The sequence below is a fragment of the Emys orbicularis genome, chromosome 3, assembly GCF_028017835.1.
Source record: "Emys orbicularis isolate rEmyOrb1 chromosome 3, rEmyOrb1.hap1, whole genome shotgun sequence".
Lineage (NCBI taxonomy): Eukaryota > Metazoa > Chordata > Testudines > Emydidae > Emys > Emys orbicularis.
In genome coordinates, this window is record NC_088685.1 from 137,727,682 (window position 1) to 137,855,466 (window position 127,785).

Below are 127,785 nucleotides of genomic sequence, written 5' to 3' on the forward strand. Positions count from 1 at the left end.
GGATGCAAAGTAGGGTTTGTAGTGGAGGTTGACAGCTCGCGACCCCCCATGTAATAACCTCGTGACCCCCCTGAGGGGTCCCGACCCCCAGTTTGAGAACCCCTGATGTAGGGTAAAGTGCCCCTGCAAGTGTATTTAACAGTTAAAGATTTTAAAAGCGGTCTACAGGATTAAGACACTTATCTTCCATTAGATGTTTTATGTCCTAACACTTATGCTTTATTTGCACTGCATTGTATGGGTCCCTCCTGACTAGCCTGATACTATGATGAACTCAGTGCTGAGTAACAATTTCCCTTTCTTTCCAGGTCTTTGCTGACACTATTTTAAAGCGCCACAAGGCCAAATCCTGCTCCTAAGTACTGTGGATTCACAACTGCAATGGGAAACAGAATTCACCTTTTGTTGCTTAATACATTAGCATAGCGTAACAATACACATTTTGAAGCTTTTACAAGTAGATCTGAATGAAAGCATTTCTAAAATGCTTAACTGACATCTCTAATAAATGAGAACTAATTTACCCTTGTCCTCCCCATCCATTCTCCGCTTAAATTTCTTTTTTACTTTACCATTGAGTAAAGCCACTCTCCTACAGAGTTTTCACTCTCCTGCAAATGTTTCCTTTTGAAGTATTTTCCTCTGGTTTTCTTTTGAAAGGCAAGAAAATCTGAACTCTAAACTTTGACAAGCCTTTTTTTAATACTCCACAGCACCCAAGGAGAAAGAGGTAGTTGATCTCCAATCCCAAACTCACCATTTATAAAATAATAAATTTGTACAGCACCTTTCAACCCAAAGCACTTCACAGATAATGTATATACCAGCACCACTGAAATGCAGCTACCTGCGGGGTGGAGGATGAGAGCCAACTGGATGCATAGCACTTGACACTCAGGGATGAAGATGGATGGGGAAATTTCACCAGGAATAGCAGGGCAAGTTCTTAATTTTATGCCATGCGGTCTTTAATGCTCAGACAGAGGAAGCAAGACACTCAGATTTTTATACATACTCCCAAACAGTACACTCTAGAAGGATGAAAAGCTGAGTCAACCCTATTAGGAAGACAAATTCAAAATTAATAACAGGAAATACTCTTTCCACACAAAGTATAATTAGACTGTGGAACTCATTGACCCAGGATCTCATTGAGGCCAAGAATTTAGCAAGATTCAAATCTGATGTTTCAGGGTTTAAACCAATCTCTAACTCTTAAGGATTAGGATGAGTCCTACATAGGGGCTGAGGATTAGGCAGATTACCACATTTACCTTCAGTGGTGTTTCTTGAACCTTCCTCTGACAGTGGTTAGCACCAGATGCTTCAGAGACAGGATACTGGACTAGATGGACCCTGGCTCTGATCCAGTCTGGCAATTCCTACATTCCTATGTTGCAGGGTCTTTAGGAATTCTTTACCTGATGCTTAGGCCACTAAGCAAACCCTCTATATGATGTTTCCCCAGGTGGAAACTTCTATCCTCAGTACAAATCATTTTAATTTTTCTGATTTAAAATGTTAAATATGTCTAGTTAGGATTGTACTGCAAGTCACTAGCAACTACCCTTCACTGACTACTGGTTTTTTCAGGTGTGGGGGTGTAATTCATGTGTAATTATTACATCAAGGATTATTTTAAAATGCCATTTTACTCTGAAAAAGTGATTATATAAAAATGGCATCATGTTTGTTGTGTTTGATTCCATATCGATTGTGCTCAGTTTATAACTTAAAACAGACTTTCTCCGTCTGAGCTCCAAGACCCAAGTTGAGTCCTTCTCTATGACATCAGTAATGAAGATTCTGCAGGTCAGATTAGGTCTTCAATGACACCTGTATACTCTCATTGCTTTTAGTCGGTTTGCACAGAACTAGTGGTTTGGAATTAAGCAAACAAGTCTGGTCACGATGTACAAGGAGGAACAGAATCATGCTTCTGCCCTCTGAGCTGCATTAACTATATAGTGCTAACAGGAATAAAATCAGTGAAAACTTTGTTTTATTCAAGTCAGGCAGTACAACTCTGAATACACTAGGAGCAAATCTGTTGAGTAAGAAGGTGTTACTTTCATGTATTTATTTTTCAGAGCATTCCTAGAGGTTTTAAAATATGAAAAAAAAAAAAACATACAACAGTTTATCCAGTAGTGCTGCTTGATCGTGCGTAACCCTAGGATATGTATTGTCCCTGGATACTAGGAGCAGCTGTAACGGTTTAGTACAATTGAACTGCCACTGACATAAATTGCAAAACTCTCACTGTGTTCATATTTTCAACGTAGCAGTCTGTAAAACCTGGTTTCACTTTGGGCATCCTGCTGCCGCCTATCCAGAATGTCTAGGCAAACTGCGAAGGTGATTTTTAGATCTTCTCCTGTTTTGTCTTACACACATACAAAACACCAAGGAAATGCCATACAAAACCTCCACTATCTTATGAGAAAATTAAGTTTGAAAAAAGTTAAGCAGTCTAAAGTCAGAAAATACCAAAGTTAAGACTGTGCAAACTTATTTCTGCCACTCTGTGTCAAGGCATTATTTATATGACCACTTACCGCCACTGCAGGACTTCTCCTACACATAAGAGGGCAGAGTTAAGGTTCAACATACAAATTTAACTTGTGTAGAGGGTTACTGTTTTTTTTTTAAATACAGATTTATGTGATATTTATGACACTCAGACTCAGTGTTATCTGGGAATGGGAGGTCCCAAAGGAGGTAAGACACCATTCAGGATATGTGTGACAGCTAGAGCAGAACATAGAATAGGTGCCAATAAGTCTTATCAGACCAACCTCTTCATTCAAATCTTTCCTTAAAATATACTTTTAGATAATCCACTAAAGACAGATGTGTACAATTAAAAAACCTGTATGGCTTTAAGATTGGCTCTTTATCCAATGGCCTATGGGCCAGATCCAAAGTCAACAGAAAAAACTCTCATTGACTACAATGGGCTTTGGATCAGGCCCTGTGCGTCTGAACTGCATGGTCTAATTTAGACCCTAGTCTTGCAGTTGATCCTGGATGGCTTTCAGGCAGACCTCCATACCTGAGTGGAGTGCAATTGCAGGCGCCCAGGTGCTCTCGCATGGAGTCAATTGCAGGATTGGAGCTTTAGGATCAAATCGTGGGAGTCAGGGAGCAAATCTTACTCTGGTCTACACAGTGACCAAGTTACATGGTGCACTAAAATTCACCATAAGAAAATTTAAGGATACAAGACACCACTTGATACTGCAGGCAAAAGACATTTTTATACAAAAAAATTATTTATTGGCTGTACTACAAATAGCTGTACAGAGTGTAAACTTTAATGTATCACCTGATATTTGAATAATTCTGGAGGAATAGTTATTAAGCACCTTCATTTCAACACATTTTTGGTATTTACAGTTTTAAGACATATTAAAGAATATGAATACACTGAATTAAAAGTTATTAAAAGTTACACAAAAAACTTTAACATTCTATATGGCATTTGATATTTTTGTGATAAATACATAATTAAAAAGGAAATAGTCAGATAGTTCAAGCTCAAAATTGGCTCTGTTATAGCAATGTTAAATCTGGAGGAGAACGGCCTCAGTTTTTTTAACTATAGCCTGGGGTTTTTTATTGTAATTTATCACTGTGACCAAGAGATTATAAAGACAGCTATTTAGATACATGACTCTCACAATCACATTTGGTTCTTCAACTGCAGATAAGCTACCCTGCCTGGAGCAGCAGGAGCAAAACTTAAATCCTGTTCCCAGAAATGGTCTGCTGAAGCAAGGCTTATTAAAGTGTTTTATCATTACAATGTGTAATCTCTTATGAAATCTGTGCTGGATTTTCCTAACTGCTCTGCACACATTGCTGTCAGTGGAGACACGCTCCATCTTCACATTGATTTCCAGCACAGATGTTTTGCCCTTACTGTAAACTGACACATGAACAGGGCTTTTTTTTTTTTTTTTTTTAAGCCCTGTGAGATTGTCAAAAGTGTTGCCTAACAAATACTCAACTGTCATGGTTGTTCATGGTCTGTAAGAAAATAAAATATCCAGGTTTGCCGCAAAGAAAAAAAATTGGTAGGGCAAAATTGAAGTGTCATTTTCAAGCTTATAAAATAGTATCACAAAAATAGGAAATGTAAACACTATTTTAAAAAATACTTGACCGTGTCCCTTTAAAAACACAACACCAATCAATCGCCATTCTTTGATGAGTAATTGGGATTTGTATCCCAAGTTTCAACTTTGGAGATATCCAAAAGCTATTCAATAAGTGTCCACTAGCAAGATAAAAAATAAACCTCTTTTGGGAAAATCCAGGGAAAATTTCACAATACCCGCTAAAGTATTGCTGGTATTAAGATGATTGCACACAGTATGAAGAGGTAACATGAACCAGTACAGGAGCTATCCCTGTGCTAAAGCATATTGGTTAACTTCCCGTAACATTATCAATAGCCAAAAAGCAAAGGTTTGAGAGAGTAGCTTTAACGTATAAAGGCTTTGGCAACTGGGGGGGGGGGGGGGGGGAGAGGGGGAGGGGGGAGAGAGAATGTATTGAAGCATTGTGGAGTTCATGTTGCCAAAGGATGTTCTCACGCACCCACTGACCATCCTTTGAACCCCAGACTTACTGCCTAACTAAGGGCTGGTCCACACTAACCGCTGAATAACGTAGCTGAAGTCGAAGTATCTTAGTTCGAACTTACTGTGGGTCCACACGCGGCAGGCAGGCTCCCCCGTTGACTCCGCGTACTCCTCTCGTGGAGCAGGAGTACCGGCGTCGACGGTGAGCACTTCTGGGATCGATCCGGGATCGATTTATCGTGTCGAGACAAGACGCGATAAATCGATCCCAGAAGATCGATTGCTTACCGCCAGACCCGGAGGTAAGTATAGACGTACCCTAAGATGAATTTGCGACCCAGCTGCACCTATGCTGGGCTACAGCATTCCATTTTGTAGCTGAATCGTTGTGTGCTCCGATGCACAGCAGTCAGTGGTGCTCAAAATTCCAAGCTCTCATGCACCTCAGGATTTGAGACACCCCATAAAACACAGTGTACAATAATTTCACTGGGAGGTTCAGAGCCCAGCACAGGAGCAAATGAGCCCCCAAGCTCCTCTTTAAAGGCAAGAAGGTGATGCTGCAGGGAGTGGGACCCTCCCTGGGCAGCACAGACTTACCTGAATGCCACCATGCTGTGCTATGGTGTATGTGTTGTGGCTTGCCCCCCTGTAAGCAGCATGGAGCTTATCTTTACTGTCTTCATTTTATGCCGATAGCTGTGAACTATTTACAGTACTTTCCCAAAGGGAGACTCTGTTCTAACACATTTCCTGGTTTAGCTCTCAGTTTCTTTCTATACAATCCACTCCAACTGTGTTGTCAGGGCAGCGGCAAGAGCGGCCTCCGGGGGTAGCCAGGCATAAATGAGTACAGCCTCCGTTATTCACTGTGCAATAGTTATGCCCTACAAAAGAACAGGAGTTTACATATAAAAAAGCCTTCTAGGGTGAACCAGTTCATATAGTAGAAAAACCAGGAACGTTACAGAAAATATAAACCACACCAGAGTTAGGGCTGCAAGTGCTTTACTTTTGATTTCTGATTGATCAGCTCCTGAGTATCATCCCCCCCCAGTACCCATCAGATACCAAGTACCAATCTGGATATCATGTGATGGAGCAGGTGGCAGGTTTCTGGAGTTGGGAATGATGTCACAATGGGTGGGGAAAGGTCCACAGGGAGCAGCAGTGATTGCATAGGAAAGGAAAAAAGAGTTTCCGAGATTGGTTCCAGGCAACATGAAGGACTATGCTTAAAAAGTATATCCAGAACTTTAACTTTCATAGTTAAATAGAATGCAGAGACAGTCAGTGAGTGAATGAGTGAACAGAAAGAAAGAAAAGGGGAGGACTAAGTCCAGAATCCTAAGAGATGTCATCCAAATAAAGGAGAAAAGGGAGGATGAGGAGCCATTAAAGGAGACGGTGAAGGAGTGTTCAAGCAAAGCAGAATAAGCAAGAAAGAAAGCGGTGTGTGCTGGAAGCCAAGGGAAGGAAGTGGAAGAGACAGTATCAAAAGTAGTATATAGACCAAAGATGACGAGGTCACAGAGAAGAAGGTCATTAGTGACAACGTTTCACTTTAGTGGTGAGGGAGCAGCCAGATTTGAGGAGTCTAAAACAGTGAGAGTTAACTGTATATCTCCAGGATTTGAGGGGCAGGGAGTCAGGATGGTATTTAGAGAGGCAAGTTAGATCATGAGATTTTCTTTTTAAAATAGGGACACAAAAACATGTTTGGAGAGAGACAGACTCACGCACACACCTATGAAGCAGAGCAGAGAAAGCTGGCCATGAAAAAATGTAAACTCACATTTACTTAGATGGTTAGCTCTGTGGGGCAAGGACTCTCTCTTTGTTATGTACGTACACTGCCTAGCACAGTAGGGCCCCAAGGTGCTACCATAATACATATAATAAAAAACATTTAACGAGTTTCTCAATGAAGATATCTATATACTCATCCTTTTTTAATCACACACCGTGGTAAGTAAGCACCTACATTAAACTACTCAAAATCATTAGCAAAATATCCTTTGAACCCAAACTCTGTCACAATCTTGGTCTCAGCTGAAAAGAAAAATCTCTCAAATCGAGGATCATTGTAATCCTAAAACACAAACTTTTCTGTCGACAGCCAGACTGAATTTGGCCAGAAACAACAAGACTAAACAGTGGCATTAATTCCCAGAGAAACAGAAATTGTTATTTCAAGGATATTAATTTCCTCCTCTGAGCCTCTATTGCTCAAGCTAAGTATGAAGAAGAAGAGAAATAAAGAATGTTGTTTCTCTGAAAAGAATTACCATCACCATTACCATGTTTCCAAAATTCACAAGAGGCTTTTGGGACATGTGAATATTTATGGATATAACTCAAAAGCTTAACATTTACGCAGGGCAAGAATGACTTTGCCTATTCTACCACCTACTGCTTCTTTAACTCTTCCTTTTTTAAAAAACACGGGATTATTGATCCCAGCAGGAAGACTGAGATACTTCTATAGTTATGAGTTTAAAATAAAATGAGGCCTAACTAGTGCCCTTGGGGATGGATAAAACATTGTGTTTAGCTGACTGACAATTGTGTGCGTTATTAAAAAGATGCTTGAACTTTCCATAGTGCGGACCCCATCTTGTGCACGTACCTGCCCCTCCCATTCATGACTGAACAGGCCACCACCTTCTCTCCCATTCATGACTCCGTAATGTACCTATGGAGGCTACAGCAATTGCTTACATGGACAAAGTTGTATTTTTAGCATCCGTTAATGTTAAGAGATGGAAACCATGTGACCAGTCTGCTCTCCACCGACCAACAACAAGTACTCTGTGGGCCACAGCTTGGGAACTGTTGGGTAACTACATTCATATTCTATAGCTCCTGGAGAACCGTAGGGATTTTGTGATTACCTTGTGGGCACTGAGCAAAAGCTGTAGTTATTCCATAAAGACGTGCGCGTTTGTGGGGCTGGAAGTTATCGTTCTCTTTTGAAATTGTGCGATCCACAGCTATAACAGCATCCCTACAGTACACAAAAGAAAAGTGTAAAGGTGAGCGAGGGCTTTCCCCTAAGATGACCTCAGAAGAAAAAAACTGGAAGAGGAAACACAAGATACCTTTTTACATTTTAACACCCTGTCAACTAGTAATGCTGAAGCACACAGGCAGACCAGAGGGTAGCCAGTATCCCCAAGCACGAAGAACCCCAGGGTCTGGTTTGTTTGATACAGAATCCCACTTCTGTTGGGCAACCCAAATATGTCACAGCCCTGATTCTGGGGAGCAGAGGGATCTTCTAGTAGCAGGGTAACAGTCTTTTTTGGGGGAAGGAAAGGTAAACATAGGACACTCAGTCTGACCGTGTCCCTCTAGGGAACAAGTTTATTGGCAATTTAGGTACTCTTCTCCCCTACAATATTATTCCTGGTATGGCCACAATGGAATGATCCATTGTTATGGACAATGTTCCACTTCAAGAGAAATCTGACATTCAGAATTAGACGGGTAGGAGTTCAGCCACTCAGGTGCAGTTGTTGCCTGCTGTAACCAAAAGGCGACTGGCTGGCAGAATGGTGACATTTTCCACTTCCCATTTTTAAATGGCATTCTGAAGTAATATTTCATAGATATTGGGATCAACCTTGGAAACTCTTAGTCATGTGACTAGCCCTTACTCCCAAGTAGCCCTGTTGAAATCAGTGGAACTATTTGTTCTAGAGTTTGCAGATACAGTCTTGGTCACACGTTTATATGGATTAAAAACAAACTACTGGTATTTTAAAAATATTTAGTCTGGAATCTTATCTGCAAATTCTAGTAAAGTCAGCCTAGATCATAATGTGGCAAAGACTTAAATTACCTGCCTCCAGCAAACAAAAATAAGTGTTGTTAACAGCTAAAATGTTTTCTTCTTATTACTGATTGAACATTTACATACTAATAAGGATAAGAAGACCCTCAATCAATTTCTGTACTAAACCTCAAAGCAAGTGCTGCCATAAGACGTATTAAACCACCCCCTCAGATTAAACCTATCCCCGTCATGTTCAGCATTAAAAGCATCTTGTTAGAGAACAAATTATTAAACTGAGAAAACAGTTAACTAGGAACATTAATACATCCAACTCTAAATTTCCACTACGCCCTGCCTCAGCTGATTGCCAAGAGAGAAAAAAATAAAATCTCTAAGGAAGAATACATGCGCTGCCAAGAGAACAGATGCAGTGAACCTCAGTTTCTACCAGGCAGAATACCAGATTAAAATACAACTATATAATTGCTTAAACAGATAGCCTACCTCCTCCAGTCTGTGTAATATAAATTCTTCCCATAGCTTGTAATACTAAAAGGATACTGGACTCCTTCAAGGATCTTTCGTCGACCAAGCTGACTGGGGTTCATACATTCCACCCTCTTGGTGCCTGTACACAGTAAAACAATTTACTCTTTGTATATGACAAATAGTTCTTTTTTTTGCGTGGGGGGGGGGGGGGGGGGAGAAGCACAATGACATAATCAAAAGAGCATGTATAGAGAATAATTTCCTCAAGGTCCTCCTCCCCCATACCCAGCCAAATTCTTGTCCAGATCACATCTCCTTATATGCCAAGGACCAAACCTTTTATAAAATGTCTCATTTATTCCTATGTGCCCACTTTGGTAGATCAGTGTTATGCCTGTGGGTCTCCATTAGAACGACGGATGAAAGCCCATTCAGGTCCTTGTCTGGATGTTCAGTTAGACTGAAAGATTACAGCAACAGGGACAATTTGTGCATACGACAAATTTTGCTCACGAAGAGTGTGGGCCTGGCCATCCTGAAGATTAAAGGATGATTTATCCACAGAAGATTTACAGCCTGGGGAGCAGCAGTGAAAGTTTCTCCACAGTGCCTCGCCAGTATACCTCGACTCTGAGCTGGGGACAGAGCAATTCTTTGACTGAGAAGGCAGCTGAACCTGAATGCCCATTCAATTCTGTGCCTCTCTGCTGGAGCGACTGGAAGAGTGCTATGGTGCCAATATTGCAAAAGGGCAAGCTGGATGATCTGGGTGACTATAGTCTGGTTAGCCTGACATCAATCCTGGACAAAGATAAAAATACATCAATCCTGGGAAAAGCTGATAATTATTAAAGAATTAAGGAATAAGAATGGGATGAATGTCAGTCAGAATGGTTTAATGGAAAATAGTTCTTGTCAAAGAAATCCAATTTAATTCTTTCACGAAATTACAAGTTTGGTTGATAAAGATGTAAAATACTTAAGACCTTTGCAAGACACTTGACTTAGTAGCGCACGACATCATCATTAAATATACAATATCAATAGACCACACATTAAATAGATTAAGACAGCTAGCTGACAAATCTCAAAAGTAGTTGTCAATGCGGAACTGTCATCAAATGGGGGTGTTCCTAGAAGAGTTCCACAGGGTTTGATTCTGGATCTGATGCTATTCAACATCATCAGAAATCTGGAAGTAAATATAAAACCACTGCTGATAAAATTTGTGGATGACACAAAGATTGGCCAGATGGTAAATAATGGTGAGGACAGGGCAGTCAAACAGAGCGATATGGTAAGATGTGCCCATTCAAACAAAAAGTGTGTTAATACAGCCAAATGAAAAACGATGTGTCTAGGAACACGGGATACGGACCATACCTATGGAAAGGGGGCTGTATCCTGGGAAGCAGCGACTCTGAAAAGGACTTAGGGGTCATAGTGGACAAGCAACGGATCATGAGCTCCCAGTGCAATGCTGTGACAAAACGGCCTTATGCAATTTTTGGATGTATAAACAGGGGAGCAGTGAGGAGGAGCAGAGAGGCGATTTTGCCTCGGTACACGGCATTGGTGAGACTGCATACAATTGGAATACTGCATACAATTCTGGTGTCCACATTTTTTAAAAGATGTTGAAAAATTGGAGTGGGTGCAGAGAAGAGCCACACCAAAAAAAAAAAAAAAAGATTCAAGGGCTGGAGAAAATGTCTTCTACTGAGAGACTTAAAGAGATCAATCTGTTTATCTTATCAAAAAGATAGAGAGGTAACTTTATTACAGTGTATAAGTACTTTCACAGGGGAGAGAATACTGGGTACTAAAGGAGTCTTTAGTGGAGAAAGACATAACAAGTATCAATGGCTGGAAGCTAAAACCAGACAAATTCAAATTAGAAATCAGGCACGCGTTTTTAACAGTGAAGATGATTAATCACTGGAACAAGCTACCAAGAGAAGTTGTAGATTCTCTATAACTTGTTGCCATCAAATGAAGACTGGATACTTTTCTGGAAGACATGTTTAAGGTCAAACACAAGTTATTGGGCTCATTCAAGGGGTAACTGGATGAAGTTCTACGGCCTTAGACTCTGTGAATACCCAATTCCCCATATCAAGGGCTAAATATGGATTAAAGATATACTTGTTTGCAACAAACACAAAATAAGTCTACAGCATACTTAGTGCTTTCTCCTTTCAGAACTAAAATCCTTCAGCTTGTACACCTACTTTTGGTGAATCAGCAAGAGATAATAAATAAAACAGTGGATACTGTGAGGTATGTCTCTCAACCCTGAGAAAAGATAAAGTCCAAACAACTCAAAGCATTTGCTCATGAGTCATGCTGTGCATCATTGCACTGGTTATAATGTTTAGTCTGTTATGCATTATGAATACACATTTCAGCACCTCTCTTTACCTGCATCAACCCAGCACAGCATTGAGGAGTAAGTGTCAAATGTCAGACCATTTGGTAATCCCAGATCATCTTTAACAAGAATCCTTCTGTTTGTGCCATCCATGTATGAAGTTTCAATTTTAGGAGCATCTCTGTTCCAGTCAGTCCAGTAAAGATTTCTGAATAGGAAGAAAAGGCAAAAAAGTTAAAATAACTGATCAATCCGAAGTGATTTATCTTTTTTTTCTTTTTTACATAAAGGAAAACTTTTAAGGAAACAAAAGAGGAAACGGAACATTTAGATAGAATGGCAGAAAGCAGCATATCTGACTTTGATAGAAGATACTGAAGTATAGTGAAGTAGCATCCCTTTAAAAAAAATTGCTTTTCCAGCATTGTGTAGAAGCTCATTTACCAAACAGAAAAATCCATTTCAACAATACAAAGTCAGTTCAGGTAAAAACAAACTTCTCTGCAGAGTCATCCTCCCCGCCACCTGCTTTGAGGCTGATTAGTGGGAGAATTCAGCACATATTTATGTATTTACTTTAATTCAACATTTTCTTCAGTATAACTTGGAAGAATATTTACCAGCAGATCCGAATCAGAGGCAACTTCTCATCAACTAGAGTCAGTTGTCTGAAAAACTTCACATGAGACTCAGAGCATTAACTGCTGCTAGTTCAACCTTTCACCCACCGTTTTATTAATACTTTGGATACATTCCCTGAAGCTGCCAACTAACACACCAACCCTGCTGAAGTCAATGAGGTTCCACCCAGGTACTTGGGTCCACCCATGCAAATCTGTTTGCATGATTGGGAGAGCCTTTAATTACACAACTTACTGGATATACCACATTTTCCATGAAGAGGAAAATTAGTGGCACTATTCCTTTATTTAATCTTAAATATCTGCATTTTGAGCTGTCACATACATGCTCCTTTCACCAAAAATCTGGTTCAGTTAACATCTGGAAGGAGGACGACCCTTCCAAAGACTCTCCTTGAGAAATCTAGTCAGGATTCCATGATATATTCCCCAATTCTCCCTTATGAACATTTCAAATTTTTGTTGCATTGCCTGAGTAGTCCTTGTTCATTACAGAAAGCTGCACTAGTTTTGTTTAGCACAACTTCCTAGAAGTTCGTGTGACTGGGGGGACAAAACAAAAACCTTTCATTCAGTTGTATTCGAAATTAAGTATTTTGAGTGAAATGACTCTTTTTGTTGGCAAACATGTTCCTGGAAAATGGCATTTCTGACAACAGCAGTTTAAAACCCAACATATAAGAGTATGGAAATCAGTTTGTGCCCAACTTGCATTATCAATGGTTTATGACTATTTAAATTAAACATAAAACAATTTTGCATCAAACAGGGGTCAAACCTGAGTGGTGCTGCAACCCTGTGCAGCAGGTCACAATGACTTTAGCAGGGAGCTGTGCGCAGCCCTGTGGGACAGGAGCTGCCGGGGCAAGGTGTGTGTGTGTGGCGGGTGGGCTCGCTCTCCAAACCCCCTAATTCTCTTCACTAGGCCTGGATTAGGGTTGTGGTCCCAGGGTGCTGCTACGAGTGGTTGGTGTCCTCTTAGCAAAGTGAGAAGGAGGTGGCAGCAGTGGAGAAGGATGAGAAGGATGCTGGCCTATTGCCCCGTCCTTTCTCATGAATTTGGACCCTGGGAGGGTTGCAAAAAAAGACAAAATGCAGTTGGTGGGTCACCTTACCACACAGTTTGGGAACTGCTGGCTTACAACATTATAATGGGTATTCGTTTTATATCTCTCCTCAAGTCGCATATTGCTTGTTAATTCTGCACAGCCGTAATGTGCTGTGAAGGTAATTTGTTATGGAGGTTACTTTATGGATGTAATTTTTTTTGTATGCTGCTGAGGATTAAGATAGGAATTTTAAACAATGAAAGAAAGAAACAGAGTCCTAAGAAGACAGTAGGGAAAAATGTGCTAAAACATGAACAAGATGCTTCCATTAAAATCATTGAAACGAGTTGGTGTAATAGAACAAACAGGGACCACTATATAGTGCTCATACCTTAACACTTGCCACTTGCCTTAGTTTTTGTAGTACACCTCTACCCCGATATAACACGACCCAATATAACACAAATTCTGATATAATGCGGTAAAGCAGTGCTCCGGGGGGGAGGGGGGGGAGGGGCTGCGCACTCCGGCGGATCAAAGCAAGTTCGATATAACGTGGTTTCACCTATAACGCGGTAAGATTTTTTGGCTCCCGAGGACAGCGTTATATCGAGGTAGAGGTGTATTCTAGACAGACAACATAATACGCATAACACAGTTTAAGTAATACCCCAAATAGTAAGAATTAATCTATTTACTTAAGATAAAACCAGCAAGGGTTTAAAGGTGAGCACTGCAGCTGAAATGTTTCATCGCACAGATGGAGTTTCAAATTTTCGGAAGAGTCTTGGGGTATGTTAATTAGGAGGCTGTCCCAAGCATAATAGTGTCAGAGAAAACACAATATTGGGTATAGGTGAAGGAGACCGAGAATAAATAGGAAAGGTACTTGGATGATGGTCAGAAGTAGATAAAGGCAGAGATGTAAATAGAGAAGGAGCTAATGCAGTTTTTTTCAAGTCAGCAGAGTACTTGAAATATGGCTGCCACTAAGGAAAAAACAATAAGAAAATGCTTATTCTAATCCAATACTTTATTTGCTAATAAAAACGCATTATTATTGTGCCTGGGGAGAAATGCTTCTAATACACATACTGAAAGAAGTTTTTATTTCTAATAAAACACCTAAGTAATATATTATTTTATAGGAGGATTTTTGGGACTGAAAAAAGGATATTGAAGCTTTATATCAACAGTTGAAGACAGTGGAAAAATGTAGAGGGAGTTTCAGGATATATATAAAATGATTATTAAAAATAAATGTGTCTATAAAATATTTATATACCCTCTCACAGAATCTGCTACTATGGCTCTGGGGTTCACCAGACCAGTGTTAAACAGCACTCGGCGCTGGCTACCATCCAGCCTGGCCACTTCTATTCTATCGAGGTGAGAGTCAGTCCAGAAAACGTTGCGACCGAGATGATCTATTGCTATTCCTTCGGGACTTCCCAAGTCTGGAACAGAACAAAGAAAACAAAACACCAAACAATAAGTTTGTTTCCTAATATAGTTATACTAAACACCTAACAGTTATTCCAGCTTGAGCAGCAAAGTTCCCATTAAGTAATTTTCCTAACGTCTGTCCAATCACAATTAAGGCCAACAGACCATTTGATACAGAGTATGTTAACCTGTTAAAAGAGGAATACAAGTTGTGCCTTACAAAATATAAAAATAGTAACTTATTGGTAAGCACGCACTTCTACAAAAGAGATCTTTAATCGGCACCTGAAAGACAGCAAATCTAACTGCTAGAGAGAACAACAAAAGTGACTAGTTTATTTCACTATTGATCGTAGAGAAAATTAAAGGACGTGCAGGTAGTTTAGGCTTGAAGTCAATGGGGCTCTTCATAGGCTCAGGGATCAATCCAAATAGCACATCTCACAGGAACTGGGGCCCAGGTCAGTGTCAATCAAGAACGGCATACAGGTTTCCTGTGCTAATCACTAGACACTGCTGCCTCCCATAGAACACAAGCTGAAGTCACAGTTTAAACCTACTGTAAATGTTTTGTTAACAATTCCATAGGGTTACACAACTTCTAAGTTGATACTTCCATAGATTTTTCTGTTAATTTTAAAATACGCCAAAAGCCCATGAATCGGTGGAAGGACTCCAATTGATTTTAATGGGCTTTAGATCAGCCCTATGGGCTGCTAGGGGAGTGTAAATAGCAAGAAAAAAAATAAAGAGTTAGTAGGGCCTTTTTATTAAAGAATATTTGTAACAAATATGTCTTTGTAACAAGAAATCAAAACAAAGTTCACTAACCAAAGAGAATAAACAGAAACACATTCCAACCTGGAGTTTAATTTTAATCCTATAACCCCAAGGTGTAGAATGTGGCCTTCCCAAACAGTCTCCTAAACAGCCATTTTTCTAGCTTTTTTCCTTACGATCTGTGTAAGGATAGGGGAGGATGATGAGCTTAAGTTAACCTCTTGTTCACAAGGAATCAGGAAGTGCCTCTGCATCCCATCACAGAAAGGGATCCCAAAGAAGTATAAAGTACAAACAAACCTGTATGTTTCATTCTATTAATTTGTATAGTGCCCATCACATGCATTTATTCAGCATTGGAGACAATTACGAGCGGAATATGGTGTATAATTCATAAAGCATGCCCCTGCCAAGGCACTTGGGGCGCAGGACAAACAATTAACACCCCCCCCCCCCCGTTATTAGAACATCAATTTTAAAAGAAAATCATGATAGGCAATATAAAAATATAAACTCAAAGTATTGAAGTAAAACTGGTCCAAAAGCATACAAGCAGTAGGACAACTCTGATCCGTACTCAAACAAGGCAAAAGAAGAGCTTTATTTTAAACATTTTTATAAAATTTAACAGAGATTGTATAAATCATACTATAGAATTCCATGTCAGGGATACAATTCTCAATTACATTCTGAAGGCTGCTTAGAATAATTTCTATAGAACCCAATAAACTTCTGGTGGTTTCATCCTTACTGAATTTTATAGAACTTTTTCAAAAACGGCTGTAACAAAAACCTACCCAAATTTAGAATTACAAGAATATGCCAAATAATTAGAGCAAAGGGAGGTACATACTGTATTTGAAATTTAGGAAACAAAAAACCAAAATCAAGAAAAAACCCACCACAATTCTTTGTCCCACAGCATCCAGCTTTATATTGTTTGCCAGGACCTGCTCCCTCCAATATGCCAGTAACAGAGCTCCACTAGTCTGGAGCATGAAGCTGGCTTACAAGGGTCAGGTTACTGTGTCCTTTCTGAAGGATGCACAATTCTATCATATTGACTATTTCAAATCTGAGATGCCAATGGACCTACTTAATTAAAAAAATATATATAGTTAGGAGTCACTTCTCACCCTGATAATTGCTGGAATTTAGCACAAATTCTAACCCAAGGGCTTGTCTACCTACAAAAGTAACTATATCAGTACACCTAAATTGGTATAGTCCCCTAGTGTGGACACAGTTATACCAGTATAGTTTATTCCCATACTGGAAGTGAACTATAATAGTATTAAGGCACTTTTATTATCTGTATATCTGCACCAACACTAGGGGTTCAACTGGGATAACTATTTTTGTTAAAAAAAAAACCCCAAACAAACAAACCAAAAACATCACTACTTTATCCAAAACAGTAAGGCTAATACAAAAATAGGTGTGTAGTGCAGACTTAAGAACAAGAATGGCTGGCAGGGAAACAAACACTATTGCTCATCAGAATTGAAATTATTCTATCCTCTTGGAAAACAAAATGGTCTTTGCAAAGATCTGGGGTGGGCTTACAAATCTTAAAAGTATGTCAGTACAAAAGGAGAAGAAACAATGCATCATTCCGAAAGCTACAGTCTTGTACTGGTTACAATTTAAATACATCATAATATTTAAAAAGGTATTCAAGTTTAACAATCAATCTCCAAAGTGCTAATAGAATTAATCTTAGCTAGCTAGATGGAATTTAAATTCAATTCTGTGTTTTGCAGAGGGATTTTGTTTGGAACATGTTTTAGTACTGTATGTGCATAGTTTTTCTTGGACAGTTATCTGTTCCAAAAGCAACAGGAAATAGCAGACAATGACCTATTACTCTGGTCCCAGTGATTTCTCTCTCAAAATCATAGAAGGAGAAACAAATACTTCAAAAATATAAATAAAAAGGCATATTAAAGTTTCTTGTACTCAGCCAGCACAAAAAATTGCTCTACAGTTTTCAGGACACATAGGTCCATAGAGAAGAACGGGCTGCACACAACTGAAACTAAATGTAAATACAATCCCACTTCAGGCTAATTCCAGAGGTATAAACTCTGAATGAACCAATAAGGAAAGATTGCATGAGGTTGTTTCAAAAGTGTCATAGTGTCCCTTCATGAAAACCAGCTGTCAGGGAAGCTTTCAAATGCAGAACTACACTCCACATTTCTGAATTTAAAAGAAAGATTAATTGAAATGAATTGAGTTTGTCTATTCATTTTCACATTTATTCATTATTCAACCATTAAACAAGCGTCGTATTTCTCAACCCAAACTGGATTCCTGGGGAGAAACACTTGGACAAAACACTAGGTGGGAATTTAAAAAAAATTGACACTAGGATTATCCTAATAAGAGTTATATTGGACCATAATCAGCAGAAGCTACATTGCCTTATCTGGGTTTGTAACTTATTTGGGTCACAAGTCGTGTGTGTGCGCGCACATCATCAAGCACGTGTGTGAATGTTGGACAAGTGGGAATGAACACCCATTCCAAGACTGAAATCTGCAAAGAACTGATCAAGGTATAGAGAGCAAATGTAAATTAGATTTCTCTCCCACCCCCAAATCATGCTTCTATATCCCTTCATCTCTTGCTGAGGTCAGCAGGCAGTGTGAGCTGCCTCATGTGGGGTGGAGAGCTTCTCTCCCATCCCCAGTCACTGAATGGGAGGACTGCCGACTCCGATGGTCTATTAGTGGGGAATAAGAGAGGGTAGTGGGCTAGAGATCTGCTACCAGTGGTTTCCAGGAGTCCCTTCTCCCTGGCACAATTCTATTCTGAGCTGTCAGCCAGGAGATTTAAAGAGGCTGTGTATGGCCTGAAGTAAATGTCTTTCCTGGCTGGCTAACACTTAGGCAGAGGGAAACTTGGACCCTGCTAACGTGTAAGGGAATATATTAAGCATGCTCTGTGCATCCCCTCCCCTACCTCACCAGTCACTCCCAGTGCCATGATTTCAGTATACCAGTGCTGGAGTCAGGCTGGAGACAGTCCCAAGCTCTGCCCTTGGGAAGTGGACAAGCTTGTGTACACATGTATGGCTCATATGATTTAATATGATTTAAACAACTGCAGCAGAGGGGAAGTTCCCTGTATGGAGCAGCCCCTGCAGCTGCGGAGTTCAGGAAACTTGTAGCCTCAGGAGGCTATGCAGCTGCAGAGGCAGATGAGAGCTGGATGGAGCCCCATACCAAAACATGCCCCTGCAAAGCAAACAAACTCCAAGCACAAGAACATGAACAAAGAAATAAATGTTCAATACAAAAACAAACTGCAAACCGAACAAGGGAGCTGCAGCACACAGAAAGGAGAGCAACAACAAAAACAGGATAATCTCAGAGTCTTCTGAAAGATTGGGAGTAGTGGCTCTGCAATTTTTAATTTAAATTTTGGCTAGCAAAACACACCATGTAAATGCCTGATTAAACACTTGTAGTCAACACCATAGTGTTTTGTTTTGATTCCATGATATAATGCATCTGATGCTTTGTACAGAAAATTAAGAACACCATTGCTTTAGCATCACTTCACAAGTACTTGATTTGTCACAACAGAGGGCAACAAGGGCAACAGAGTCCTGAATGAGTCTTTAGATGCTTTCTGCTTCCATAGCAGACAAAAGACATAGAAGATTACCTGGTAATGCAACATTGTTATAACAAACCACCTATGGGCCTGGAGTACTGATCACATTTGCTTTCACCCCTTCATGATATAGTATTAAATGGCTCTACAATATACAACACACTGTAAGGAGGAGGGAAGATGTGAAACAAATACAGTTCTCATTAAATGAAGTCGCAGGTTCTCTGAAAAGTCACTCCAATATACACATAATCCATTATCAATAAGAATGCTATGTGCCAACATTTCTATTTTATGCTTCCCTCCCCTGCTAACTTATTCACAGACAAGCAAAAAGAGCTTTGTTCTGATGTGTCCTTAAAGATAAACAGAATGGAAACTAGTAGTCCTTCCACCAACTCCTTTGTACCTGGATGGGCACAGACTCACTATAAGTGTCTAGAATATGCCTTTGAGGTTAGTTCTATTAGAATTGAAAGGGAGTCTTGCGAGCATTTCGGACATCAGGCCCTTAGGAAGCCCAAGTCATGGTTCTACTGTTAGAGGATAGTCACAGGGAACCTATTCCTTTCCCCTAACAGTACCCACTCCGCAGGCAACACAACATGATTGCGTCCACTTCCTGAGCACAATGCAGGGGAAGACCCATTCCGCTCTGCTTGTGTGAGGACCCTGGAATCAAGTATAATTATAGAAATGGTTTTACACTATAAAATTATGCATTTAATAGAAATTTTGAATGTTTTAATATTTGTTTATTGCTGTATAGGTTTTGTTTGTATTTTTGTTAATATTTGCATCAGTTATGGAAGTATAGAAATGGGAGCTGCCCCCTTAAAAACAGGGTAAGGTACATGTACGTGATGGAGTGTGTCCTTGCAAAGACTTGTGAGCAGATTGCTGAGATCTGCATGCAGCTCAAGAGTAGGGAAGACCCAGCTCACAGGAATCTCCCTAAACAAAGGGTCAGGCAGGGAAAGGTATTATATCCTTTAGGAAACTACAGCCTCATCACTGAAGGTGTGACACTACCCTTCTAGCCCCTACATACCAGCTAGATAGACAATTCTGGGCAAAATGCCCATGTTCGCTGTCTTTTGCACAGCTATACCAGTTGTGCTTGCTGAGCAGTCTGGCACTTGCACCTAGGGAGCACGACACTTTCCTCTGCCATATGCAGAGATAATGCCCCCTAAAACCACCACTGTTGTGGGGGTGCAAGCTGCCCATCCCTCTACTGCCTCGAGAGTCTTAATTTAGTCCAAACTGGCATTGATCTCTAACAAGTGAATGAAGTACCCTTCAATTCCAATAGAAATAAACCTCAGATGGAGATACTTATTAAAAAACAGGACAAACGAAAGCAGATACACAGAAAATAAAATTTTAAATGTGACTGTACTGTTTTGCTAAATTAACTCCCCTCCCCAAATCTGTTTATAATGGCTTAATAGGCATGAGGTTTGTTTTGCTACATACAGCAGAAGTATGAGCCCAGTTTAGCACTGTGACTGCTGAGCAATCCATTATACTTCATGATGAAAGTTTGTGGAAAGGTAGTTTATGGTGTTATCCAATAGCCCATACCTACTACTACAAACTGCTGGGAACCTGTCCTAGCTCTTGTGATGGCAGACCCATTAGAAATGCTTACTTCATCCTTCAAATCCCTCCTGCCGAGTGGCCTACAAAAAAACCTCAACAATAGTTAGGCAGATGGTGTGAGGTGAGTGCTGCTTGTTATCCAGGTCATAATCGTCTCCCTGTTACCTTGTGCTACCCCCAACATGTTCAATGTATTCACCTGTTGTCACTTGCCTTATACATAGATTGTAAGTTCTTTGGGGCAGGGACTGTGTTTTTGTCCTGTTTGTCCTGTGCCTAGCACAATGGAGCTGGGCCCACTAGGTGCTCCCGCAATACAAGTCATAATAAAATAGACAGGTTTTTTAAATGTAAAGATTTTTAAAACCTACGATTCTCCAATCACTATGATTTCTGCCAATTTGACCTCCTTTTAAACAGTCTAGCCTTGCAGCAGTCAGGCTGAGCCATTGGATGGTAAGTGCAGGTTGGTATATGCAAGTCTTTACACTCACTGCTGGAAATGAATCCATGAAGCAGAAACCGATATTGCTACCTGTTTTGATGATGGTTGTTGGCTCCCCACCATGCAAACTGGCTCTACTGATGGAAGGGCCACTGATCTCTGTCCAGTAAACCATCTTGTCCATGCAGTCATATGCAACTCCAATAACAACACTGTCCTGTAAGTCAACAAGTGAATTATTACAGACTCATACTAAATAACAGTTCTAAAGCTAGAAAGAATGGCTTAGGGGTCTAAGCATCAGACTCTATGCAGGGCCAGAGTTAAGAATAAGGGCCCAGCAGGCAAATGAACAGAGGGGCACTGCTGGGGTCAGGTCATGGAGGAGAGCTATAGAGGCAGGTGGGAGTTGGGTGGTCAGGAGGAGCAGAGTTACAGCAGTTGGAGAAGTAGTTAGTGCAACTGAGAAGCTGCTGCATCCCCACCCCAGTCTGGACTGCAGTGTGGCCAGAGGATGCCCTCTTCACTCATCTAAAAAAGGAAATAATTGTGATCCCTCCATCTCATGACAGTCATCATCCTGACTCCACAAATCTAGGCTGGACTGGCAGGCACAGGCATTCTGGGAATTAACTTTCAGTAGCCCACAAAACATTTAATCAAAACTCCTTTAATTAATCAGGCCTTTAATTAATCATTTCCAATTCTGTTACATACACAGAGACCTACTTAGAGTTAGTGCCGAATTTTGTGGTTCCAATAACCTCCTTTGCATATCAGATTAAACGCCATGCACACTGGTTTATTTTATTTTGGTGTCAACTTCAATGACTGATGCAGTCTCTTTGCCTTTTACTTATTTTCTCCTTTTCCTCCTTCTCCATTTTATTTTTCTTTCAAGAATCCTGATATTTCCCTCCAGACTTTTCAGTGTTTTTCCTTCACATTAATTTTTCCTTATCTCCCTCTTTCCCACATTCTTTCATGAGTACCTCTTTCCTGTCACTCTTTGTTTTTCTCTCATCTTCCTCCTTACTCTTTCCTTAACTTCTCTTTTCTTTCTAACTGTCACGTTCAGTACCTACTCACACCCATCACACACTCTGCCACTAGACTCTAGAACACCCAGCCACCAATATACTCATTCACCCAACCACATTTAATTCACCCATCATTCACACCTTCTCTCCCCAACATACCTATGCACCCCCTGCTGCCTGGATGTCACCACCACCACCATCACCCCTGTACATCATGCACCCACTTTGTACTGTGGGTGTTCACACGCCCATGCGCCAACTCCTCACCCAGTCTACTAGATACAGACACACCATGCATCCATTCCTCACTCATTCAAGTGCTAGGGCCCTCTAGTGCTGTCCCCACAATCTACTCTCCCAATGCTGGGGCTCTCAGGCAGCCCTTATATGGAGTCTGTTCTCTTCCTCCTATACCCTACATTCCTTTAACGTGGTATGCCATGTTTAGTTGCTGCCTGCCACTAACCCACATACCCAAGGTGGCTGCATTTCATTGGTGCTGTGCATGTAGTTTGTGAACCACTTTGTATGAATGGTACTATATTAAAATGTAATTTATTAAATTAAAACTGTATTTTTAAATACATGAACTATTCTTATTTAAAATAAACCACAACATTTCCTCTTCCCGAGATAGTCAATGGACAAGCAGAACAGATTTAAGAATCTATTGCAAAAGAAAGCAGAACCTAAAGAGCACAGATTTAGATTTAAAGTATCCTTATCATAGCAATTGGATGGGACTTTCAGTCTGACACTCCTCATTTTGTATGGATTCCTGAGTCTATCTCTTGTGATGCCTTAGTAAGATAAGATTCTGGCAGAATGGAAGAGTACAAAGAGTCCAACAACTCCTTAACAAGGCATTTCAAAAACATCCATTAAAATGAGATTTATTTATGCATGGTGTTCTTGACCACGCATTCAGACTATAGGTCACAAGGTGATCAGAGTGTTTGCGTATTGCAACATGCTGTTTCTGCTTGACATTTACACAAAACTCTCTATAGTTTAGAAATTGGGATTAAAAAAAAAAAATCCAGCTATTGTCAGGAAAAGGGTCAGAAAAGTTTCATTAATGATTAAACTAAGAGTTAGCCTTATCTATGAAGGTTTTCACTGGAGTTTCTCTTTTAAATTATTTTATTCAGACCAGACAGACGGAGCCACCAGGCTCACTGACAGGAATTTCCAGTTCTGCTTATACATCAACCTGACTGCCCAAGTTTGTACTGGGTCTGATCTACAACATAAATTTATTATTATATAGAATCTTCATACAAGAGACAATGGACTCACCCAATTCTACTCTTACATCAGGGCAATCCTACTGACATTACTCACTGAGATCAGTATTTGGCCTACAAAGAATACCCAATAAATACAAAAGTACAACAGTTACAACACCTGGTTCTGGTAGCCACTCTATAGTGGGTCTGGGACAAAAGGGGTAATGCCATGTGTCAGGGAGAACAAATGAACGTGCTGAAGTTGGGTAGCTCAAGGAGTCAGATCATATCATTTAATAGAGTTAAGAGCAGTGGTGGGCAACATGTGGCCCACGGGCTGCACACGGCCCATCAGGGTAATCCGCTGGTGGGCCGCCAGTTTGTTTACATTTGCATGGCTGCCTGCAGCTCCCAGTGGCCGCGGTTCGCCGTTCCCAACCAATGGTAGCTGCGGGAAGCAGTGCGGGCTGCAGGGACATGCTGGCCACCACTTCCCACAGCTCCCATTGGCCGGGAACGGTGAACTGCAGCCACTGGGAGCTGCGGACAGCCATGCAAATGTAAACAAACTTTCTGGTGGTCTGCCAGCAGATTACCCTGACGGGTCGCGTGCAGCCCACGGGCCGCAGGTTGCCCACCACTGGCTAAGAGTCACATGCCATGGAAAAGAGGATGGGATTTGAAAAGCATCAGGGAGTCATTTGATAAGAAGAGGCTTTTTCCAAACAGTGGGAAAGAATGTGGGGAAAGGATTTACCACCCACAGGGACCAGACCTGGAGAGGGGGACAGACAAGTTTGACATCTGAGGTGATTAGGGAACTGACTGGAGAACAGGGTGATATTAGACAGATGACAGGAGGAAAAAAGACAGAAACTCAATGGAAGACCTTTAAGAGTAATATGGAGTTTTATACTGGAGGCTGCAGTGGACAAGAAGCCAATGAAAACCATGAGTCTGGGAGTGAGGTATTCCCACATACGAGCTATAAGAGGCTTTTTTGGACATAAGAAGGGACACAAGATTTATTCATGATGAAGAGTTAAAATGCTGTGGGAACCTTTCATTTTGTGTAAATAACTCTTTCTGTAGCCTCAGTTTCAGGATTCTTTATTACTGATATAAATAATTTTAATAAGAGTGAGAGGATACCAAATTTGTGTGGAGCACAGGTAAATTTGGGACTAAAATGAGTAAGTCCTTCAATGTAAGGGAGATTTGAGAGGGTTTCCCCCTCTAAACAAGGTCCATAATCTGTCTCTTCAGTGACCTAGAAGACATTTTTTCCCTAAGCACCAGTGGCTATAGGAGGTACAATAGATACTCACTGGAACATGCAGTAAAGCTTTTGCATCCGTTTTCTTCATACTATTTTCCACCAGTGGGACATGTTCAATCTTCCCACTTTGGGCAAAGAGTAAGTGTGTTCCTGGGGGCAGAGGAATTGAATCTGGTCGAACAGAGGGCCCAATAGCAACAGGAGGAGCAGCTGTGCTCAGACCTTGGTGACAGATGACGAAAAGCAGATGAAAAAGTCAGTTCATGTAAATACAGCAAAAGCAAGCCATTATCTTCAATGCATAATTAGAAAGAAATAGCACTATAAATGGATAGTAACAAGAAAAGTAGTACAGCAGATATTTTACAGCTTCTGAATTTTTCTTGCACACGGTGGTGCAATAGAGTGTGTTATAGCTAAGACTGCGAGTTTGTCACAGAGGTCACGGATTCCGTGACTTTCTTCTGTGACTTCTGCAGAGGCCGGTGCACCTGGCTCAGGGGCAGCTCAGGCAGCCCCTGCGCCAGTCATACCGGTAGCTGCTGGGGCAGTCTGGGGCCACTGCACTCACCCGCCCGCCAGCAGCAGCAGAATTTGGGTGTGGGAGGGAGGAGGGGGCAGGGGCATGGGACAGGGGGAGGTGGGCTCTGGGCAGCACTTACCTGGGGGGCTCCCCAGAAGCGGTGACATCCCCCTCGCTCAGCTCCTAGGTGGAGGAATGGCCAGGCAGCTCTGCGTGCTGCCTCCACCCAGAACGCTGGCTTCGCAGCTCCCATTGGCCAGGAACTGCAGCCAATGGATCTGCAGGGGTGGTGCCTGCGTGCCACCACCGCCGCCCCCTCTCCCCCCCAGTACCTGGGCTGCCTCCCCCCACCAAGTTTTAGTCAGGGGTATTTTTAATAAAAGTCACGGACAGGTCACTGGCTGTGAATTTTTGTTTACTACCCGTGACCTGTCTGTGACTTTTACTAAAAATGCCTGTACTAAAACATAGCCTTAGTTATAGCCCCGAAGAGGTTTAGCAATGGGCATGCTCCCACTGAGGTAGCACAGCTCTGCAATACTCCAGTGCAACGCTGCACCTACATGGTATACCAGAAGCCACTGAAAATAGATGCTGCAACAATTTAAGAGATGCCCATAGAAGAGACAAATCCATGAGCAACTTACATGGGGGTCGGATTCCTGGTCCAGTTCTGGTGCCATCAATCTCATTACCATTCCTATCCACACACCAACAATACCCAGTGCTAGAATGGCATTGAGTTGGTTGGTAATTCCCGTGCTCATCACACTGAGGAACAAACTGACCAACGGGTATGGGCCTTTGTGAGTAGGAAGAGCCCCTGCTAGCCAAAGCTTGTTCTTGTTCACGCTGACATTTAGTCTTCTCCAGTTCTGCAAAAAAATAAAGCAATGAATATTTTATTTTAGGTTTTTTATACACCTGACCAGCTACAGGATCCTAGTGCAGCAGAATATGATGAAAGTATTCCGGACTCCAGCCTTTAAAGAACGTTTTTACTATTACAAGTCCTGATGACATATCTGAAAAGATAATGTGTAGTTACTTCAATGATAACCCGACAAATGGAAGTGTGGCACATTTATCTCAAAACAGATTTCACAGTCAGCGTTAAAAGTGTAACTTTGTATAGTCTGAGACCATGAGCAAATGCTAGATTTTAATACTTTATGTATTCAGATAACAACATGCACTAACAAGAATCATTCTACTTGTCCATTGTGACCTAGAATGGAACTTCACTCCTCCAGGAGGAGGCAACATAATGTGTAGTCAATTGTGGCTAACTAGCTATGTCATACTGTAGATGTAGATGTATTTTTTCTGCAGCTCTAAGTGGCCGGGGGGAGGGCGCCGGGGGGGAGGGCGGCCGGAGCCCTGGGAGGAGGGCGGCGAGCCCCGGCGGGTGCTCCGCTCTCCCCCCGGCGGCCGGAGCCCTGGGAGGAGGGCGGCGAGCCCCAGCCAGAGCGCCGGGGGCAGGGCGGCGAGCCCCCGCTGGGGCTCGCCGCTTTCCCCCCGGCGGCCGGGGGGGAGGGCGGCCAGAGCGCCGGGGGGAGGGCGGCGAGCCCGGCCGTGGCCCCGCTCTCCCCGGCGGCCGGAGCGCCGCGCCGCCCCCCTCCAGGTGCCGCCCCAAGCACAAGCTTGGTGGGCTGGTGCCTGGAGCCGGCCCTGTCTGCAGAAGACAGAAAGTGTAGTGCCTCCTTATGGCTTTATGTCACAAGCAGGGTGACATCCCTCTGGTATCGGCAAAGACAATGTGGTCTGGTCCAAAAGGGGGAGGAACACACACAAGAGGGGGTGGGGGGGAAGAAATCATAGGACTAGATTCTACTGTCTTGTAAATGTGTTGAAAAGAAGGACATATCAGGCAGAACAGATATACCAGTCTAGAAACTGATGACATGCAGCAGCCCCACCACCTGTGGAGATCTGTTAATAAAGAGGTCACAAAGGAACCATTAGCATTCTATATGATCAGGAGGGTTGGGCACAGTCCTCTGAAGAACAGGTTTTCCTAAGACATCACAAAATCAGTGTATGAAAAATATACTGTAATCATATACCTCATGCAACAGGGAATAGAAGCATGGGCGGAACACCAGTTTTTCCTTCGACATGCCTTTCAGCATAAACAAACTCAAAACATACAGACAAATGACTTTTTATGTCTCCAGGCACAACTGACTGGATTAGTGTTATCTTACTCTGGGGGTCCCTGCAGCCGTTTGGGAGGGCGAGAGATCAGTTGTGACTGCACATCCCCTACCTCCAGCCTCAGCCTGCAGAACCAGTTCTCCAGCCAGCAAGCCAGCAACAACCACTCTGAACTGTTTGATGACAAGGTTTAACATCACCACTTCCATTTATTTGTTTGTGTTTTACACCTACAACAACCTGGTAGGGAACAATGACCAGTATCAGCAGTACACCCCTGTGAAGCCACTCAGAGTAGAGCAGGCTCTGCAGATGACACAGCTTATTCGTATGGTTTTACAGTCACACAGATACAAACCTTAGATTTAAAAAAAAAAAATTATTTAAACCACTTATGCCAGGACAGGCTTGGGACACATCTCAGACACCTGGACACAATTAAAATAGGGAAATGCAAATGTCTGGAGAACAGCTCAGCATCTCTAAACAAATGAAATATTTGGCCTCAGCTCTAATGTGGGTGGTGAAGTACATTGAGACAAGGTAGAGCACAGATTTTTAAGGAACACTATAGAGCTAATATTTTGTGTGTGTTTGAAATGATCATCTTCCCAGCAATGCACTATAAAAACGCAGGGTATGCAGTAATTGGCTCGTTTGCCCACACTGTTTGCTTTTTTAAGAGGTCATGTTCTGTGTATAGCATTCTCCAGTGAAAGCTGAGGGTGTACAGCAGCTGGAGGCCAGCCACTTTTTTCATAAAACACGGTCTTACTACAGCTAAATAGAAATGTCACAAGAATCTTGGCGTTAACATATGTACATGAACTTAGTTACATGGATACCTTCCACGCTAGTTATAGGAATGTCAAAAACGAGATGGCAAAAGCCACAGCAAAATGGTAAGTTGCAAGTTACTCATGACTACCAATTTAGGTCCCAATCCTGCAAATATTTATACATGTGTTCAACTTTACTTAAGCAAGCACATGCATAACTGTTTGCAGGACTAGGGCCTTAGGCGAATATTGCAATCAGAGCCATGTGGGCAGCCCCTGAAACGCCATACAGTCACAAAGCTCTGCTCATGTGGATCCAATTGAAGGACTGAGGCCTTAATTTTGACAATTCCTTTCCAATAGCTAGTTAAGAAGAATGTAGATGTTAAGAATGAAAGTTTCCAAAACACATCCCCAGTGTTCTCATGAACTGATAAGAGTTAACAAAAATATTTATAGAGAAGAGAATCCCAAGCAAAATAATTTCACTTTCACCGCATAGACAGGCAGCTATAGTAAAATTACCTTTTATATAACCATAGCGGTTCACCTTGCAGTTTTGTTAAGTCTCCCCAACACAAACACAAAAACACATGCTTTATTTGCTATTGCAATGCTAGGAATCAATTTTACAAACGTTTATAAATAAACGTTTATTTATGCAATTAGTCCCAATAAAGTCAATGGGATTTACTCACATAAGTAAGAGCTTGTTGGATCAGACATCTCGTTTCCAGACTCTGGAGCCCATGGCTTTTTTAAACTTTGAAAATCTTAGCCTATATTTATAAAGATACAGAAGACAGCTAAACACCCAATTCCCACTGCTTTTCAATGAGAGTTGGGTGCCTTTGAAAATCATAATCCTACTCATTTGTGTTACATGCTCTATGTGCATATTTATATTTATGGATTTGTGGTAAGCTTTCAGTTCCATCCAACTGTCTATAGGTTACCTTGAGATCTATTCTTTCATTCTTGTAAACAGCCTACTTTAGATAAATATTTTTATTAAAAATCTGTGAACAGAAATAAGAACATCATCAGCATATGCATTCTATACTGAGCACACACATTTATTTTGGCTAGTCTTTCACCCTTATTCTCATGCTTCAACTCATAATGCTTACTTTAGCTCATATTACAACATACACATAAAAATTCACCAGCACCATCACCACCAACCAAAACAATGAAATCCGACAACTACAAGCACTCGTCACTTTGCTTTTACACTGCACTTCTTTCCCCTCTTTTGTTAGTTTGAATTGTAAGTAGGGCTGTGTATTAATTGCAGTTAACTCAAAAAAATTAATCACGATAAAAAAAATTAATGATTAATCACAGTTTTAATCGCACTGTTAAACAATAGAATTCCAACTGAAATTTATTAAATATTATTGGATTTTTTCAACATTTTCAAATATATTGATTTCAATTACAATACAATATACAAAGTAGACAGAGCTCATTTTATATTGTTATTTTTGATTAGAACTATTTGCACTGTAAAAATGGCAAACAAAAGTAATAGTATTTTTCAATTCACCTCATACAAGTACAGTAGTGCAATCTCTTTACTGTGAAAGTGCAACTTACAAATGTAATTTTTTTGTTCCATAACTGCACTCAAAAACAAAACAATGTAAAACTTCAGTGCCTACAAGTCCACTCAGTACTACTTCTTGTTCAGCCAATCGCTAAGACAAACAAGTTTGTTTACATGTACGGGCGATAATGCTGCCCGCTTCTTATTTACAATGTCAACTGAAAGTTAGAACAGGTGTTCGCACGGCACTTTTGTAGCCGGCATTTCAAGGTATGTACATGCCAGATATGTTAAACATTCGTATGCACTTGCATGCTTCGGCCACCATTCCAGAGGACATGCTTCCATGCTGATGATGCTCATTAAAAAAATAATGCATTAATTAAATGCATTATTAAATGCAAATAATTAAATTAAAACTCCTTGGGGGAGAATTGTATGCCTCCTACTCTGTTTTATCCGCATTCTGCCATATATTTCATGTTATAGCAATCTCGGATGATGACCCAGCACGTTGTTCATTTTAAGAACTTTTTCACTGCAGATTTGACAAAACGCAAAGAAGGTACCAATGCGAGATTTCTAAAAGTAGCTACAGCACTCGACCAAAGGTTAAGAATCTGAAGTGCCGTCCAAAATCTGAGAGGGATGAGGTGTGGAGCATGCTTTCAGAAGTGTTAAAAGAGCAACACTCTGATGCGGAAACTACAGAAATTGAACCATCAAAAAAGAAAATCAACCTTCTGCTGGTGGCATCTGACTCAGATGATGAAAATTAACATGCGTCGGTCCGCACTGCTTTGGATGGTTATCGAGCAGAACCTGTTATCAGTCCTCTGGAATGGTGGTTGAAGCATGAAGGGACATATGAATCTTTAGTGCATCTGGCACGTAAATATCTTGTGACGTTGGCTACCACAGTGCCATGTGAATGCCTGTTCTCACTTTCAGGTGACATTGTAAACAAGAAGTGGGCAGAATTATCTCCTGCAAATGTAAACAAACTTGTTTGTCTGAGTGACTGGCTGAACAAGAAGTAGGACTGAGTGGACTTGTACGCTCTAAAGTTTTACATTGTTTTGTTTTTTTTTGTTACATAATTCTACAGTTGTACATTCAACTTTCATGATAAAGAGACTGCACTACAATACTTGTAATGGGGGAACTGAAAAATACTATAACTTTTGTTTTTTATAGTGCCAATATTTGTAAAAAATAATAAATATAAAGTGAGCACTGTACACTTTGTATTCTGTGTTGTAATTGTAGTCAATATATTTGAAAACGTAAATATCCAAAACTATTTAAATAAATGGTATTCTATTATTGTTTAATAGTATGATTAATCGCACAATTAATTTTTTTAATCGCTTGACAGCCCTAATTGTAAGCTCTTTGGGGCCGGGACCTGGTCTCCTTTCATGTATATAAGTAGACAGGCATGCCACTGGCACTAAGATGTAACATTTAAAATTTTCACCATTATTCTAAAGAATTACACTATTGGTTGGGGTACACTTTGTTATTAAACATCTACACAGTGTCTACATTTACCCATTGCTTTAGGCACAAGGCTTGATTTTGCAAGTCCTACGACATGTTAATTCTTACGTGAGTAGTCTCATTTCCTGCAAAGAAGCTTTTTGTTAGTAAGAGCTTGCAGGATCAGGCTCATACAATAGATAAGACACATTCCTTGCCCTGATGAGTTTACAGTATAAATCTGGCAAAACACAGGACAACAGTTCCACATTGTGACACCAGGGCCACCCAGAGGATTCAGAGGGCCTGGGGCAAAGCAATTTCAGGGGCCCCTTCCATAAAAAAAAGTTGCAATACTATAGAATACTATATTCTCGTGGGGGCCCCTGTGGGGCCCGAGGCAAATTGCCCCACTTGCCCCCCCACCCCCCTCTGGGCAGCCCTGTGTGACACAGAGGCCAATTTGTGGTTCACTACTCTGTCAGCAACAGGACTGACATACTCACTACACCTCACACAGTGGTGTCAAGTTTAGGGCCCTACCAAATTCATGGCCATGAAAAACGCATCACGGACCATGAAATCTGATCCCCCCTCCATGAAATCTGGTCTTTTATGTGCTTTTACCCTATATTATACCGATTTCATGGGGGAGACCAGCGTTTCTCAAATTGGGGGTCCTGACCCAAAAGCGAGTTGCAGAGGGGTTGCAAGGTTATTTTAGGGGGGGTCGTGGTATTGCCACTCTTACTTCTGTGCTGCCTTCAGAGCTGAGCAGCTGGAGAGTGGCGCCTGCTGACTGAGGGCCCAGCTCTGCAGGCAGCAGTGCAGAAGTAAGGGTGGCAATACCATACCATGCCATCCTTACTTCTGCGCTGCTGCTGGCGGTGGCTCTGCCTTCAGAGCTGGGCTCCTGGCCAATAGCCACTGCTCTCCAGCTGCCCAGCTCTGAAGGGAGTGCCGCTGCCAGCAGCAGTGCAGAAGTAAGGGTAGCAGTACTGCAACCTCCCCCTACAGTAACCTTGCAACCCCCCACAACTCCTTTTTGGGTCAGGTCCCCTACAATTACAACACCGTGAAATTTCATATTTAAATAGCTGAAATCATTACATTTATGATTTTTTTAAATCCTCTGACCGTGAAATTGACCAAAATGGGCCATGAATTTGACAGGGCCCTAATCATGATATATCTATATATATACACAAGAGGTGCCAAGTAATATATCACTGGAAAACTAATAACTCACTGATCACTAATATTCTTCCATGATGTATGTGTCGGGTGTATACCAAGAGTTATGGATATGTGCTAGAATTATGTTCTTAAAGCAATTCATAAACCCAGTCTGCCCTAGATAATGGAATGTGTATTTGCTTGGCTGGTCAACCTGGTCATCTGGCAGAGACGCTGAAGGCACATTTACTTATAAAGTACACAAAGCTTTCATGCTAACAAGTAGGGGAGAAGACATCATGGTGTCTATAATCCAGCAGGAGAAAAAAGCTTTATCTGGGCTATAAAGTCAGGGAGTCTGAACCTCAAATGATAAGCAAATAAATCAACTGATTGTATGTATAACACATTACTGTATTATAAAAGTGTATCAATTAAGTTATTTTATAAAAGCCTGTGACCTAAACTCTTGGGTGTATCAAGTTCCAGAATAACATGCTGCCTGATTTGGGACCTATCTCCTGATGTGCTCCACTTACTTTTCTTTCCATTTTTGTTTCTAACAGTCTCTATAAGGTTGAGAGTATGCACAATGTATAATTGTAAATATGAACACAGGAAACCATTTTACTATATTTATTCTTAGACTTATGTCACTGATTTTTCTAGAATTTCAATTATATTTGTATATGTTAACTAAAGTTCAAAAATTTTGTATTTCACTAATTTCCATCTCCTTAATTAAATCTAAGTAGCTGCCTAAATAAAGAACGTGTTATATGTGACAAGTGCATGTTGCACTCCAATATATAATTTTATAATTGCAATAATCAATAAGAATACAGGGTTAAAAAGATTTTTAATAATATATTTACCATGGTACTAACCAGGCTAACTTTCTGAGCCAAAGTTAATGGGAATTGCAATGATGAAAATATCAAAACAAATATGAGGATTGTTGGGAATTCAATATGCGACCTTTAGCACACAATGGTTAGCACTCCACATGCCATTTGAGTTAATATGTGGACTCGGGAGTTGAAAGACAAGGAAAAGCTAAACAAAGTCAAAACTTTTAGTCATGGAAACATTAGTTATGGATGGAATATATCCAAATATGGATTTAGATTTATTTTATGAATCTAAGGGTAAAAAAGGAGATAATAGATATAAAAAAAATGAAGTGTGCCTGGTATACAGATGAAAAGTGGAGTTGATTTTGTCAAATATACACAGATGGGTCCAAAAAAGAAAAAAAAACCAAACAGATCAGGAAAAGTAGGGACAGCACATTGTTTACCAAAATTAGGAATTAGTACATCTAAAAGAATATCTGATTTTGTAGCTGTCGTGATGACCAAACTAGCCAATAATGCTAGTGTGTTACACTGGATCTGGGATGTATGTCCAGCAGCAGGGATCATGTTTTTGGATTCAATATCAGGCCTTATAGCACATAGGGATCTCTGTATGTAGAAGTGATTTAATCAATGAAGTTATCTTTCTAATAACAGAGTTAGTATAGATAGGAACACATGTAGCATTAGCCTGGATGCCAACACATATGAGGATAACAGGAAACAAAATGGCAGATATGGCAGATAAAGTTGCTAAAAGCACTGTAAGAAATGGAAGGATTGACCAAGAAATACCCTTGAGTAAACAGGAATTAAAAAACCTAATGTGCCACTGGCAGACTAGGTGTCAGCTTATGCCAAGGCCCCAGGCCTTACTGAAAACTCACAAATGCATAGTTGGAAACCAGTCTGGCTTACCTGTGGGTTCGTATAGTTAAAATTGATATTAGTGTTATAAGAATGGGTGTAGTGTTTAGAATTTATGCTTGGAGGGTGCTGCTTGTAATACTCACCCATGCTATAAATGTAATACTTAACTTTTGCGCTATAACTGTAAGATATTTGTTCTGAAACTCTAACTCACCAAACAGGAAAAAAAACTTCATCTAATGCAAAATGCTAGATTCCTACAGAAGGTGTTGCCTGCTGCCCATCAGGAAGGACTGCTGAATCCAAATGGGCCATTGTGGAACAAAGACTTTGTCAATTGCTCCTCCCCCCCCCCCAAGAAGAGTTCTCCCATCAGCTTGGCTTGGGTTAGCCCCAAAAGACATAAAAGCTTGCTTAGTATAGAAGCTTCTATAACCTTTTGAACTTAAGACTGTATCTTTGTGCATGTATGCTTACCTGCTTTAACCTTGTAAACAACTCATTTCTTCTTCCTAGTTAATAAACCTTTCGTTGGTTTATTATAGGCGTGGCTACAAGCATTGTCTTTTGTGTGAGATCTAAGGCGCAAAATGACCTGGGGTGAGTGACTGGTCCTTTGGGACTAGGAGTAACCTGAATATTGCTGCGATTTTTGGTCTAAAGCGACCATCTATCACAGAGGCATGCTTGCCTGGGGTGACAAGATAGACTGGGGAGCCAAATGGGACTGCCTGTGACTCCATGTTAAGGCTCTGATAGTGCTTTAGGAGTTCGCATTTGTTACTTGGTTGGTGAAATCTAATTATAGAACACAAACAATTTGGGGTTTGTGCCCAGTTCCTGGACAGTCTGCCCTGAGGTTGGCACTCATACTTGTGAGCCCCTGCAGACAGCATGACACCTCATACAGAATGATTTAGAAAGAGAAGTGGTAAAAAAATGTGGATCAATGAAAGAAGAGGAAGATGATTTTTTGAATTGTGCTTTTGAGTAGAGGATAATGAAATACAGAGCCCACATAGGAAAAATGAAGTGATTTTGTTTAGAGTACTAACTGGCCATTGTGGTTTAAACAAAAATCTTTTTTGAATACACAAACACAAAGATGGACTATGTATGTGATGTAAGGTAGAAGAAACAACGGATCACCTTTTATGGGTATGTAAGGGTTTTGATAAAGAAAGGGAAAAGATTGAAGAATTTCAATGGCTTAAGCTAACAAAAGTTATTATATTTTGTAGTAAAAATATCAGGGAAAAGGGGTAGTATTAGAAAGGCTTTGTTACAACGTACATTACCTGAAAGATACAGGGCAGAATGAGAGAACATAAACCATGAGGTATTTAGGAATTGTAGCTGGTGGCGGCTATAACTATCCAATCAAGTTTGCTTCACTATGGAAAACAGAAACAGAAAAAGAATGAAGTGGGGAGGCTCTGGAGATTGCAGAACGTGAACAGCTCCTGCAGGGAAGACCCTGAGACCAAGGGAGCTGTGATCTAGAGAGAAGCCGAGGGAGCAAGAGGCTCTGAGGAAACCTCGATGGAGTTTGGGCCTAGAGGCCATGTCAGAAGGCTGATATCTAGCTAGGAAGAACAATGAGAACAGACTGGGATGGAAGATGAGCTCCAGCTGTAAGAGAAACACGAGAGTTAAGTATGGACTGTTGTGTGGTGATGGACTTTATTTTGGGACCCTGAGGACTGTTAGGACCCATTTCTGTTATTAAACCTGGGGCCAGAAATTAATTTTTATATTAAACCCAGGCAGCGAGTGCTGTTATCCATGTGAAATCCTGTGCATAGTTCTTAAGGGGCCTGTAAGAGGGGGCTAAAAGGGGCAGGGTACCTGTAAAGAGAACCCAGCCCTCCCACAGGAGGGGGCGCTCGGTAAATGGCTACCCTGTTACAGGGGCCTGTATCCTGGAGTACAGTGACTCTGAAAAGGACTTAAAAAAATCACAGTAGACAAGTAACTGCACATGAGCTCCCAATGTGATGCTGCAGCTAGAAGGGTAAATAGGATCCTTTTATGTATAACTAGGGGAATGTCATGGAGTGCGGAGGTAGTATTACCTTCGCACATGGCACTAGTGAGACCATACTGGAATGCTCTGTCCCATTCTGGTGTCAACACTTCAAAAGGGATGTTGAAAAATTGGAAAAAGGCTCAGAAAAGAACTACAAGAATAATTTAAGGTCTGAAAAACATCTGTTACAGAGAGATATCTAAGATGTTCAATCTATTTAGTTTATCCAAGAGAGGCTTAAGTGGTGATTCTACCAGTACCTACATGGGGAAAGAGATTTCTGATGTTAGATGCCTCTTTAATCAAGCAAAAATAGCATCATGAGATCCAATGTTAGGAAGCTGAAGCTAGACAAATTCAGACTAGAAATAAAGCATGTATTCTTAACAGTGAGGGTAATTAACCAGTGGAACATCTTACCTCGGGCTGTGGTGGATTCTCCATCACTTGAAGTCTTGTAAATCAAGACAGAATGTCTGTCTAAAAGATATGCTGTAGCTCAAACAGCAGTTATGGTCTTGATGCAAATACTACTGGGTGATGCAGAAATTATTGGGTGAGGTGGCTGGTGTTATGAAGAAAGTCAGACCACATGGTCTTAGTGATGCCTTCTGGCCTTGAAGTCTATGAATATATAAGAATGACCTTCCTACAGCAACAGCTGTTTAATTTTTGTTCCATCACACTTTCAGCATCCACGTCATTTTCAATTTATTTCAAGTTCCATATTGTATGGGACATCTTCCTCCCCTTAGCCACCCATCAAAAGTGATTATGCACTGGTTTTGTAATCATGCCAAATCCAGATATTCAATTTTATAAGCCATTAAAATATTTTCAACTTCTGATCTACCAACTCAATCACATTTTCATTCTCAAATGGAAACTACAGCAAATGTTTTCATACTGTGCCCAGAGTCATTATGTAATCTCATAGTTACTTTACGTTTCTTGTTTGGACAGTTCATTCTGGGTACTACAAGGAACTACACTGGGATTTTCAATTGCTAGTCCTGAACAGTCTCAAAGATCAGGTTAAAAATCTCAACATTAAAATCTCAACCCTATTTATCAGTTTACTTTGGCTTTTGTCATCCTGTATTTGTAGTGATATATTACAAACAGTAAATAGACTTATGCTGTCAATGCATTTCTTATATGAAAGAGATTATACACATTACTTGTGTGAGTAGTATTTAGTGGCCATAGGTCCCAACCCAAGAATCTTTCTTTTTTTCTGTTTAGTAAACATAGCCTCTGGGGTTTGCAGGCGTGGGAGGGCTCAGACATTTGTTTCTTTTTGAACTGAAAAAATGAAGCGTGAGGAAATAATGAAGTTCAGACATTCTTAATAGCTGCTGGAATGTCACTGGTCACATCAACTCTTTCATTAACAAGGTGGCTAAGTTTGGAATGAATGTGAAATTCCAGACAATTTCCAACAACTACTTCTGAGAAAAAGAAAAAGAAAATGCATAAAACAGATTGTTACTCATTGTATGGAACCCAGTGTTCAAGATTAATTTTGTACCAATGAGAATAAAGGCTGCATAAAGCAGCATTTTGTCTATTAGATTCAACAGATGCTTAGTTCTGACTCTACCGTTCTTAAAACTGAAATCTTGATGCTTATTAGTAAAGTTCAGCTCTAAGTCCAAACTTGGTGGCTTGGGCCCATCTCTACTTGTCAGTTTAATTGTTTCAAGCGGCCCATTTCAGCAGCAGCCAGTTGTATAAGCTGCTGGGAAGACTATATGTAGCAAGGACTGAGCAATTAATTGAATGAAAATCTCCACGCTGATAGCTACCTGGAGAGATACACCTCTACCCCGATATAACGCGACCTGATATAACACGAATTCGGATATAACACGGTAAAGCAGTGCTCCGGGGGGGCGGGGCTGCGCACTCCGGTGGATCAAAGCAAGTTCGATATAACGCGGTTTCACCTATAACGCGGTAAGATTTTTTGGCTCCCGAGGACAGCGTTGTATCAGGGTAGAGGTGTATTAGTGAATTAGTTTAGGTCAATGAGATCTCACCTTGATATGGAAGAAATAGGAGGGAAAAAGCCTGGATAGATAGTAAATTTGAATACAGTAGATCCTCACTAAAATACTCCAACTGGGAGATCCACTGTGGAGCACCACATATTAAAAGTCAGCCAATAAAGTGAATAAAGCACAGTTATAAAAATAAATCAGAAAATGTACTTGAACTACTTTTAACAAGTATATTTTGGTTTTAATTATTGATAAAGCTTCATAACTATTAAACATATCATAGTATATTTATAAAAGTAATTAAGTTTTAGCGATATGAAGCCTCTCTATAGCATCTGCTACTACCCTTCTGTTGAAGAGTGGAGTAACCACAAGTTTTTTGTGAGAATTACCAGTGTTGCAGCTTAGGGTACATCTTCACTACCCGCCGGATCGGCGGGTAGTAATCGATCTATCGGGGATCAATTTATCACGTCTCGTCTAGACGCGATAAATCAATCCCCGAACGTGCTCCCCGTCGACTCTGGAACTCCACCAGAGCGAGAGGCGGAAGCGGAGTCGACGGGGGAGCCGCGGCCGTCGATCCCGCGCCGTGAGGACGCGAGGTAAATCGATCTAAGATACGTCGACTTCAGCTACGCTATTCTCGTAGCTGAAGTTGCGTATCTTAGATTGATCCTTCCCCCTAATGTAGACCAGCCCTTAGTGAAGTGAGAAGTAGTAGAGTTCTACTGTATTCCAATCAGACTTAATTCACCAGCAAAGGATAAGCTCCTTACCTACCAAGCAGTTTTTGTAATCAAACTTTATGCACTGAACTAATTTGATGCTGGTGGTTTAGGTATGTCCCTAATTCATAGCAGAAGTCATAAGAAAAAAAAACCAGACACATAAAAAGTTTAATGAACCCTAGTAGATTCTCAGCCCTAAAAACACTGGATACTAAAAACTCTACTAGCTATTATATTACAACTAACACTGTTTTAGGATAGATCCATACACAGCAAGATATTTTACCTTGAAAGTGGAAGGTCAAGTAAGGTACAGGACTAAAAAAAAATTATGGTGACCAGCCAAACAAATAGGGTATTAAACTCAGCAGATTTAAGGTGCAGCTGGAGTACTAGGCACTTGGGACCAGATTTTTAAAAGCATTTAGGCAAATTCCATAAAGAAATACAGTATAAGTCATCCTACATAACAGTAAAAATATTATGAAGCTACTACTATACACTAAAAGTCACTTTGTATTAACCATAATAAATTTAAACTTAAAGGTTTAGTAGACCTTTGTTTTATGCAGTAAATACTATACTTTGAACAGTGAAAACATGTCATTATATATATATTCAGACAAAATTCAATATATTCTTAAAACTAGGCTTTCTGCATAACATTAATTTGCCAGCTTCAATATACTAAACCATTGGTTCTGCTGTAACAAAGGGGATGCAACAGATGTCAAAGCAATATTTCTACATCTGTGACTCACTGAAAAATTTAGAATCGTTAAATTTCAATTTGGTTTCAAATTACCTACAAGTTCCTTCTCTGGCAAGAACTCCGTTCTCATCTTCAGGTTAGTGTGAGAAATACTTAATGAGGCGAGAAACACTATATAACTTTCCATCTATACACATAGGTATTCATGCATGAAAACTAAGTTAAAAGAATACTGAAACATTGGCTTAAAAGGTGACAAAAGCTACAGCTTCAGAATTAATGCTGCAAATCTAGCTTCAATATGCTCCAGTGAGTCTAGTTAGTACAGAAAAGTCTACAAATATTGGATGATTTGACATACCATATGTGCTGTTAAGGATGAGTTAGATAAATATGATCCACAAACATAAAATACCACCACCACACAACAGCTTGTTACCAGTGTGCTGCAAATGCCTCTTTTGCCTTAGTGATGAGACATTAAGCACTCAGTTCTAAAGTTTTGACTTTTAGGGCAACTAGGAAATATAGGGGGAAGACCCCCCTAAAAATTAAGCTTCAGCCATAATATAGTATGTCATGTAAGTACACATTTGGGCAAGCTTTGAAAAGTTGAGGGCTCTAAAAAATCATATTCTGTCAATTGCATAAATATTTTGACATTTTGCTTTGTGCTGTACTACAGAAATGTATAAATAGAAAGAACCATTCTTTCAAAAATGTTTCAGAAGCAGTACTAATAAGAGGCAAGCTTCAAATGACTTAGAAATTTGATTAACTACCCAAGTATGTTCATCTGAAACTCTTGGGTCTGTCATGTTCAACGTTTTGGGCCAGATTGTCCAGTAGTATAAACTGGTGTAGACTAAACAAAGCCAGTGGAGCTACATGGATTTACACAAGCTCAAGTTCTAGACCCAAGAACAGGAAGAATGGTTCTCATAGTCATTTCAACACTTCTGTTTGGAATGTGAAGAGAAGAGATGAGGGAAAAAAAGTTGTCTACAATTTCAAATCTTAAGAAAAGTTTGGCAAATTTTGGGTTCGTGTTTGGGTCAGTTCTTATTTTATCGGAACTGCCATTTTCTAGTAACTACTCTCCATATGCAGCATTTTTATTGTAAAATGTCTGAAAAGGTTTATAATGTAATTTAAATGAAATGTGACAAACTATTTATAGAATTAATGCGATACCAGTTACAGTAACAAATCTGAAACCCATATGCCTGTTTCCTCCACTTATGCAACCTAAGAGCCACGCAGTAACAGTGCAACATATTAATATACCTACTGGATAGCTTGTCCCATCTGAATAAAAGTTGTTAATACCCATAGGGCATTGGGCAGGAATAATTCTTTTTTCCTCATTAGCTGTATTAATTTTGACATATGTGAAAGAAAACAAGTATTGCAAATTACACATAAATGCCTCATAAGGACAGGAATAATTCTAGTAGCCGAAACATCCGGTTAAATAACTTTAAAGAAAAATAGAATGGATAGAGAGCTATTACCCTAACAAAAAAAGAGAGTAGATTTGTTTTGTTCAGACAGACAGATCCCTTTTCAGAACAGGTTATACCCACCGTTATGTCAAAACACTGACTTCCCTAAATAGGGACTAGAATCACTTAGATCTTGCCCTGTTTACTGCAAAAAGAGTGAACATGTGTTCCTCCTTCCCCTTCATAACACACTGCATCAGTTGAAAGATAATACAATGAATACTCCCACAGATATCTACTTTAAATCAAGTGAAAACAGGGACGAGGGACCAGACACCAAGAGCCTATAAGACCTATTTGAAAGGTCATAATTTTAAGTATGCAACCAATGAGGAGGTGGGGAGAGGGGGAACCCAGAAAAATATGGAGGTGGGCTCCTTTGAAAAAGTGAAGACACTATTTAACATTAGGGCTTGATTTTCAACACCTTAGGAGACAAAGATGGCACACTAAAGTGTGAATGCAATGGCATGCTGAATTTGAACACCATTGCTAGGTTTGTATGACCAAATAGCCAGTTAAATGCCTAATTGGCCTTGTGTATACACAATTATGGTATCAACCCACTACATACAGCCCTATTTATTTGACCTTTAGAAAATCTGGCTCTGAATACACTTGGGAGTCTCAGAATGCTTGGACAAATTAAATATTACATTAAAACAATAAGGCTACTAATATTTTTTTTTTTGCACAAGACAGATTGATAGCTATATTTGCCAACTTGGTGCAATTTAAGGGGGGAAATGTTAATAAAGATGAAGACCCTAGAAACAGGAGAGTTTGTTCTAGCGACGAAATAGATTAAATGTTTGTCCTCTGATTCCTGAGCTTTATTTCTAATCCCAAATTGAAGAACTGTAAAACTTTACCTCCTAACACACACTGGAAACCATCCCCACGATAACCTGCCTTACACTGGCAACTGAAAGACCCGGGAATGTTGTAGCAGATAGCATCTGGATGACAGCGGTTCTGACGACATTCATCTACATCTGTAAAACAGAAGATCAGGCCAGATAATTTCTCATGATATACAATAGCTTATAGATCACAGTTAAGTTGTTTGTTTTGGATTCTTTTAAGGTGTCAAAGTGGCTTAGGAGCGGAGGTCTCATTTTTCAAAGTGACTAACACCTAGGATGCTAAATTCCACTGACTTTCAATGGAACTTCAGCTCCTATGCCACTTCGTTGCTTTTGAAAGTTTTACCCCCATATCTAGGTTAGGATTTGCTTTCTAGAGGTAAAGCATGCAAAATTTATACAGAAAATTCTAAGAAAAAGCATTGTTGACAGTTTACTAACACAGTTACCTACCCACATTATTAAAAAAAAAATCTGGATTTATGAAGCAACAGATCTATAGATTGGTGGACCCTATAAAATGGTTAGGATTTGGCTGGCAAAGGTTCCAGTGCATACAATTATGGGAAGCCACCACTGCCCTGTAGTCCAAGCAATGTGAAAAAAAGCATGTTACTATTACAAATTCAGTGTGCCAGGCATGGTGGGCCACATCCTCAACTGATATAAACGGGCATTGCTCTACATTGATTTACACCAACTGAGGATCTGACCTGTTTTGTTTAGGTGACCATAAACTAATAACTATTTAAAATTATTGCAACTCTCCCATCAGAGCCAGGCTACTTATCAACTTATCAACCTGGGTTACAAATGAGGGGGGAAATATAAGGGTTGAATTTATGTCTGTCAGGAGACCTATCAACCAAGACACTTTCTATTTGAAAATCGAAAATAAGTGATTTAAAAATCAAACCAAGGCAGGTATCAACTGGCTCACTAGCATATATAATAATCAGCAAAACTGCTCTAAATAAATAAATGGCGTTACGCACCTACACAGGAGCGTCCATCTCCAGAGAAGCCATCTAGACATGTGCAGATGTAAGAAGAGCCATCAACATCCACACATTGGGCACGCTGAGGAATATCACAGTTGTGTGTGCCCATCGCACAATGGTTTATAACATGTTCAACAGCTGTAAGTTTAGATAAACACAAAATTAAAAACAAGATTTTACACATTTAATTTTCCCTCTACTTAATCTGCAGCAAAAGATACATGTCAGAGAAAGAAAAGCAATTTTTCAAAGGTATAAATTACAAAGGAACCTTTGTTTTATTTATCTGTCTGTACTTACTTACACTATGTACCTCGCAGGACAAGGCCATTTTACAAATGAAGGGCTTCATTCTACTCAGCACCTTGCAGGTTTGGGCCAAAAATGTATTGTACTATGCAACAGAGAAGTCACACACACAAATCCTAGCATCCAAAAGATTTTTCCTTTTTGTAATTAATCAAGTAGTGGTTGACAAAATGTCAGGAAAATAACCTTGTATAGGCCTATCAACATGTTGGCTGAACTATCAGTCGAACACACTGGGAATAATTCAGTATCCCACTAAACTACCCCAGGATAGTTGTAACTTGGCAACAGATGGGAGCTGTGACTCAGTAGGAGCCAAATACATTTGTAGATTAATGGGGAGAAGTTTTGGCTAACTGCAGCAGCTATCAGACAATCTACTTACAGCTGTGTCTGCTATCACATTTCCTACAGTAACAACGGCTATTCCATGCCCAACACTACTTCTATCACTCTCCAGAACTCCCAACTCCCACTTGTTGTGTCTAAGAGAAGGGGAAGAGGCAAAAAAGAATTAAAATAAATGTTGAAATCCCCAAAAATATTTGAATCTGCAACACGTGCAGCCACAGCAGCATTCTAACTGCTGGTGCATGAGTGCTCACCGAAAGCTACCCCTTCATGGGCTCTTTTCTAGGAGGGACAGGATGACTGGAGAGCAAGGTCTGGATTACTTCTCTCTCAGCAGTACAGACATGTAGATCAGTGGTTCTCAAAGCCGGTCCGCCGCTTGTTCAGAGAAAGCCCCTGGTGGGCCGGGCCGGTTTGTTTACCTGTCGCGTCCACAGGTTCGGCCGATCGTGGCTCCCACTGGCCGCGGTTTGCTGCTCCAGGCCAATGGGGGCTGCGGGAAGGGCGGCCAGCACATCCCTCGGCCCGTGCCGCTTCCCGCAGCCCCCATTGGCCTGGAGCGGCGAACCGCGGCCAGTGGGAGCCGTGATTGGCCGAACCTGCGGAAGCGGGAGGTAAACAAACCGGCCTAGCCCGCCAGGGGCTTTCCCTGAACAAGCAGCGGCCCGACTTTGAGAACCACTGATGTAGATTATAATACTAACAGCAAAAGCTGCTGTCACAGCAAGATCTATGATGAGAGTCACTATCTCTTCTTTTCCACATGGAAAACCCTGGTAGAAAAGCCACACGCACACCTATTTTATACTCTGGGATGTATATCCAAAAAGCCCTCCTAACCTGCAGCCCACAATCTGAGCACAGCACCCATTTACAATCCTTTTCTCCACCTCTGATGGAATCAACAGCTTCTGATCAACAGCCTATGCCCAACACCATATTAACAGCTTCATCGTCAATGGAAAAACATATTACACAGCAACTAACCTAAATATTCAATACAAATGGAGACAACTCCAGTAACCTTGACATGCTCATAGGTCACAAGATTTTGGGAGTTTCATGCCACTTGCACTTAATACAAGCACTATGAAAGAGCTAAAGCTGAGTAAGAGAACTGCCTTGAGAGAGCAAGTTGAAGAAGCACAAAAGAAGGCAACAGACACCCACTCTGGTGCTTAGATTTGCAGAGTGCTGACTCCCCATCCCTGGAGAGAAGGGAAGAAGAGAGCCACTGGATTTGTTTTCATCAGCGAAGTACTCTCCATTTTCCTTCCAGCCCTATACACTGCAGAGTGTATCTTTGCGATGCCTCTGCTAGAAAGAAAGGGCCAAACTTGGGATCAATGGAATTATGTCAGGGATGAATTTGGCCAGAGCTGGTCACCGGAAGTGCCACGAAGATGAACTTTATAGGTACATCCGCATTACAAACTTCTTACAGTGATATGTAGAGTACACACCTGGGTAGCCCTCTTTGCCTGGGTACAAATAGCAGCATAGGCTGTGAGGCACTGCTTAAAAGATGTGCCTGAAGCCTGTGTGTATGTCCCCAGGCATATATTCTACATGGCTCTCTACAGCCCAAGCAGTGCCTTCCCTGCCTCCCAGCTGCAGGAGCTGTCCTCTGCCACAGGGAAAAGTCTTGGGCAGTGGGGGAAAAGGTTTCAGTAAATCCCTCCTTCCAGAGCCTTTCCTCATCACAGTGAAAGCCTCTGGCATTAGGGAGCTACTGAAGTCTTTCTCCGCTGCCTCCCCCCATCAAAGCCTTTCACTGACAGAGGAAGCTACACACTGCAGTGTGGAGGCAGCTTGCTTTTCACTGTGGCATGTAGCTACATGTACCCCTCACACTGCCAGCACTGGTGTGCAATGTAGACGCAGTCTATATGGGGGCTGGCAGAACAGGGCCTGGAAGGAAAAAGTGTTTCAGGCTGAAGTGACAAAAGGGAGACTAGTGGGGAGAAGGAAGAAAAGATTAATTGTCCTTCCACACCTTTCCCTCTCCTCCTCCACCCTGAGATAGGGTAAGAGTCAAATTCCCCTTCCAGGATCCAGTATTAACTCTTCCACTGCCTGACCCTACCCTGTCTTTCACGTGAATTTTCAAACTGAAGGGGCACACACAAAAGGAGGTGCGAACGGGGTGGCACACTTTCCCTTTAAAATCATTCAATATTCACAAGACTGTCCAAAAAGAGTGTCATACATTTTTATACAAGTTGCATGATTTCTTTTTCAGTGTGTCTTTTGATTTTTAAACTCCTGGGGTTTTTAAATTTCTCCAGGGCAAGGCATCCAACCCCTTAAAGAATCTATATAATATTAAACAGGATGAAAATTCCACATGGGAAATTAATCTGCGCACAAAGAAATTCACTTTAAACACGCATTCTGTACAAGCACCCTCAGACTTAGCCAGCTACTATAAAAGTTGAACTTCTGTAAATGCAAAAGCCTGAGAGGGAGTAAGGAAAAAAAAATTGTGTGAGCCTGTACTTGCCCAGAGTAGGAAACGCCTGACTATATATTCTTAAATTCAGGTTTCCACCAAGCAGATGTTGAAACAACCAAATATGTAAGAAAGGAAATATTTAATAAAAAGTTACTTGGCAGAGCCAATAAAGTTACTTATTTAAAGCTTTCAGAGGCCACCTGACATTACACAGCTAACAATAAAATTTCCTCAAAACCCTAGAGGCTTAGATTTCTTTTTAAGCAGGGATTTAGCATGGTTTCCTCCCCTCCAATGCTCTGCAGTTACAATAGGAACGTCAAGACTCCCAACCTACACACAGCACTGATCCACAAAAGCATTAGTAGGGACTGGTTCTAAACAGCACATTATATTACCCAAATGATAAATCTGAGAGTTACATAGAATGACACCAAGCTGAAGACAGACCCTTATCTGGACTAAAATATAAGAGAGCAAAAAAGCTGAATTCTCCATCTTTCCACCTGTAGATTCCTTTTTGGAAGAAAAGGTGTGGAAGAATTGTCTTTTCTAGTCTCAAGTCAGAAGGAATTTCCAACAGTGTTGAAATGTAGTTTCATAAATGGCATAATACAAGGGTAAAAGGTGGGCCTCTTGAACATTGGTATTTGGGTCCTACTCAAAGAATGTGGACTCCCTATTCCATGCTCCCCACATGGACTGCAGTCCAGGAGCAGGAGAAGGTCCATAAAAGTTGGGGGGCTGACGGCGCCCGAACCATGGCCCCATCCCCCGTGCCGCCCCTTTTCCCCTAGCCCTGCCCTTGCACCACCCGTTCCCCTGAGGCCCCACTCTGGCGCTGCCTCTTCTCCCCCCACCCCCGACCCCCGCTCGCTCCTCTCCACCCATTTCCCCCCACCCCAGGGTCGCTCGCCCTTACAGCAGGTAAAAAGTGAGAGGGACCATGGCCCCCTGGCCCCTCCTGTTCGGGCAACCCTGCTGCAGCCAGCTCACTTCAGGACCCCAACAATGCAGTCCAGCTCTCAGAAACATCAAGCAAAAAGTTTGTCAGCATATGCTCAGAAGTGGGAGCAACACCATGGGACAGTTTAAAACTGGAGTTAAGACTGACCTGCCTTAAATTTGAAGACATTGTGAAATCAGATGGCATGTTAGTAACTGTTCATTTTAAATTTTCCCCCTTTACAACTATGAACGCCAATTACATTTGGAATCCACAGCTGAAAGTAACAGGCAAGTATGAAAGAGCTGAGATCTGAAGACAGCCAATTTTAAAATCACGTTTGTTTAGATTTATATTCAGCCTTCAAGAAAATTTAGCTGAGAATTGTACTAGTAAAGCATCAGTCTTTCTAAAAGTCATAGATGATAATTTTCTAACATAAAAAGATACTGCATCCAACATGTGGTAGCTCTGTTTTGGACCTCATCATGATGGATAAAGATGAATTATTCATTGGACTAGTAGTTGGTGGTTGCTAGGGACCAGTGATCATGAACTGATTACATTTAACATGGACACGCAGAGGACACTCCCAACCAGGCACTCCTCCGTTCCTTGCCTCCCCCTGCCCTTCATTTTAGTTTTTTTATAAATTTTCTCCTGTTTTTAATTTTTTTTAATCAAACCTGATAAAACCTGGAAATTTAAAAAATAAAAATTGAAAACAAAAGGCCTTACTCATATTCAGTCTGTGATCCACTACATCCTCCAGATCCTTTTCTACTGTACTGCCTACATAGCTATCCCCCATTTTCTGCATTTGATTTTTCCTTGGCAAGTGTAGTACTTTGAACTTTTCTTTACTGAATGTCATCTTGTTGATTTCAGACCAATTCTCCAATTTGTCAAGGTGGTTTTGATTTCTAAGCCTGTCCTCCAAAGTGCTTGCAACCCCTCCCAGCTTGGTGTCACCTGCAAATTTTATAAGCACATTCTCTATTCCATTATCCAAATCATTAATGAAAATATTGACTAGTACTGGATGCAGGACTGACCCCTGCAAGACCCCACTAGATGTCCTTCTAGAGTGACAGTGAAACATTGACAACTACTCTGAGTATAGTTGTGCACCCAGTGGCGGATTAATGATTTTGTCACCCCGACCCCATATGAACTTATTAAACATCAATATTTTCAATATCAACACCAATATTTTCACTTTTTACTTTACTACTACTTTCAACTATTTTTTCTGTCTCACTGTCTTTTCTGTCGGCACTAACTGATACAACAAAGGAACCTATTTTGCGCATTTTTGCTGTCATTTCATTTTCCCTTTCTTTCTTTTGTATAGTATTTTTTTTTAACTGAGAATCACTTAATTTCTTCCTTCCGATCATATTATTAATGTTTAGGATTCTCGTAAGTATGTTTACTAAATGGCGTCACACTGTCATTGGTGGTTTCAATACGCGCTATGATTGGTAGAATCGCGGCGTCACTGATGCCGCGATTACAAAAATGCTGCTATTATAAATTTGCCGCCCCTGCAAATTTGCCGGCCTAGACCTAGGCCTTGTCGGCCTAGGCAATAATACGCTGCTGTGTGCACCCATTTTATAGTAATCTCATTTATACCACATTTCCCTCATTTGCTTAGGAGAATGTCATTTGGGACATTAAAAGCTTTACTAAATCATGTTAAATCATGTTGATGGCTTCCCCCACATCCACTAGACCAGTAAACCTGTCAAAGAAGGTAACTAGGTTGGTTTGGCATGATTTGTTCCTGACAAATTTATTTATTTAATCACCTTATTATCCTTTTGGTGCTTACAAAATTTATTATTTAATTATTTGTTCCAATATCTTTCCAGGTATCAAAAAGTTAAGTTAACTGGTCTATAACTTGCCAGGTCCTCTTTGTTCCCTTTTTTAAACGCAGGTTCTATTTTTGTCCTTTTCCAGTCCTCTGGGACCTCACCCATCCTCCATAAATCTTTGATAATAAATCACTCATGGTTCTGAGATTGCTTCAGCTAATTCCTTATGTACCCTAGGGTGAATTTCATCAGGCCCTGCTAAATTGAATACATCTAGTTTATCTAAATATTCTTTCACCTGTTCTTTCCCTATGCTGGCTTGTGTTCCTTCCTACTTGTTAATATTAATGTTAAGTCTCTGTTCTCAATTTTTTTTAAACGTAAATTAAGCATTAAACACCTCAGCCTTCTTAATATCATTTGTTATGCACTCTCCTTCCCTGCTACATAGTGGACCTACATTTTCCTTCATCTTTCTATTGCTCCTGATGTACAGGGCTCTATAAGCCTCTTTTTATTGCCTGTTATGTCCCTTGCTAGGTGTAATTCATTTAGTGCCTTAGTCTTTCAGATTTTGTCCCTACATGCTTGTGCTATTCTTTTGTACTCATCCTTCACAATTTGTCCATGTTTCCATTTTTTGGGTAGGATTCTCTTTGACTTTCAGGTCATTCAAGAGATCCTAATGCATCCATAATGGCCTCTTTTTTATTTATTATTTTTTCTTTGCATTGGGATAGTTTGCCGTTGTGCCTTTAATACTGTCTTCTTGAGAAACTGCTTGCTCTCCTGAATCCCTTTTTCTCTTAGATTTTCTTTCTATGGGACCTTTCCTACTAGTTCTGAGTTGTTAAAGTCTGCTTTTTTGAAGTCTACTGCAATCCTTGGATGTATAAACAGGGTAGTGGAAGGAGATTTTATTTTTGTATACAGCATTGGTGAGTCTGATACTGGAATACTGCATACAGTTCTGCTGTCCATATTTTAAAGAGTATGTTTAAAAATTGGAAAGGTTGTAGGAAAGAGACAAAAATTATTCAAGGGCTAGAGAAAATGCCTTCTAGTGACTTAGAGAGCTCAATCTGTTTAGCTTATCAAAAAGATGATTGAGAGGTGGCTTGATTACAGTGTACCTTCACAAGGAAAAAGCAGTGTGTACTAAAAAGCTCTTTAAACTGTGAAAACAGGACACACACCTAATGTTATAAAAATTCTTTGAAGGTCACCTTTAAGTGACTTTCCCAAAGTAACAGCAAGACAGTGGCAGAATCAGAAACAGAACCCATGAAACCTGACTCCCACGTCTGTGCTCTATGTAACGGTCCACATTGCCCAAAACCTGCTAGTACATGATTTAAGAAAATCTGGAACTAAACTCACCCACACAAGTCCGTCCATCATCTGAAAACCGATAGCCATCAACACACTCACATCGGAAAGTTCCTGGCTGGTTATTACAGACTGCATTGCTGCCACAGATTGTCGGTTGCTTTGAGCACTCATCAACATCTGGAGAGTGTTATAAAGATTCTAGTTATTACAAAGGAGTGAACAATGTGGATCCTGGAAACAAGGGCATCATGCAACTACTAATAAATAAATAAATAGATTAATAAAACTAATCTAAAAAACCATACATCAGTTGTGTTGCTATTCTTTAACATTTCCAGAGACATTCAAGAACTTTCCACAGGCCAATAAAGGTTCCTTTCCTAAGACGACATGATTGCACAAAGCTATAGCAGTAAAGTGTATCATTACTATACAATATGGATTAAACCAACAATTGCTGCTGTAACTTTAAGTTAGATTTTAAAATAAATGATATCTTTTGTTGTTCATATATGTGCTATGTACAGCATGAGCATCACTGATTATGCTGCAAAGAGTCCTGTGGCACCTTATAGACTAACAGACGTATTGGAGCATGAGCTTTCGTGGGTGAAGAAGTGGGTATTCACCCACGAAAGCTCATGCTCCAATACGTCTGTTAGTCTATAAGGTGCCACAGGACTCTTTGCTGCTTTTACAGATCCAGACTAACACGATTACCCCTCTGATACTGATTATGCTGGAGGCTTGTTACTTGTGGAGAACTACACTAATGCATAATAATTTACTGAATGTAATTGTCAGAGATCACACATTCATTCAGAAAATAAAATGGACTAATATTTTATTAAATTGTGCCATATAGCAGCTACCAACTATAGTTTAACTAAATGTAACAAGTGGAGGACCTGTACAGATGTGATATTGATTCATAACTTTAACCGTAAGTCATGCATTCCAAGCTTTATATGATCAGGTTTTATAGATCTCCAGCTAGGAGGAGCTAGTGTAGGCATCTATGGAATTTCTAATGTGACCTAGGATATGTAGGAGGGACTAAATTATGAGAGAGAGAGAGAGAGAGAGAGAGAGAGAGAGAGAGAGTGTGTGTCAAACAAAACAGCACATTATCACAGTTTAGCTTTGTCAGACTAATAACATATTTTACACTGAGAAGTTACCCAGTATAAAATAGCTATTACTCTGTAAGTCATACATTAAACTGCAGAGTCCTGTGAAATACTTAAGTCGTGCAATTTTAGACAACAGGAATGCCACACAACTGAGAAGAACAGACTTCTTTTTAGAACTGCTTCCATTTAGAGTCCAGTCTTGAAAAGATGGTTCCAATGGCTTCTATTTTTTCCAAACATACTAAGATAGTGCAACTGGCTATTTGAAACTAGGCTTTAGGTTCCAATTTTTTACCCATTCTACAAAATTAATTAGAGTGCTCTAACAAAATACAGGTTCTATGGTAGTAGGTAGGAGTACAATCATTTTACATGAGCTCTCAGCTCTAATGAAACAACTATATTCAATTATTAACTAAAAGGAGGAGAGGTACACTTTTAAAATTACATAATAATTATACATTTAATAGTCTCTGGAAGTGAAAATGTTATCAGAGCCGAAAAGCAAGGGTAACCCAAAGACATTTGTGATAATTTTTCCTCTCCTCTTTTCTTTATCCTTTGTTTATAGAGGCTGCCCTGGGCTTCAAAAAAAAAAAAAATCAGGACAGTTGCAAAGATTTTGGATAGTACATTGAAAATAAATATTTATCTACACTTTATTACAAGCAGTATTTGAGGTACCACAGCTATGTCCTTTTCTAAATAATGTACTACTAGTTATATCCATTGCATAGCCCAAGACATGCATAAACTAGTGTTTTACATGTACAAAGAGTTCAGTGCTCTCATCCAGGATTCTTAATAAGACTTTGTGGAGATACAGCTGGGGGGTGTTAGGTTTTAAACAGTTCATTAAAACTGCTCCCTCTTCTTTTATAAGCAGTTAAATTGAGGTTGCTTCACAATAAAATCTGAAAAAAGCAAAGCAACCCTGTGGAGTATTAACATATATACAGAGCAGTACTTTTAATCTAGAAAAGCTTTCACAGCATTGGCTATTGGTCTAAGTTTTTCCAGTCAGCAACAGCTGAGATGGCATAAGGGGATCCAGTAAACCAAGAGGAATACAGATTCAGACTAGACAGCCAAAACAAATGAATTTAACAATGATTAATTAACTCCATTGTGTCTCAACCATATTATAAACACAGTATGGCCAGACTCTGTGGACTGGGGCAAACTGTGCTATAAATTGTAAAATTGCACTTGGTCTTCACACAAATCTTCAAATTGGAATCCATTACGAACTGAGATTGAATTTTATTGGGTCTTTTGAAGACAGTGGAAAGATTGCTATTGATTTCAATATCAACTGCTTTAATCAAGGCCATAGTAACATTTGTTATAGGTAGTCTGTGAGCAGAAAATAGCAGTCCTTTTAGGAATATGCTGTGTAGGTAGGACTGGTAGCAGAGAAAAAAACGTTCTGGATTTTGAACGGCAAAAATATTACAAAATTTCTGTCAGCCATTACAAAGTTCTAATATATGCACTAGCTCACCAAGGAAAGAATGTGTGTAATTATTTTGAACTGTCTTCTTCCCCCACTATGAATTTATTTGTACAATGCCTAGCATAAAGAACCCTAAAGCTAATTGGAGCTCGAGTGCTATCATAGTATAAACAAATAATATTAAATATTTAAAGAAGTTTTTGCTTTTTTTCCCACTATGAATTTATTAGTGGAATAAATTCATAGTGGAAAAAAAGCAAAAACTTCTTTAAATATTTAATATTATTTTTTATACTATGATAGCACTCAAGCTCCAATTAGCTTTAGGGTTCTTTGTGCTAGGCACTGTACAAAACACATAGTGAAAGAATTCCTGCCTCAGAAAGCTTTAGAGAACCATAATCCAATAGCAAGATTTTCAAGGCATGTTTTAATAGTCCAGGCCAAAAGGGTTGTTCTGAGGGTTAATATATTCCACCGATGACAAGCAGAATCTACACAAGCCATTATTCTGATGCATAAATGTTTCTCATACCATAACAAACACGTCCATCTCCACGGAAGCCTACAGAGCATTCACAGGAGAACTGATTTCCTGCTCCTGGACGACATACTGCATTGGTGTCACAACCATGGGTACCAGTGTAGCAAGGATTCCGGCTGATATCAGCAGAACCATCTGTTAAAAGAGATTGTATTTAGCCACTGAAGATGCTAAAATGAGGCCAAGTTAAATGTAACTATCTGACAAACATTAGTCTCTTACTGTCCTTATTTAAAGGGAAGTTTAAAGTCTGAATCCATCCCAGCAGCAGCATGAGGACTGAGGCAGAGACTGAGGGGAGATTGCTTACACCTGCAGTATGTGTGAGGGCCAGTTCTGTGCCAGTTGGACTCATCAGGGAGAGCGGTTCCTACAGTTGAGATGCTGGTCAACCATCAATCATGCCTTTTACCTCAAATATGACAGCACAAGTTCTTCCCAAGAACTTTTATAAAGGTAAATTATAAAAACAATACTGATGACACTTTTACGCAGAAAAGCCCACAGCAAATTATATACACAATTAAAAAGTAAGGTTAAGTCAAATCACTTGTGCAGTTACCTTCCAGTCTCGAGTCGCTAAAGAAGATGGTTTTGTTTGGGTTGGGATGTTTTTTTTCAGTAGCTAGGGATGCCTTATTTCTACCTGTATCCTTGCTGTCAAAAACTAACATACTCCTTTCTGTACTCACTTGGTTTGCATTTTTAAATTGTTCCTTCACTCACACCTAATTTAATTCCTGCAAAAAAGAACTTCGCTAACTTGTCATTAAGGTTGCCCAGACTTATCAACCTTTGCACAAAAATCCTTTAAAATAAGTTTCAGATTTAAACAAAAACAAAATTAATAAAAAAATACTCAACACACACAAACAAGTTTATCATTTCACTCTAATAAAACATTTTATATAATTGGCTATTGCACATCATCTAGAAATGAAATGCTATGATGGCTGAAAGATGTCTCATAGAAACTAACTTCTATTTAATGGCACATGATTCATTCTAGTACTGGGTTGTTTTTTGCAGCAGTGGGTTTGTGCTTCCAATACAGTATAAACAGGGATTCATTGATGACAGAACTGTTATTCGTTTAAAAGGTAAATGTACATGAGGTAAATGAAAATTCTCCATGGATGTATTAGTAAGGAAAAGATTCAAACTGGTATTTTCTAAGTAGCCTAGGAGTTAGGCACTCAAATCCCATGGAAATTCAATAGGAATTGGGTGCTCAATTTACAAGAGGTATTTTTGGACCTTTTTAAAAAAAGGTCCATAGGCATTTTGAATTCCAGGTAAGTAACGCAGCTATATAATCTATTTCATTAACATCCAGCTAATGCAAAGTCAAATATAAAGGAGCTTGTCTCCCACAATCCAAGTCCCAAAAGAGGAATTGAAGAATTACCATTATACGTACCACTGACTGGGCCAATTGAGTTGCTCATAGCATATCGCAGAATTTGTTCGTCCCTATTATACAGGACAAAGACACTGTCTACTGATAGCTGCTGTGTGGCAGAAATAGCATGATGTGAGTCATCGTGAATGCATTCGTCGAATGAGATGGTCTGTCGCCACTGGTAGGCTACAGTGTAGGAGGGAGCAATCCCATCTCGTTCAGGTTCTGTCACTGTGTACTCCCTGGTAGAAGATGATGTGATCACTGAAATACAATAAATACCACATGGATAAGAGAGGAAAGGGAGAGTGCAAAGCCCATTTCCATCTGCAGACATGGATCAAAGGCAGGATTGTATTAAACAGAATTTTTCAGACAAGCAGCTATAAAGCACTGCCATGTTTTTCTATTCAAAGGGAGGAAATTTCACTTGATTTGGCCTGTCTTTTGTTTTCATGTATCAGCGTTTCAAACAATGTACTAAATATTTATCTAAACATAATTTAGCAAATCCTGCCCAAGTCACAGTGACAGATGGTTGTTACTACCAGATAACTGGTCAGTGACCTATGTAAACTGATACATAGGTCTCAGTCCAGTTCCTAGTGGAGCATTGTGCACATTGCAAAAAACCTCACAGCAACAGGCACAGTTAATGGTAGTCTTAGAAAAGAGACCAAGGACTGAATAACCTGAAAAACCAAATTACCCTCTCCTCTTGAGCCCTGTAGATCAGAACTGAAACATTAGTAAGCAATGCAGGAAATCTCCACTGCTGCTGTCTACATTGCATCAGTTTTGTAGATAAAAGAAAGGCCCCTTCAGTGTCTCTAGAGTTGTCAATCCAGCATTTTTTGACACTACATAATTAATAAAAAAAAATTAAACCTCACAAGAGACCAAGAACATGCAATTTTCAGAGATAAAGGTTATTACAACATTCTCATTGAGTCGTTCCAAAGAGCCAAAGAACAAGTATATGGTAGTAAACTCTACACTGAAAACAGGTATGAACCTTATTTTCTCTTCTGAGGAATATGCTTGATAATCACCTCCATTAATTCATGTTGCTTCTTACCAGAACTAGAAGAGTGATAGAGCTCATTGTATGGTTCTATGTGTACTGATGCACCAAATGGGATCTCGGGTACTTTGCCCTCCATTTCTGTGCTGATTGTAAGATGACCATGTTCATCGATTCCACTGAACTTTTGCTTGATAACCAGCTTCTCATTACTGCCAAGGAAGGTAACTTCAGCTTGCCGTGTAAATTCACCACCTAGAAATCAAGATTAGGCAAACCATGACTAAGTTTGAATCCATCTAGTCAAACCATTGCCCACAACCCTTCAAAACAAAAACAAAAAACACAAACAAACAAACAAAAAAAGCAAATATTTTCTCCAAGCTATTATGCAAGATCTTCTAATAGTTCACCTTTTTTTTCCCATATAAAGGAAAAATTATAGTTCTAGAAATTGCCATTGACACACTATCACTGAGTATAGTAAAAGAACCCAGACTTTTAAGTACTAAACATCTTGAACTGCAAATAAGGCAGAAGAGAAGGTTTTAGATCAAGAGAAGAGTTGAGGCAGAGCCAAAATATACAATAGTAAGTCTTATCATGTGTGTTATAGTTGAAAAGTGGTTTTATTCTTTAGAGAAAATATCTCTATTAAGAGAACACTCTGATTTTAAACAGACAGAACATTTCTGGTCCCAAATTAAAAAAAAATTGAAATGTACATTATAAATTCCTGAACTAGCTTCCAGGAAGTCAATAAATAAATAAATAAATACACAAAAACCAAAAAACCAAGAACAAAATTCTATATTCAATTAACATACTGATGAGGCTGACAAAATTTGTACCACAGAACTGTAAAGCATCAAATAAAAAAAGATGCATAAACTTCTAAATCAGATTATACTCACAGATGGGTCTGAGTGATAGAATTTGAATCAATCCAGAAATTCAGGCCCATCTCTAGTTATATGTAGCCTTGAATTACAAAATTCCTATACATTTCAGAAATATTTTTAACAAAAATCAGTGAATTTCTCACTTGCCTGCCAAAATTGCAGTTGAAGGTTCAGCATTTCCCCCGCAGCATTTCCCCTGATGCTATCGTTAGCACCTAAAGCCTAATATGTTTTAGGTATTCATAGGGCCAGATTTTCATTGCATTCTGGCCTCTTCTTTGCAGTGCTCAAAAGCAGCCAGATCCATCTAGCTGAGAATACCCCCAGCATGGGGACCTTTTAGCTATCAGTGGATGTATAGCCAGCCCAGCACAGAGGTACAAGTTGGGGGCTTAGCCAGGACACAGCTAGCATATGGTTCATTTGGGACTATAAGCAACTGAAATATCTAACCTACATGGTGACTCTGCACAGCTATACCCCGATAATCAGGGTGCTGTAACTGGCTCCCCAGTAACCCCACATCCTTTTTGTGCCAAGCAAAAGCTGAGCACAGCAGAGAATCTGGGTTGAAAGTCTTTTGCTGTTGTAGGAGAAAACACAGATTCTTGTACTCCAGTCTTGGCAGGTAAAAAGTTCACCTTTAAGGCTCGAATTCTGCTTTCACCTCATTTTGTTGTATTTTTGTTTAAAGGTGGAATTTTCAAAAATCCCAAACTCACTTAGAAGCACAATTTGTACTGAAATTCAGTGGGACTTGTATTCCTAAAAGACTTTGGGAGTTTTGAAAATCCCACCCTACGTGTTATCATATACCTTGTTCAGTGCCTTATTTAAAAGATTCCTATATACAAGGCAATAAATATGCCCCAAAATGATTTTACAGTAATCAGAGGGGAAAAAACAGGTTTCCCCATTTAGGGATAACTACTAAGAGACTTGAAGTGGCTACGACCAAACATTTCAGTTGCAGGGAGTTGCAGGTGCTCAGCACCTCTCAGGAACAGGTCCTCTGGCTCTAATTCTCCTGTCATTAGAAGGATAGCCTCCCCATAGCACACTGATAGACTAAGATAATATTAAACATCAGCAAAAGTGTATAGTCTGAGAAAGCTCAGGACTCTTTTCATGTGGTATCATAAACAAAAATCTCACCACATTTTATGCAAATGTCAGCAGGCGGCAGCTGTTGCAAAGGAACAAATGTAAATACTGACTTTTTGAAGACACCAAAATATTTATACCAAACTTTCATTTGAGGGTGTTTCCTTTCTACCTTGTTGCATGTTGGCTGCTTCTTTCAAGTGTCTCAAGGCCAGCTTTGTTGCCATACCAGGATACAACAAGACCCATTGGTTTCATTAGCATTTTAAATTTTATAAATTTGTGTACTAGTATAATTTCAAAGTGACCCTACATGTTTAAGTCTTTACTATTTAGTGGGGAGGAGCGTCTTTTTATGCTAGTTCTGTAGTATAAAGGTTTCCTTATGCTGAAAGAGTCTCCACGCTTTGCAACAGTTGTGATTTATTGAATTAAGACCCATTTACATTTTTATGACTATTTACACAACTGCCAAATAGCCAGATGTATTCAAAAGGAACAGATTAAAGATGCAAATCTAGGGAAATTTATCTTTCAAGTGACGTGATTGTGTTGTTGTAGCCATGTTGGTCTCAGAATATTAGAGAGGCAGGGTGGGTGAGGTAATATCTTTTTATCTGGAATTTCCAAACCTGAAGAAGAGCTCTGTGTAAGTTCGAAAGCTTGTCACTCTCACCAACAGAAGTTGGTCCAATAAAACAGGGGTTCTCAACCTTTTACTTTCTGAGGCCCCCCCAACCTGCTATAAAAACTCCAAGGCCCACCTGCACCACAACAACTGTTTTTCTGCATATCCAGTAGATTAAAAGCCAGGGCTAGCATTAGTGGCTAGCAAGCAGGGCAACTGCCTGGGGTCCCACGCCACAAAGGGCCCCTGCAAAGCTAAGTTGCTCAGGCTTCGGCTTCTGCCCCGGGAGGCAGGGCTCAGGCTTCAGCTTTCTGCCCCTGGGCCCCAGTGAGTTTAACGTTGGCCCTGCTCACTGGTTTATTTTGATGGATCCCCTGAAACCTGCTCATGGCCCCCCGGGGGGCCCGAGACCTCACCCACCTTGTCTTGCTAAGTGACATGATTTTCAGTTATCTAGGAATTTGCATCTCTACATAGTATGAGTTCTAAACTGAAAAGTTGCTGCATCTGTACAAGTTGGTGAATTCAGAGCAAGATGTGAGATATTTAGAAAACTCCCAACAATGTGAAGTAAGAAAAAGAAAGGACCCTGGCTCATGCCTCTGTGTCAAGTGCTGATTTCAAATTCCATCAATTTTTACCTAAAAAAAAAAAAAAAAAAAAAGTGCAACTGAAAATTGTAGTCTGTTAAGTTTCAGAGTAGCAGCCGTGTTAGTCTGTATCCGCGCTCTCTGTATGTGTGTATATATATCTCCTCAATATATGTTTCACTCTATATGCATCCGAAGAAGTGGGCTGTAGCCCACGAAAGCTTATGCTCTAATAAATTTGTTAGTCTCTAAGGTGCCACAAGTACTCCTGTTCTTTTTGTAGTCTGTTAACACACACAGACCAATTTTCAGAGGTGCTGTATACCCAGGCCTCCCAAAATAGGTCACCTGCTTGTAGTCTGTTAACACACTCAGACCAATTTTCAGAGGTGCTATATACCCAGGCCTCCCAAAATAGGTCACCTGCTTCCTGATAACATCAATTCATTGAATGGGAACTGGCTAATCCACTTTGACTCAGTGCTCAGGATTTCTGATTACTAGGCATTTGTGCCTAGTGTAAAGTAAAAATTCCAGATATCTTTATTATATCAGCAGGAGAAATGGGCTGAAGTTTTGATCTAGCACCAACCAACCAATACTAGTCAGGAAACAAGGAGCTTCTGCATCTTTCTAATAATTTACTTCAAAGTATTCTAGTTTAACAGTTATCTTGCCTCAAGCCACAAAAAAAGTATAAAGCAGCCTTTTAAACAAGTTCTAATTTAAAAAAAGTTACCTGTAATACTGAATCCATTTCTATATCCTTGCTGCTCCACAGCAAACATCCATCCTATGATACCTCCAACAGAAGCAAGAGGAAGCAGAGAATATCCCAGCACCTCTGGAATAGTGCTGATAGCAGTGTATGCTCGCCCATGGTTCATCACAACGTAAGAATGGAGGTCAGTGTTCTCAAATACAACTGGAACTGGGTTACTTCCTACAAAGATTTTCCCTTTCACTTTCCCATTCACTCGCTGAGGAGAACCTGGTCAATCAAAAACACCAATGTAAGGTAAAGAATTTCACAAAGTAAAAACAGCTCTGAACAGTGTGTTAATTCTATGTTTTCTAATCAGTGTATCAATTTTGTGCAAACAGAAAGTAGAAAATTAGTGTCAACATGCATGGCAAGAGACAGATGCTCACAGAGATAGACATACAAGCCACCTACAAATGAGGTATAAATTTGCATAGGCAATTATGGTTTCATTGCTATGAAAAAGAGAGAGTGGGTAGAGTTACAATAATTAGATCTTGTCCTTTTTCATTTTTTCCAGGGATAGATAGCTGAATAAACAAGCTGTTTTGTTATAGCATCTGCAAGTAGTGAATACTATACAGAAAAACCTGAATGCCATACAGTAAACCCCCTAATTATATAAATTCCTGCCTTCAGAGTCTGCCCTAAAGCAGTGTTTTTCAAAGTTTATCCCTGGCCCCACCCCAGAGCCTGCACCCCCAGCTCAGAGCCCTGATCCCCTCCCGCACCCCAACCTCCTGCCCCAACCCTGAGCCCCCTCCAAACCCAGAGCCCCTCCTGCACCCCAAACCGCTCATCCCTGGCCCCACCCCAGAGCCTGAACCCCCAGCCCAGAGCCCTGACCCCCTGCCCCAGCCCAGAACCCCTTCCCACACCCTGAACCCCCCATTCCTGGCCCCACCCCACAGCCCTCACCCCTGCACCCCAACCCTCTGCCCCAGCCCTGAGCCCCTCCCATGCCCCAAACCCTTCATCCCCAGCTCTGCTGGGTCTTGGGCATCAACAATTTTCTTCAACTCAGTCCCCAGAAAAAAAGGTTGAAAACCACTGCCCTAAAGTATCTTCAGAGCTACAGAGTACAGATTTGCTCCTCCTTATTTGAAGTTTACTTCCATTAAGCAACCAAGATTTTTTTAATGGTCCCTATTGTGGTCACGACAGGCTTCACTGTATTTAAGGTTACACTGAGTACCATTATAGTCCCACATTTTTCATATCTCAACTTTCCTCAAAATTCTGTCATACACAATTAGTCACTAGTGCTGCACAGAGATAGTATTCTGGATTAGTATTTAGGGTGCTGTGGTATTTTCTAATGTATAAAGTACATGCACTAAGTTACATTAGTTTCAGATCTTTTATTTTCCTTGCTCTGGATTGGTTTAAATTTGTAACTAACACTGAGTTAAGCGCAATTTTTGCATTTTGTAAAAACTGGAACGCAAGGAAAGCTTTTAGTCAGATACTTAACAGTTGAAATGCATGTATAGATTGAGTCACTAGGATTACAAGTGTATACATAAGAAATTCCTTTTTGGATCTCACACAAGCACAATGTTTAAATATAGATCCAACAAAATCAAGCAGCTTAGATCTTTGCTATAGGAGCTGAAAAAGTCAGAGTAACAGGAGTCATACTTTGACTCCAGTAATAAAAGTCAGATTGTGCACTTTTAAAGAAGTTTATTTCTAGAGATGGGCCAAACCAGAACCCTGGATCTAAAACATCCCTGAACTTTTCAAAGAGTAACCAATGTCTAGTTTTCCTTTAGATGTTCAGTTGTCCTAGCAAGCATGGCTGAAAAGCTTGTGTAATTTCTTATATTTATCTCCATTTAAAAATGGAGACGTTTTAAAGCATTCAGTTCATTTTTTCACTGTATTATTCAAAGTATCATCTTGGCTGCAATAGTAAAAAGTGACCTGCCCACTGCCTTCAATTTATGCTTTGGGACTGAGGGTGCCCAAGCAGCCTTCAATTATTTTTCTCCACACAAAGCCTCATAAACTAAAAATTCAGATACTAACACTGGTTTGTAGTGATTAAGGTGTCAAATATAACAGGCTATTCTAGCCTCTGTGCTAGACTGCTGAAGTCTGGAGAAACTGCTGAGTAATGTGGAAGCTTTGTGTGTGCTGTGATGTGTCTGGCTCACAGAAGCTGGGTGCCCTCAGCTGTGGCAGTCCATTTTAACAAATGATGTGTTAAGTTGTCAACTGTAAAATAAAAGCTTTGATAACAAAGCTGTCCAGCGTGTAGTCACAAGAGTTCTACAAACAAACAAATCCTTGGTTTCCTAAATGTATAGTACCTAAAGTAGCTAATTTTCCTGAAAAATACTCATTAAATTTTAGGAAGTGGGCTGCAGTATTCCCATTTGCTTATATGTGAAATTTACAGACCTCCAACACTTCCCAGTTTGTCTGCTTCCTGTTTACATAGAAAGAGAGGGGGGGAAGGGAGGGAGAAAAGAGAACTAGACTAGACACTGAGGGCACTGGGTTGTTAATTGTTTATTCCGGTGAACATCTGTTCCAGACAGCCATTTACATATTTTCTTCACCCCATAAATATATGGAAAAAGATACTTTTCCAAGCAATAAATATTAGGAAGGGTAACTTCCATCCATTTTGGACCAATCTTGCATTCAGCATCAGCATTCATGTTAGTGGGGTGAATGTTTTTCAAAAAGGCTTCTACTATGGAGCATTGCGCATTGCAATACCCCATAAAAGAGGAATGCCTCGTCATTACTGAGAGCCTACACTCTGTAGCCAGCAGGATGAGAGAGAGAACCTCAGTGCAGTACCGTTAGCCTCATCTGTGTCAGTCAAATAAAGTCTCAAGAATGTTCCCAAGGAACGCAGTGTGACTTCTTGTAGTAAGATACAACACTTTACTGTAGATTAGGAAAGCGAGACTTCTTGATCATAGGGTTACCATTCGTCCGGATTCCCCCGGACATGTCTGGCTTTTTGAGCTAAAAATAGCGTCCGGGGGGAATTTGTAAATGTCCGGACTTCCACCCCCCATGCAGAGCAAGCGCGGCTAACAGGGCAGCCGGCCGGATGGTGCCACTTACATGGGGCTCCGACAGCCAGAGAGAGCCCCTCCTCCTCTCCCCTGCAGCAGAGATCACTCCCTCCCTCCCTGCATTCGCAGATCGCCTCCGGCAGTTTGGAGCTCCTCCCCCGCTCCTGCTGCCCAGCGTGCCGGGACGAACGGCTCAGGCCGTTCCTGAGCAAGTTCACAGAGACGTTAGGCAAAGGCCAACAACAAGGGGGCCAGGGGGTCGGAGAAGGGGCAGGGAGGTTTTGGAGGGGGCAGTCAAGAGACCGGGGGGGGGTCGGGAGTTCGGGGGGGGCTTTCTAGGGGGGGTGGATAAGGTTTTGGGCAGTCAGGGTACAGGTAGGGGGTAGGCTCCTGGGGGGCAGTTAGGGTGGGGGGGTCTTAGGAGGGGGCAGTTAGGGGACAAGGAACAGGGAGGCTTAGGTAGGGGGTGGGGTTCTGGAGGGCAGTTAGGAGCAGGGGTCCCAGGAGGGGGCAATCAGGGGACAAGGAGGGGGGGGGTTGGGAGTTCTGGGGGCGGGGCTGTCAGGGGGCAGTAGTGGGGAGAGGGATCGGAGCAGTCAGGGAACAGGGAGCAGAGGGGTTTAGATGGGTCGGGAGTTCTGGGGGGGGCTGTCAGGGGGTTGGGAGTGGTTGGATGGGGCGTGGGAGTCCCAGGGGTCTGTCTGGGGGTGGGGCTGTGGATAAGGGTTGGGGCAGTCAGGGTACAGGTAGGGGGTAGGGTCCTAGGGGGCCAGTTAGGATGGGGGGAGGGTCTCAGGAAGGGGCAGTCAGGGGACAAGAGGCAGGGAGGCTTAGGTAGGGGGTGGAGTCCTGCGGGGCAGTTAGGGGCAGGGGTCCCAGGAGGGGGCAGTCAGGGGACAAGGAGCGGGAGGAGGGTTGGGGGTTCTGAGGGGGCGGGAAGTGGGAGGGGCAGGGGCGGGGCTAGGGCAGGATGGGGGCGGGGCTCCTCCCGTCCTCTTTTTTGCTTGCTAAAATATGGTAACCCTATTGATCATAGAATATCAGGGTTGGAAGGGACCTCAGTAGGTCATCTAGTCCAACCCCCTGCTCAGAGCAGGACCAATCCCCAGACAGATTTTTACCTCAGTTCCCTAAATGGCCCCCTCAAGGATTGAACTCATAACCCTGGATTTAGCAGGCCAATGCTCAAAGCACTGAGGTATCCCTCTCAATTAATGGTCTAAGGAAACAAATCATTCCAAAAATCTGAAGTGAGGCCAAAAATTGACAAGACAACTGCCCATTAAGGTGCCCTATTTAGACAGAAGACATATGGCCCAATGTATAAGATTAAAAAAAAAGTCTCTCATGAAGTCAGCTTTCTTACTGTTTCATTCTGATCTGTGTTTGCTGCCTTTCAATTGTTTTAAGGGGTTTTCCTTCCTTTTCCTCCTCCACCCCACCCACTGATCCTTCTTTGGAGGAGGATGGAATTTGTTCTCAGTGGGCCCCAGTGTAGTCTCCCTGGAGGAGCTTTGCGGAAGAGCTGCCAGGCAGAAAAAGGACTTTGGGTTGCACAAACCCTTTGAAGATCCCTAGCTGTCCTTCCATGACATAATTCCCTAAAGCACGGTTGTTAACTCTACTACAGACAAAAATGGTAATTGTGTAAGCAAAAGTCTGTTTTAAGAAGCTCCTTCCAAGCAGAGAGTTGCCCTCTCAGAATCAGTGTCTGCAATTGTGGGGACAATTTGGTTTGCTTGTCAGAGGTAGATCATTATGGAAAACAAATAGGCAGTCAGTGCTAATGACAGTGGTATGAAAGCACTTCAACTGTGACCCTAGGTTCTAAAAAGCAGTGCTTTCTCCATCTTAAGTTACATTTTCATCTTCATCATGGATACCTTCTTTATTATGTGACCACTTAAACTCAGTTTATGTATGGCTTTCAAATAAATATACAAGATTAAGATTTTCCAAGATAGCTTAGGGAGTTTTACTTAACTCATAATTTTCAACTAGTACTTACAAAAACATTTAAATCAGAAAAGCAGCAACCTCACCCCTTTCTGTACTAAAGAGGGTTTAAAAAAAATCATTGCCCATTTATCCATATAACCATATTACAACATTAAATGTCTCATACAAAATGTTAGTACAACTATTTAGTTTTGAAAAATTAAATTACCTTCTGCTACACATTGCCTGCCATTTCCTTTGTAACCAGCAATACAACTGCAACAATACCCATTTGGATAGTCTCTGCAAACAGCATGAACAGAACACTGGTGACGGTTGTTAGCACAGGTCTGTTGGACATCTGTATGATAACGGAACACTGCAGGAAGAAAGACCAACCAATTACTATTCTGCATATTACATTACAACCATAACATCTATAAAGATTCACAATAGGGCCAACTAGAGCACAACACAATTCTGAGTTAGCTTCAGAATTTCGTTGTGCCCATTTGATCAGCTTTTGGGAAGGGCAAACAACTGCAATAGATTTTTGCTTGCCTTGCAATACGTAACTAATTTGCCCAAATATTCCAGTAAAAGGTACTGGGCCAGATCCTCAGCTGCTGTAAATCAGTGGAGCGCTACTGTCTTAAGTTATGTCAATGGAAGTACACCAATTTATGCCAGATGTCAATCTGGTCCTTAAGCTAAACATGGGGAAAGTTTCTCAAGGTTCTGGTTTCCCGCCCACACCAGAAGGGACAGTGTGGTGTTTAGATGTTACTTGTAATTATTAGAACTGGGAGCACTGGCTGTTGGGAGTCTGAAAGGACAGGAAACAGGAAGGAGGGGGGAGGAGTGGAGGAGGCTGAGTGAGAGCTACCGAGGGTGCAGCAGCAGCTTGGTAAAGAGGTTTCCACTTTAAAAATAAAGTCCTGTTGAAGTTTGTTAGTACCTTGCCTGGTTACCACAACAGACAGTCCATGCACCCACTGTCAAAACCCATACCTGTGCTCTTCCAAGCTCACAGATATAACAATCCTCACATCTGATGTCAGGGAACATTCTGAGTCCTGTCATTCAAATAATTATTCAGTGTCACACTCGGCTTCACATTCGCTATATTCATTGCCTCAACAAGTAGCATTGCTAGTACAGAGCTTTTAATCACACAAAACCAGGGAATCCTAAATTGTACACAGCCTTTTGTAGTGGTGGCTCAGGGTTCTCTGACTTTATAGTCATCTGTGTTCTATAAAGAGTTTATAAAGTTATATTTCTGTGAAAACAGTTTGTATCATACACACACAATCCCTACTAAGTGCAGCAACATATTGCAACAGTTAAAATGCAGGTCATTACTTTAACAACTATAATAACCAAAACAACTTAGATAAAAAATGTTGTTAAGACAGAGATACCTTTGAGACTATATTGCCCTTCAGAAGTATTAATACACTTATTCCACAGAGACACTAGTTTCTCCACAGCATTCGATTCTGCAAGCTACTGAGAACAGACCCATTGCAGGACAAGTCTGTGGTAAGCACAACTGGCCATACATGTTTGTGGTCAAGTATTACAATTGGATTTGAAACTGTCCACACGTCCCTCTAACATTGCCAAAACTAAACAGATCTGTCTGGAATTTCAGAGGTCTAAGGGCAAATCAGAAAGAGAGCCAATTTGGGGTGAAGGAGGCAGTGGGAAGCCATTCTGGGGGAAAAATAGGCTATATCCAGCAGCTTAGAGAGCACTCCTTAAATAAATCTATTTTTCATGCTGCCCACACAGATCTTTCATCGACACACTCCCATGATGGGGGAAGCGGAAAACAAGGGGATAAGGGGGGATAGAGAAGGCTGGTCTCAGGACAAAGTGGAAGCCACACTGGGGTGTTAGGGTGGGAGAATGGGGTGTTAGGGGGAAAGTCAGGTGCCAACAGCCTAAAACAGTACAAATGCCTTTACCAATCCCAGTTTCCTCAATATCTTCAATATCTTCCACATCTATAACCTGAGGATACTGCTGAGGGAACTGCTGGACCTGAAACTGAGGCGGCGTTTTCCCAGTTGAGAGTTCTGGCTGTTGATTGAAAAAGGATTCTCTTGGAAGTGTCTCTGTTGTTATAGCTTTGTGTGGTGGTTGTAAGTCATCTTCTGAAGCTGACTGAGGAATTCTATATGTAATATGTTGCTGATCCCCTCTTCTGCTGGGAACATCATATGGTACCTGTTGTGGGCTTATTTCAACCGGGTCATGGTGCAATACAGCTGGTTTTGAGGTCACCTCCTGATACTGTTCATCATCACCAAATTCTGGACTGTAGCTGATTTTCGCAGGCACAATGCTATTAGATGAGCTACCAATCTCAAAAACCCAGATTCCTTTCCTTCCAGAATTGCTGCTCCTAGAAAGAGAGAACAACCACACTAAACAAGGGGTCAAGTAAATATAACAATAAATATAAATTCTATATGAAAATCACTACATATTTGATTCTATACTCCATTGAGAAATACAACTACAAATTGGATGAATCATCATACCTATACAAAAGCTTAGGGTACACGGCTGGAATTTTGGATAGTATTGGCAACATGTTTAATATACATTGAGAACTAACTTCTTTAGAATTTATCTGGAGGTTAGGGAGGGTTGGGAAGAAAAGGTGGTATAATTTGGCCCAAGTTCACCTTGATAGCAGCACTCTGAACTTTCTGAATTGCTCTCTTTCCTTCCTGTCCTTTTCCCCACAAAAACAGAGGCAGAGGTGCTGGAACAAATTGTATAGTGGGAGTGCTGAGAGCCATTGATCCAAACTGTAAACCCTATATATGATGAAAACCACTTCAAGCCCAGGGGAGCGGCAGCACCCCTATAGGCAGTTCCAGCACCTATGAACAGAGGTCAAGACTTTTCAAAAAGGGATGCCTAAAGTTAGGCTTCTCAGAAAGTGTCCCAATTTTCAAAAGGGCTGAGCACCCAGTAGCTCCCACTGAAGACAACATTAGCATCCACTTTTGAAAATCTTGGTCAAAAACATCTCATTCTTCAAAAACGTTGATCAAATTTTACGATTTCTAATACAATGGCTAATGAAATCTTATTAGCTATGACATTTTCTCACATTGCAGACTGCATAAAAACATGTCAGACAGTAGTAAAAACTGGGATTTGGGTTTATTTATTTATTTTAGAAGCATACTCATGCAGGTTTCTGATGGACTCTTCATCATTAGCAACTGTATTGTAGGATCCTGGTTTTATCCACAAGTAGTAGTTTGTAGCGGCTTGACTAAAGCCAACTGTAGCAGGAATCTTTTCCTCAGCATTCTTGGAGTGTGCACTGTAGAACTGCAAACCATCTTCTGGGTAAAGGAAAACAGCATAGGAACTGGAATCAGAAGAGGCTAAAACAGCCTGGAATGTGTTTCTCTGTGGGGAAGATTTAAATTCCATTTACTTGTGGGAAAATATTCAAGATTAGAAAAAAGGAAGACACTTTATAAATCAAAGTCAAGATCTGGGTTCACACAATGGGTTGTGCATTACACAATTATTAGAGACTGTTAAATTCCTTTGAGAAGTTTTTCAAAGAAACAGATTTAATATTTTTTTCAAAAACACATTTGTTTTGACTATGCTTAAATATCACAATCAAAGTCTTACCACAGATAAACTGAAGTCAATGTAAAATAGCCATTAGGATGCTTTAAAAAGCCCTAAGTTCAGTACTATGTTTAGCAAATTGAAAAGTCCTTTTAACAGAAAAATGGAGTGGATTGGCTGTTCCTGGAAGATCTTGTATCTAATTTAGATGCTAATTACAAATATTTGCACAGAATAGCATATTGAATTCACAGCTTCTGCAAAATGAGGCAAAAAAAAAAAAAAAGGGTTCAGTTTTCAAGTGAGAAATGTCTTTACACAATGACCGGGTGATATCAAATACTCATACTGACTTTCCAAAATTACTACATTTTCATTTATCAGATGTTTTACAATCAGAGTTTTCTGTTTCAAAGACTTAAATCCCAGCTGAAGCTCAACATGGAGATTAAAGGAATATCCACAGAAAGAGAGCAGAGAAACTATCATTTTAAATTTGATGAAACATAGTTCAATGAAACTCTCTAATTCAGTACATTCTGGGGCATCTCAGGCCCCACATGGAGATGAAGAAGTCAAAGGTGTGCAATGAGGGGCAACACACAATATAGGACCCCTCACAGTGCATGCTGTACTGGATAACCAGCAGCAATGTTCAGGATACTTGTCAACCAAACAGATCATTCCTTTCATAAAGCCCAGTTTATACTAAGCCAATAAATAAATAAAAATAACCAAATTAAAAAACAACAACCCTCAAAGCTACCACAACAAACTGGCCTTTGAGATGTCAAGGAATCAGCTGGCCTAGCGGTACTGCACTGGACTGTAAATGATGTATGTTTAGATGCAGACAGCACATCCAATTTTGAATTCTGATCTGCATTTTTTATTTTCAGGGCTGTCAGGTGGGGAGAGGATTTTGGAGGAGTATTTTATTATTTGTTGGTAGAAAACATCCATGCCACTGCAATCACGGCCCTTGCTGAGACAGTGTTCCAATGAGGGCCATTTATCTGACTTTAGCTGTTTACCACTGCCCCAGCATGGGCCCCATTATAGGGAAGGTGTATGCTATGCCCATGGCCTAGTCAGACAAAAGAAACTGATATTTGGCAAAACAAGGCCCTGATGCTGGAAAGACAGAAGCACATGCTTAGCTTTGCACACTGTGAGTAGTCCCATTGACAATAGAGCTAATCTCAGTACATAAAACGAAGCATGTGCTTACATCTTTGCAGAATGGGACCTAAAAGATTTAGAAGATGGGGTGGGGAGGAGGGATTGTGGCTCTCAAATAAATTGTGAGGTTAAGTCCTAAGCATACATGGATCAACATACATGTATCTTAAAGAGTCTACTATGGAAGGCCTGATCTCAGATATGCGAGTTTGTGGTGAATGAGATGTGATCAACACAAAAAGAGATCAAGGGCTAAATTCACAAGAGGACTTCAGTGCCTAACTGCCACTTTAGACACCTAAATCCCAGAATCAGGCCCCACTGGGATTCAAAGCCTCTGCTCAGCTGCCCCCGAAACCTGTAGGCACCAAAACTCGCTCAATGCCTCAACTTCAGTAAAAGTTCACGAGGTATCTGTTTTTGCCTGAGCACATGCACTGCAGCCCCACACCAGGCATCCGGACACCTAAGCCCCGGAACAATGCACGAACCAGGGAAAGACAGACAGACAGTCCTCCGCCTAACTAGCCTGCAGGGCATGGTCTGGAAAGCATGTTCAGAGATCAGCTACCAGATCAGGCCCTTATAGAGAAGTTTACACAAAGACAGAGAAGTTTACACAAAGGAGGGAGCAGGGGAGAACAACCTTCCTCATAACCTTTCGCCCAGTGGTTAGGGTACTCATCTGGGATGTGGAAGACCCCTAAGTTAAGTACCACCCTCCAACTGAGACACAGGAAAGATTTGAAGTGGGTTCTGCCACCTCTCAGGTGCATACACTAGCCACTGGAGCATGGTATATTCTAGTGTGGAGCTCTCTCAGTCTCCTCTGTTGAAATGGGGATAAATAAATTTTAAAAAGTCACTTTCAGGTGGGTGCACTAAACATCAGGCTACAGAGTCAGTCTCATACTTACCTGCTCGCTCGGCCCAATGAGTGCAACAGCTTCAACAGGAGAGCCAGAGAGACCCATGTCAGAATATCCCATAGTCCAGTGGTTAGGGTGCTGGCAGCAGAGACCAGTTCAAACCTCCTCTCTCCATCAGGGAGAAGAGGGACTTGAATTGGGGATTTTCCACATCCCAGATGAGTACTCTAACCACTGGGCTAAACATTATGAGGGTGCTGCTGCACCTCCTCCCTCCCTGCTAGCTTCTTACTAAAACAATGTAGGCACCTCACACCAAGAGAGCATTTTCCGCTGAGAATCCCATGTTGTAGGAGGCACTTCCCTGTGGCCCAGACTTAGGCGCCTATCTATGAGACAGGGGGAAATGCTTCACACACCCGCATTGGCTTAGCATCTTCCGCCTTTGGTGAGGCATCACCTAGTGTGCTGGCTTTTGTGAAGATGCCCATCTAAGATGCCCATCTCTTCCATTCATTGTGTAGGGAGCCTAGGTGCCTAAATCCAGCCTTTGTGAATCCCAGTGATTTTCTAGGCACCTGAACGTTAGACCTGATGATATTTAGTGTCACCACATTAAGTTTCTTTGTTAATTTAGCCCCCAAAGTCCAGGTTTTAGTACATCTAAGTTCCCTGATTATTCCAAGTATCTGGCACATTTTGGGGTGTTATAAAAGTTAACATAACAGTCCAAGCAGGGCCGGCTTTAGCAAGAGCGGGGCCCGATTCCTGGGGGCGGGGCTTGCTGCAAGCCCCGCCCCCAGGAATCGAGCCGCGCTCTGGCCGGGGTTGCCGGGCTTGGGTCCGACCCGGAGCCGCGCCGCGGGGGCCACGCCGGGGCGCGGGCCAAACCCGAGCTGTGCCGCGGGGGCCGTGCCAGGGCGCGGGCCAGAGCCGCGCCGCGGGGGCCGGGCCGGGCCCGGGCTGGACCCGAGCAGCGCCGCGGGGGCCGGGCCGAGCAGGGCCGCGCCGCGCCGCGGGGACCGGGATGCGCCGCGGGGACCGGGCCGGGCCGGAGCCGCGCCGCGGGGACTGGGCGGGGCCGGAGCCGACCCGAGCCGACCGGGCCAGACCCGACCCGACCCGCGCCGCGGGGGCCGGGCCGGGCCAGACCCGACCCGGGCCGCGCCGGACCCGAGCCGGGCCTGCGTGCTCGGCGGGAACGGGCGGCGCCTCCCCGGAGCCCTTCTCGCGCCCCCACCACCCCAGCTTACCTTGTGCTGCTGCCGGCCGCCCCTGCTCCTTTTCAGACTTCCCGCGAATCTCTGATTCGCGGGAAGCAGGGGAGGGGGCGGAGCGTTCAGGAGAGGGGAGGAGGGGAAGTGAGCTGGGGGCGGGGTGGAGAGCTGCAGCGCGGGGCCCTCTTGGCGCGGGGCCCAATTCAGCCGAATCGGCCTAAAGCCGGCCCTGAGTCCAAGGATAGTTTGATGTTGAATAAAAAGGTAAAAATATGTGAGCTTTGTCCTCATCTCTGCCCATATGCTACAAGCCAAACTGCTTACATCTTTTAAATATGTCTGAGACACTCCTCCCAAAAATTTCCTTCTCTTGAATGCAGTGATAAGCATATAAAGCAAAGCGGTAAGGTATTTAAAGTGAAATAATTTTCTTTTTGAAGTATGAAATATTACAATTGACACTTAAAACAATGGACCATGGAGTTACACTTCTGTTGCACTTGGTCTATCTTAGAGCTCTGTCTAATATTCACCTTGCCTTCCAGAGTGGGGACTTCTCCAGGTACATGGTAAGGAGCCACAAACGTCCAGGTAACAATGACAACACTGCTTGGATCAAAAATGGTCTCAGGGAAACCTCGTTGGATATGGTCTGCAGCAAGCTGTAAGACGTCAGGGGATGAATCTTCTCTATAAAACACCTTCCCACGTCCATCTGTAGTGTCCAGATCAGCCAAAAATGGAGCAATAGCTCCAAAACTGAGTGGGAATTGACCAAGGTATTCTTCTTCTTTTGATGGTTCATTCACTGCAATGATCCCATTAGTGGCCACCTAATAGAAAGGGTAAAATCATTTAAACAGGGCAGTAAGTATTGTTCACATGGCTATTTCACAAGTCTGCACACTTTTGTAGTATTTTCAAACCAACTGAAATACTTCCGGTTCTTAAATACCTAATATCATTGAAGCTGAAGCTTGTATTTATGAGATAAGTCAAGTTTACCAACCTGTAGGACTATTCCAAAAACCACTTTTTATATCTATTTGGAGGGATCTTGGGGTTTTAACTTCTCATGGTTCAACAACAAGGTACATTAAGAACTGAACATTCTTCTCTCTGAAGGATAAGATTTCAAACAGCTATATTTCACAGGCTACCACATTCACCTCCGCTTCTGGCAAATCAGTACAAAATAACCACATCTCACAAACTCCAAAACTCTCTATCTTTATAGATCAAAACCCAGTGCATGCAGTCTTTTGTATGGATTCTCTTAGATGACTAGATACGAGCCATTATGGCTATTAAAAATGTTTACATAAGAGTGCTGCTAGGTATGGAAGCTTAGGGAAAATGACACCCTGGGCAACCTTGTATTTGGGTGCCCCTGGCAATGAAGTAAATACTCAAACTTAGAATTTTAGAATGGATAAATAAATACTTAGGACAATTACTTTGTTGACTAACCAGTGAGCCAGATTCTCACCTGATGCAAGCTGGTGTAGTTCCATTAATGTCAATGGAACTATATGGATTGACACCACCTTAAAATCTGGACCATACTACTTCTACACTGTGAGACCCAGGAACGATAGTATGGATCACATTATACACTTGTAGGAGAGCTTGGGGCTGATGAAAGTGAGGGATCAACAGCATCATCATGTGCCCCCCACAACAGGAGCAGAGATGTTGTGCAACCTTCCCCAACAGATCAGCCAATAGATCTTCCTCCTAACTTCCCTGCCTAGGGCTTTGTGCAAACTGCACAATCAAGCCATTCCTCACATTCCTTCCTTGCATTCAAGATTGCTGCAATTTTAGGCCCTGTCTACACTGGCAAGTTTCTGCGCAGTAAAGCAGCTTTCTGAGCTGTAACTCCTGCGGTGTACACACTGCCAAGCCACTCAGTGCACAGAAACTGCGCAGTTGCAGCGCTGTAAAAAAACCCACCCCAACAAGAGCTTTCTGCGCTGGGGCTACATTGCCATGGTGCCAGTGTAGACACTGTGGTCGATTACAGGGCTGCAATTGGGCTCAGGTGTCCCACAATGCCTGTTCTTGCCTCTCTGGTCATTGGTTTGAATTCTACTACTCTGCCCTCAGGTGACCAACCGTCAACCCCACCCTGTAAATTCCTTTGGAATTTTGAAAGTCCCCTTCCTGTTTGCTCGGTGATGCATGCAGTGGTCTCAGCACAGCTTTCCAGGTGGCCATGCCTGCTCCATGCACCAGGCAATCCCCCATTTGCAGCAATGCCGAGCTGCTGGACCTCATCAGCATTTTGGGAGAGGAGGCTGTCCAGTCCCAGCTGCACTCCAGCCGTAGGAATTATGATACCTACAGACAGATTTCACGATCCATGACAGAAAGAGGTTCTGATCGGAAAACATTGCAGGGCTGGGTCAAACTGAAGGAGCTGGGAACGCCTACCACAAGGCATGGGAGGCAAACTGCCGCTCCGCTGCTGCGCCCACGAGCTGCCAGTTCTACAAAGAGCTGGATGCGATACTCGGCGGCAATCCCACCTCCGCTGCAAAGACCACTGTGGATATTTATTTCAGTGGCTCACGTGCCAGTTGAGAGTGGACCAAGCCAGGAGGAAGAAATCTTGGATAAGGATGTGGAGGGGGAGGGGGACCCAGAGGCAAAGGATGACTCGGAGGTCAGAGATGCATGCAGCCAGGAGCTCTTTTCTACCTCAGAGAAGGCTAGCCAGTCACAGCTGTCAGATGTTGGCAAAGCGCAAACAGGAGAGGAGGCCCTGGTAAGTGGCTTTGATTTTGGGAATCACTGAAGTGAGTTTTTGGGGGCAGGAGGGTTGCAGAAAGCAGGCTTATCTCCCAACACATGCCTAGTCTGAGCAGCGGAACAAGCTGTTGATTGACTCCCTCACTTCACGGGAATCTGCCTCAGAGATCTCCAGGAAACTCTCATGGAGATTCTGGGCAATCCGCTGCCGCAGGTTCTTTGGCAGAGCAACTTTGTTTCTTGCCCCATTAATGGTAACTTTCCCGCACCACTGTGCCATCACGGAGGGGAGACGGGGGGACCATTGCTTCACAAAAGCGAGCCACATAGGGGCCAGGGCAGAAGCCGCAGTCTTGGAGAAGACTCTCCCTTGATTCCCTGCCCACCCTCAGCAGCGAGATAACTTCCATAATGATCATATCCTGTGGAAAGTGTGGGGACAGGAATGATTATCAGGCTCCCCCTACAATGCTGGCTCTCCCCAAGAGCCACATGCCCAGTGTACAGCAGGGTCCGGGAAGAGTGATTTACCCTGCGGCTACTCACCATTTTGGGGGTCTTATGGCTCATGTGTGCTTGCCTGGGGTCAGCCAGTTAGTGAGTACTGGCTGTGTTTTAAAATCACTGAATCAGTGTTCTCTGTGTTGCAAACAATACTGCTTCTGTAAAATGTTGCGTTTAAACTTCACAGAGATGATCTTGGGATAGAGTTACCAGATAGCAACTGTGAAAAAACGGGACAGGGGGTGATAGGTGCCTATATAAGAAAAAGTCCCAAAAAATGGGACTGTCCCTTTAAAAATGGGACGGATGGTCACCCTACCTCGGGAGTCCAGCCTCCCTCTTTGTTATCGATGGCTGAATGGCTGCGCAGAATTAGAAAGCGGCCAAGAAGAACTAAGGAGGACTTTATGCGTGATGTTATGATGCACTCCATGGCCGATAAGCAGGAATTGAAGGAGTGGCAGGACAGCGAGAAGAGGTACTGAAAGGAGAACGTGGCATGCCAGAATGAAGCCATGGAGCGGTTCTTAAATATTACGGAGCACCAAGCAGACACGCTCCAGGCGATACTAGCTTTGAAAACCAAGCACTTCCAAGCCCGCCCTCCCCTGCAGCTGCTGTCGCAAAATTCTTTCCCATGCTCCCCCCAGACACCGCCAACACACTCTTATCAACCTCCTGGCTCCAGTCTATATCCGCAGCATTCCACTGCTCCCCCCTCACAGTCCAGCACTGCGGACTCCCACTACCCACCGCACTCAACACCCATCCCTCTGCAGTTTGGCCCTGCTGAAGTACAGTACCCGCTGCACTGTACTCCAAAGGAGAAGATTGGATATGATACCTGGACATACACAAATCTTTAGCCATCCTGGGACCCCACCTCTTCTTGGGACCTTCCCTTCCGCCATGTCCCTCACTGCTGATGGGTTTTTTTGTTTGCCTCTCTCCTCCGGTTGTTTTTTAATACAAGAATTGTTTTGGTTTGAAAGCAATCTTTATTCTATTAACTGAAAGCAAACAGAGCCCTGCAAAGCAACAGACAATTATGTTAAGTCTTCATATTGCATTGTCTGCACCAATCACCTCCTAACTTTACAAGCACTGCACTCCCGAGCATAGCAACAAATATTAGTGGCTTTCAGCTTCAAATTGCTGCCTCAAGGCATCCCTGATCCTTATGGCCCCACGCTGTGCCCCTCTAATAGCCCTGGTCTCTGACTGTTCAAACTCAGCCTCCAGGCACTGAGCCTCAGTGGTCCAGCCCTAAGTGAAGCTTTCACCCTTCCCTTCACAAATATTATGGAGCATAGGTTGTAAGCATAGGAATATTGTCATCGGCCAGGTCCAGCTTCCCATAGAGGCAGCGTCAGCGGGCCTTTAAACGGACAAAAGCACACTCAACAGTCATTCTGCACTTGCTCAGCCTGTTGTTGAACCGCTCCTTGCTGCTGTCAAGTTGCCCCGTGTATGGGTTCATAAGCCACGGCATTAAGGGGTAGGCAGGGTCTCCCAGTGGGCATTTCAACTTCCCCTACGGTGATCTTCATGTCCGGGAAGAAAGTCCTGCTTGCAGCTTCCTGAACAGGCCAGTGTTCCAAAAGATGCATGTGTCATGCACCTTTCCGGACCAGCCTGCGTTAATGTCTGTGAAATGCCCACGGTGATCAACAAGCGCCTGGAGAACCACTGAGAAATACCCCTTGCGATTAATGTACTTGGTGGGTAGGTGGTCTGGTGCCAGAATTGGAATATGCATGTCATCTATCACCCCGCCGCAGTTAGGGAAGCCCATTTGTGCAAAGCCATCCACAATGTCACGCACATTGCCCAGTCATGGTCTTTCGGAGCAGGATGCGATTAATGGCCCTGCACACTTCCATCAACACGAGTCCAACGGTCGACTTTCCCACTCTGAACTGGTTCGATGGATCGATCGGTAGCAGTCTGGAGTAGCCAGCTTCCACAGTGCAATCGCCACGCGCTTCTCCAATGGCAGGGTAGCTCTCATTCTCATGTCCTTGAGCCGCAGGTCTGGGGCGAGCTCATCACACAGTCCCACGAATGTGGCTTTCCTCATCCGAAACTTCTGCAGCCACTGCTCGTCATCCCAGACGTGCATCACGATGTGATCCCACCACTCAGTGCTTGTTTCCCGAGCCCAAAAGCAGTGTTCCACTGTGATGAGCACCTCCGTGAATGCCACAAGCAATCTCGTGTCGTAGCTACTACGAGTGGCGAGATCAATGTTGCACTCCTCTTGCCTTTGTAGTTTAAGGAATAACTCCACTGCCACTCATGATGTGTTGGTCAGAGCGAGCAGCATACTGGTCAACAGTTCGAGATCCATTCCTGCAGCCCGAAGAAGCAGGGTGCGCAATACACAAACCATTGAAAGGTGGCGCCAAATGCAGACAGTAGTACAGGGATTGCTAGCATGCGAAGCAATGCATCAGGGGCATTGGGACAGGACCCAGGATGCCCCGCCACCCCCTCCGCCTTCCAACAGCTCTTAGTGGTGGAAGAGGAAGAAATGCTCTGTGGGATAGCTCCCCAGAGTGCAACGCTAGGGTTACCATTCGTCCGGATTCCCCTGGACATGTCTGGCTTTTTGAGCTAAAAATAGCGTCCAGGGGGAATTTGTAAATGTCCGGACCCGCCTCTCCCCCCTCCCCCCCCAATGCAAAGCGCGCGCAGCTAACAGGGCAGCCGGCCGGATGGTGCCACTTACATGGGGCTCCGACAGCCAGAGAGAGCCCCTCCTCCCCCCTGCAGCAGCGCTCCCTCCCTCCCTCCCTCCCTGCATTCGCAGATCACCTCTGGCAGTCTGGAGCTCCTCCCCCGCTGCTGCCCAGCGTTCGGGGACGAGCGGCTCAGGCCGTTCCTGAGCAAGTTCACAGAGACATTAGGCGAAGGCCAACAACAAGGGGGCCAGGGGGTCGGAGAAGGGGCAGGGAGGTTCTGGAGGGGGCAGTCAAGAGACGGGGGGGGGGGGTCGGGAGTTCGGGGGGGGGCTTTCTGGGGGGTGGGGGTGTGGATAAGGTTTTGGGCAGTCAGGGTACAGGTAGGGGGTAGGGTCCTGGGGGGCATTTGGGGGGGGTCTTAGGAGGGGGCAATTAGGGGACAAGGAACAGGGAGGCTTAGGTAGGGGGTGGGGTTCTGGAGGGCAGTTAGGAGCAGGGGTCCCAGGAGGAGGCAGTCAGGGGACAAGGAGCGGGGGGGAGGGTTGGGAGTTCTGGGGGGGGCTGTCAGGGGGTGGGGAGTGGTTGGATGGGGCGTGGGAGTCCCAGGGGTCTGTCTGGGGGTGGGGGTGTGGATAAGGGTTGGGGCAGTCAGGGTACAGGTAGGGGGTAGGGTCCTGGGGGGCATTTAGGGGGGGGTTTTAGGAGGGGGCAGTCAGGGGACAAGAGACAGGGAGGCTTAGGTAGGGGGTGGAGTCCTGGGGGGCAGTTAGGGGCAGGGGTCCCAGGAGGGGGCAGTCAGGGGACAAGGAGCGGGGGGAGGGTTGGGGGTTCTGAGGGGGGGAAGTGGGAGGGGCAGGGCTAGGGCAGGATGGGGCGGGGCCAGGGCAGGACAGGGGCGGGGCTCCTCCCGTCCTCTTTTTTGCTTGCTGAAATATGGTAACCCTAGCAATGCTCCGAATACCGCTGCAAGTGCCACAAGTGTGAACATGCTATTGTGCAGGCTGTTGACAGTGTGAACACACAACAGTGGTTTCCCTTTAGCGCTCTCTGAGCGGCGCTGTAACTGCTGGTGATGAAACTCCGCAAGTGTACACATACCCTTAGTTTAGAATTTAACTAGAGAATTTAGGATTGACCTACACATAACCTTGCACCAAAATAACTAACTCAATTTTAATTTTGTTATTTTGGTGCAAGTCTGTGTGTGGACACTTATTTCAGGCTATAAGTGCCCTGTTTTGATTGACAAGCAAAACTGAAATTCAACATCAAGACTGCTCTAACTTAACTTGGATCCAACAACCCACTAGGAACTCTTCTGTAACTGCAGAAACCAGAGCCCGGCATGCTTTTGCAACAACTTCCAGTCCCAGATATGCCTTCAGTACATCCCCAGAGGCTACAAGGGAGTGGGGACACAAAGCCATTCTGTTAGCTATATGCCACCCAGGGAATCCTTTTATATCAGGGTATTTCCCAGGCCTGGGTTCTGTCAGGTTTACAACCCCTATATGCTGCTCAGCCATGGTGAAATGGAGAATCTGAACCATTGTCTGGCAAAAGCTTAATCTTACAACTGGCATAAAACAACCCAATGTGTATTTCTTGTTTATTGATCATTTTCAATGCAGATTTGTAACTGAAACATAAACAAAACCACATTCATGTTCAGGTTGCCCCAGAGGTAACACTTAAAAGTTGAATTGGTTCCATAAGAAGTTCCATTGAGGGCACACCATTCACAGAAATGGTGGCCTCAGGGACAAAGAAAAGTAAATGAAAACGGTGAAAAATAATGCAAGATATCAGGGGCAACAGAAACATATATATTTAAGGATTTTGAATGACATTCTCACAGAAAGAACTGCAGATGGAGCCTGAAGATTCGCTGCCACAAGCAAAGTAGAAAATATCATTCTGAAGCCTCCAATGACTGCCAGGGGTTTCCTGATTAGCAATCCGTCTGCGCAGGGTCAGCATTTAACCTATAGTTTGTCATATATCTGGGATGTGGTTACACATGAATGATTGGTTTAACTTAGCAAATAGCTAACTTTAGTTCATCAAAAAATGAAGTGGCTAGTGCGGCTGTCACCAGCCAGCTGCTTGGGCAGCCCTGTGGTCAGCCACACTGGCCGCTGCAGCAGTCACAGAGGTCCCAGAAAGTCACGGAATCCATGACTCCTGCAACCTCTGCGACAGACACGGAATCCTAGTCATCAGCGGTATTAAAATATTTATCTATATTATATGGACAGTGTTTAATTTTCTTTATAATCTGAATAAGCAAGATGGGGGTATGTGGAGGAGCAATTTACTAACTGTGGCAAATTTACTATGTCAATTTCTCCTCTATCTAGACTAAATATACTCCCAAGGAATATACATGCATCTTTCAGGGGTCACAAATTCATAGTTCATCTCCATTTTGGACAAAAAAGGCAATTTATGTGATTCCCAGATTATCACAGAAATCTAAAATAACGTTGGGAGAGGAGCTACCAAACATACATAATCAAAGCTATTCAAAATGATGGAATAAAGACTAGAGACAAGAGAGACAACTTTAAAGCTATGCTTGTCTCTCTCCAGCCGTTAGGTGCTTGCTTCTGAACTCTTAGGATATGTCTACACAGCAGCAGGGAGCATACTTCCAGTGTGGGTAGACAGATGTGCTAGCTCTACTCAAGCTAGTGCAGTGGCTCTCAAACTTTTTTACTGGTGACCCCTTTGACATAACAAGTCTCTGAGTGCGACCCCCCTTATGAATTAAAAACACTTTTTTATATATTTAACACCATTATAAATGCTGGAGGCAAAGCGGGGTTTGGGGTGGAGGTTGACAGCTCGCGACCCCCCCATGTAATAACCTCGCGACCCCCTGAGGGGTCCTGACCCCCAGTTTGAGCTAGTGTGTTAAAAATAGTGTGTTAAAAACAGCGGCACAGGCTAGCCTCCCAAGCATGTAGCCAGAGAGGACTGGGTTGGTTTGTACTTGGGTGGCTGATCTGCTGCCTGTGCTGCTGTGGCCAGGGTGCTATTTTTAGCATGCTAGCTCGACCACAGCTAGCATGTGTCTGTCTATCAGCATCTGGGAGGGCACTTCCCAGGGTGATGTAGACTTACCCTTATTTCCTAGTTTGTCATAAACTGATAGGGTTGCTGTCAAGTAATTTGTAGGTTTCTCAAAAAACAATTGAATATTTTCATGTTTTGTTTTTCAAAGGAGATGTTTTGTTCAGATTTAACCATTACCCTGCATTATATGCAACCAAACATTGTACAATTGTTCTACTGCAAAAGAACCAGACTATTGAAACACTGAAAAACAGGTTTCAGAGTAGCAGCCGTGTTAGTCTGTATCTGCAAAAAGAACAGGAGTACTTATGGCACCTTAGAGACTAACAAATTTATTAGAGCATAAGCTTTCGTGGGCTACAACCCACTTCTTCGGATGCATATAGAGTGAAACATATATTGAGGAGATATATATACACACATACAGAGAGCATGAACAGGTGGGAGTTGTCTTACCAACTCTGAGAGGCCAATTAAGTAAGAGAAAAAAAACTTTTGAAGTGATAATCAAGATAGCTCAGTACAGACAGTTTGATAAGAAGCAAGTGTGAAAATACTTACAAGGGGAGATAGATTCAATGTTTGTAATGGCTCAGCCATTCCCAATCTTTATTTAATCCTGAGTTGATTGTGTCTAGTTTGCATATCAATTCCAGCTCAGCAGTCTCTCGTTGGAGTCTGTGTTTGAAGTTTTTCTGTTTTAAGATAGCCACCCACAGGTCTGTCATAGAATGGCCAGACAGGTTAAAGTGTTCTCCTACTGGTTTTTGAGTATTATGATTCCTGATGTCAGATTTGTGTCCATTAATTCTTTTGCGTAGAGACTGTCCGGTTTGGCCAATGTACATGGCAGAGGGGCATTGCTGGCACATGATGGCATATATCACATTGGTAGATGTGCAGGTGAACGAGCCCCTGATGGTATGGCTGATGTGATTAGGCCCTATGATGATGTCACTTGAATAGATATGTGGACAGAGTTGGCATCGGGCTTTGTTACAAGGATAGGTTCCTGGGTCAGTGTTTTTGTTCAGTGATGTGTGGTTGCTGGTGAGTATTTGCAATTGGCCTCTCAGAGTTGGTAAGACAACTCCCACCTGTTCATGCTCTCTGTATGTGTGTATATATATCTCCTCAATATATGTTTCACTCTATATGCATCTGAAGAAGTGGGTTGTAGCCCACGAAAGCTTATGCTCTAATAAATTTGTTAGTCTCTATGGTGCCATAAGTACTCCTGTTCTTTTTACTGAAAAACAAATATTAGAAACCGAGCAGTCTGGATTCCTGGTGTAAAGTGAGTCAAGTGCACAGAATAAGCTCTTATTATAAGTAGTGAAAAGTTGTTTTTTAAATTTCAAAATTTAAGAATTAATGCATTTTATTAACATACGTAAGGAAATTTGTTTTTTTAAGTATTATTTAACTTGACCATGTCCCTTTAAACTCATATAAATACACATTTTTATTAATGTCAATATAACTAAGTGAAAGCCCAAAAATGGATATATGTATTATAGTTTCAAAAAGAAGTATTTTTATTAAAAAAAGACAAAAAAGCTGAAGGTTTGTGTTGTCCAAAGACAGTAACAGCTGTACAGGTTTTTTTTGCCTTTTAGGGTATTACTCTATTTAAAATGACAGGAAGCAGTGGCAGATTTTTTTTAGCATTTTAAACTGCTGGATTACACATTGCTAAATTACATTTATGGTTTGTAGTAAAACATACCAGACACACTATATACAGCTCTATCTTGTTTAGTCAAATGGGGCAGCAGTGAGGGGGGTAGAAAAATGACACTGAATACTTTTGTAAAATCAAATTTTCAAACAAATAAGTGATTTTTTTTTTGAGTTTAATTACCAGACATTGTGGGGACATGACACTTTCTGCAAACAAATAAGGTTGGTTGTTTGCATAACTCAGTGCTGGTATAGTTAAAGCAACAAAACTTTCTAACGTAAACAAGGCCAAAATTTAAAAGTATAAATTAAAGAGTGTACAAATGTAATAAAACAAATTAAATCAAGTTCAGTTAAAAGACTCCTTTCCAAAAGGAAACCACCTCAGACCTCTCTAAATCATCCCTCAGATGATATCCACTATACTAGGGGTCGGCAACCTTTCAGAAGTGGTGTGCAGAATCTTCATTTATTCACCCGCTGCCGGTCTGGGGTTCCATCCGCCGGCTCCTGCCAGCCGGGGTCCTGGCCACCGGCCCCGCTCAGCCCGCTGCTGGCCGGGGGCTCCATTCACCCAGGCCGGCAGCGGGCTGACCGGGACCAGCGGCTGAGACCCCGGCTACCAAGGGGCCGGCGGCCGGAACTCCAGACCGACAGCAGTCTGAGCAGGGCCAGCGGCCAGAACCCCAGACTGGCAGTGGGCTGAGCGGCTCAGCCCGCTGCCGGTCTGGGGTTCCATCCGCCAGCTCCTGCCAGCTGGGGTCCTGGCCACCGGCCCCGCTCAGCCCGCTGCTGGCCGGGGGCTCCGTTCACCCAGGCCGGCAGTGGGCTAAGCGGGGCCAATGGCCGGGACCCCGGCTGGCAGTAGCGTGCCAGTAAAAATTGGCTCGCGTGCCGCCTTTGGCACGCGTGCCACAGGTTGCCGACCCCTGCACTATACAAATACATAACTGTTTCATTGTGTCCTATCAAACTGATGGTCAGAGCAAAAAGGGCTGGAGCTAAGATTTAGTTCTAGATTAGAAGGTCCTTCACTGAAATGCCTATGGACTATTAGTTCAAGCACCTCATTTTATCTCAACTGTTAGAATATATATACAGAATTACATTTAATGAAACCTACATTAATAAACATTAAGATTGCAAAAATAAAGCACTCAAAAGTTAAGAATAATATGGAAAGCATTTCTTATCGAGTATAAAGAAATGCACATTTCATCACAACAACCTAAACTCTGACCCAAGAATTTTTAATGTTTAAAAAAAAATGATTTCAGGGATTCTATAAATTAGTATATTATCAGTTAATATATTTATCAACTAGCAGTACTTTTTTGTAAGTTCCGTTTCTCAAGAGTAATATTGTATATGTAGTTTAATAGAAAAAAGTATAAAACAATTTTGGTAAAATTCCTTCACATGGGCACTCAATTCCAGAACATTTTTTTTTATTCCAAATAATCATTCTGGCTGTACGATGGACAAAATGCCAGATAATTAAACTAATCCAATTTATAATGGCTCTTGTGAGGGTCTGCCTCATTCAGTGTGCACCTGACAAGATACTCATGTTCTTTGGAAGGTTCAGTTACTAAGCATGTCTGTGCAGCACTCTTAAAGTGTGATCTTATAAGGTTCAGCTTTAACTGAACCAGGTTAACATGTGTTAAAGACAGGGTAGTGTGCCTTGTCAACAATAGGCTTTTAAAACACCTCAGGTCTCTGACAAGATCTCAAAGGAAAAAAGACAGTCACTGAGGGCATGTCTACACTTATCTCCGGAGTGATCGAACCAGCGGGGGTCGATTTATCGTGACTAGTGAAGATGCGATAAATCGACTGCCGAGCACATTCCCGTCGACTCCGGAGCGAGACGCGTAGGCGGAGTCGACAGGGGAGCGTCAGCAGTCAACCTACTGTAGTGAAGACACCGTGGTGAGTAGATCTAAGTACGTCGACTTCAGCTACGTTATTCACATAGCTGAAGTTGCATAACTTAGATCGATCTCCTCCCCCTAGTGTAGACCAGGCCTAAGCAATAGTCTAGGCCAGGTTCTGCTGCCATATTAACACATGGATATCAGTATCAGTCTTCACTTTGAATGTCAATAAAAGTGTTAAAGTCACTGCAAGTTCAACACTGAAAAAAACTGAAAGATTGCACCATGCAAAGCTCATGAAAAGGAACACAGGACTGATTGCCATCATTGGTGATGCTGCAGTCCAAATAACCCCCCACCCCCTAGTGGCCTCACACTTTACACCGAACAAGTACCTCTGACCATAGGTTCTTCATGGAAAACACTGACTTATAATGTTCCTATGGGCAGACAGTTACGAGCACATTGTGGATGCTATCAGAATACAAACAGCAAACAACTGAAGGTACAGACTAGAATTCACATAAGAAAACCTTCAAGGTACCATCACCGCACCACTGTCTAACATGCTAACCAATACTGTCTCGTTGTTTCCTTGTACTGTCTGTACCCATCTGTTGTCTTTTGTCTTAAGACCTAAATTGGAAGCTCTTTGGAGAAGGGACTGTCTAATTCTGCAGCTCACACAACACATACAGTAGGAAAGTGATATTTCTTAGCTCCAGGAGAAGAAGCTAGTATTTCCAAATCTGTACACACTCTGGCTAAGCTGTTATGGGCCTTTTCCCGCTGCAGACCGCATATCCATGGCCTCCCAATACAGACTTGGCAATACAGACAATATATTTCACTAAAATCAGACAGAGCTACAGTATTTAGCAGTGGGTTGATCAGAAACCTGATATAAAATAAAATAAAGCTTTATGACCCTGTAAATTAGGATTTTATGACAAAACATATTAGAAATGTATGTCAATCTACAGCCAGGTGATATAGTTTTGAGTCAAGGTGCTAATGCAACTTAAGTAACACACCAGCAACAATCACCATATAAAGCATCAACTCGTTCCTTTCACTAGCAAGACAGACAGCCATAGAAGGCAATCCACCAAGGAATTCACACTGGTCACTTATTTTTAAAATCCCCTGGTATTTGAAGAAAAATTGATAGTCATCTTAGAATCCAGTGCAACAAAAACATCAACCTTGTCTCTCTTCTCACTACTCCTGGGGGAGAAGAAAGTCTGTTCTTGCCTAAGGGAACAAATTAACTCAAAAGTCTGATGAAGTGGGCTGTAGCCCACAAAAGCTTATGCTCCAATAAATTTGTTAGTCTCTAAGGTGCCACAAGTACTCCTGTTCTTTTTGCGGTTACAGACTAACAGGGTTGCTACGCTGAACCCTAAGGGAGACATTGGGCTAGATTAGTGGTTTTCAACCTGTGCCCGGTCTGTGTCTGTTTCAATCTGTGTCTAAGGGGTCTGCAAAAGGTTGTCCTTACTACAGAGCAGTGGTTTTCACCCTGTGGTCCACGGACCCCTGGGGGTCAGCAGATTATGTCTAAGATTTCCAAAGGGGTCTGCATCACCACTTGAAATGTTTTAGGGGTCCACAAATGAAAAAAAAGGTTGAAAATCACTAGGCTAGATTCTCTCTGATGTACAGCAGCCCAGTTCCACCGAAGTAACTGAATTTACACCTGCTGAGGATCTGACTCGGAGAGTTCAGATCTGCACTGGTAAGTTTTGCATTTAGCCTACGCCCTGCAGTGGAACAAACCCCCGGAAATCCAGGCAACAAAAGCACTTTCAGGGAGGGAGCTACCCAGCCGAGAAAGGCGGGGGGCCATCTGCTTTTCATTGGGTTTGTCGTTACCCAAGTTTTCCAGCTCGGAGACCTCCCCACGTCCATTCCCTTGGCCTATTGTACAGCGCCTTATCCCGGGACGCGGCAGCGCTCGGCTCCGCGGCCGGGCACCAGCCAGAAAGGAGAGAAAAAGGGGGATCTTCTACGTGCTGAACCCGAGCGGCTCGGCAGTGGGTCACTCGGCGGAGCCTCTCCCGGGGGAGGGCTGCGCTACAACGGCTGCGCTGGCCGCTAGCGAACGGAGCAGCCCCGCCTGGCCAGTCCCGCTCCCCGCGGAGCTGCGCAGCTCTGCCCCGGAGCCTCCCCGCTGCGCGCCCCGCACTTCGGTGCCCCGCTGCCAGAGACCAACCCAGTTATCTGCCTCGCCCCAGCCCAGTGACTCGCGGCAACCCCCACCCCCACCCCCGCTCCCCTCGGCCCCCAGCCCCGCACTCACGTAGAGGGAGCCGACGCTGGAGCCGTAGAAGCGCAGCGGGGTGCTGAGCTCCAGGGGCAGGGAGCTCACGTCGTCCCCGAGCTCCAGCTCCGCGTCACCCCGCTCCGCGCCGAAGGGGAAGAGCAGCCCCCCGCGGGGCAGGCAGCCCCCGGGCACGGCCTGCCCCAGCAGCGCCCACAGCAGCGCCCATCCCCAGCTCCGCCCGGGGAACATGCTCTCCTCGCCCGGCGCCTCCCTGCACAGCGCGCGGCAGCAGCTCCAGCGCGGGCGGCGGATCTGTGAAGCCCCTAAAAAGTTTTAAACCCAGCCAGAGCTGGGGTGGGGAGAAGAGAGGGGGACTCATGAGGGGCTGAGGAGCAAACCAATGAACAAAGCAGCTCAGAGAAAAACAGCCAATCACAATTAGAGGGGAAAGGCTCCCCCACCCCTCACTGCAATCCCAACCCCATCAATACGTCTCTTTCGTACCAAGAAAATAATTCAAACAAACAAACAAACAAACAAACCCATCAGCCTGAGTCCCCCCCCCCCCGTTAACCCTATCCTCGACCCCAGAAACTCAAGGTACCCCCCTACTCCCATGCCAGCCACAGTGGGCCACAACTCACCCGGCCAATAACATCTCTTTTCCTTTGCAGTTGAATTGTTTATTGTAAGTTTAGAAAATGAAGCAGATCTCCTGTAACGCGTTCCCTCCTACTCTCATGTTGATGCAGTAATTCTCTTAAGAAAACCAACGAAGTTCCCTGACTGTTGAAAATACAACAGATTCCAACAACGAGCGGTAGTGCTCATGTGCAGAGCAGCAGCAAACTCAGAAGAAAAGTAGATAGTACATTTCCCAAAAGAGAGAAGAAATTGTAAAACATTGCTTTTCACGCTATTTCTGTTCTTATGTGGAAAAAATGTATATACAACAAATACATATGGGAAAGGAGAGGGATAACTCATTTTCTTGTACACTTTGTCTTTCTTAACTTTGGAGTTTAGATCAGGCAGTTCAGTTTATCTGAGACAGACAGAACTCTGTACTTCGACTATGAGTACTCATAATTTTGCAGGGATGCTTCCATATCCCACCAGATTAGGCTGTTCTTCTGATGTGGCAACAAATCCTTCTCTTGTCTGAATTTAGAGGCATAAGAACTCTGGGAAGCTGGAGGATTCTTGGAATGAATAAGAATTTGATAAGAAGTTTGGATATTTAAATATTTGTGTCTGTATATTTGCATCAGTAATGTCAGTGATGTCATACATTCTTTGACCCTGAGTCTGGATTTTTTAAAAGTTCTTTTGATTTAGCCAATATTATCTGCGACATATGAATATTTTCACCTTTTGTGCTGTTTCCATTGTGTATGAATATTGAGGTGTATTTTATTTAAAGTGCCCTGTTGAGCATCTTTACTGACATCTGGAAGAGGGATAAAAAAGCATGCACAAAGGTTACTTATTATCTTGGGAGACATTACAAACACCAGTCAGAATTGAGAAATTATGCAGTTTTCGATTAAAAAATGAGGGCAAGAAATATATTCAGAATCAACCTGGAATTCCACCAGCTAATATATCACGGGGGAAATATAATCCAAAACAGACATGGACACAAGGTTTTCAGTAGATAGCAAATTAGATATGATAGTTTACAAAGCAATGCAGTGTCAAAAAATCTAATGAGATTTTGTGCTGCATACGAGCAGGCATTATTATGTTAGACTAGGGAGATGATTGTCCCTTTATGGATATGGTGACACTATTTTATTAGATCATTTCTGAGTATTTCAATGCCAGAAAGATACATATTAAAAAATCTTGGAGGGAATTCAGAGAAAATCAATAACAATTATTAGAGGACTAGAAGGAATGACATATAAGGTATTAGTAATGAACTACTTAGGTATAGGTTTCAGAGTAGCAGCCATGTTAGTCTGTATCCGCAGAAAGAATAGGAGTCCTTGTGGCATCTAAGCTTATGCTCAAATAAATTTGTTAGTCTCTAAGGTGCCACAAGGACTCCTGTTCTTTTTACTTATGTATACTGTAGCTTGGCCAAATGACAACTGCAAGGGGACTTCATTACCATCTTTTGTTATGGATAAGATCACCCTCCAGTGCACATACGAAGGGCATAAATACCAAAGAGGGGGAGGAATTATTTGGGGTGGTCCCAACTGTCATAAATGGGAGTGACAGGATCAAAATAACTGAAGGAAAACATGATCTGAGTATTAGAAAATGTTTCCTAACAGTGAGATTTATATTCAGAAAATCACAGATTAGACATGGTGGAAGCCCCATCCCTGGAGTCACTTAATGCTAGACTGGATAGAATATTGAAGACTCTGTTGTAGGGAACAATCCTGCATTTACCTTTGGGGAAAAGGACCAGATGATTCAATAGATTTTTTCCATCTCCAGCTTCTATGATTATAGATCTTCAGACAGGTCATATATCCATACAAATTATAATCTCCTGAAGATTTCTGCTGCCTGAACATGAGGCTGTGGAAGAAGAGTGCTGCTGACTTCTCTCCAAAGGTCATCTTACATCACAGAACTCAGACTCCTCTTTCATTATTCTCATCAGGGTAAGGGAACTACAAGCTTCCCTCAGCAGTCACGTAATGCCAAGGATGTGAAGAGAGGACTACTGACATGGGCCTCCCATTGAAAGTCTTTTGCTGCCCAAAAAGGGTAGAGTAATCTGATGAATAGATCATCAAAAGATAAAGTGACCATAGTATATGTCTATGAGTATGTCTACACTACCCACCGGATTGGCGGGCAGCGATCAATCCAGCGGGGATCGATTTATCGCATCTAGTCTAAACACGATAAATCGACCCCTGAGCGCTCTCACATCGACTCCTGTACTCCAGCGCCGCGAGAGGCACAAGCAGAGTCAACGGGGGAGCGGCAGCAGTCGGCTCACCGCGGTGAAGACACCACAGTAAATTGATCTAAGTACGTCGACTTCAGCTATGTTAGTCACGTAGCTGAAGTTGCGTAACTTAGATCGATCCCCCCGTGTAGACCAGGGCTATGTCAATATGTAGAACACAATACAGTAGTCGCGGGGAAAAAGGATACAGAATAGAATGAGGGGGCTGATCACTAGGAAGGATGGAACTGAGGCCTGTTGAGAAGGAAATTTATTTTCAGAGGGGCAGGCCATGGGAATCTTAGAAGGTCACACGGAAGGAGGGGGCTTGAAGAAAGATCTCAGACAGCCTCATAAAGTTTAAGTAACACTAGCTTGACATGTGAATGTTGGCCTGTTTATTTAAGTTGAACCTCTGAACCTTTTGGGATTCACCCATCATAAATCTAAATATGTCTATGTCACAATGGAGAACACAAAAGCCAGGAGAGAGGGGGGGAAAAGGATACAATATAGCAAAATTCTATATGGAGAGAACAACTCACTTTTGCACCCTTGGCAAAGTCAGATGCCCAGGGGAACAGAGGCACACAAAGGGCAATGTCGTCCCTCATCCTACACACATGTGCAAGGGAGTAAAAGGTTATAAGTAGATCTGGGTGAAATTTTTCAGGAGAATAGTTTATTCATTGAAAAATGCAGTTTTGGTTGACCCAAAATTATCCACAAGTTTGACTGTGTGTGTGTGTTCCGCCTTATAACCATTAGTCCAACGCTTAGGGCACATACCTAAGATGTGGGAGACCCAGGTTTGAATCTCCATATAACAGGGACTTGTACTCAAATCTCCCTCCTCCTAGGTGAAGCATCCTTACCACTAAGCTAGAAGCTATTTTGGGGTGAGTTGCTCTCAATCCCTCTATTCCACGGTGTATAAATATTAAAATATTCATTGTGCCAAAAAGAAAGCAAGTGAGACTGACTCTATAGCCTGGTGATTAAGGCACTCACATGGGGGGTAGGAGACATGGATTTAAACCTCTCTCTCCCTGATTCATAGAAGGGAATAAATGATTTGCAAGAGCTAACGTGTGAAGTCACTATGGGGTTGTATCCAGATATATTTGCTAAAGAGAATCATGCAACTCCCAGACAATTGATCTGGAGTTAGGTACATTTGGGAGGATGTCAGAATGCCATTGACCCTCACATAAGGCTTTTGATTCACAATAAAACCTTCCATAAAGCACCTTTCATTCGGTATGTCTACACTACAGGGCATAGCCCCATAGTGTAGACATGGCCTACACCAAGAGAAGGGGTTTTCCACTGGTGTAGGAATATCACTTCCCCAAGCAACAGTAGCGAGATAGATGGAAGCATTCTTCTGTCGATCTAGCTACATATTCACTGTGTATAAGAATGGCATAGGTACGACACACAGTGATTTTTAATATCACTGAGAGATGTAGTTATGTCAACCTACATTTTAAGTGTACACGACACCGGAGACACATAATGTGCAGATCAGATGGCAGATTTTTGGCATCTATGGCAGATATTACAACAACCAATCATCATAGAACAAATTAATCATCCACATCTCATTTCTTTTATAACAAGCACATTCAGATGCACACATTATGTCCCCGTTCCTGCAAAGATTTATGCTTATGCTTAACATTAAGCACTGTAAATCCATTGACTTCAACAGTTAAGCACATGCTTAAGTCTTTGCAGGATCAGAGCCTAACTTTGAACTTTACATCTAATTTCTTGTACAGTCCTCAAAATCAATAGATATATTAAGGTTTCAGAAAAAGAAACCATAGGTCGAGTTATGCAATTATTTCCCACAAAACTATGAACACTTTTCCTCATTTAAGCAAAACTAGGATATAATCTGGGGGAAAGGATATGGGAAACAGAACAGAAAGAATATTGTCACCAAGGACAAAGTATCTGGCTATGTAAAAGTCAAGTATCACAAATATCTCAACTGTCATAAGGTCACATGAAAAATATTAAACTCCTTACCAAAAAAATTTCATCCATCCTATCTCCCATTGTCTCCCAAGGATGGAAGCCTACCTCAAGAAGAATAATAGGAAGTTTTGGGAAGTGGGAGAGGGTTGGGATGGAGCAACAATCTATTTTAAAACTCCATATGCTTGGCACAACAAAAAGTGCAGTATAACTATCTCAAGATTGGCCACTTTGTCACTATATGCAAATTTAAACTTTATGCAACAAAAGGCACAAAAGAGAGGCACTATGTACAGACTTCAGAATAAAAAAATGTGATTAGAGGAGACATGACAAAAGGTACAGTCAGTTTCTAACATATACAAAGAACTGATTGCGGTGAACAGAGATGAAGCAGTATTGTTCACAGAACAATGGGAATGAGATGTGAAAGGCAAATCAGAGTGGAACAATGGAAATAGATATGTAAAAGTTGTGCTTTATCTCCTATCTGCTGTGAAAAATTACTTCAAATTACTATGCTGTCTCATTGGTGTCTTATCCTATCAGACTTCGAAAGACAGACAGTAAACAAAAGGAAAATGTTCTAGACATCTTGTGGTCTGGAAATGAGGAGAGGAGATTTTATACATCTCACATTAAATCATCACTCAATCTAAAATTTGCCACCAAATCCAAAGCATCAGTAGGGGTCAGATCCTGCATTCTGTATTTACCCAAAACTTTCACTGCAGTAAACTGAGTGAGAGTTTTGGATGCACAAGGAATACTGTATCAAACTTTACATGTGTTCTAGCAGCAGACCCAAGGTGCTATTTCTGAACCTTTCAAGAGATGATCAACAAGGCAGCAAAGGTAAAGTACATGTATGGTATTAGTGGTGGCTAGAAATTCAATAGCAAATATTTGGAAAAAGAAGCATCCCACATGTGCCAAGCCTTGACATTTTGATTTAAGATTATTTAGAAAGTCTTAGTGAAGATTGAGATACTTGCTCATAATTTCCCACCCTACCCACCCCGGCAACCTATGCTAAGGTAATGCATGCAATAAAATAATAAATTATCTAAAGAAAAAAGTTTTTCTCAGCCTAAACAACTGTGAATAAGCAAAATGGGCCCTTAGACAGAACACTTATTGATTTTTCCCTTCCAACTAGCTGATCAAAGTTATTAGAGAAGGAAGAATATCTTTGGAAAACTGATTGCCTGAAGATCCATTTTAGATAGAGTCAATTTTGGAAAAGTCTTCATGTATTTCTCCACAGGTGATATTAGTAGCTGAGAAACACAATGTAGAGTTGTAATGCCAAAGGGGCACAAGCTAGCTTTTGCCCTCCAATGTTTATTTGTGTCTTGGAAGTGTCTAACTCTGTCTCACATCCTGTTTCAAAGGGTATGTCTACATGGCAAATTAAGGTATAATTGTAGTGCTGGTAGGCATATCCACACTAACTTTTAATCTAGTTGGTGCAGGTAACAAGAGTAGTGAGGATGTGATGGCACGGACAGACTTCAGTGTGAGCTAGCAACCCAAGTATGTATCTAGGGTCCTTGGCGGGTTTGTACCTGGGTTGGGTGGCTAGCCTGCACTGAAGCTCATACTTCCATGTCTTCACTACTGTTGCTACCCGCACTTGTTAGATTAAAGCAAGCTCAGGTAGGCCTACCCGTGCTACAGTTACACCTTAATTTGGGTGGAGACATACCCAAAGTTGTTTCCTTCTCTGTCCTGCTCTGTTGAAGTGCTATGGCTGGAGAGTACAGTGCAATCTGGGCCATATATTTTCTACAAGGTAAAATGCATCCACCCAGTGTCTTTGTATGTTGAATGAGGATCCTAGGGAAAGATAAAACTGATCCTTTTACCCGAATACACAGGTTAAAATGGATTCTATAGAGAAATGAGTAAGCGACAAGCATCACTAACTCAGACAGTTGCCAGTACAGCACAGAGCCTGGTAGAGCTCCATGATGCGAGAGAATGGATTTCCAAACAGGGGAAACTGAGGCTTTGGAAAATGCAACCTGGACCAACAGTCTCCAGATATTGGGCTTTATGAAAAGATTTGATGAGGGAGGAGAGATGTACTACAACGGTTGCCAGCTGTTCTGGCTAATACTGTAGCCCCCAAAGTAGAACTTGGCCCGCCATTTAATTTAGTCAGCTTTCTGGAATCCACGTGGAGACTTTGAAGTACGCCAAATCAAAAGTCAGAAGCCCAGGTTTCTGAAGAATTCAACATTAGATATTAATATTTCCTATAATATGATAGCTTGTTTATGTTTTTTGTGTGACAGGGAATAGAGAGAGAGTCTTGGCGGCTGCTACCCTCTTTCCCCCCATTAAAAAAAAGTCACTTCAAGGGCCCGAGGATGCTTGTGTTCCTGATCTCTCTCTTGGCCAACTAAAGCACATTGTTCAAAGTTTGCTGTATTGAAAACTGTACTTTTCAAGATTAGAGTAAAGCAGCTGTTTCATATCCAATAAAACTGGATATGCCTAGGTGGTAATTATTGCTCTCTCTTTTCTATGTAGGTCATGATTCAGCAAAGTGCTCATGTCCTTCCCCTTTCAGGATAAAAGTTGGGTTTATACAGTTAGTTGTTTATAAAACACTGTGCACCATAATGCTGACCAAACTGAATAAAGATGTTTTTCTTTCCTTTTTTTTTAAACATAGTTTTGTGCAAAGCCTGTGAATTTCCCCTGGCCCTGAAGCTGTCCAGATCCAGAAATCAGCAGTAATTCCATGAATTACAACTATTTATGCTTTCTGTCCCCAGGACTCCTTACTTATAATGCATTTCATTCCACTTAGTAACTGCAGACAAATATAAACAGTGACCCCAAAATAGTTAAAACATAGTTTAACATTTCAGCTTAGCATATAACACTGTGGTTTTGTCACAGAAGAGCAATAAAAGATAAATATCTACATTAGGCCAATTCTGTGCAAGACGTATTCACTTATCTAGTCCTGGGGAAAAAGGCATTATTTGCAAAAATAGGGCTTGATAGCGTAGCCCTGACTCATCTGGGAAGTCGCCTGGGGGAAGGGGAAGAGAGCAAGAGCTCTCTTTTTTCAGTATTTAATATAAATAGTGTCAGATTGTGAACCCCTTAATCACATGTGGTAGTACATTACTCCATGAGTAGTCATATTTGTTTCAAAGGGACTATTAGCAAAGTAAGATATAATTCATAGTGGATAAGGGCAGCACAATCCAGCCCTTTGTGATTTAAACAAAACTTCCAGGCTTCTAAGCTGTAGTTTTTTAAAGTTAAAAGTAAAAATTGACTTATATGAAATTAGCCATTTACAATGATACCATTTGTATCAGAATATGACTATTCTCTTTTATTTAGAATAGCCCCATTCAAATACACATTCGATCTGGGCACAGATGTGCTGAAAACAGACTCTGAAGTCTAGTATATTAGTATACTATGTATATTAGTAAATGCATTTTTTAAAGTGACCCAAAACCAAAATTTTAAACATAGCCATACACATCAAGGAATGGTGATGGGAGGCTGTGTGCTACTGTGGAGAGAGCACTGGGGTTAGTGACTCACTATTGGGTCCCATGCTTAGGACACATGTGAACCAAAATTCACATTAAAAATATTGCCCTGCCTTTGGATTAGCTGTTTTGTCAATATCTTCATTACTTCCTAAATGTCCACATGCTGTTGTTTTATTTTTTGCATCAAAGAAAGATGTCACAATTGCAGTGCTCTCTGCAACTATTAGTGGGTGAGTTTCTCTCTACTATTTTTGTTGTTCCCTGATATGTATGTATTCAGCCCCTTTATTCCCCTTGAACCATAGCATTTTACTGCCTTTTCCTTTCCTACAAAGGCTTTAATTCTGTACAGTATATTTTGCTTGTTTCCTTCCTCCCTGCCTTCTCCACTTCTAATACAGGCTTAAATTAACTCTCAGATCTTTGAGCAGATACTTTTAAAACCACATTAGTCATTTCTTGTACCTTGAATTCTTTTTAAGAGGAATCATGCCTGTTTCCTTAATTGTAAAGTCTTCAGGATTCTCTAACACTTCTTGCACTCTTACCATTTTAATACTTCTTCCTAGAACACAGAGCTCACTGATATTTTAGGGCCACCCTAGATTATCCTGAGTACCACCTTCCTCCATGTATAGGACCACTGAAATCAAGAGACCTACTCATGAAGTAAGGTGCTATTCAATACGAGTGAGAGAATCAGAATCTCACCCTTAATTCCCAACTATTTGCTTTCTTGAAATATAGTAATACTTGTCCTGTTATGTTCTATGCAATTGTTAATATATTGATGACATATTCCCCACAATCCCATCCCTATACCCACATTGTGGCTATAAAGTATGATATATAGCTGTCTGAACTGGAAATGATTACTGCCTTCCTCACTCACAATGTGTGTGTGTGTGTGTGTATTTGTTCAATGAAAACACAATAAAAATATGTTACAATGCAATTATATAAAAAAAATAGTTAAAAGCACATATTATATTAAATATCAGATTTAATAAAAAACTGGGTTTACTTTCAGGATTATACTGATATTTTAAACCAGTCATTTGAAATGAGGACCTGAATCTTCAAAATTACCAGAACCTCGTGAGCGAAAAACAGCATTGTATTCATTCTGAGGACATCCAAACTTTTTTCTTCTGTGTAGTAAATTCAGTTCAGTACAAAATACAGACATCAGCCCTGTCCTAAATGTGACCATACTATGCAGCACTGGTAAGCAAATCATAGATTTCTATGTAGCAGTAGTAATAATAATACCACCAGCAGCAGCTTTCACTTCTGTAATGCCAAACCTTATAAATTACCTTTAAAGTAGGTAAATATTATTATTCCCACTTTACAGATGGAAAAATGAAAGCACCAAGAGGTCATAAGTGGCATGCCCACAAAACATGTCAGTCACACTGCAAATCAGGGACAGAGCTGGAAATGGAATTGAGATCTCTTGACAGCAAGAAGTGACTTTACGAAACACACTAGATCATGCTTTCTCCAAAACTGAACACTTGTTTTCAGTCAATGAGTTTCTATGTAAGTCTCCAAACTGAAGCTGTGTGTTCTCTAATGCTCAGCATTATAAGCAAAAGGAGAACTCAGATAAAGCCACCCAGCTCATGATATTCAAGGGTATAACAAATGGCAGAAATACACAGAGAGGAGCACAAGAAAGATATATGGTCTTAAGGTGAAGATGTAATGGTAGAAGAGTTCTGTTCCTTCCTGATAAGGTCAGATTTACTGGTAGGCATGCATTAATAAATGTGAGACAGTAAGTATCAATCCTGAGTCCCAGCATTTTTGCAACAATTATTTCCCTCCTGTGGATGCAGAGGCTTTGAAGAAGCGGTTCGAAAACCGAGGCCTACTTCTAATTGTGCCATAACTTTGAACACAGGAAATATGCCTTAAAGCAAAGTACAACAAACAGTCCCATGTGACACAACAGCATCAGTCACCCACCAAGTCAGCCCTGAGGGCAAGATAATTACTTTTCAAATAACCCTCTACAGAAAAGAAGACCTTGGTGCCCTCTGCTGGTCCCTGATATGACATTTGAAGAAAACAGTTCAATTTTAATTATTATTAATTATTTAATACTTAATATTAAATACTTAATTTCTTATAGAATACCTGAAAAAGTAACACGGATTCTAATAATTTTGCCATTGTAGGTTTCCAAAGCAGAGATAGTGAGTTCTACACTACTTATAGCTCAAGCACACAGCAAGTGCTTAGAACAGGCATAATAATGTTAAATAAAAATGTAAATAATAAATTATGAACGTTTCTAATAATAAGATAAATGTACCATATAGTCAAAAGTTACTTTGCACATTACCTAAAATGTAACTTTTTTTCTTTCACAGTTTTGAGCAATTAGAACAATGTGAAACTCAATCCTGATATGATAAAAGGACAACTCAAACCAGAATTAGCAAGGTTCTTTAAGCTTTGTTTACTGTGTGTGGGTTCATGAGAGACTGCATGAATGTGAATTCCCTTGACCCAGAAGACACGTCATATACCTAGCTGTTATCAGGAGCATTTGGTACATCCTAATAAAGTTACTTTTACTGTTGTAGGTCACCTTTAAATTATTCATCTCAGAAATCCATGTTCTGAGTAATTTTCAAAAACCTATATCTAGTTAATATAGCACCCATAACTGTGGTATCTGAGCACCTCCTAAAATTATAGTCTGAACAGATAAAGATATATTTCTCTCTCTCCCACCAATCTCCAGTCAGCAAGGGGTAGACAGTGGGCTGTACTGAAGTTAATGGCCTATTTGCACCAGCTGATGATCTTAATTAGTAATTTTTGTTTTCTTTGTTTTATATATATTTGCTTCTATAAATAGTAATGTAACTCATTATTCTTTGAATGGCTTATATACTGTACATCCAGGGGAACATTAGTTTCAGGCACTGCATGAAATGTAAATTTGGTTCACATTATTCTTGCTATTTACATGATTAAAAATACTTATATAGAAATTTCATGGTGCATTGGAAAAGGTCAATTGCAAACACTGACAGTTCCAGCACTGTATAGGTTTAACGAAACTGCACAGAATTTGCAAGTTTTATAGTGTCTGAATCTTTTAAATTTTGATGACCAGCTTGTATTTTGAATATATTCTACATAGAACTTGATGATCCCAGGACAGATGGCTACAAAGTGGATATGGTGTTGAGTATATTGATTTTTCCCAGAGATCTATGCCCAAATTTCTGCCACTTATATGTGCAGATCAGTCACATTGAGGCAGCTCCTGAGATGGTGTATGTATATGGTGGGTATGTCTACACTACGAAATTAGGTCGATTTAATAGAAGTTGATTTTTTAGAAATTGATTTGATACAGTCGATTGTGTGTGTCCCCACTAAGCGCATTAAGTCAGCCGGCCTCAGTGAGGTCGGTCGGGGGCGCGTGGACAAAAATGGGAATGACTCCAGGTCATTCTCTTCTTTAAGTTTCGTCTAATGGAGATTCAGTCCTGCCTGGAATATCATGCCAGCTGGAGGCTTCTGCCTCAGGCTGCTCTCCCAGTCGGCAGCACCGCGCGGTCGCGCCTACCCCAGCCTACCCCTTGCTCCCATGGCTCATGAAGCCTGGACAGTAGTAAGGAGCAGTTCAACTATAGGCTGAGCAAGTGCATAATGGTGGTGAATGTGCCTTTGGATGTTTAAAAGCTTGCTGGCGCAGTTTACTGACTTGGTTAGACCTCAGCGAAACCAATATTCCCATCACTATTACTGCTTGCTGTGTGTGAGAGTAAGGGGGAGTAGTATAAGGGCCCTACCATCAATCAAACCCTAACCCCGCCCCTTGACCCCTTAAGCCCCGCCCCTTGACCCCTTGGTCCCTCCCACCTGTCACCGGAAGTCCCACCCCATGGGGGTATTACTTCCGGGGTCAAGGTGCCACCTGACCGGAAGCAAGGTGTGTCATGTGACCCCTCTAAGAACTCCCCCCACCACCCTCTACCAATCAGGAGGGGTTTCGTCCCGATAGGACCGCCCCGAGAGGAGATTTTGACCAATCAGGGTGACTTCCGGGGCGGGGGTGACCCGTCTGGAAGTGGGTCGTGTGACCCCTCTAAGAACTCCCCCCACCACCCTCTACCAATCAGGAGGGGTTTTGTGCCGAAAGGACCGCCCCGAGAGGAGATTTTGACCAATCAGGGTGACTTCTGGGTTGGGGTGACCCCTCCGGAAGGGAGTCGTGTGACCCCGCTAAGAACGCCTCCCAAGGCCCTCCGCCTATCAGAGTGCAGCACCATTACCCCATAAATCCCAGCACCAGACAGAGGAGGCGGCCATCTCTTACCAAGGACACGTGTTTTCGAAAGCGCGGAAAGGCTGCTGAGAGGAAACATGGACTCCTTCACCACCCCCGTGAGAACTTCGGACTTTGTTTTAGCCCCGAGGGTCTTTGACCGTCCGTGGAGAAAGCGCTACATCAGCGACAGTTCCGAGGAGGAGGAGGGAGCGACCGAGGGGAGCCCTTTGGCCCAGCCGTTGCTGGATACGCTGGAACCCGACCCCGAAACCCTCGTGAGACACCCCGATGAGCATGGTGGTCTCTCTTTGTCCACCCCCTCAGAGGTGGAAGGCGATTGCGGCTCGGGGGAGTCACCGGCGGACAAGGCGAACGGAAAAGACGGCGCTCAGGTAAATGAATGCTTAAGAAGCGATGGTCGAGGAGGGGTTGGTAACTCTGAGGATGATGGCTATGAGGAGTTTAAGAGGCTTTGCATAGAAAGCGTGGAAAGGCTGCTGAGAGGAAACAGGACAAGGCGAACGGAAAAGACGGCGCTCAGGTAAATGAATGCTTAAGAAGCGGCGGTCGAGGAGGGGTGGGTAATGGATTAGGAACCGGGGGTTGCGTAAATTAAAAAACAAGCAGTGAGGGGTGCTTACATGTTTTCTTTTCTGAAAATTTCTCAACAGCTCGACGATGCCTTTCTAGAGGACCCGGACAGCGATGCATCAAGCAGCGAAGATGAACTGGCCCCACCATGTTTTTGCTCAACGCCAATACGAGTTGTTGAAGAGGACTCTGAGGATGATGGCTATGAGGAGTTTAGGAAGCGGCTTGGCATAGAACTAACTGAGCCAGTGCCACGTCGTGAGCGTAAAAAAGTCATGCAGACTATTGTACGCGTTGCTGTTTATGCTATCCTTAAACACTGCCTTAGGGAAAAGCTTTTTGAAGATTGTGAGGGCTGTGTCATAGATGCGCCAGGCCAAAGGCACCATGATTGTGTGACTTGGACTTCAGTGGATATAAACTGCAAGCTCCGGGGCCTGTGTGCTGAGCTGTGTTTGGAAAGCTTATTAAACACTGTTGTTGCCATAGGTTATGGTATGCAATGTCTGTGCCTAACCCAAGAACATTTAGCGCAAGGGGTGACCTTGATAAATGCTGTGCAATTCAGTGCAGACCCTGACCGTGTTCTAAGGAAAATGACCAAACCGGAAGATGCCTGCTTAGAGCATTATCTTGACCGTCTAGTCCGCACAAAGAGTTACAGAACCCTGCTTAAGAAAAAAACTATTTGTAAGAAATCTAAAAGGATTAAGTTAGAGAATGGTGAGGGGACAAACATGCGATATAAAACTTGGTAGCTGTACATTTTTTAAAAAGGGGGGGTTGTGACTATTGTGTTTTGTTAGAAGGCCTTTGGCCTTTAAAAAAAGAACAGGAGTACTTGTGGCACCTTAGAGACTAACAAATTTATTAGAGCATAAGCTTTCGTGGGCTACAACCCACTTCTTTGGATGCATATAGAGTGAAACATATATTGAGGAGATATATATACACACACATACAGAGAGCATGAACAGGTGGGAGTTGTCTTACCAACTCTGAGAGGCCAATTAAGTAAGAGAAAAAAAACTTTTGAAGTGATAATCAAGATGGCTCAGTACAGACAGTTTGATAAGAAGCAAGTGTGAAAATACTTACAAGGGGAGATAGATTCAATGTTTGTAATGGCTCAGCCATTCCCAGTCTTTATTTAATCCTGTGTTGATTGTGTCTAGTTTGCATATCAATTCCAGCTCAGCAGTCTCTCGTTGGAGTCTGTTTTTGAAGTTTTTCTGTTTTAAGATAGCCACCCGCAGGTCTGTCATAGAATGGCCAGACAGGTTAAAGTGTTCTCCTACTGATTTTTGAGTATTATGATTCCTGATGTCAGATTTGTGTCCATTAATTCTTTTGCGTAGAGACTGTCCGGTTTGGCCAATGTACATGGCAGAGGGGCATTGCTGGCACATGATGGCATATATCACATTGGTAGATGTGCAGGTGAACGAGCCCCTGATGGTAAGGCTGATGTGATTAGGCCCTATGATGATGTCACTTGAATAGATATGTGGACAGAGTTGGCATCGTTACAAGGATAGGTTCCTGGGTCAGTGTTTTTGTTCAGTGATGTGTGGTTGCTGGTGAGTATTTGCTTTAGGTTGGGGGGTTGTCTATAAGCGAGGACAGGTCTGTCTCCCAAGATCTGTGAGAGTAAAGGATCATCTTTCAGGATAGGTTGTAGATCTCTGATGATGCGCTGGAGAGGTTTTAGTTGGGGGCTGAAGGTGACAGCTAGTGGTGTTCTGTTATTTTCTTTGTTGGCCCTGTCTTGTAGGAGGTGACTTCTGGGTACTCGTCTGGCTCTGTCAATCTGTTTTTTCACTTCAGCAGGTGGGTATTGTAGTTTTAAGAATGCTTGATAGAGATCTTGTAGGTGCTTGTCTCTATCTGAGGGATTGGAGCAAATGCGGTTATATCTTAGAGCTTGGCTGTAGACAATGGATCGTGTGGTGTGTCCTGGATGGAAGCTAGAGGCATGTAGGTAAGTGTAGCGGTCAGTAGGTTTCCGGTATAGGGTGGTATTTATGTGACCATCGCTTATTAGCACAGTAGTGTCCAGGAAATGGACCGCTTGTGTGGATTGATCTAGGCTGAGGTTGATGGTGGGATGGAAATTATTGAAATCATGGTGGAATTCCTCAAGGGCTTCTTTTCCATGGGTCCAGATGATGAAGATGTCATCAATGTAGCGCAAGTAGAGTAGGGGCGTTAGGGGACGAGAGCTAAGGAAGCGTTGTTCTAAGTCAGCCATAAAAATGTTGGCATACTGTGGGGCCATGCGGGTACCCATAGCAGTGCCGCTGACTTGAAGGTATATATTGTCCCCAAATGTGAAATAGTTGTGGGTGAGGACAAAGTCACAGAGTTCAGCCACCAGGTTAGCTGTGACATTATCGGGGATACTGTTCCTGATAGCTTGTAGTCCATCTTTGTGTGGAATATTGGTGTAGAGGGCTTCTACATCCATAGTGGCCAGGATGGTGTTTTCTGGAAGATCACCGATGGATTGTAGTTTCCTCAGGAAGTCAGTGGTGTCTCGAAGATAGCTAGGAGTGCTGGTAGCGTAGGGTCTGAGGAGAGAGTCCACATAACCAGACAAGCCTGATGTTAGGGTGCCAATGCCTGAGATGATGGGGCGTCCAGGATTTCCAGGTTTATGGATCTTGGGTAGCAAATAGAATGTCCCTGGGAACAAATCTGTACAGACACATGCCTAGAACCCCGACCAGGGACATTCTATTTGCTACCCAATGACTGGCCAGGTTACAGTGTGAAAGTTCTATCTGTTTCTCCTTGATGAAAACTCGCCCCCTTGGTTCACTCTACTTCCCTGTAAGCCAACTGCCCTCCCCTCCTCCCTTAGATCTCCGCTTGCAGAGGCAATAAAGTCATTGTTGTTTCAAATTCATGCATTCTTTATTAATTTGTCACACATATGGGGGGATAACTGCCAAGGTAGCCCGGGAGGGGTGGGGGAGGAGGGAAGCACAGGGGTGGGGTGGTTGTAGGGGCACCCCCTAGAATGGTATGCAGCTCATCATAGAAGCGGCATGTCTGGGGCTCTGACCCGGAGTGGCCGTTTGCCTCTCTGGTTCTTTGGTAGGCTTGCCTGGGCTCCTTAAGTTTCACGCAGCACTGCTGCGGGTCCCTTTTATAACTTCTGTCCTTCATGCCCTTGGAGATTTTTTCAAATATTCCGGCATTTCGTCTTTTGGAATGGAGTTCGGATAGCACGGATTCGTCTCCCCATACAGCGGTCAGATGCAGTACCTCCCGTTCGGTCCATGCTGGAGCTCTTTTGCGATTCTGGGACTCCATGGTCACCTGTGCTGATGAGCTCTGCATGGTCACCTGTGCTGATCAGCTCGCCACACTGGCCAAACAGGAAATGAAATTCAAAAGTTCGCGGGGCTTTTCTTGTCTACCTGGCCAGTGCATCTGAGTTGAGAGTGCTGTCCAGAACGGTCACAATGGAACACTCTGGGATAGCTCCCGGAGGCCAATACTGTCGAATTGCGTCCACACTACCCCAAATTTGACCCAGCAGGGTCGAGTTCAGCGCTAATCCCCTTGTCGGGGAGGAGTACAGAAATCGATTTTAAGAGCCCTTTAAGTCGACAAAAATGGCTTCATCGTTTGGATGGGTGCAGGGTTAAATCGATCTAACGCTGCTAAATTCAACCTAAACTCGTAGTGTAGAAGGCATAGCCTCAATCAAGTCAATCTGCCCTGTTGACTTTAACTGTAAGAGCACACTCATTTTCCAAGGTAGAATCTGACTCTGGTCCTGTGGGAAAAATCTATATTAGTCACATCTGCTCTAAAAGAACAGTAGTGGCACTGTTATTGAAAATTATTGGTTTGAATCTTTTCTACACTAGTCTTCTTTTATAACACTCTGGCAGCATGAAGTGGCCTTAATGTAAATGATGTCAAGTATCAGGGGGTAGCCGTGTTAGTCTGTATCCACAAAAACAACAAGGAGTCTGGTGGCACCTTAAAGACTAACAAACAGATTTATTTGGGCATAAGCTTTTGTGGGTAAAAAAACCTCACTTCGTAAATGAGAATCAAGTCCTGTATATTTCAGAAACTCAGCTTTTCTTACACTTCAAGGGTTTTTATTCCCAAAACTAACAAAAGAGAAGGTAATTACCTCATAAAAACTATGTTTATAAGTAAAAACAATATTAAAAGTTTGGTTGAAACTAATAAAAGCAGAAAAAATCATAGTTAAGGCTGAATCGCTCAATCATATTGTTATTGCTAAGTTCTGCTGTTGATAGGATCCACCCAAAATAGTGAGTGGGTAATTGATATATAATATTCACTGGCACAACAGAATCTAGCTCTAGTTCCAAGTTTCCTGGATTTTCACTATTTAAGCTAGAATAACAACCCTTTGCACATACAATATTATAGCACCTTTCTTATAAGGATCTCAAAGTGCATAACAAATAAATGTTAAGCTTCACAATATTAATACATGTATTTTGCAGTAGAGTAAACTAAGGCACAGACACAGGCTGTGCCTTGATCCAGTTGCAGAGTCAAGAATAGAAAATCCAGGAGCAGACCTGGTTGATAGTTTTTACATTTTTTAAAAATGCGCCTTTTTTCTTAATATTAAATTTGTAACAACAAATTTCAACATTATTGAAATTTTTCAGGTTTTCCAAAATCTTTCCATTACATTTTTTAATTGAAATGTTACTGAAGTGATTACTGAGATTTTTCATTTACCAAACACTGTGCTTGCAATAAATAAAAAAAATATATTTATTGAAAACTGGATTTTGGCCAAATGAAAAATTTCAGCAACAACTTTGATAATATTTTCAGTCATGCTTTTGCTAAAAGTTATTTCCAGTAAAAGAATTATGCATTAAAAATGAAAAATGGGTCAGATTTTAATCCTTCTAAATGAAAACAACTTTGAACTTTTAAATTTTTTTCTGAAGCTGTTTTTTTTTTTTTTTTTTTAAACCAGCTCAGGAGTACTGACTCCCAAACTCAAATTTTCACCATTAGATCACACTGTCTTCTTTATTGCAAACTTTATCTCATGTGAGTATTTTGTTTACTGTGAGGTCAGATTTACTGATAGACAAACATAAGTAAACATAGTAAAGCAGGGAAACTAGAAACAGACATAGAAGCATCCTAAATACCAGAATATTTACAGTAATTGTCTCCATCCTCAGTGTGGGAGGCCTTTGAAGAGACAGCTTTGAAGTAAGAGTAATAGATTACAGCAGTAATTCTCAGCCATTTTCCACTTGTGATCCAGAAGCCACTCAGGCCTTGGCTACACTTGCGAGTTGCAGCGCTGTAAAGCCGCCCCCAGTGCTGTAACTCACTCCCCGTCCACACTGGCAAGGCATTTGCAGCGCTGTATCTCCGTGGTTGCAGCGCTGCATGTACTCCACCTCTCCGAGAGGAATAGCGAGTGCAGCGCTGCCGCTGCAGCGCTGCAGCGCCAGTGTGGCCGCCCAATGCGCTGTGAATGGCCTCCAGAAGTATTCGGCAGTATCCCACAATGCCTGTTCTAGCCACTCTGGTCATCAGTTCAAACTCTACTGCCCTGGCCTCAGGTAACCAACCATGTGACCGACCCTTTACATTCCCCGGGAATTTTAAAAATCCCCTTCCTGTTTGCTCAGCCCGGCGTGGCGTGGAGTGCTATCAGTGAATCTTTCCAGGTGACCATGCCTCCACGCGCCAAGCGAGCCCCAGCATGGAGCAATGGCGAGTTGCTGGACCTCATCAGTGTTTGGGGGGAGGACGCTGTACAGTCCCAGCTGCGCTCCAGCCATAGGAATTACGATACCTTCGGGAAGGTATCAAAGGACATGATGGAAAGGGGCCATGACCAGGACCCCCTGCAGTGCAGGATTAAAGTGAAGGAGCTGCGGAGTGCCTACCACAAAGCCCGCGATGCAAACGGCCGCTCGGGTGCTCCCCCCGCGACCTGCCGATTCTACAAAGAGCTGGATGCGATACTTGGGGTTAACCCCACCTCCACTCCGAGCACCACCATGGACACTTCAGAGCCGGTGTGGGGGGGGGGGGAGGAGGAGGAGGAAAACGGGAGTGATGGTGGTGGGCCTGATGGAGACACCCCGGAATCCCTGGAGCCATGCAGCCAGGAGCTCTTCTCGAGCCAGGAGGAAGGTAGCCAGTCGCAGCGGCCGGTACTTGGTGGAGGACAAACGGAAGAGCAGGTTCCCGGTAAGCATTTTTTTTTTTCGGGAAGGAATTTTTTCGGTGCAGGCTCTTTGGGAGAGGAGGGTTAGGCATGCATGCCTAGATGCGGAATAGTGCATTGATGTGGTTTATCACATCGCGGTAATCGGCCTCGGTAATCTCCTCGAATGTCTCATCCAGAACGTGTGCAATGCGTTTGCGCAGGTTTATCGGGAGAGCCGCCGTGGTCCTTGTCCCAGCCAGGCTAACGTGTCCGCGCCACTGTGCCGCGAGGGGAGGGGGGACCATTGCTGCACACAGGCAAGCTGCATATGGGCCAGGGCGGAAGCCGCATTGCAGTAGAATACCCTCCCTTGCTTCCCAGGTCACCCTCAGCAGCGAGATATCATCCAGGACGAACTCCTGTGGAAAATGTTGGGACAGTGTTCAGTGTAGGTGCCCCCTGAAGCTGTTGGCTCTCCCCAAGGCACAGAAACCCAGAGGACAGTGCAGCCCTGAAACAATCAGTCCCCCTTACTCACCATTGTGAGGCTCCCGTGGGATATGTGTGCTCTGTTTCGGACGGGAAAATTATGCTATTGTGTAGACCCTGTGTGTTTTCTACTCCTTAAGTGCGGGGGGGATCATTACTCTGTCTGGCATGAACAATGCTGCCTCTGTTAAATGTTGCATTTTGCCTATACAGCTGCATCAACCTTGAGACCTCAGCCATCCCTCTTATCGCCTGCTCAGAGACTGCAAAGACTCAGGAAGAGACCGCGAAAAAGCAAAGAAGACATGCTGCAAGAAGTGATGCGGCAATCTATTAAAGAGAATGAGAGAGCACAGGACTGGAGGGAGAGAGAAAGCAGGATCCGCCAGGAAAATGCAGCGCACCAGCGGTAAAGCACCGCGCACCGGCAGCAAAGCACTGATAGGCTCATAAGCATCCTGGAGCGCCAAGCAGATGCTATCCAGGAGCTGGTAGCCATGCAGAAAGAGGAGCAGTACCGCAAATGCAAACGCCACCCCCCCTACAGCCCTTGTCCCAAAACTCTTTCCGTTGTGCCCCACTGTCACCTCCAACCCACTTTCCCCAACTTCCGTGTTCTTCACGCCACCCGCTGCCTCCAACACCAGTATCTTCACCACCCAGCCCTGAAAACCACGACCCTTACCCTCTGCACTCAACCCCCATCACCATGCAGTATAGCTATCCTGAAGTGCAGCACTCACTGCACAGCACACCAGACAGGACATATGCGAATCTGTGATTGTACTGTTCCCCACTCCACCCCCTTGTTTCTTTTCAATAAATATTTTTTTTTCTTTTCAATAAATGGATTCTTTGGCTTTGAAAACATTCTTTATTATTGCATAAAGTAAGACCCCTTAGCCCAGGAACTAAACAGGCACTGCAAGTCTGCTTGTCTGCTAAGCAGACACTGATTCCTAAAGATTGGAACTACTGCACTTCACTCCTGTGCAGGGCACCAGATATCACTGCTGGTTTTCAGCCTCAAATTGCTCCCTCAAGGCATCCCTAATCCTTGCAGCCCCGCGCTGGGCCCCTGTAATAGCCCTGCTCTCTGGCTGTGCAAATTCAGCCTCCAGGTGTTGAACCTCGGAGGTCCATGCCTGAGTGAAGCTTTCACCCTTCCCTTCACAAATATTATGGAGGGCACAGCACGCAGATATAACCGCGGGGATGCTGTTTTCAGCCAAGTCCAGCTTCTCATACAGAGATCGCCAGCGGCCCTTTAAACGGCCAAAGGCACACTCCACAGTCATTCGGCACCGGCTCAGCCTGTAGTTGAACCGTTCCTTGCTGCTGTCAAGTCTTCCTGTGTAGGGTTTCATGAGCCACGGCATTAACGGGTAAGCGGGATCTCCAAGGATCACAATGGGCATTTCAACTTCCCCTACCATGATCTTCCGCTCTGGGAAAAAAGTCCCGGCCTGCATCTTCCTGAACAGCCAAGTGTTCCGAAAGATGCGTGCGTCATGCACCTTTCCGGGCCAGCCTGTGTAAGTCAATGAAACGCCCACGGTGATCCACAAGCGCCTGGAGAACCATAGAGAAATACCCCTTCCGATTAACGTACTCTGATCCTAGGTGGGGTGGTGCCAGAATAGGAATGTGCGTCCCATCTATCGCCCCTCCACAGTTAGAGAACCCCATTTGTGCAAAGCCATCCACTATTTCCTCCACGTTACCCAGAGTCACGGTTCTTCTGAGTAGGATGCGATTAATGGCCTTGCAAACTTGCATCAACACGATTCCAACAGTCGACTTTCCCACTCCAAACTGGTTTGCGACCGACCGGTAGCTGTCTGGAGTTGCCAGCTTCCAGATTGCAATAGCCACCCGCTTCTCTACTGGCAGGGCAGCTCTCAATCTCGTGTCCTTGCGCCGCAGGGTGGAGGCGAGCTCCTCACACAGTCCCATGAAAGTGGCTTTTCTCATCTGAAAGTTCTGCAGCCACTGCTCGTCATCCCAGACTTCCATGACGATGTGATCCCACCACTCAGTGCTTGTTTCCCGAGCCCAAAAGCGGCGTTCCACGGTGCTGAGCATGTCCGTGAATGCCACAAGCAATTTCGTATCGTACGCGTTACGCAGCTCGATAGCATCGTCGGACTCCTCACCCTCACTCTCACTGTCACTTTGGATCTTAAGGAATAGTTTGACAGCCAAACGTGACGTGCTGGCGAGACTTGTCAGCATACGCCTCAGCAGTTCGGACTCCATTTCCCGCAGACAGATCGCGCTGCACTCTGAAACCGTTGAAAGATGGCGCCAAAGGTGGACGGAAACAAAGGGATTTCTGGGATGCGAAGCGATGCATCACGGGGCATTGGGACAGGACCCAGAATCCCCCGCACCCACGCTCCCTTCCCACAACCCACGGCGCCAGAATGGGAAAAGGTGCTCTGTGGGATAGCTGCCCATAATGCACCGCTCCCAACAGCGCTGCAATTGCCGCAAATGTGGCCACGACAGTGCGCTGGGCAGCTCTCAGTGTGGACAGAGTGCAGCGCTTTCCCTACTCAGCTGCACGAAGTCAGGTTTAACTCACAGCGCTGTACATCGGCAAGTGTAGCCAAGGCCTCACAGTTTCTTGCCATGATCCACCCAAATCCCGTAGTCTTTTGATGAGTGAACATTTGGGTCTAATGGCTTGAGATGCAGTCAAGGCAACCAATCCAATCACCAATCTTCAACAATACCCTGCACCATAATAGCTATTGCTTAGCTAAAACGAGGGACTTCTGGGACCAGTCATTGACAAAGAAAGGCAAAATTGAGTGGAATGTTTGCTTTCCATTTTAAACTCAAAAAAATTAATTTTTAATTCATGAGATTAATTAAAACAATTATAAATAGGTATCCTGAGGCCAGTTTCATCCCTGGTGTAAATCCCCTACATATAAATTGCCAAATAAGGTATATCTCAGAATGTTTGTTACTAAAATAGACTCAGATTCAGTGACATTTTCTTTCATTGATGCATTTCAAGCTTCTGTAAAATTTTCCATCCACAAATCTGAATAACTGCACTGTTCTTAGTCACTTCTATTCCTATGTTATTTGTGTGTTGCTCTCAGTTAGTAATACAAGATGTCACTGTCTAATTTCCCATCTTAACAAAGTCACCGTCAGTGACAAATGTATTTCTTCTAATCGTTCTCAGTGGTTTGGAAAGCTGTGGATATGAGTTGAACAGCAACTATAACCCATGGCAGACTTCTCAGTTTTCATGCCATGAGACTCATGGGATGATACTTACCCTCCTCTGAAAAATGACTTGAGATCTGCTGATGAAAAATGCAATATAAGAGGTAAATTTTATTACCATCATCATTAAAAGTCAACATTTACTAAAGACACCAGTTACCGTAATTATCTCCTATTCATAATAGGAGAAAACTATGGTATGTCGGATACCACTGTATGGTTATAGTGGAAATGTGGACCAGTGTCCTTCTGCTGAGGCATTAGAACCTTAGGGACTGTGGCCTGGCTCCTCAAAGGTATTCATACAACTATTCCTACTGATTTCAATGGGAATTAGGTGCCCACATGCCTTTGAGGATCTGGGTCTGTCAGGGGTGGCTCTATGTTTTTTGCCGCCACAAGCACGGCAGTCAGGCGGCCTTCGGCGGTCCGCTGGTCACGCGGATTCGGCGGCATTTCTGCTGGTGATCTGCCAGTCCCGCGCCTTCGCCGTACCCGCTGCCGAATTGCCGCTGAAGCCGTGGGACCGGCGGACTTTCCGCAGGCATGCCGCCGAAGGCTGTCTGACTGCCGCCCTCACGGCGACCGGCAAGACGGGTTCTAAATAAACACAAGCCTCAGATCACTTTTCCAAAGGTGCAAGTTTTTTTAACACCAATTCAAAGGAGGAATTGATGGGATGTTGACCAGATCCACAGAACAAGTCACCACTCAGCAGGAGTAGTTGTGATTTTCAGTTCAGCTCCTGCTCCTGGCTCTTGGAATTTCTGCTGTCCTAGGTATAATTGGAAAATGCACACTAGATTGTTCTCAAATACTCCAGTTATAACGGATATATGGGGCTGGAGAGGTGCTTTCATTTTTTAACCAAAAGGTGGCAACCTCTCTATATGTTTTGCCATAAAGATGTTTAACCTTGCACAAATGAGGGTAAGGAAATTGGTTTCCTCTTAATCTGGCCCTATAAAAAAAGAAATGTGAGAGTTCATGATGGAATTTTCCCTACAATAACAGGATTAAAAGGAAGCAAATCTCATCACACTCATTTGGGCAAGGACCACATCTGATTAAATGTCTTAATAACAAAAGCTGTTTGCTTGGCTGTTCTGTTAACTGAGAGGATTGGAAATTTGCCTTTGTATAAGATTGATGTTTGCCCTAAAACAAACTAGGGCTAGCATAGCTGAAGATGAAAGGGAGTACATCCCAAGTACACATATCCCCTTCCTCCATCCCAGCTGTGAAATTATTCCAGGCCTCTCAGACCTGTCTTTTCCCAGCTGCCAAAGCTTCTCATTCCTGTTCATCCTCCAGTTGCCAGAGTCCTCCAAATACACCTCAGGACAAGCATCCTTCACATCTTGCAGCCACAAAGGCCTTTCCACACAGCCTAGGACAAACACTTGTTCTCCCCAAACCCCTCCTCCCACATGCGGTATCTCATCTCTCTGATGATAATCTGGGAAAGGTCCTGATTTTTCATTTGAATGATCTGGTCACCCTAATACTGAGTGTTCACAGGATTTTATTATCAGAGGAGCGAGTAGGGCTGCCTGTACTTCAGGGTGACAGCCACTTTCCATTATAAGACCCTGTTTTCAGTTCCAACTACTGCAACAAAGGAGGCTGGGGTTCCTACAATAGTATCATTCACCACACACCCCTAGTTTACTCCCAGAGCACTGTCCACACTGTCCATCCTGTGTACTCAATAAGGCAAGGTCCTGTGGAAAAAGTAGTATGTGATCATGTAATTAAGGACAGTGTCATAATACATATGCAGTGGGAGGTGACTGAAGGTTGCCCAGGCAACTTCTGTTTTGTCATTTCCTAACTTTTGAGTGCTTAACTTTGCAAACTATATGTTCTTTAAATGTATTTTTTAGCAGTGTAATATACATGTTGAAATATATATATATATATATATATATATATATACACACACACACACACAAATATGCAAACAGAAATGGGAAAGATAGCCCAGGATTTTACCACTTGCTTGTGGATGCTTTTAATTTGTAACTTTTATTTTGAAGGCTTAATTTGGAAGTTTAAGAACGTCCATTTAAGAATGTTCCTTTCTTCTCACACTTTTTCAATTCCCAGCTTTCCTCCATCCACTTTACCTACATATCCTGCTGTGTTCTTGAGTTGTCCAAAAACATCTAATGGCCTCCAAAGCTCTTTTATGGGATAAGATAGCAAATGGAACAGCATAAGCAATCAGCAGAAATGCAGTGGAATTAAACATCATATTGTGGTTAGAGCCATATCCTGTGAGTTGGAACTCTTGCTCCTGTGAGTTAGGACCTTTGGGGTCTGTTCCCAGCTCTGGGAGGGGAGAGTGGTCTAGTGTAGGTTCTCGTACACTACAGAGCCTGGGTAGTATGTTTCTGGGGCCTGAAACACTCGTCTTACTTTTTTATTTACGATGTTAAAAGTAAGGAAAAGCAAATGGATGCCTGGGATTTTTTTTTTTTGGATTTGCTCATGCATCCATCCTGCAGTGACTCCTCCTGACTACCAGGGGCTGCTATGATGCTAGAGAGTGATGTGGAAGAGGTGACAGCACAATGGGGACACAAGGAGAAATGGACTGAGCGCATAGGGGCTTCCCTTGAGCCCTGGTCGGTTCTCCCCACATTCTGTCCCAGCCTGTTCTCCCTTGAGCCCCTGCCACAGGGGAAAGGAAACCTGCCTAGCTAGAACCATCCTGACTCAATGCCCCCATCAGAAAGAGGGCAGGTTACATCAGAACTGTTTCTCCCTGCTCCTTAGGAGGTGTCCCTCTGAGTTCCTCTATTCCTTCACCCCCATATTACTCATAACCTCTCTCCTCAGAGCCCCTTTTCACAGTCACCATGTATCTTACAGTGAAAGAGGGTTGGGAATTAGGGTTGCCAACCCTTCTGGTTTTGCTGGGAGTCTCCCAGAATCAGGCCCTATCTCCCAGAGGCTACTGCAGCCAAACCAGGAGGTTTTAGGCGCTAACAGTCTGGTGGCGCAGCGGGACTAAGGCAGGCTCCCTGGTTCCTGGGGTGGGCGTCAGGAGTGCCAATTACACAGTTCCCATTGGCCGGGAACTGCAGCCAATGGGAGCTGTAGGGGTGGTGCCTGCGGGCAGGGGCAGTGCTTGGAGACCCCCTGCTCCCCTCCCCGCCTAGGAGCCACTGCCAGATGGATGTGCTGGTCACTTTCAGGAGCCGCCCGAGGTAAGTGCTGCCCCTCTCACCCCCACTTGCACCCCAACTCCCTGCCCCAGCCCAGAGCCCACACCCAAACTCCCTCCCAGAGCCCGCACCCCAACCCCCCCACACACACACCCAAACTCCCTCCCAGAGCCTGCACACCACACCCCATCCCGCACTCGAACCCCCTGCCCCAGCCTGGTGAAAGTGAGTGAGGGTGAGGGAGAGTGAACAGGGGGCGGGGCCTCAGAGAAGTAGCGGGGCAGGGGCATGGCCTCAGGGAAGGGTGTTTGGGTTTGTGTGATTAGACAGTTGGCAACCCTAGCTGGGAACCAGACTCCCACAGAGAAGACGCACTATAATCCACGATACCTGAGGGCCCAAACTCTCATTCTCTCTCCCGCAACAGGGCTACGTGTTTTCCTACCCGTAGACAGCTGAAGACAGTGGGTTTTGGTCTGGAGGTGGACTGGGGTCACCCAGAGGTTAAAGGCCTACCAGTCTGGATGGGAAAGCTGAGGTGAGGGGCTAAGGCATGAATATTCTCTCTCCTCGCCAGGCTGTTTATGGAGGTGGCTTTGGCTGGTAGGAACTTTGGACAAGTGACTTCAGCCCTGAGAACACTGCAAAGGATTGTCCTCTCATCATCTCCATTGAAGGGAGGCTGAGATCAAGGAGGAAGCAAAGATTGAGCACAGTCTTGAAGCCTAATGAGATAATTTAACTAACATTGTCATCTCAGGTGAGGTGTCATTTCTCTCCTACTCTGGCCCTGTTCCTGTTACAGCTAAAGGAATCACCTGATTTCTTTACTCTCAGCTAAAGGTGGGTGGTTTGTAAAAGTTATCAGGTAGCAAAGAAAATGATAGTCCAAAGATATATACATTTTGGGTTCATTTTATTTGCAGAATCCTTAGTGTTAAACAAAAAGATACTGAGCAAAAACATATAAAATAACCCTCCTCAGTCCCTGGTGTAGAGTTTCCTGGTTTGTCATTTGTCTCTAACACCTAGGACACTGGTATTACAGACCCTCCCATGGGGTTTAGATGGAGCAGAATGAGGAGCCATGTGATCTGTAATGTGGCAACTTAAATCTCAGGTGGGTGGAACTCAGATCCTTCTGCTCCCAAAGCCAGGACTGCAGTTGCTTGAACTAAAAGAGAACCAGGGCAAAAAGCTATGTTAATTTCTAACAAAATGGAGGCTCTTGAAGGACTACATTGACATTATGCAAACTAACAGATATTAAAGCAGCATTAAAAGCCAAGGGAAGAAAAAGAATTAAGTTAATCTCCTTTGCTGGATGCAGCTAAAATCAGCCCACTCTAAAAGGGCTTTTATTCCTGATTCATTAAGATTCTTCTGGAGAGCAGAAGTCCCCAAGAACCACTGTAACAAGGAATAGAGGTTCTGAGACCTAAGGAGATGGGCCAAAGATCCACACAGATCCCTTTGCTCCACAGTTTGGGGATCAGGAAGGTATAGTTCTTCCAATCTCCTCCCATCTGATGAAAATAGGCAAGGAAATCCCCACTGAAGGGAAATACTTGGAAATTTCAGTTCCTCTCTTATGGTTCCCCATAAATAGTCTTATTTTCATGAAGATACTGGATGCCGAGGACATTGCAGGTTGCACAGAGCTGTTCAGATAGTGAAAGGCAACAAATCCATTTCAACACTTTTCAACCTTTGATTGGCAGGTTGCAAAATCCTGCTTTAAATCACACAGAATTATCCCATGAGGGATGAGGGAGTCTCAGCAGCCTGGTCAGAAACATCAGGATTTAGAAGTCTTCTTAGAAAAGGAATTTAGCGATGTCTTATTGGGCCTGATCTTGCTCCCATAGAAATCAATGGGAGTTTCACAGTTCATTGTGCAATGGGAGATTTGTCAATGGACCATCAGTGGGAGCAGGATTGGGCCCTAGGGCTGAGAGAGATGGGAGTCCGTAGAACTGTCTGACACAATCTTAAACCTACCAGACAAAGCTTTACACAAAAGTCCAAGGTGGCAAAGAAGACACCAAAGCTCTGACTCTGTTGGTTAATTAAATCAGTCCCATTCAATCACCCAGTCGTTGACCTAGCATTTTGGGGGGCTCCCAGAAGGATTTTTTCCCATGGAAATAGCACCTAAAAATATCAACCAGCAATTTCATGCTTTAAAGCTACTTGTATTTTGGATTAATCTGATTATCCGGTGAGGGCTGGATCCTGCCCTCTATGTACATGCTATACTTTCTTTGAAGTCACTGGAAGCTTTGTCTGCATAAGGATTATAGGGTAGATGCCTACATTTGTATTGTTGTTGACTACACAGTATGACCCAAATAAGGTTAGAAAAATAAATCTGGTTTATCATGAGGGCTATACAGAGATTTTTAGTGCATAAAAGGCACATGCCAGGGACAGCTAATGGAATCTAATGCTCATAGGGGAAGCCCATCTTCCAGGAGATGTTTTTTCCCTTGAGAAAACTAGTTCTCAGCATATTGTTTAGTTTCCATCAGAACCTCCAAATATTTAATGGCACAGAGGAGCTGGATCCAAAAGACACTTTTATAGCCCATAACTCGGAGAAGAGCCCATACTGAGCAGAGATCAGAAGTGTCCCACCGGAAGCATATTCCAAGCTCATTCCACATGCTCAGCAGTTTGGAAGCAACCAAAAAGCTGTATGATAAATGGGTGCTGCTTCTGACTGATGGCTTCCAATATGTGCTTCTTGAAAGTGAGTCTGCAAACCAGCAGAGTTGGTTTATTCCTTCTGTATTAATCCATCCTTGGTATTTAGAGGGCACCAATCTTGCAGTATCTAGGGATCAGCTATGTAATAAAGTCAAATTCCTGATTCTGCTTAGAGGAAACATCCATGTTTTCACGTAGCACAGCCGCTGATTTGCTTCCAGTTGACCTTTCAGTGCCACATCTTGCCAGGATATCTGATATCTTAAAAGCTTTGATTCCATATAGCTGTATTGTGGACCCATGATTGGCCCGCAGCATCTGAAATTCAGGATGAACGATTGCTACACAGCTAAGTTTTTCCCTTTCTCATACCTTCTTCTATTAAGCTCTTTAGGAATTTATCTTTTCAAACAATCCTTTGCCCAGGACAGTGGAGAATTTGAAGTTGCTGAGCTGCAGAGAGGTGGTCTGATATCTCTGTTGTAGACAGAGTAAAGAATGAGGCATTTAAAACTCTATGGCAAACTCCAATTCAGGGGAATGAATAAAGAAATGACCATGAATTCTGGAGTATTTTTACCTTTCTTCTAATCCAGAGACTGGTCTGACTGGTCTTGGTCTGATGGGAGGAATTCAGGCATGTGAGGAAGTCAGAGAAAGATATTGCACAAGGACACTGTAAATGAAGAAAAGAGAGAGATGGGAAACAAAAAAAAAACAGAAGTTACTTTGATTCCTTATTACCCAGAGCAACAACAAAAGCTATTTTCTGTTTATTGTGTCTGGTTTGGCTTATGTGGACATGTCTCTACTTTTCCTGCATAACAATTAATAATTGTCTACGTTTCCAGTCAAAGCAGCATTAAATTCTGCTATGTACCATGTGACCACCACGCGCCATAGATCACATGATCAGAGGTGGCTGGGGTGAGGCCAGTGGAAGTGTAAGCGGGGGAATGGTCCCGCTATTGTGGGGAACTTTCCTGGCTTCTGCACTACCCCGGTGAAGTGGGCTAGCGAAAGGATCCGAGTCCTCGCTCCCACTTCCTTTACCCAGAGGCCTCCCTGCCCTTGAGGACTCCCCTTCCACTCTCCTGTCTGGCAGAGTCCTCGTAAACCCCGACAAGGCTGGGCCCAGGATTCCTGGGGGGCTTGACCCCCAACCCTGCTGTGGTCACCTAGGACAGGGGCTAGGGTGTCCCCACTCCGGGGTACTCTCTCTGCACTGGGCACCTCCCTGACCCACTGATCATTTTATACAATTTAAAGCAAATACAAGTTGTTTAATTAACAATTACTTTTAAAAAAGAATAAGGAAAAATGGGAAAGGTTAAAGGAAAACCCATCACCCTGCTCTGTGGCAGGGATCATCACAAGCAGTGTCTCTGGAACGTCAGGGCAGTTCACAGTCTGTTCCTTGTAGGTCCTGGGCCTCCTTCTCAGGCCCTGGCTGTGCTGCAGAGACGCTGCGGGTTGGACACTTGCTCTGGCGGTGGCCACACGCTCTCAGGCTCTAGGTGGCAGGACCCTTTTTCCCAGCGTCGCCCCCGCCCTGTCAGGGTTACGATCCCCCTCCAAGTCTGGCCTGCAAGGCCTCTTGGCTGAGGTATCTCCCTGCGCTGGGCCCACTGCCAGGGTCCCCCTCACTCTCCCCAGCTGCTCACCGCACCCAGCTCCGGACTGCTCCAGCCCCAGCTCCAGCTCCACTCTGCCTCAGCACGGCTGCTGCTGCTGCTCTGCCTCCAGCTCCCTGGGCTGCTTCTCTGGCCCCTCTGGCTCTGGTTGCTACAGCTCTGCCCCCAGGACAGGTTTGCTCTGCAGGCTGCTTCTGTGACTCTGCTCCCAGCACTGACCTGCTTCCTGGCTGCTTCTCTGGCCTCTCTGGCTCTGGTTGCTGCAGCTCTCCTCCCAGGACAGCTCTGCTCTCTCTGGGCTGTGCTCTGGCTTTGGGGCTGCAGCTCTGCTTCCAGCAGCTTAGCTTGGGCCCCTGCTCTCTCCTTAGCTCGGCCCCACTCTGTCTGACCCAGGCAATTCCAGCTCACACGGAGGACGGGACCTCCCTGGCCTCCTGACCCTCTGATTAGCCTGCCCGCCCTGTCAATCAGGCTGATCTGGAGCATTGGCCTCTCCCCATTGTTCCTGGGGACTGTCAGTCTCAGGCTCCTGATTTGCCATCGACCCTTCCCCTTTTAGTGCTGGGAGCTAGCCAACCAAAACACCCCCACTGAATGTTAGTAAGGGGGCAACAGTCCCCTTACAGAAGCATAGCAAGAAGTCAGCCAAGTTGCCGTTGCTTGTAGATGCCAAGAACCACACTATGCAGTATACTTCCACAAATGAGATCCATGGGATTAAAGGAGTTCATAGCTGTGGATCTTGGGCTGCTGCAGGAAGTGGTGGCAGCACAAAACTCCCTAGTTTTTCTATACAGCTCCTGTTGCCCACAAAGAGGAGAAGATGCAGCAGAAGGAATAAAGTCCACTGATCTTTGGAGGTCAAGAGTTTTATTTTTCCTCAGCTTTACACCAGAAAGAGGGAGATATGAAGCCTATTAGCATACCCCTTTAGGACAGTCTGACATTCATGAGCAGACTGGCCTCTCTCCTCTACTCCCTCACCTTCACCAGCAACAAAACAAATAGCAAGCTCCTACTGGTACATTTGCTTCCTCAGCATATTAGCTTCCAGATCACTGACCTAGGCTGCGTTCTGCACCATCCTGAGAAGATGCTGATACCGTTAAAATAAAACGGTAAAAATGTGAAAGCCCACTATTGACCTTATTAACAAGCTTCTCTTACATATTTACAGGCAAAACTCAATGGGTTCTAACATGCACATGGGTTGCACTGAAACCAAAACCCATGATGTGAAAAAGCATTTGAAACATTCAGTGTCTCACTCAGATTATGTTTTACTGTTTAATTTAGTGAAATAATTATATAGGGGGATGCTATATATTCAGGGAGGCAAAACCTGTTGAATTAATATCCATGGTGATTGCATTGTATTCTCAACATTATTTTATTTTCTAATCTCAGAGTTGCACTGAATACTGTTTGATGGCCTTTCAGGCTTCAAGCGTTCCCTTAAAATCCTGTATCAACTAGAGTTTTAAGCCTCACTGGGGGTCTCTGGACAATCTGTAAATTAAGTTAGGAGTCACATAACATCCCAATGGAAAATGTTCTAAACCAGCCTGTATGATCAATCTTCTGCAAATGCCTGGTAGATTCAAAATGATCACATCTGGCTAATTTATGGCCAATGTAAACAAGACTCTTCTTTCTCATTCAGGCCCTTAAGAGAAGTGTGAACTTTCCCATTCACCTGATGTATCTTTCAACTCTGATTTCAGAGTTAACAGCCCAAAATAAATCAGTCACAGGTGCTCTTTCATTCCATTTCTCTCTCTTCTTGGTGTTTACATCCTTCAGAAATGTCTAGGTACCATGTCTTCCAACTTAGTTGTCACTTATTTTGCTCTTTCAATCTCTACTACTATACCCATCCCTTCAGCCTCCTGATCATTTTGACAACAAGGAGTCCGGTGGCACCTTAAAGACTAACAGATTTATTTGGGCATAAGCTTTCGTGGGTAAAAAACCTTCACTTCTTCAGATGCATGGAGTGAAAGTTACAGATGCAGGCATTATAATTAATATAATACAATATGCACTCCATGCATCTGAAGAAGTGAGGTTTTTTACCCACGAAAGCTTATGCCCAAATAAATCTGTCAGTCTTTGCCACCGGACTCCTGGTTGTTTTGGGGATACAGACTAACATGGCTATCCCCTGATACCTGATCATTTTGTTGTTCTTCCCTGAATTCCCTCCAGTTTTTTTTTTTAAATATCTCCCTAGGATTGAGGCACTACTAAGTGAAAGCAGTATCCCTGGTATTGTTACCCCAGCCCAGAGCTGTATAGAATTACCTCCCTACTCCATGGTGTAAGGTCTCAGCTTGGGCAGTCCCAAAATACTCTTAATATTTCCACCCTCCATCAGCCCCTTCAGTAGACTGATCTTCTCTCTCACCAGCAGATTTCAGGCCCACAGTTTGTTGAATAGAAATAACAGGGGTCAGGATGTTAATTTTAGTGATCACAGTCTTCACACAGAGGATTTGTGCAGAATAAAAGCAGAAGTGGAATAAGCACTTCAGTTTCCAAGGCTGTGTATAACTGCACAAGACTTGATGCAACCAGCTTCTCATTCTATTCTCTTATATTTGGGTAAGATGCTTGTCTGCCAGCCAACCTGTGCTTTGGGGTCTCAGCTAATGGAGCATCCTCAGACAATTTCTTTCATTATACTCTCAAATTAAAACAGTAATTGCAAGAGTCCTACAGAATTGCTACAGAAGCAGCCTCTACAAAGGAATAAACTAATAAAGCCTGATATGATTCTTGGGTTAGAGCTCAGGAGTTACTCTGAGAGGCCCAGGCATTCATACGAAACATGGGTAATCCAAATACACACAAGATCTTAGCTGGATGGACAACACAGTTATGTATCTGGAGAAAAATTGTCTGAACTGCCAGTGTATAAAGTCAAATGTGAAGATGGTTCAGGACTAATCAACATTTTAAATCAAAATCACATTTTGCCCACTGGCCAGGTCCTGCAAAGCTGATTTTAAAAAAAGACATTTTAAAGTATACTTGGGGGGGAGGACAGTCATCAACTGCAGAGTGTACTGTCCACACACATTGTTTCATTGACATTTCAGCCAGCAGACTCTAGTTTCCACTGACTCCAAAGAGGAGTGTCTATCCAGAAAAGCAGCATTTCAGCTTGCAGGGATCCAGATGCTCCTGAGTCTGTGTTACCTGCTGTTGGAACTATAGAGTCACAGAACTGTATGTCAGCTGAGCCAGACAGCAGTTTGACCCCTAAGACTGCCCTACTGTTTCATCCTTTGGACTCTGACCCTTGGAGAGATGACAGTAGTGCACCTGAATCTCCAGAATTTTAGGATGTCCCCAGATATTCAGAGCCTGATGAGGGACAACCCATAGCTGAAGCCCCCATGCTTTACAAGATCTGCATAGGAACAGGAGGTTAGGCCTAATAAGAAATTCCCTGATGAGGCCCCAGGGGTACTAAGTGAAACCATAATTATTGTTGTACGGCAATGGGTTTTGGCTTCTACATTTTCACAGTAAGTTCTGGTTCGAGGGCAACTCAAATACAAGAGTTGGAAAATATTGGTGTTGAACTATTGGTATTCCAGAGATGCTTTTACACTCATTTAGTGAGTTAAAGTTTGACAGCATAAGATGTGAACATTTGTTATAGGTCACTGATAAAATGTGACGAGGCATCATGTTTCACCTTTAGTTAATGTTAGTCACAAGCAACAGTTCTGGGAATATCTTTGCTGAGGACAGTGGAAGAGTTTGTAAGCCTCTGTATCCCATTATCCTTGCATCCTGGCCGCTACATAGCATTTATAAGTTGACCTGGGTGAATTATAGATTATTTCTGTTCACTGGCAATTCCAAAATATCAAAAAAGGTGTCATTTTGGGACAAACTGAAAATGAAATTTTTCAAAATTTTCAGTAAATTGAAAATAATGTCAAGCCAGGTCAAAACAAAAACATTTAATTTCAACATTTCCAAACCTTTTTGATATTTCAGTTCAAAACTATTCGTCGAACTCAACACGAATTTGCAAATGGTTTTAGGTTGATCAAAACTGCATTTTCCAGCAAATAAACTATTTTCTGAATTTTTTTTTTTTTTTTTTTTTTTTTAAACTCGGCTCTATTTATATATAGCAGTGTAGTGGAGACTTTTGGGTATATCTACAGAGCAACTAGACACCCGCGGCTGGCCCATGCCAACCGACTCGGGCATGCGGGGCTAGGGCTGAGGGGCTGTTTCATTGCTGTGTAGACTTCTGGGCTCAGTCTAGAGCACAGGCTCTAGAACCCTGCAAGATAGGAGAGTCCCAGAGCTTGGGCTCCAGCCCAAGACCAGAAGTTTACACAGCAATGAAACAGCCCTGCAACCAGAGACCCACGAGCCCAAGTCAGCTAGCATGGGCCACCCATGGGTGTCTAGTTGCTTTGTAGACATACCCTTGGGGAGTGTATCATGTCCCTCTCTTTGCCATAGGCCCCCTAGTGGGGAAGGGATAATATGAATGAAGGAGGGGGGGGGGATGTATCTGGCATCAATCTAGGGGAGAAGTTTCTGGACTGGGATACAGAGTTGGCTGAGAGGAACTGGAGAGAGAATCCACATGGTGCCAGTTCCAGTATGACTAGGCCTCTCCAGTGCTAGACTTTAGTAAGGCATTTGATTCGGTCTCGCATGATATTCTTATCGATAAACTAGGCAAATGCAATTTAGATGGGGCTACTATAAGGTGGGTGCATAACTGGCTGGATAACCGTACTCAGAGAGTTGTTATTAATGGTTCCCAATCCTGCTGGAAAGGCATAACAAGTGGGGTTCCGCAGGGGTCTGTTTGGGGACTGGCTCTGTTCAATATCTTCATTAACGACTTAGATATTGGCATAGAAAGTACGCTTATTAAGTTTGCGGATGATACCAAACTGGGAGGGATTGCAACTGCTTTGGAGGACAGGGTCATAATTCAAAATGATCTGGACAAATTGGAGAAATGGTCTGAGTTAAACAGGATGAAGTTTAACAAAGACAAATGCAAAGTGCTCCACTTAGGAAGGAAAAATCAGTTTCACACATACAGAATGGGAAGAGACTGTCTAGGAAGGAGTACGGCAGAAAGGGATCTAGGGGTTATAGTGGACCACAAGCTAAATGAATTAACAGTGTGATGCTGTTGCAAAAAAAAAAAAAGCAAATATGATTCTGGGACGTATTAACAGGTGTATTGTGAGCAAGACACGAGAAGTAATTCTTCCACTCTGCTCTGGTTAGGCCTCAGCTGGAGTATTGTGTCCAGTTCTGGGCACCGCATTTCAAGAAAGATGTGGAGAAATTGGAGAGGGTCCAGTGAAGAGCAACAAGAATGATTAAAGGTCTTGAGAACATGACCTATGAAGGAAGGCTGAAAGAATTGGATTTGTTTAGTTTGGAAAAGAGAAGACTGAGAGGGGACATGATAGCAGTTTTCAGGTATCTAAAAGGGTGTCATAAGGAGGAGGGAGGAAACTTGTTCACCTTAGCCTCTAAGGATAGAACAAGAAGCAATGGGCTTAAACTGCAGCAAGGGAGGTCTAGGTTGGACATTAGGAAAAAGTTCCTAACTGTCAGGGTGGTTAAACACTGGAATAAATTGCCTAGGGAGGTTGTGGAATCTCCATCTCTGGAGATATTTAAGAGTAGGTTAGATAAATGTCTATCAGGGATGGTCTAGACAGTATTTGGTCCTGCCATGTGGACAGGGGACTGGACTCTATGACCTCTCGAGGTCCCTTCCAGTCCTAGAATCTATGAATCTACTCTGAAACAGGTGCCAGAGACTCTGATCGTATCAACTGCCCCAGACAGCAGAGTATTGACCTTGCCTGACCTGCAGAACCTCCAGCAGTAACTTGCATGCTACAGTCACTGGATATTGCAGAGGAGAGTTCCTGTGAGGTTGCCCAAGAAGGAAGCCCCATATATGACTGTGACATCACTCAAAACTCATCTGCATTTTGCTTGGATCTAATTCAGAAACTTAAATCAGACAGTGTAAATTACCCTGCTCCAATCTTTTACTGTGTGCGTTGAGGACTCCATCTAGTGGAGTGCGGGTTAAATGCACTGAGTTGTTGTAGTTGGTTTTGAACTATTTTTGATTATGGCCTGGTCTACACTACGAGTTTAGGTCGACTTTAGCCGCATTAATTCGAATTTAGCCTGGACACGTTCACACGACGAAGCCCTTTCTTTCGACTTAAAGGGCCCTTTAAACCGGTTTCTTTACACCACCTCCGACGAGGGGATTAGCGATAAAAATCGGCCTTAGGGGGTCGGAATTGGGTTAGTGTGGACGGAATTCGACGTTATTGGCCTCCGGGAGCTATCCCACAGTGCTTCATTGTGACCGCTCTGGACAGCACTCTCAACTCAGATGCACTGGCCAGGTAGACAGGAAAAGCCCCGCGAACGTTTGAATTTCATTTCCTGTTTGCTCAGCGTGGAGAGCACAGGTGACCACGCAGCTCATCAGCACAGGTAACCGTGATGGAGTCCCAGGATCGCAAAAGAGCTCCAGCATGGACAGAACGGGAGGTACGGGATCTGCTCGCCATATGGGGAGATGAATCAGTGCTGGCCGAACTCCGAAGCAGTAAACGAAATGGCAAAATATTAGAAAAGGTCTCCAAGGCCATGAAGGACAGAGGCCATAACAGGGATGCACAGCAGTGCCGCGTGAAAATTAAGGAGCTAAGGCAAGCCTACCACAAAGCCAGAGAAGCAAATGGAAGGTCCGGGGCTGAGCCGCAAAAGTGCCGCTTCTACGCGGAGCTGCATGCCATTCTAGGGGGTGCAGCCACCACTACCCCAACCGTGTGCTATGAGTCCCTCACTGGAGAAACACACAGGGAAGCGGGTTCGGGGTACGAGGAAGATGAGGATGAAGATAATGTAAATAGCTCACAGCAGCAAGGAAGCGGAGAAACCGGTTTCCCCAACAGCCAGGATATGTTTATCACCCTGGACCTGGAACCAGTAACTCCCGAACTCACCCAAGACCCTGTGGGCACACAGGGGACCTCTGGTGAGTGTACCTTTGTAAATATTACACATGGTTTAAAAGCAAGCGTGTTTAATGATTAATGATTAATTTGCCCTGGCAATCGCGGCCAGTACAGCTACTGGAAAAGTCTGTTAATGTGTACGGGGATGGAGCGGAAATCCTCCAGGGACATCTCCAGAAAGCTCTCCTTCATGTACTCCCAAAGCCTTTGCAAAAGGTTTCTGGGGAGGGCTGCCTTATCCCGTCCGCCATGGTAGGACACTTTACCATGCCAGGCCAATAGCACGTAGTCTGGAATCATTGCATAACAAAGCATGGCAGCGTATGGTCCCGGTGTTTGCTGGCATGCAGACAACATCCATTCCTTATCGCTCTTTGTTATCCTCAGGAGAGTGATATCATTCACGGTCACCTGGTTGAAATGGGGCAATTTTATTAAGGGGACATTCAGAGGTGCCCCTTCCTGCTCTGCTGAACAGAAATATTCCCCGCTGTTAGCCACGCGGTGGGGGGGAGGGGTGAAGTGATCATCCCAGAGAATTGGGTGTGGGGGGGAGGGGAGTTAGTTGGGTTTGTGCTGCACGTTAACCCTGAAACCGCAGCCCCTCCTTTTACATTGCAAACCCATTTTAAATGGCCAACCCAACGGGTGCTTGGTATGGTTAATGAGAGCAGTACTGTTTTAAACCATCCCCACATGTTAACAAGGTTAAAAAAGCCAAAAGACTGTGTCTTACCATGGCTGCCTGCAAGCTGAAATCTGTGGCCTGGCACTGCGTGAGTGATCTCTCACACCAAACCGGCAGGCCCTCAATATAAGAGGAAAAATGCGACCTTGTAACGAAAGCACATGTGCTGTGTGATGTGAACAGCAAAATTTAACGTGAAAGAGTGTACCCATTGTTCTCTAAAATGTATCTTTTTTAACCACCTCTCCCTTCTCCTCCACCAGCTGCAAATGTTTCTCCTTCACAGAGGCTAGTGAATATTCGAAAGCGGAAGCGAAGGACGCGTGATGAAATGTTTACTGAACTACAGACTGCCTACCACGCTGACAGAGCACAGCAGAATGCGTGGAGGCAGTCAATTACTGATTTTAGAAAAGCCCAATATGAGCGAGAGGAGAGGTGGCGTGCTGAATCACGGGCTGAAGAGGAGAGGTGGCGTCAGCTTGCACACAGAAGGCAAGAGTCGATGCTCCGGCTGCTGGAGCATCAAACTGATATGCTCCTGCGTATGGTTGAGCTGCAGGAAAGGCAGCAGGAGCAGAGACCGCCGCTACAGCCCCTGTGTAACCAACAGCCCTCCTCCCCAAGTCCCATTGCCTCCTCACCCAGACGCCCAAGAACACGGTGGGGGGGCCTCCGGCCATCCAGTCACTCCACCCTAGATGATTTCCCGAGCAATAAGTGTTAAAGTTTTAAAAAGTTTTAAACTGCAGTGTGTCCTTTTCCTTCCCTCCTCCCCCACCCATCCCGGGCTACCTTTGCAATTATCCCCCTAGTTGTGTGATGAATTAATAAAGAATGCATGAATGTGAAGTAACAATGACTTTATTGCCTCTGCAAGCGGTGCTCGAAGGGGGGAGGGAAGGGTGGGGTGGTTGGTTTACAGGGAAGTAGAGTGAACCGGGTGGTGGGGGTGGAGGGTTCATCAAGGAGAAACAAACAGAAGTTTCACACCGTAGCCTGGCCAGTCACAAAACTAGTTTTCAAAGCTTCTCTGATGCGCACCGCGTCCTGCTGTGCTGCTCTAACCGACCTGGTGTCTGGCTGCGCGTAATCAGTGGCCAGGCGATTTGCCTCTACCTCCCACCCCGCCATAAATGTCTCCCCCTTACTCTCACAGATATTGTGGAGCGCACAGCAAGCAGCAATAACAATGGGGATATTCTTTTCGCTAAGGTCTGAGCGAGTCAGTAAGCTGCACCAGCGCGCTTTTAAACGCCCAAATGCACATTCCACCACCATTCGGCACTTGCTCAGCCTGTAGTTGAACAGGTCCTGACTCCTGTCCAGGCTGCCTGTGTACGGCTTCATGAGCCATGGCATTAAGGGGTAGGCTGGGTCCCCAAGGATCACGATAGGCATTTCAACATCCCCAATGGTTATTTTCTGGTCCGGGAAGAAAGTCCCTTCCTCCAGCTTTCGAAACAGAACAGAGTGCCTGAAGACGCGAGCATCATGTACCCTTCCCGGCCAGCCCACGTTGATGTCGGTGAAACGTCCCTTGCGATCCACCAGGGCTTGCAGCAGCATTGAAAAGTACCCCTTGCGGTTTATGTACTCGGTGGCTTGGTGCTCCGGTGACAAGATAGGGATATGGGTTCCGTCTATCGCCCCACCACAGTTTGGGAATCCCATTGCAGCAAAGCCATCCACTATGTCCTGCACGTTTCCCAGAGTCACTACCCTTGATATCACCAGGTCTCTCATTGCCCTGGCAACTTGGATCACAGCAGCCCCCACAGTAGATTTGCCCACTCCAAATTGATTCCCGACTGACCGGTAGCTGTCTGGCGTTGCAAGCTTCCACAGGGCTATCGCCACTCGCTTCTCAACTGTGAGGGCTGCTCTCATCCTGGTATTCTGGCGCTTCAAGGCAGGGGAAAGCAAGTCACAAAGTTCCATGAAAGTGCCCTTACGCATGCGAAAGTTTCGCAGCCACTGGGAATCGTCCCACACCTGCAGCACGATGTGGTCCCACCAGTCTGTGCTTGTTTCCCGGGCCCAGAATCGGCGTTCCACGGCATCAACCTGCCCCAGGAACACCATGATTTCCACATTGCTGGGGCCTGTGCCTTGTGAGAGGTCTAGGTCCATGTCCATTTCCTCATCACTCTCGTCGCCGCGCTGCAATCGCCTCCTCCTCGGCTGGTCCTGGTTTTGCTTTGGCATGTCCTGGCTCTGCATATACTCCAGGACAATGCGCGTGGTGTTCATAGTGCTCATAATTGCCGCGGTGATCTGAGCGGGCTCCATGATCCCAGTGCTAGCTATGGCGTCTGGTCTGAAAAAAGGCGCGAAACTAGTATCTGAAGGACCAGGGGAAGGAGAGAGGGAGGGAGGGAGGGGCGAGTGACGACATGGCGTACAGGTACAGGGAATTAAAATCAAGAAAGGTGGCTGTGCATCAGGGAGAAATACAAACAACTGTCACACAGAATGCCCCCCCCCCCCGAGATTGAACTCCTAAGCCTGGGTTTAGCGGGCCATTGATTTGACGGAGGGAGGGGGGAAGGAAATGAATACAGAACAAATCTATTTTTTACATCTTAAGACGACGGTGCAGCATGACTGATAGCCCTCGGCATTTTCTGGGTGCTTGGCAGCAAATACTGGGCGCTTGGCAGTATGATGATGACGGATACCAGTCATAATATACTATTTACTGCCAAAAGGCAAGGGGTTGCTGCTGTGTAGCAATGTAGCCCCACGTCTGCCAGCCACATGTCTGCCAGCACCCAGATCGCCCTCGGCCTCTTCTGGGTGCTTAGCAGACAATACTTGGCAGAAAATAGTATACTACGACTGATAGCCACCATCGTCAAGACAGTTCGATAGGGCAGAGCATGTCTGTCCAGGTGCCAATGATTGATGGCCACGGCTGTACGACGAGGACGGTTACCAGTCGTAATAAACCATCTACTGCCAAAAGGCAAAAGGTAAGGGGCTGGTGCAATGCAGCCCTACGGCTGCCAGCCCCACAGCTACCAGCACCCAGATCGCCGATGAAGGCTACCAGTCATGCTGCACCGTCTACCGCCAAAAGGCAGTTAGCTGCTGCTGCTGTGTAGCAATGCAGTCCCACGTCTGCCGGCACCCGGATGACATATGGTGACGGTGAACTGAGCTGAGCGGGCTCCATGTTTGCCGTGGTATGTTGTCTGCA

The 127,785-nt window shown here is 43.2% G+C and overlaps 1 protein-coding gene across 1 annotated transcript; it reads right to left on the reverse strand.

Moving 5' to 3' along the window:
- Nucleotides 1-5,354: 5,354 nt before the first annotated feature.
- Nucleotides 5,355-86,324, reverse strand: NID1 (nidogen 1). The gene is made up of 20 exons (XM_065401136.1): nucleotides 86,112-86,324; nucleotides 71,760-72,059; nucleotides 67,555-67,784; nucleotides 66,317-66,756; nucleotides 64,573-64,722; nucleotides 59,344-59,595; nucleotides 55,435-55,635; nucleotides 54,375-54,620; nucleotides 52,946-53,089; nucleotides 49,870-49,998; nucleotides 42,600-42,743; nucleotides 41,611-41,733; nucleotides 25,536-25,763; nucleotides 24,415-24,587; nucleotides 20,908-21,034; nucleotides 14,203-14,374; nucleotides 11,278-11,435; nucleotides 8,872-8,995; nucleotides 7,484-7,596; nucleotides 5,355-5,476 (listed from the first exon to the last, which is right to left on the reverse strand). The coding sequence occupies exons 1-20, from the start codon at nucleotides 86,322-86,324 to the stop codon at nucleotides 5,355-5,357; spliced, it is 3,789 nt and encodes a 1,262-aa protein (XP_065257208.1).
- Between the last annotated feature and the right edge of the window lie 41,461 nt (nucleotides 86,325-127,785).

Coding starts and splice junctions, on each gene's coding strand:
- NID1 (XM_065401136.1), bottom strand. CDS start 86,324: ATGTTCCCCGGGCGGAGCTGGGGATGGGCGCTGCTGTGGGCGCTGCTG. Junction 66,757..67,554: donor TCCATCAGAAACCTGCATGA/GTATGCTTCTAA, acceptor CTCTCTTTCTAG/GAGCAGCAATTCTGGAAGGA. Junction 24,588..25,535: donor ACCAGGAATCCGACCCCCAT/GTAAGTTGCTCA, acceptor TCTGTCACCAAG/GTCTGAGCACAGCTGCTCCT.